The sequence below is a fragment of the Meriones unguiculatus genome, chromosome 7 (genome assembly GCF_030254825.1).
Source record: "Meriones unguiculatus strain TT.TT164.6M chromosome 7, Bangor_MerUng_6.1, whole genome shotgun sequence".
Lineage (NCBI taxonomy): Eukaryota > Metazoa > Chordata > Mammalia > Rodentia > Muridae > Meriones > Meriones unguiculatus.
The window spans coordinates 25896721-26034182 of NC_083355.1; the positions used below are offsets into that span (position 1 = coordinate 25896721).

Genomic DNA, 137462 nt, shown 5'->3' on the forward strand with positions numbered 1-137462 from the left:
CTCTCTGTCATCCCTGAATGCTGGTGCATTGGGAGACAGGTGAGTTGAGTTCTGAGAGAGGGAGACAGGGAGACAGGGAGACAGGGAGACAGGGAGACAGGGAGACAGGGAGACAGGGAGCTAGAGGGAGGGAGAGATCTGGCTGTCTACATCCTGGAGAGATTTCTTTTCAGAGCTTCCCTTCAATCTTTACAAGGCTAAAATGAAGATGAGCCTCCCTGCCTCCCACTTGCAACCAGCCCCCCCACCCTTTGGCTACAGGAGCTGAGACCCATCGATGCCCACCAATCTCCCCACAGCATCCGGGTACTGATTGGCTCAGTACTCCAGCAGAGCTGTCCTAATCCTAAGATTGAGTGCAGTAGCCAAGCACCGTACCAACGAGCTGCAGCCCCAGTTGTCCTGAGCATGTTGGGATGTTTGTGTCTGTCTTTCCCTGCTCTCAGAAGTTAATCGAATAACCGATACATTCACCATTCACGAGCTGCATTTGTTTGGCTGGCAGCAGTTTGCCAAGTTGTCCTGATTTTTCCTGTGGTTGCCAGCACAGTTTCTTTCGTTCCGATGTCAGCTAAGGTTAGCTGTCCGATCACACACTAACGCTTCATACAATAACACACAGTCACACAGTCACGGACAGGCCGGCTGAAAAGCAGGCTGTCCAGCAGTGGGAAGCGGAGCTGACCTGAGGTGCGAGGAAGTCTGTGAAGGACCAGATAAGGAGTCCTACTACAGGAAGGAAACTAGATAAGACGTTTTATGAACTGCACACAGCTGTCAAAGGCAAGTCCAGGTGACAGGCCATTTGAGGGTCAGTTTGAAATGGGCTGAATGTCATGGGCAGGAGAAATGGCCGAGGCTAGAGCATGGAGACAGAGGCAGGAGTCCTATGATGTGATGATTTTCCTGGATGGAGTTTGTGACAGACATATATTGGTTGTGGGTGTCTCTTCCTCCCAGGTCCCATAAGCAGGTGATTGGTAAGATCTGATGTTTGTTTTTAATGATTCAGTGATACAGTGTTCTGCCTGTATGTACACCTGCAGGCAAGAAGAGGGCACCAGATCTCATTATAGATGGTTGGGAGCCACCATGTAACTGCTGGGAATTGAACTCAGGACCTTTGGTAGAACAGCCAGTGTTCTTAACCTCTGAACCATCTCTCCAGCCCCAAGGTCTGATGTTTGTAATGGTTTGATGTGTGCTCAATTGTCACTAGCAGAAATGAGTTATTTGTGCCTCCCGGTGTGTTGGTGGCCTTTTATTTGTGTAAAGATATAGTCATGGGACAGAGCTAGTTTAGTCTGTAAGGCACTCACCCATGAAACAGACAGTGTGGGTTCTATCTCTGGGTCCCACACAGGGATGGGAAAGGAGAGAACCAGAACCAGTTGTTCTCTGACTTCTATGTGTGTGGTATGCACACATGTTGTGTGCACACACCTACCAAATTAAAAAGGAAAAAAAAAAACACAATAAGGCAGTATGTGGTGTTGTGCACTATTTTTTCCCCCAAGACGATGTTTTTCTGTGTAGCCTTGGCTGGCCTCGAACTCACAGAGATCTGCCTGCCTCTGTGATTCCTGCCTCCATAATTCCCCAAGTGCTGGAATTATAGGTATGTGCCACAGCACCTGGCTAGCTGGTGTGCACTTTTAGTCCCAGCATTTGGGAGCCAGAGGTAGGCCGATCTCTGTGAGTAGGAGGACGGGACGGCCTGGCAAACATAGAGAGTTTTAGAAGTCTCTGGGGTCAAGGTTGTTGCTTTGCAAGATGGAGTCATTCTAGGTTAGATGCAATCTGGGGGTTGACATTGGCACAGCACGGAGTAACGTGAAACAGTGGCAGCCTTACTAGACCCTTAGCCCCTCGGCTTTTGTTTTAGTTTAAGAAAGGTTGTCACTATGTTGCCCAAGCTGGCCTTGAACTTGCAATCCTCCTGCCTCAGCCCCCTAAGTCCTGAGACCTTAGGTGTATGGCTTACAAAATTCTAGGACACTAGGAGTATTAAAATATAGAGATGAAATTTGAGAAATTATTACTCATTCACTGGGATTAAGCAATCATCAGAGAGACAGAGACAGGAGGATCACAAGTGTGAGACCACATAGTCTGTATTTTAAAGGGAAGGAAAAAGAGCCACCACTAAGCAATTGTTGAAGGGGGCTAGGGCTGCAGCAAGAGCTGAGCAGGAGCTGACATAGGTCAGGAGGCCCTGGGCTCCCTCTTCAGTACTTAAAAAAAGCAGGGGAGGAGGTGAGGCAGCTGCAATGCTACAATGAGCAAAAACAAAAGGGCCCCACAGGGCCACCTACAGGGAAGTGAACCGCATTCTTGTGGCATCTAGTGGAGCCCAAACACAGCTTTGGCATCAACTAGAACTGAGCCTTTGAAGGCCCAGCAACTCCACTTCTGGGCATGGATCCAACAAAGGAGCACCCACAGTGTCTTGAGAGACACAGGTGAGAATGTCCACCACAGCACCATTGTCAAACAACAGACAAATAAAACTCAGGTGTCCATCGACGGCGAATACATGAATGGTGTCATGGGTCTATAACGGCATACTATACAGCAGTGCAAAGGAAGAGATAACACCTGTAAGAAGGGACCTGGACCAATCCCACAAGGATAATGTTGAAAAAAAAAATGAAAGCAACTCCAAGAATCATGTCTGTTTCTAGCTGTGGTGTGGCTCAGCCCTAGCACACACCTTTAATCCAAGAGCATTCTGTTTGAAGATTGTAATCATTAAATAAAGTCAACCACGGGTCAAGGGGTGGATCAAGCAACCAGTTGGCAGGAGGAGGTCAGGAGGATGGATAGGGAGACAAGCAGGAAATAGAAAGGAGGGACATTGAGTTTGAGAGGTTTTTGAGACAGCCTGGGGAAGGAGAGCTTCCTTTGGGGACATTGGCTGAAGAGGAAGGTCAGCTGGGTGTTTTCTCTGCCTCTCTGAGCTATATCAGGCTTTCACCCCAGGATCCGGCTCCCAAATCTTTATTGGGGAAAATCTAATGTTTGAGATTTTGTTTAACAAAACAAAACAGAGATGGCTCAGTGATTAAGAACCTGCTACCTCTGCAGGGGACCCCTGTTTGATTACTTGCGCCCACATGGTGGCTTACAACCACCTGAATCTCCAGTTCCAGATTTAACATCCCCTCCTGGTCCTGCGGGCATGTCTGTGGTACACAGATATACATTCAGACAAGACACCCACACACAAAGACAAAATAAGATAAAAATCTAGCCACAAAAGACACTTATTCTCTGGTTATGCTGATTGAAAGTTCAAAACACGGAAAACTAATCAATGGTGACAGAATGAGGAGGGCAGTGATGTGCGAGAAAGCAGAGGCTGGGAAGCTTGGGAAAAGCTGAGACTATTCTGTTTCGAGACCTGAGTTCTGGGTACTCTTGTGTGATCTTTCTGTGAATTTTTTGCCCTGATTTACATCTCAATAAAACTTTTTTTTTTTTTTTTCTTGAGACAGGGTTGCTCTGTGTAGTCCTGGCTGTCTGGATTCTCTTTGTAGACCAGGCTGGCCTCAAACTCACAGAGATCCTCCTCTGCCTCTGCCTCTGCCTCTGCCTCACTGAGTGCCCGGATTAAAGGCATGTGCCACCATATCCAGCTTCCATAAAACTTTTCCATTAAGGGATGAGGAAAGGGTTGGGTGGGTAAAGCGCTTGCCCTATAGGCATGAGGACTTGAGTTCGAATCCACAGAACCCATATAAAGCTCGGCACAGGAGCACATGTCTATAATTCTGGAGTTCCTACAGTGAGGTCGGAGGTTGAGACAGGAGAATGAATACAGGAAGCTCTCCTGTCATGTCGTGTGTGTGTGTGTGTGTGTGTGTGTGTGTGTGTCCCGCTAACCTGGTACAGAAGAAGCTGGCAACATAAAAATAAAAAACAAAACAACAACAACAACAACAAAACTATGTCTCAAAGTGGATGGTAAAGATTGACACCTGAAATTGCCCTCTGACCTCCACAACAAGCTGTGGCCTGCACATGCCCACATTCATGCATGAATGGGAACACCCCTTTACCCGTCCCCACCCCACTCCCACTAAAAAAAAAAAAAAGTCCATTAAAACAAAAGTGACCCGGGGGCTGGAGAGATGGCTCAGGGGTTAAGAGCACTGGCTGTTCTCCCAGAGGTCCTGAGTTCAATTCCCAGCAACCACATAGTGGCTCACAACCATCTATAATGAGATCTGGTGTCCTCTTCTGATGTGAAGGTATATATGCAGATATTGTATACATAATAAATAAATAAATTTAAAAAAAAAAAAAAAAACAAAAGTGACCCAAAGTGATTTCTTTATCTGTCAAGAGTCACACAGTTCTGAGGCGGGAGGTTCAAAGTGCTGGTTCTTGTTTCTGTTTTGTCTTCTTCACTCAGCACGACTGCGCACGGCACTTCCGCTTCGGCAGCTCCATTTCCCTTATCTTTATTACGCAGGAAGAAAGAAAAACACACTGGCCACAGGCGCTGGCTGTCATAAGCAGAGGATTCCTCTGAGAAAGACATCTATGTTGGGAAACACCCAGCTGGGCCTTCCAGCTATGAAGAGTACATGAGGGGCAGGTCTAGCCTGTAAGGTAGGAGGAACGGGGCTTCTGCAGAACACTTCCCTTGGCATTCCGAAGAAGAGATGAGGATAGAGACAGAGAGAACAAGAATGAAAACCTACCAGGTGGTGGCCGCATGCTTTTAGTCTCAACCCTTGGGAGGCAGAGGCCAGCCTGGTCTACATAGTGAGCTCTGGGACAGCCAGCGCTGTGAAGTGAAACCCTGTCTAAAGGAAACCCAAGGTGACAAGCAGCCAGATCACACAGAAACGTGGCTGCCAGGGTCCGTATTGGCTAAAAGCTGGGGGAACCTGGCCATCAGGGTCTTACTTCATGGAGGGCTGGCTTCTTTCTACCTACCCACTACCACCTCTCTGGAATGTGGCAGGCCCCCAGTTCCCTGGGTGAGACAACTCAGTGGTTTTTTTTTGGGGGGGGGAATGAAAGGGCAGGTTTGATTGTGTCCCACAACCTGTCCTGACAGTTTAGAGCCGATGGCTTCTTCAGGCAGGTGAGAGGAAAAGGAAGCGGAGGATGCTGAAGAGCAGGCCGGCCAGAAAGGAGGACCCAAAATTTGTGGGAGAGCTCCGGCTCAGGTGTGTTTTTCCAACCTGAGCAAGGCAGGGGAGGCTGGAATCAAGGGCCCTGAGGAGAGGCCATTGTGTTACATGGAGAAATAGAGGTAAATGAGATACGGTCCTGAGCCCAAACAGGCCAGGATCCCATGCTCCTTCCTTCCTGTACTGCTCAGGGCTGTCAGTCAGCCCCTCTGGCTAGACAAGAGCACCCACAGAGGAGACCCATCTGCCTGGCATGGCATCCAGAAGCTCAAAGACAGCCCCACCTCCAACCCCAACCAGACCTGACTGTCCCCAAAGCAAGGAACCAATGTAGTTCCCTGACCTCCCAGAGAGTCAGCTGTCCCTGAGCAATAAGACATAAGGTTCTAGATGCTCGAAGTAACCGAAGGGTAGCTTAGAGGAGTTGATCCCGAAGCCAGGGAGGTGAGTGAAGGAGCTGAGCCCCCCACCACGAGGGGGGGCTTTCCAGGATTCTCACACCTTTGACCATGATGCTTCCCCAAGGATCTCCAGTCCTCACAGAATGATCACCAGCACAGCCCAGGCTGTCCGTAAGGAAAGTGTAAGGAACCATGTTTTACAGTCTCAGTAGCGTGGTGCATCCTGGTATAGCTATGGAGTGGCCTACGCGCAGGCTAGTGGACCACGCTGTGGGGATGGACACAGGTGCTGCTCATGGGCCAGCAACAGTGCTGGAGAGGGCTCTGCTTGCTGTGTACAAAAACCAGCCATGCAGCTTCCGCTGGAACCTGAGACCTCCTCTACACAGACCTCCTAGCTAACCCCTCCCCTCCTCGAGACCCGTCTCCAAGTGTCCTCATCCGAGAAGCTATCCCACCCTCGTCTTACATCCCTAATCACCTAGAACACTGACACAACGATAGGCCTCATTTTGGGGTGTCTCTTCACTGATGACTGTCCGGTACTGGGAAAAGCCGGCTTAGAATGTTCTTCAAAGCGTTAGTGGGAATTTCGTGCTGGAAGGGCTGGAGTGAACCCAGGGTCTCCTGCATTCTACCCAATCACATAACCCCTGAGGGGAGTTTCAGCTCCTGCAGGCCACTCCCCCCCCTTCCCACCCTCTTCATTTCTTTCCTTTCTTTCTTGCTTTCTTTTTCCGAATGGGTCTTGTGTATCGCAGTCTGGTTCTGTAGCAGAGCATGGCCTTGAACTCCTGTTACTCCTGCCCCCACCTCTTGAGAATGCATGCCGCCACCACACCCAGCTTATGAAATGCTGGTGGTGGAATCCAGGGCCTTCTGCATGCTGGTCAAGCAAGCTACTTCTGAGCTCTGCCTCCAGTCCTCCCAGGACTTTCTAAGCTAACCAGAGAGGAATTGGCTCTAAGGGAGGGAGTTGGCAGAGAGTGGTAGTCATAAAGCAGGAATGTTCTAGAAACCAGGGAAGCAGAAGGAGCCTTTGTGGCTAGAGCAGGGGGCTCAGAACTCCTGTGACTGCCTCGTTTACTCCTCTCAGCTCAGGGCCTGTTCTGGCTACGCTGTTTCAGGACCTGGAAAGCTGTAGAAAATGTAGCCAGCTGCCCTTAGCCCCATGGAGTGGGAGATCAGCACTTCTCCATCTCTAAATCCACCTTTGCCTGCCATCCCGTCTGGGGAGACAGGCAGGAAAGGAGCACGGGTTCTATTATGTAGGCGAGCCCTGGACTCTAGCAGCCCTTCCCTTGACAGACCTTTCCTGGACTGTGCTGGGAGGGAGCTCCAGCTTCTACACTGAGTTTCTTCTCTAAACTGGCCGTTGGGTGTTGAAGGAGACAGAAAGGACAGAGAGGTATTGATCTGAGGCTCTTAGGGCTCTGAGTCCCGAAGGACTGAGGCCATCCAAGACGGACACTCTTAGGAAACCATAAAGTACTCAGCGAAAGGTGCCAGCGCAGGCTTCCTCGGAGAATATAGCAGCTTTTAAGGGTCTGTCAGGCTGGTGGTATGCACGGTAGGTAAAGACCTCCATTGCCCATGTGGTGGAAGAAAAAAGAACCAACTCTGCCAAGTTGTCCGCTGACTGTCACATGCATATGGTGGGGTGCTCTCTGTCTGTCTGTCTGTCTGTCTCTCTCTCTTCATGTGTGTGTAAACAGAAACATATTTGAAAAAGGACGGTAACTCAGTAAGAGGCAGATGGGGGCTGGGGCTGGCTTCCCATGGTTCTTAGGGCTCAAAGGGGGAAGGAAAATGATCCCTCTTCTGCCTTGTCAGGAACGGCTAGAGGAAAAGCGTTGCTGTCTATTCAACGCCCCAGCCCCAGCACTGCGGGGGCCTGAAAGGGCTGGTGGAGGCTAAGGATACGGACACTCAGAATCGAAGGCCACTTGTGACCGGCTTCCTCTCTTCCCACCAAAGCCTCTTTCGGGTCCGTGGCACCTGCATTCCTGTCCCAGCCTCTCTGCAGACATGAGAGTTTGGAAGACACAGGGACTAAGGGAGAGGGAGAGAAAATGAGGGTGGGGGTGGGGGTGGAAGGCAGTCAAAGGGGCAGAGAAAGGATGGGTAAGAAGGACCCAGAGGAAGCCGTGGGCAGGGCCCTAGGCGATTGGGGCAGACACTTAGATTTGCCTGGACCAGAGCGAGAGGAGCCTCTGAAACATCCAGCAAGGCCTCCTCAACTTTCAGGGGGGGGGGTCACTCCAACCTCCCTCTAGCAGGTAGTTCTGGTGTGTCACAGCGCGGCCTCATGCGCGTAACCAAGCGCCCCGAGGAATAAACTCCATCGTTAGGCAGCTTGGCTACAATAGCACCTCCACTCCTGTCAAGATTCATGCTTATTTGTTTCTGTTGCTCTGCCCCTAGGGATTGCCTCCTGCCCAGGATGTGAAGCAGGCAGAGGCTTGTCTCACCCCACCTGGCCCTGAGGGAGTCCCTCCTTGGGAGCTGGGTAAGGCAAGGTAAGGAGTTAGCAAGAACTGCTTGCTGCTCCCACCCCTGGCCCAGGAGGCCCCCTCTCTGCCCCAACTCCCCCCCCTCCAGAAAGGAGGCTTGGGAGACAGCCAGATTCCTTCAAGGCGGGTGGGCCGCAGAAGCTACCATTTCTTAACCCCCCCCCACACCCCAGGGTTTCTGCCCCCCCATCCCTTCCCTGTGCCTAGGGCTGCTTAAGTGAGACAAGAGTAATGGTCAGAATGCAGGGCCTGACCCCAGGTCCTTGGCTGCAGGCCCAGCGCTAGGAACGCTGTCAGTAAATATTTGGGGAGTGAATAATGCCCACCCCTCCCCACCAACAGCCAACCCTTTCCTGCAACCAGAAACCCTTCTTGAGAAGGGACTTGGTGGCCATCGCTTTGCCTTTTTGCTGAGAGAGTGCCAAGGATCTGGGTGCTGGAACCTTCAGTACCACCAGTTTGCCCAGGGGCAGCTCCATCTTAGTCATCCCCCTGCCTCTTGTCTGATATAGAAAAGTGATTAAGGGTCTGGAGAGATAGCTCCGTAGTTAAGAGCACTGGCTGCTCTTCCAGAGGACCCAGGGGTCAATTCCCAGCACCCACATGGCAGCTCACAACTGTCTCTAACTCCAGTTCTGGGGGATCTGACACCCTCACGCAGACATAGATGCAGGCAAAACACCAATGTACATTAAAAAAAAAAAAGTATATTAAAAAGAAAAAGGAAAATTGACCAAGACAGCTGATGTGCATTTGCTCCAGACTGGAGACCCCAGAGCACCTCAAGGAAGCACAGACTTGCCTTGGAATGGGTATTCTTTCTGACCTCTAACTTTTGCCCTCCCAGAAGCCCATACTTGACCTTTGGAAAGAAATGAACACCAACTGCCTTTTGTCCCCATCCCACCCCTAATACTGTGTATCCATTGCCTCGCAACTGGAAGGCCTAGGGGCTGAGTGGATGCCTCTAAGCTATGTGGGGTTTTCCCTGTCAGCCCATCAAGGAGCTGGGGGGAGGACAAGGCTCTCATCCGTCTCCGACCCTTCCCTCTTCTTTCTGGCCTGAGATCAAGGCAACAAGGATGTCCTCCAAGAGGATCTTGGACGCCTTGCACAGCATGTGGCTAGGAATGTAAAGGACCCTCCAGCTATGTAGCGCGGCACTGAAGACATCTTCGTGTGTTCCCTGGAAGGACCGTTAGGGGATGTAAAGAAGCTCTGTCTGAGGGCATTGGCTGGCGTGAGTGGAGAGCGTGGACGCCAAAGGTGACAACAGTGTATGTTTCCCCAGCTTTGTCCCCTTATGTACAAAGCCACCCCCAACCCAAATGGCAGGGGACAGTTTTTTGTTTGGTTGGTTGGTTTGGTTTGGTTTTTTCGAGACAGAATTTCTTTGTGTATTCCTGTCTGTCCTGGAGCATGCTCTGTAGACCAGGCTGGCATTGGACTCACAGTGATCTACCTGCCCCTGCCTCCCGAGTGCTGGAATCAGAGGCACTTGATACCACCATCCGGCTAAAGATTTATTTATCTATTTTATGGATATGAATGCTCTGTCTTCATGCACACCAGGAAATCAGATCCCATTATAGATGACTGAGAGCCACCATGTGATTGCTAAGGGCTTGAACTCCGGACCTCTGGAAGAACAGCCAGTGACATTCTTGTCCTGTAATATTGGGAAAATTTGAGCTAGGTGCAGTGGTAAGTGGCTGTGATGTCATCACCTGGAAAAGGACAATAAGTTTGAGGTTAGCCTGGGGCTACTTGGTGAGGCATTATCTCATTATGTAGATATGGTAAACTAAGGCTCAATTTCCTGATCTGTAAAATAGAGATAATAGCCCTAGGTGTGCCTGAAACCCTAGCGCTTGGGAGGCAGAGGCAGGAGAATCATTTGAGCCCAGGAGTTTGAGAGCAGTTTAATCAACATAGTGAGATCCCCATCTTAAACAACAATGTAAATAAAACTCTGTATCTTTCAAAGCTCTTTTGCCCGGCACCCACAACCCTAAACAGATTTATTAGCCTACTTTCTGCTTTCTTCTCTAGTCCGTATAGTTCCTATAAACAGACCTTAGCATAAGCAGCCCTGGGTGCTTGTTTTCTTTCATTCAGTCTGTGTGGTGGTTTGACTGAGAATGGCCCCCATAGGCTCAGATATTTGAAAGCTTAGTCACCCGGGAGTGGAACTGTTTGAAAGGATTAAAAGGATTAGAAGGTGTGGCCTTGTGGGTGAAAGTGTGTCACCGGGGGTGGACTTGGAGGTTTGGAAAGCCCATGCCAGGCTCAGTCTCTCTCTCTCTCTCTCTTTCTCTCTCTGCCTACTATCAGGATGTAGCTCTCAACTACCTGTCATGCTAGCTGCCATCCTCCCCTCCAGGATGATAATGGTGTAAGCAAGTCCTCCAATTAAATGCTTTCTTTTACAAGAGTTGCCTCCGTCACTCAACGGTGGTGAAGCATGCCTTTAATCAAAGTGCTTGGAAGGCAGAGGCAGGCGGATCTGTAAGTTCAAGGCCAGCCTGGTTTATGGAGCAAGTTCCAGGACAGCCAGAGCTGTACGGGAAAACCCTGTCTTGAAAAACAAACAAAAAAAGAGTTGCCTTCGTCATGGTGTCTCTTCACAGCAATAGAACACTAAGAGACTGTGCCTTCAAGATTTGCCTTTATAGCTCCATGCATCAAATTTTATGCCCTATTGCTAAAGAAAGCTTCGTGCGTGGGTGTGCCACGCTTTGCTTATCCATTCATCAGTGGATACTTACATTGTTTCCATATTTTTACTGTTATGAATAATGCCGCTATGAATATTCATGTCCAGGATTTTGTATAGACTTGTTTTTTTGGGGGGGAGTATATAGAATTATAGGTAAAAAGGCTGAGTCAAATGGTATCTCTCTCTACCTAACCTTTTGAAGAAATGCCAAGCTTTTTTTCTTTCTTACTATTAGAATGTGAGGTTCTTATTTCCTTCCTTCCTTCTTTCGTTTCTTCCTTCCTTCCTTCCATCCTTCTTTCCTTCCTTCCTTCCTTCTTTCCTTCCTTCCATCCTTCTTTCCTTCCTTCCTTCCTTCCTTCCTTCCTTCCTTCCTTCTTTCCTTCCTTCCATCCTTCTTTCCTTCCTTCCTTCCATCCTTCTTTCCTTCCTTCCTTCCTTCCTTCCTTCCTTCCTTCCTTCCTTCCTTCCTTCTTTCCTTTATTTTTTAGACTAGGTCCATTGTATCCCAGGCCAGGTTCAAACTCACTATAAGGCTGAAGATGACCAAACATGTCTGATATCCTCCTACCTTATTTCCCAAGTGCTGGCATTCCAGGCATGCTCCACCACACCCATTTTGCATGCTGCAGAGGATCAAACCCGGGGCTTCTTGCATGCTAGGCAAGCACGCTACCAACTGAGCTATACTCTAGCTCCCCAAATCTGTATCAACACTAGCTGCTTCTTGGGTTCTACTCATCTTCAAGAATGGGAAATGGCATCTAATTGTAGTTTAGGGTCAGATTTTCCCATGACATCATTTTGTGTACTTACTGGTCTTTTTTTGGAGGAAGGTCTGTTCAGACTTGTCGCTCACTCTTTTAAAATTTACCGTTTATTATTATTGTTGTTGTTCTTCTCATTATTGTACGGGCGCATGAATACCCCAAGAGCATGAGTGGAGGTAAGAGAACAATTTTGTGGAAGGGGAGTCAGTTCTCTCCGTCCACATTTACATGGGATTCTGGGGTCAAGGTCAGCCCATCGGACCTGCATCACAGCACCTGCCTCTGAGCATCTCAGAAACCCTCATTTTAAAAAGGATTTATTTACTTTATTTAATGTCTACACGTGTTTTGCCTGTGTGTGTGTGTGTGTGTGTGTGTGTGTGTGTGTGTGCGTGCACCACAAGCATGCCCGGTACCTGTGGAGGTCAGAAGAGAGCATCCGGTCCCCTGGAAATGGAGTTATGGATGGTTGTGAGTGGTGCTGGGAACCGAACAAAAGTTCTTAACTGCAGCACCATTTCTTCAGCTCCCAGTCTTCTCGACTTTAAATCAAGCTGTTCGTGTTTTTATTATTGAATTGCCTTCTAAAACACATATTCTAAATACAAATCCTTATGAGATTTATGAAATAAATAGTTTAATATTTTTTTTCATTAAAAAATTATATGCATTGGTATTTTGTCTGCTTGTATGTCTGTGTGAGGGTGTCAGGTCCCCCGAAACTGGAGTTACAAACAGCTGTGAGCTGCCATGTGGGTGATGGGAATTGAACCCAGGTCTATCTGGAAGAGCAGCCAGTACTTTTTTTTTTTTTTTTTATGTATATGAATGCTCTTTTTTCACACAACACCAGAAGAGGAAATCAGATTCCTTTACAGATGGTCATGAGCCACCATGTGGTTGCTGGGAATTGAACTCAGGACCTCTGGAAGAGCAGTCAGTGCTCTTAACTTCTGAACCATCTCTCCAGCCCCCAGTCAGTGCTCTTAACTGCTGAACTATCTCTCCAGACCCTGAATAATTTTGTTTTTGTTTTTGTTTCTGTTTTTCAAGACAGGGTTTTATTGTAGCCTTGACTGTCCTGGAATTCACTCTGTAGACCAGGCTGGCCTCAAACTCACAGAGATCTGCCTGCCCCCGCCTCCTGGAGTGCTAGGGTCACAGGCGTGCGCCACCTCACTTGGCTAAAATAAGCATTCTTATTCCTCTCATGTCCTTTTCCTTTTCTTTCTTTTATTTTTTTCCCCTTGATAATCTTTTCTTGAAACAGAAAAGCTTTAATTTTTAACTTTTTTTTTAAACAAAGTTTCTGTGTTCCCATGCAGGCCTTCAGATGAAGATCTTCCTGCCTCAACATCCTGAAGGCTGCTATTAGTTGTGTGTGCCACTAGGCCTGGAGAAATGTTCTCTGCGGTTTTTATTTTTAATTTTATGTATTTATTTGGAGACAAGGCCTCACTATATAGCCCTGACTGGCCTGAAACTCACAGAAATGAGCTCTGCCTGCCTCTGCCTGCCCAGTGCTAGGATCAAAAGTACAAGTTACCCGACCTGGCCTATTAAAATAAATGTTTGCGTGTAAGCCTGCCTGAGTTTATGTGGGCACGCATGAACCTCTATTGGACAGTAGAAGGTATCAGATCTCTTGAAACCAGTGGCTGTGAGAGCTGGGGAGATGGCTCAGAGGTTGAGAGCCATGACTGCTCTTCCAGAGGTCCTGAGTTCAGTTCCCAGCAACCACATGGTGGCTCACAACCATCTATAATGAGATCTGGTGCCCTCTTCTGGCGTGCAGACAGGACATTTTATACATTAAGTGCTCTTAACAGCTGAGCTAGGTCTGCAGCCCACCCCTCCCCCCTTACAAGTTTCCACAGAGCTTCACTTCCATCTTAAATTTTAATGATGCTCAGCTGGGTTTTCCTTCTGTTGCTTATACTTTTGGTGTTAGAGCTAAGAACTATTGCCAAACGCAAGATCACAAAGATCCACTCCCACGTTTTAAGAGTTTTAACCTCATATTATGGCTTTGATCCTTTTTGTTTTGTTTTGTTTTGTTTTGTTTTTTTGAGCTGACTTTCACACAAGGTTTGAAGTAAGGGTTCGGCTGCATTCTTTTACACGTGGTCATTCAGCTCTCAACTTGCATGTTTACAAAACTCAGGGGACTCCGATGCCCCCGGAAATACCAGCTGGGAAATGCCAATCTACGAGATCTCAGGCCACGTGACCGGAGAGGGCGACCAACCGATCTGAGCACGGTGCTGTTTCTCTCCTCCGCTTTGCTGATCTCCGCGACTCCGCTCACCTCATTTGTACCAAAATACATTTACTGAGCGGCACCGTGCATTTCGCTGAAATAACAAGTTAGGGAGTATGTAAAATAATGGGGCTGCTTTGTCAGAGCTGGAAGGCGCCCAAGTGGTGGGGCGTGTTCCGGGACAGCAACTTGCTCTTGAAGGTTGGGAGCCTCCAAGACTCACCCAGGGTCACCAGGTGGCACAGGGCCATAAAGTCTAATTACCCCCTACCTAACACTTTTGACCCCATGCTAGCGGCACCCTTAGGCAATGCCTATTCACTGAGTAGGTCCCCTGTGTCAGGGCAAGGGCAGGCTCTTCTGAAGCCGAAGGAAGGGACAAGATCCCTGGAACCTTGCCCTATGTCTCTCCTCTAGGGACCTAGGGCGGGGGCTACGCCTGGCAGAACTATCTTGGGCTTTTAGAACCTCCCTTTTCTGAGCGCCCCCCTCCATGTAGGGTCATCCCTTGGCTCCAGCCCAGCCTCCTCTATTCCCTTAGCTGGAGCACTGGGAATGTGAGGCAGGCGGCAGGCAGCCAGGGGCACAGGGCGGGCCGAGAGGAAAGGCCCAGGTCCGGGTCATTTCCTGGCACCCTTGTTTGCCGCGTGCCCCTGACTTCTGGTAGCTGTTTCCGCCCCGCCCACCACCTCCCTGTCTGAGTGGGCAGCTGGCCTGGAACTGGAATCCTTCCACCCTTGGGGCCTCCCCTCAAAACCCAGGAGCCCTAGACCTGGGTGAGAATGCCCCTCCTGAATTTGGACATATCACTGACCCAGTCAGGGCCTTGGCAGCCTTTTCGGGGAAAGGGGGTCAACATGGTTTGCCTCCCAGGCTTTTTGTAGACAATAAAGGATACATAGACGTTCAAAGGGATGACGCAATGAGCCGTCCGCTAAGAAGTGTTATCCCTCCTCCGTCAGCGTCTCTCCATTTTCTTCCTTCACAAAATCTCCCAGATGCTTTCTTTCCTGTACTGTGACACCACATTGGGGTCTTTTGTTAGTTTATTTGTTTTTGTTTGGGGGGGACAGACAGGGTTTCTCTGTGTAGCTATGGCTGTCCCAGACTCGCTTTGCAGACCAGGCTGGACTCGAACTCACAGAGATCCTCCTGCCTCTGCCTCCTGAGAGCTGGGATTAATGGAGTGTGCCACCGTGCCCAGCCACATTGAGGGTCTTAATATGGGTCCTGGGGCAAGCTTTCTGGGCTCCTCTGTGTAGGGGGCGCCTCTGGCAGCAGCCTGTGTGCCCATTAGCTCTTGAGCATCTACTTCCTTGATCCATGTCCTGCAGTGGTGGGACCCGTGGGCCCCTGCAGGAAGTATAGTTTTCAATGGAGCAGAAAAGAGTTGGTCATGCTTTGGCTCTCCCGTCCAGCAGAGCACTGTGGTCAGAGCTCCAGGTAAGGTGCATGGGGAGAGGGTCCGAGTTTGCTTTCCTGGAGACCCTGGCTCTTGGAAGCAAGTCCAACACAGCCACCCTCTGACCCCCGATGCTGTCATCAGCATCTCAAATAAAAACACTGTCTGTTGAGTGACCCCTTAGTGCAAGGCCCCCCTGTACAATTTCCAACACACCACAGTGGATCTATAACGAGGGTACAATTATTTATTTAGGAAAAATGAGGCACAGAGAACATTACAAAAAAAAAAAAAATGCCCAAAGCTAATAGGTGACCAAATACGGCAAATGTTTCTCTGGAGAAAAATTCATGGCGGGGGTGGGGGGTAGAGGAAGCCTGGGGGATGGTGGATGTCTACTGGCCATAAAGAAAGGGCGACCGTCCACAGGCAGGAGAGGGCTGGGGCCTCGTAGTCAGACAGTAGCCAAGCTAGGGGTCTTGAGAAAGCAAGTAGCAGACATGACCATGAGAAGCCACCTGGCTGGCTGGCTGCTGGCTGGCTGCGTGGGGAGGCCAGTGGCCTGGTCCACGGAGGACTTGTCATCGAGGCTGGGGTTGAGGGGAAACAGATTGTTCCCCCAGGTGCGAAGTCTTCAAGAGAAGAGAAGTGAAGGCCTTGGGCCAGATGCCAGGGACTTCCCTAGTCTGACTTCCCTAGTCCTCTGGAGTCCTGAGAAAGGGCATGGTTGCCGTTCTTTGCAAGGAAGGAACAGGAGCTCTGGATGGGTTAGAGTCTAATTGCACTGGGCTGAGTTGTCCCCCTGTTGTCATTGTTCTTGTCCTCCCTGCCCCCGTGAGGGGTGGGCCAGGGCCTTGGCCATCTTTACACACTGGTGGGTAAACAAGATTATCATAAATGAACAAATTGGAGGCACTGGGGCTGCATCCAGGCCACCTAGAGAGCTACACAGGACGGAGAGGGATTCAGGGCAGCATTCAGAGGCCTGCAGGAATTGTCACCCCCAGGGGGACTATGTTGGCCGAGCTTCCCGTGGAAGCCTGGCCAGCATAGCCTGGGCAACCTCACAGGGAAAGGGCGTTTTGCTGGTGTGTTGATCTAGGCTGCCCTAGGGTCTCTCTGGGCTCTGGGCTCCGTACGTCCATCCCCACCCTGGACCTTGGTTAGGTTGCCAGCTTGTATTTCTCTCTAAGAGGTCCTCTTGGTCCCACAGACTCACCGCCCCATCTTTTTCCTGAGTCTCCTCCCTCATTCTTTGTCTCCTCCTCATCCCACCAGGTACCAGCTCCTGTTCACACATCCTCATCTAAACAGCTCTCAAGTCCATCCACATCTCTACAACCCCTCACCCTTTCTTACCTTCATCCACCCACCCACAGTCCCCTTGAGGCCCTGAATAATCTCCAGGTTGTCAGCTTGTTGCTCGGAGTAACCAGTTAAAGTTCCCTTTGGGTATAGGCTGATGAAGCCTTACTCTTAGGTAGAGTGCCTGGAGCATCCTGAACTTGGTCCCCAGGAATATCTGTGCTTGTGGTTTCCACTGCATACACCTGCTCTGACTGCCCCCTCATCTCTTCCACCGCCTCTGCCCCTCCAAGCCCTTGCCCTTTCAATGGCAGTGGTGGTGAGCTGCGTTCTGCCTCCGCACTGTACCTCCCAGCTCCAGTGTTGCCTAGAGCAGTTCTGCCTCTGAGGGAGTAGCTTCAACACCCTCCAAGTCTCATCTGACTCCTCCATTCAGGGGAGTGGGCCAGGGTGGGAGATGGACAAGTTTGAAAGAGGCACAAAGTAAAAACCTTCATTTTAGGCCTCATGGAGCCCCAGCCCAGCCCACGCTGGCCCCACTAAATCTTTCCTTGTCTCCGCCCTTTCCCCTGTTCTGGCCCTTCCTCTCACCCCCTTCTCAGTGGTCTGACTCATCTGTGCCCTGGGCCCTCATCTCTGGCAATTCTGTCACATCCTGCTCCCTCCCTGCCTGGAAGGAGGAGGAGGAGGAGGAGGGCTACCCTGGCCAGGTGGGACTCCCTGCATCTTAATAGAAACCCCCCCCCCCCGAAGGCCAGACCATCACCTATCCCAGAGGGTCCTAAAGATGAGCTTTCCTGTGACTCTAACAGGAGAGGGCCCAAATGAGAGGGCTGAGCTGTGGCTGCCTCCCAGCTCTAAACCTGTGTGGGGCCACTCTGCCCTGCCCACAAGTTTCAGGCTTCTGAGAACACAGTGTCTGTTTCCCATTCAGTCTGCCCCTTGGCTCTTCACCAGCTTGCAACTAGTCTTCAGGGTAGTGGGGGGTATGTCCACTGCCTTCCTGCAGGTGACCCCAGGATGGGGTGAGGAGGAAGAGGAGGAGGAGGAGGAAGAGGAGGAGATGTCCACCTGTATTACTCAGGCCCTAGGTTATGCACAGTAGGCCCAGAGGAGGAAGTGAGTCAGTGGGCACAGCAGCTCATGCCTCAGAATTCTGACTTTCCTTTTCAAACCACTGAGCCAAAACGGTTTGTCCCAACAGGATCTTGGGGGTGGGGGAGGGGCCAGCAGCCGTGGATGTTAAAGAGACAGAGCCTCTTGCTCCGTTGCACTGAGTTCCTTTTCTGTAGGTGGAGGGCTTCAAGGGCACGTGGCTGACGGAGGCCAGCTAGACATGTAGGAGGTTGAAAACCTGCTGAGTGTCAAGGGCTGTCACAGGGCTGAGAAATACAGGTGTCACTGCAGGGAATATGTCAACTGTCCCTAGGGTGTTAGCGACTGGGCCTTAGTTTTGTTGCTTCAACAAACCTGTGAGTTTGGTATCTTTGTGCCCAATATATAGATAAGGAAACTGAGGCTAAGGGAAGTAAAGCGGCTTGTGGTCATAGTCTCACTACTTAATATCCACACCCCATCGAGGGCTCAAAGTCAATGCAAGGACTGGAAGTTTCCAGTGACTGCGTCTGCGATGTTTTGTGCACTTGTGGATGAGAGACAGAGTCAGTGAGAGTGGAAAGTCACAAAAGATTTTGAAGGACAAACAAATGGACATTTTCCGAGTGGTCTGGTAGGCAAAGGGCATTCCAGGCAGAGTGGCCATATGTGAAGGGTGGCAGCAGGGACTGGCTTGTCTTGTCTGTGGAATCTCCTTGGGAGTGGAGCGAGACACAAAGACAGACTGGAGCCGTAAGGGGACAGGAGGAGCAGGCTTTGGAGTCTGAGGAGGCTGGAGCCCAGGGGGCTCTGTAGGGGTTATCAGCATGTAGAACATGAGGCTGACCTGTGCTGGAACAGTGATGGGAGAGGCCATCGAGGGAGAGCCCGGGAGAGGAGGGGTTTGAATGAAACTCAGAGCTCCAGCTCAACAGGTTATGGCTACCACTCTGAGAAAGCTGCAGCTGGAGGATGAGAGGAGCCTTCCAAGAGATGGAGGGACAGAAGGCGGGTTGGAGTGGTGGGAGAGAGCCATGATAACCCCAAGGGCAGGTCTCTGCTCCAGAACGTGGCAGACAGGTGACTCAGAGGCTGTGACTTCTAAGCTGTATCCCTTGAAAAGGAACAAGGCAGCAAAGAGGACTGGGGATGGCTAGCAGAGGCAGGAGAGCAGGAAGTTGGAGGCAAGAGGGAGCATGATTCCCTGGGGATGTGAGAGGGACTCCAGAGAGGAGAGAGTGAAAATGTGCAGATGGAGATGAGTGGGGGTGCAGTCATTTTCCCATAAGACACAGGAGGGGCACAGGAGGGGCACAGGAGGGGCAGAGTCAGGCTCCCCAGCAAGAGAGCTAGGAGATGCCAGGGTTAAGATCTGCTTTTCACCAGGACTTGGATTCAGCAACTACAGCCCCAGGGCTGGAGCTTGGGGTTGTGTGCTGGCTCAAGACTTGCTGCCACGGGGTCTCAGAGAGGAAGGGCCAGTGAAAGCCAAGAGTGATGATGGTACATGACTATAATTTCAGTGCTTGGGGCAGGGGTGGGATGAGGAAAACAGGATTGTGGGTTCAAGGACAGTTTGGACAGCATAGGGAGCCTCTGCCTCGAAAGTAAGGGGTCAGCAAGATGGATCAGCAGGTTAAGGCGCTTGCTTCCAAGCCTGATGACCTGAGTTTGATCTCTGGGATGCACATGGCTCATGTGTGCACACCTGCACACAATCCATGCCTGCATAGATACACGCATGAGAAATGAAGAGCCAGCAGGACAACTTTTACCTAATCATCAAGGAAACGCGTGTTTGGGTGTGTGTAGAGGCTCACACCTTTAATCCCAGCACCGTAGAGGCCCGGAGGCAGGCAGATCTCTGAGGATAGCCTGGTCTACGTAGTGAGTTCCAGGACAGCCAAAGCCACCTAGCGAAACCCTGTCTCAAAAACAAAGTAAAACACAAAGGAGGCATAGTGGAACTAGGTCTCCCCATGCTGGTGCTTTTGCTTGTTTTGTCATGCTAGGGATGGAACTCCAGGACCGCAAGCATACTAGGCACCTCGCTATAATCCATCTAGAGTCCTCCCCCAGCTTTTTTTCACTGAGACAAGGTCTTGCCATGTAGCACAGGCTGGCTTCCAACCCACAGTCTCCCTGCCCTCACCTCCCAAGTGCTGGGAGTACAGGAGAGCCTTACCATGCCCACTGGTTTTGAATCTTTATCCCTGCCTGAGCATACCATCATTTTTCTTTATTCCGTGCATGTGGTCAGGTTTTGCTGTTGTTGTTATTGTCCTTTTTAATATTTATTTATTTATCTATTTTACCGTGACCAATATCCAAGAGAAACAGTTTGAAGAAGGGTTTAACCATTTCCCTCTCAAGGGTTTCAGCTCATGGTCCATTGCTGCTGGGCAGTGGAGAAGCACAACATCACAGAGGGCACACCCGTGGTAGAGCCAGGCAGCTTACCTCATCACAGGCGGGAAGCTGAGGGGCAGGAATGGGCTAGGGCTGGATACAGCCCTGAGGTGATGCATTCCGTGACCTACTTCCTCCAGCTAGCACCAACCTCCTAAAGTTTGCATCACCTCGAGAAATGGCAGCTTGAGCCTGCGGTGGTGACGCTTCATATTGAAACTGTAACAGTAAAACACATCAATTCCCTCGGAGAAGAGTAAGTAACCCATAAGCCACAAGGACCTCGGCCTCTCATAGGTAAGATCAAGGTACTTGAATGACATGGATTACCTAGACTAGGAGTATATATTTGTGCAAGCTGTTGCCACCATTGCACCATTGTACTCACCAAGCTACTCCCTAGGGCTAATCCTTCACCTGTTACACCAGTCAGCGCTGGCAGAAGGAGGGACACAGCAGGTGAACCTCACCTACCTACCCTCTTTCGAGGAACTTGGTGTGGAGAAGTCAGACAGCCCTAAGGGGTGGCTCCAATCACACAGGAGAGAGCTCACCACCGCTGCCCTTTGGCCACCTTGGTGTTTTCAATTGAAAACTGGGTGAAAGCTTTGCGTCACGGGGCTCTTAGGAGGGACCACACATAAAGAGCCAGGTCATAATACGTGCTTAATAAATATCGCTTCCCTCTCCACGTACATAAGAGATTCAGGAGTGCAGTCAGTCACACAGGCAAACCAGTATGCGTATACAATAACATACAAGAGGCCGTTTGCAGACAGGTGTCCTAATGGACATTTCTATAGGGACCCTCTGACCCCTAGTGAAAAAAGAGTAGGAGTGGGTGTATAAAGTCCCCACCTGCTCATATTTTCCACATGAACATAGAATCTGGCCAGAAAAGTCAGCCCCCACCACACACACACACACACACACACACACACACACACACACACACACTGAGAAGGGACTCAGCTTACAGGCTCATAGTCTCTCCTTCTCAAAAGGGCAGAGTCCATTAGAGTCATAGCCAGACAAAAAAGGAGGGGACCTTGGGGCTGAGCCAGTGTGGATACAAAGCTATGCCTTAGGCAGTAGGAAGAGATCCTGCTAGGAGAGGCTGGGTGAAGGAGAGGTGGTCAGCTGTCAGGAAAGCTTCCCTTGTTTGGGGTAACTCACTAGGGCCCCATAAGGGTCATGCTCATGAATGCTCAGAGCCCTCTTGCTCTCTATGTCAGCACGCTTATCACCTGTGTCTGAAGTCCATTTCTCACTCATATGCTCTTCACCCTCCCTCCTTCCCTTCCCTTGCTCCTGTTCAGACAGCTTCACACTTTTCTCTATTATTATTATTATTTGTTTTTTTTTTCAAGACAGGGTTTACTCTGCGTAGCCTTGGCTGTCCTGAACTCTCTTTGTAGACCAGGCTGGCCTTGAACTCACAGAAATTTGCCTGCCTCTGCCTCCCTGAGTGCTGGGATTACAAGCGTGTGCCACTGTGCCTGGCTTATTTTCTTCTCCTGAGACAGGGTCTCCCTATGTAGCCCAGGCTGGTCTGAAACTTACCAGTTAGACCAGGCCAGCCTCAAGCTCTGAATCTTCCTACCTCCCAGTGCTGGAGTACTATTGTGCACATTAAACCTGTCTACCATCCTCCATTGTTACACATTGGGCCCTCTATCTCTATCCTGGCCACGTCAGTCTCATGCCATAACCAGCATGCTTTCTCTTTCTGTCCTTTCTTTCTTTCTTTCTTTCTTCCTTCCTTCCTTCCTTCCTTCCTTCCTTCCTTCCTTCCTTTCTCTTCCTTTCTTCCTTCCTTCTCATTTTTTCTTTATTCTTCTCTCATGCAATAAACACGCTGTTTCTTAACCGCTGAGCCATCTCTCCAGCCCCAATAAACACAGTTTCTAACAGCCCTTCTTTTCTCACCCCCACCCTCCCCACCCTATAGCACAAGACATTGTCAGTTTAGCCTGTTTAATATTGAGTTTCCAGAATGCTTCCTGGAGGCAGGAGAGATGGCTCAGCCGTTAAACACTAGGCTCAAAACCAAAAGGACAGAGGAGGGGGCCGGATGGAGCCCTGGCTTCCTAGCAGAAATCTCCACCTCTGTTGTTCGATGGGGGACTCAGGTTTGAGTTAATACAGAGAGGGATTTTGCCTTGAGGCTTGAGGTAGAGAAGGCTGAATCTGGGTCATTGGAAAAGGAAATCTGATAAACTTATTCAGGCTTAGCCACTCCTCCCTCCCTTCCTGCTCCCTCTCTCCCTCCCAAGTAATTTGTATCTTAATCAGAGTCAGAGAGTGACCTGAGTTTAGGTTCAGTAGCAGAGTTGGTCCGTTTTTTTGTTTGTTTGTTTGTTTTTACCGTGGTCCGTTTTTTTATCAGTCCTACAGATCCGAGGGGCCTTGAGACTGGATGACGATGATGGAGAATTTTCTCTAACCATTTTGCTCAAGGCGCGCAGTAAGGAAGGTAACTTTGCTCAGGTGAGAGGACAGGTTAGCGCCACTGCTCAACTCACGTGTCCCTGTAATTCCTGCAGCAGCTGACTGGGGGTGTGTGGCCACACTGGTGTGAGCATAGCAAGCGCTCCGAGGAGAAGAGCGGAAGCCGCCTTCTGAGAATATTGACATTGTCACTGTTCCAGCTGGGAAAACTTTACCCCAAGTTAGGCCAACCACTGCATTTCTTCTTTTGAGGTCTCCCAGGCCTGTCTCTCCTTTGACCTCCTCTTCCTTCTCCCGGAAGCCTCCCTGACTCCTAACAGCTTGTATATTGCTGTAGTCACCTGCGGAGGCTGAGGGATCTCACTGAAGGTTTCATGTGAATGTCAAGATGGATAGAACCACTCATGAACCAAGAGAGCATGAAAGGTTTTCTCGTTTGCAGAATTGCCATCTCTCAGGACGGCAGCTCCCATACGGCTTGCGATCACGGAAGGAGGAGGATTACGTGGATTTTCGCTGTGGTTGAGGGTGAGTGTTCACCCAGGGAGGGGCTCTGTGACTCTCCTTGCCTTAGACAATGAACAGAGGCCCCATCCGTGCTTGCGGGCTTGTTCAGGTGTGAGCCGTTAGGGAAGGGAACAGGGAGAGGCCTAAAGCCTGTCCACAGATACGTCAAAAGCTGAGCCGAGGCCCATCGTTTCACATACATCCTGTGTTTCTAGGCTGGTTCATCCTCCATCAGGAAGAGCTGACCGTGTAAAGTCAACTGGAGGGATGAGAGGAGGCCCCAGAGATAAACTGCCTAGGAACAAAGAGTTTCAGCCTGCAGCATGGAACTTCGAGTTCTCTCTCCAGATCTGCAGCCCAGACTCAGGCAGGCCCTGTCTCCGTCCACTCCAGTCCATCCCCCATAGGTCTGTCTGACGCTTCCCACATTCCTCAGCTGGGTCTGTCTTCTACCAGTCTCCCGGCTCCTGCTCCCACGTTCCCTCTGGACACTCCTTTGGACTGGAAATGCCATCCCTCATCCCTTTCCTGCTCCTGGTCACCAGATCGGACATGCTGGTCCTTCCTGTTTGGGATGGTTTACTAGATAAGGCCTGGCATGGATCCCATCTGTCATCACCACATGACTCAAAACTATTTTGGGCAGGACCCTTGCTTATACCAAGTGTCCACCCTGGGCCTCCTGGCCCTGGCTATTGACACTCCTCCAGGAATAGGGCCAAGAACCAAGGGAGCTATCCAGAAGGGCAAATGCAGCAGCTCAGCTTCCATCCAGCTTCCTGTTCCTTGACCCCAGATGTCTTTGGTAGCTCTAGCCCACAAGTCAAACCATGAGAGAGACTGAGTGGCCCTGGAAGTCGAAAGTGGACCAATACTGTTCTAAGGGCAGCCAGGGACAAGTGTCTGCTCTCAAGTGCCACAGCAAAAACTGTTATCACAGCTGCTTTTGTTTAGGTATGTCTGACTGTCTGAACAACATCTGCCTGGAGTTTGTCTCTTAAAGACACAGCTGTGGCCAGCGGCTTCCCTTCCCAGCTCTGACTTCGCATAACTTGTATAATTTCGGACATCCAGGTACACCCCTGAAGCCTTGAGGCCAACAAGGACGACCATCCTGGCTTTCACAGGGAGCCTGGAAAGATGAAGTGAGTCTTGCCTCTGGAATGACCTGTAAGCTCCGAAGGCAGGTTGTGGAGGCCACTCCCCAGGCTCTGATTCTAAGTTGTGCTCCCAACTGTACCCAGTGAAGGATGTTTGCTGTTCAAAGGCCAATATTCAGAGGCTAGCCTGGGCTACATGGTAGAATGACATAGGCATACCATGCGTGTTCTATATGCTGAGTGCAGACTTGGCGGCCTATGGCTTCCCTCTCCGGGCTGGGACAGTGGTAGTGGTGGTGGTGTGTGAGCTCCGTTGTGTGTTTGTTTTGTTTCTTCCCCTCTGGCCAGAACACTGCAATCCACTTTATCTCCTGGGACTAGTTCCTGTACGTTCCTAAAACAGATGTGCTTCTTATCGGGAGGGAGACAGCACAGTTGTGAACACAAGCAAGGACAAGGGAGCGGTGTTACAAAGGTCGTCGGATCTTCTGGTACCTGCGAGGCGAAAGGAAGACAGATTGTCTAGCTGTCGCCATTTTAACCATTTAGGCGTGGTGTCTAGTTAGAATTCACTGTGCCAGGCAAAGAGGCGGGGTGGGGGCGGGGAAGGGTAGAAACAATAATGGCTGAGGACACTCCCAGAGGAGAGGCCAAGTCCCACCAAAACCTGAGTTCTCCTAAGTGTTAATCATTAGCACAATGCTTAAGAAGAGTTCTGGGGTTAGATACTGTGCTGTCAGAATCCTCGCTGCGCTGCGTGGCCTTAGCCAAATCACTTAACTCTTCTGAACCTTGTTGTCCCCACCTTACAGCAGAGATAACAGCTCCACGGCTGATGTGAGGATTTAATGATTGTAAGACCTGCCTTCCAGCGGCTCACCTCTGCTTTCATTTTTCTTTTTAACTCTATAGACTCATCTGGGCTGTTCCTATACCAATTCGGGGACTCTCAGGGCTGCGAAAGAGTTCAAACCTACTTTATTCAGGAAGAGCGAGCTGCTCCCCCTGGTCCCTCCAGAGCTGTGTCTGATGGAGGGACAGCCCTGCTCCCACATGTAGAGTGACAGGTACAGACCCGGATTTACATACATTACATAGTGGTGCCAGTGACAAACTGTCAGGAATTGGCATTAGCAAAAGGCCAGCATTGTCTCTAAGGGCTGCACGCCAAGATGATCCGTGTGGAAATGAGCCCCTTCTAAGGTTATGCTGCATAGACAGGGAATCAGACTCAGAATGCACAGGCTTCTCACCCCAGAGCAGAATCCCATCCAAAGGGTCCATTTTCTGCTTTCCCTTTTCCTTGTTGTATGTGGCGGATCACAAATAAATAAATAAATAAATAAATGACTTGAAAAGGTAGTATCCGTAAATCAGTTAACCTAGTTCCTGCTGCACATGGTGTTTTCTTATTATAAGAACATATAGAAGGCGGGTGGTGGTGGCACATGCCTTTAATTCCAGCACTCAAGAGGCAGAGGCAGACGGATCTCTATGTGTTCGAGGCCAGCCTGGTCTACAGTGTGAGTTCCAGGACAGCCAAGGCTACACAAAGAAATCCTGTCTTCAAAAAGCAAGCAAGGAAACAAACAAAACCCCTAAAGAATATATAGAAAACGACGCTCAGGGGAAATGAGTCTTTGTTCTGCCAATTGGGGAAATCTGAGTTAGACTCTAAAAATGTCCATAATGACCCCTCTCAGTTTGAGTCCTTCCTGGATAATGAGCTCTGGGAGCCTAGCCCACCTGTCTCCACCCAGCATCACCTGGTACACGACTGTAGGGGTTGAGGTCCCATTCACTGCCCTAGGAGACAAACGCTGCCCTTTGCTAATTACGATTACTGATGGGCTGTCATCACCACCGCTAAACATCTGTCTGGCTTTGCGGAGGAGCCGGTTCTGGCTGGGATCAGGATGAGAAGGTCGGTGGGCAGGAGAAATACTCCTCCTCCATGCAGGGACTTTAGTACGAAAAAGAAAGTCCAGAGACCCGCAGTCAGGGACTCTCAGCGCTGCGGAGGTCCGCAGGGCTCAGACAACCGTTCTCCGAAGAGCCAACGCCTGGTCAGTCCAGCCCGCACCGCGGTGCTGGCAGCGCCTAGAACGGCCTTTCCAGTTGCAGCGGCAGCGAAACGCCAGGCAAATCCCACCTCCGGCCCCGCCCGTCTAATCCGTCTTGCACCGAAGACGCCGGCGTCCTGGGAGAAGCAAGCCCCTGGGAGGAGAAATCCAGGCTTTTGGGGCTCCCGACAGGTGTCTGAGATAGAGGGCGGAGTCGCGGCAGCGCGGATGGAGAGGGAGGGGCGGCGCTGCCCCTTTAAGAGGCGGTGGCCCAGCGGGGACCTTTTTCTCTTTCCCCGGAAGGAAAGCGAGCCCGGACTGGGCGCGCAAGGTGGGGAGGTGCGGGGTTGGGCGGTGGGGAGGCGGGGCGCGCGCCGGGGGAGGATCCCTCCGTCCTGCCCTCCTGGCGGCGGGCGAGGGTTTGCCTTTCCAGATCCTCCACCTAGCCGAGATCCGAAGAGCTAACACCGCCCAGGGGGCGCGGCCAGGACCATCTAGGGCGTGGGGTGCCCGGAGCCCGGAACGGCGACCCGTCCACCCGACCAGCGGGAGAGTAGATCCACGGATCTGGAAAAAGGATTGGAGAAGCGACACCCCGGAGCGGACGTGAAACGGACCCGGAATAGGGCAAAATAAAAAAAAAAAAAAAATTGCCCGGGACTCCGGGCGCGGCGGCGCAGCGGGCTCGGGTGTCCTCTGGCGGCGCCTGGAGCAGGTGAACAGTTCTATCACCCGCGGTGCTGAGCCCGCTTGCGTTTTTTTTTTTTTTTTGCCCCCGGCCCGGCCGGCGCTCCCAGCCATGGGCCCCGGCTCCCGCCGCGTGCCCGGTGCCCCTGGCTGGATGCTCCGCGTCCTGGCCTTGATGGTGGCTTCTGGCGGCCGGGTCGCCTTCGCCTTCAACCTGGACACCCGATTCCTAGTGGTGAAGGAGGCGCTGAACCCCGGTAGTCTCTTCGGCTACTCGGTCGCCCTCCATCGGCAGACCGAGCGACAGCAGCGCTACCTGTAAGTCAGCCTGGCGGCGGCGAGGTGGGATGCTGAGGAGGGTAGGTGCCCGGATACCTGACCTGAGCTAGGTCAGAGACGAGACCTGGGCCCGCTGACTTCCAGGCCTGACGCTGCCGGCCTTTCCTTGTGAGCCCGGATTCAGGGGGGCGGCCCTCCGATTGTGGGGCTTGGCGGGAAGTGGAGGATGAGGGGCAGTAATCATGGCAAGTGCTGACTTGGCCAGAACCTGTCTAGACGCGGCCGCTTCGCGACTCAGACCTCTTTGGCGAGCACAAGTAGGGTCTCTTGTTGTTCAGCGCCCTGAGAATCCAGTACCTAACATTAGCTTCTCTCCTGGGCTGGGAGAACTCTGTAAAATAAACACCTATTGCATCCCTCTTCTCTTCCTCCTGGGGAGGACCCGGGAATAGATGCGTTTAAGCCCCCATTACCCTTCTCATTTAGCCTGTGGTCACAAGCAGCCACGCCCTCTGCAGAAGCAGGCCGGACTGCTTCTCAAGGGCTTGGCCTTGCCGAGTGAGGTGATGAAGAGGCCGGGCGTTTGGAGCTGTCCAGAGGTTCTCTTAGAGGACCTTAGAGGACCGGGCGGTGGTGGAAGACAGACGAGGCGCTGTCCTCAGCCTCGGCGGCTAGCGCCCACCCGGAAGCAGTGGGGGGTACTCCCACCAGGCATCTCCCTGCATTCCACAGATTCATGTTGAATCAGCAGCCCCAGAGTGTGTTTGTTTTGGTTTGAAGAGGAGAATGGTGTTTTCTCTGTCTTCTGCTCTCCTTTGCGACAGCTGCAAGAAGCGGGAAGAGCCGAGCAGAGGGGAGGGAGGGAGGAAGGGAGGAGGGGAGGAAAGGAGGAGATCGCATCCAGCCACCCGCCCCTCCCCGTGCACACTCATGTCCAGGTGTCTGAGGTTTGTCTGCGTGGGTTCTATGTGCTGAGGCTGGCTAGCTGAGGGACGAGGGTAACCGGAGGAGGTGCCCAGAAAGGAGCAATGGTAATCACATTGACCCCCTTCTACCTTTTGAGCTGGATGGCCTCCCCGGCGATTGATTACTCCTGCCTGGCCTCCGACAGTTACTAATTTAAAAGACCCAGTCAGGGTATGAGTGTTAAAACCTCTCCCTGTTCTGCATGGGGCCTGTAGAAACTTTGAGGACGTTTGGAATGTTCAAAGTCCGACTCACTTCAGTCTTTGCCTCTGCCGTGCTGGCCCAGCCCCTGTCCATACTGCCCACCTGGACTTAGCTTCTCCCCTACCTGGCCCTAGCAGAAGGTAGGGCCACCACACCCTTCCACCCTGGCCGGGCAGATATAACCTTCTGCCTTGCGGAGGCCCTCTGACAACAGATAGTTGCTACAGCAGCGCCTTTGCCTTCCCTATCCTAGCCCAGGACATAGCTTTCAGATGTTCTGGTGCTGGGTGCGCATGGCCAAAGCTAACTCAGTAGAAGAGCTTCTGCGACCCCTCCCCCTCTGCTCTGTGACCTTGAGGAAGAGATTTCCCTCCCAGGGACCAGTTTCCCCCAGGATGAGGTTGTACCTGGATTTATGTGTTCCTTCCTCCTTCCTGTCTCCGCTGGCCTGTGAGAGGCACCTTGGCCTTGTAGAGGGAGAAGAAACTTGAGTGTCTCACTACTGCGGTCTTGTCCTGGCTCTGTCCCTTAACACTTGAGACAGTCCTGGAGAACACACCTTCTTAGTGTTAATGAGACAGTATGTCTAGGATGGTCCTGGCGTGTCCAGTTCTCCGGCGGATACCAGAAGGCTCTGGGGCTGAGACTGGATGGAGGTGTATCTCCTTCACCTACGGGTCCTACGCAAGCTGGCCAAGTGTAAGACTTCTGCTTTCCTCTCCAGGCAGCTGCGGAGAATGCTGAACTGATGGACCTCTGAGGGCAGGTGGTTCTGGCCAGATGGGTCTTCTCCATCTTGCCCAGAGCTGCTTCTGTGTCTTGGCTCTGTCTTCGTCTTACCGAGTTCAGCTCTCCTGGCCCTTTGGGAGAAGCAGCTGGGATTCACTACAGCCAGCTGTGTAGCCAGATGTGAACAGCTGCCTGAGTGTTGTAGGGAACCAATATGTCAGACTGCAGCCTCATATGCTGTCAAATTCCCCTTGGAAAGGTGGGATGGCTCAAGGTTTGTGCTTTGGGGTCCGCCAGCTGTTAGGGAACCCTGAGCACAGCTATGGGTTTATGCACTGTCCTTGGGGGGTTGGGGAGGGGAGAGCATAGCTTCTGTGTTCTCGAAGATTTTGGCCCAGAAGCGTTAAAAATCCAAAACAGACTCTCTTTGCTGTTTACCACCTTTATCTCAATCCTGGGGTACCCCACCCACAGCCCAGGCTCATAGCACTCAGTAAGAATCTGAGGTAGCTGGGCGGTGGTGGCACATGCCTTTAATCCCAGCATTCAGGAGGCAGAGGCAGGCAGATCTCTGTGAATCTGAGGCTAGCCTGGACTACAGAGTGAGTCCCAGGACAGCCAGGGCTACACAGTGAAATTCTGTCTCAAAAACAATCAAAAGGAAAGCAACACTAGAACAGACCACTCATTGTGGGCTTATACCTCCATCCATCCATCCATCTATCTGTTGGTCTATCTATCGATCTACCTATCTATGTATTAGATATCTGTGTGTCTGTCTGTCTATCTATCATCTATGTATCTGAGACAAGTTCTTTTATGACAGCTCTGGCTGTCCTAGAACTTGCTTTGTAGACCAGGCTGCCCTCAAACTCACGGAGATCCATCCGCCTTCCGATGGCTCCCAGGCTGTGATTAAAGGCTTGTGCCACCATGTCTGGCTTACTTTGGGCTTTTTGATGTTGCATAAAGCCCCCTTGGAGGGAGAAGAGCTGCTTGTTTGGGAGGTGCTTACTGACCCTTCCTGCACCTGCTCTGTTATTCCCTCTTGCTCTGGCCTGACCTCATTGGCTGGGTGTGGGGTTTCCTCTGGGGCCCCCTCCCTTTCACCGTTGGAAGTGAGGGTGTCTGGGAAACCTGGGAGGGAGTGGCTCCTGGAAATGAGGTCATGCCTGAGATAGGCGGGAGTCTGGCTTACCTGCTGTGCTCTCTTGAAACATGTTCCCTGGGCAGGGCGGGTTCCTGGCAGCCTTCACGGCTCGTGCCAATAGAAATGGCATGGCAGCTGTGGCTGTGGCACAAGGCCTGAATGTGGTTTATCCATCTCTGCTGGCTTTCTTCTCCAGTGGCCATTCTAGGCCAGAAGGCTTTACAATGGGCAGGAGGTAGAGGAGGGCTGTTCTTGCAGAAAAAGAAGCAGCAAGGAGGGATTGGCAGCTGGTGGGGTAGCCCACACCTATCATGCTGGGACTCAGAGAGGAAGGCAGAAGGATCGGCAGTTTGCTGAAAGTCCAGGCTACGCAGGACGACCCTGTCTCAAAGAAAGGGGTGGTAGTGAGGCAATTGGGCCGAGCATAACAGAAAAAGAAAAGGAAGAAAATGTCCATTGCAGTAAGGGACTGAGGTTAGATAACTCAAGGAATGCCCTAAAGGGTCAAATATGTCAAATATGGAATACCTACCAAAAAGCCAGGGAAAGAGGAGAAGTGAGAAAAACACTTCTTTATTCTTTTTCACCTGAGGCCCTGCCAAGACCTCATTCTTCCATCTTTCTCATTCTCCCTCCAGCTTGTTGCTCTGGTTCTAGGGCTGAGTCACCAGGAGAGAGGGGGTTGGGTGGGCAGCGTGCGGAGGGGTAGAGGAGGACTGTGAGGGCTGCAGTTTCAGCCGCCATAGGAGAGCCCCTGGGGAGGTGGCTAAATCAGGCAGCAGGGCATAGAGCTGGCATCCAAGAACTGACCTCCCTCCTACTCAGGCCGGAGCAGCCATCGCCTCCCCTCCTGCTTCCACGACTGGCATCTGAGGGGAACAGCGACCGAGACCCCAAGGAAGGCCCTGGGGCCTCCCTGAAATCTCCCCATAGGAGCCACCGCACACCTCCCTGAAATGAAGTTGAATCCTATAGACTTTCTTTGAGCATCACCCCCCACCCCCGGAATCCCGAGGGCCTCTTCCTCTTTGGTGTGAGCCAGCTTGGTGCCCTGAACTCTCTTGGGTCCCATTCCCCAGCTTTCTCAGATAATGCCATTTTCTCTTCAGTTATCCTATCAGCTTTGAACTCCTTGGGAGGAGTGGAGGTGTAGAGGGATGGGTAGGGTGAAGAGCCCCCCCTCCTTGCACTTGAAGCTCAGGGGTTCCCCAGAGACCAGGAGAGGCTTTCTAGTTGGAGCCAAATGAAAGGAGGAAGAGACGGTTGTTGAGAGCTCTTGATCTTCTATTTCACCCAGCCATCTGCTTCCTGGGGTGCTCTCTGCTCCCCCAAGCCCAGCCTGACTCAAGGAGAAAAAGGCCCTATCTCCTGAGACCTCTCTCTGGGCATCCCCACTTGCCTTTCCCCTCTGACTACGGCTTTAAGGTGGGTTCCGTGGTGGTCTGGGGGTAGGGGTGGTCAGTTAGATTTTTGTCTTTTTAAATCTGGAGCCAACAGCACTACCTGCTATCCATTTGCATAGGACTTTATGTTTCAACTTTACGTACCAGGAAGGTCTGTCCCAGTCTTGGGATTCCCTAACCCTGTGGTAGGAGGAAGATGGACCCTACCCTCTGGAAACCCCTTCCTCCATCCGTGTGCAGGCCTCTGGCTGTAGACCACTGCATCCCGGGCTGGGAGCCAGAGGGCCTTAAAGGGCCTCTGAGCGGGCCAAGAAGGAGCTAAAAATACTCCAGGGGATGTGGGGGAGCTCCCAGTGGAATCTCTTAGGAGGGAGGAGCCTGGGGATTAGGGAATTGGCCCCTCCTCAGTCCCCACCAGTGGGCACAAGGCTGGCACCAGACAAGGACAGGAATTCAAAGATTGTGTGGAGTCTTATTCTAATCCATCCATAGTCTGTGCTTGGCGCTGCCTGTTCCATCCCTCAGGCGGCTAAGAGGAAGGGTCCCTCAGTCCCTCCTAGTGGAGACAGGCTTGGGAGGCATGGAAACCCTGCCCCTCAGCTACCTCCTGATGGTTAGGCAGGACAGTGGCAGCTGTGATGGGAATGGCATCCATTACATCCTTTGCTCCCCAGGGCCCCCTTTCACCCATTGAAGCTTACAGCTCTTCAAGCTCATTGTAGCAGACCCCACCTCCAGCCAATGCCTTCTTTTGGAGATAAGCAGATCCCAGCCTTTCTCTCCCTTCCCCCAGTGACTGCCAGCCTTCCTCAGGATGTGGAAGTCCTACTTCTGCTCACCCCTCATTCCTTCCAAACAATGAAGTTGTCTGTCTTTTTTTTTTCTCCTCCGAGTCAGGTTCCCTAACCTGCAGTATTGGAATTCCAGGGTCCCTGGAGAGAGTCTGGAGTCAAGCTAGGGCCAGTGCTGGTTCCACAAAAAACCAGAGCAATAGTGCTCACACCAGCCGTGGCTTCTTCCTCAGAGGGCCCTTCTGCAGGAGCCCATGTGTGTCCTCCAAGCCCTGGAGTGGCAAGTTCAGCTGAGAGTCCCGTTTTATAGATAAGACACTCAAGACTCACAGGGAAAGGAAATCACTCTCAGTACCAGTCCTGGAAGCAGGTCCCTAGCTCAGGCTGAGGTGTTCCTTCCAAACAGGCCCTAGCTTCCTTCTCTCCTTTGTCAAGCATGCCAGCGGGTAGGTGGTGAGCTAGGGTGGTCAGGCAGGTACCCTCCCTAGCCTGAACAGAAGTTGGCTAGTGGCCTGCCCGTAATATCTGTTCCCTTACTCCTCCCTGGGGTGGTCAGAACACCACTCTGTTTGGGGAAGTTTTGCCCCTGCCTGGAGGAACAGCGCTGAAGTAGAAGTCTGAGGTGCAGAGGAGAGGTGCAAGCATAGGTCCACCCACTTCCTAGTACCCCCAGGCAATGCATTCCTGACTCCCAGTAGGTGGAGGCACCCCAGGCCCCAGCATGCCCGAGCCCTGCCCTGCCTGCTCCCTGCCGCCCTCCTTCTCAGGTCCAAAGCAGGGCTGTAGGCACAGCCATTGCTCAGCACTTCCAGACTGGCCAGAGGCCTGGAGCCTGGGAGCCTCAGGGCCACAATGTTGCTGGAATAAACAGAGGGGCACCTGGGAGGTGCTGCCACCCAGGAGGCTGACGTGGCGGCAGGAAGGTGGCAGAGGGCATGTTCCAAGCAGAATATTGAAAGGCTGCAGGAAGGAGATACAAGGAAAACCTTGGTTCCGAAGCTGGACTGCCCCAGATACTGTTCAAGTAGCCTGTGGTAGTTGGAGATCTTCTTTTACAAATACCCAGGGATAGTCTGAGAGAGGATTTCAGGGCTCATCCACTGTCTGCTCTGCTTAAGTGGCTCCTTTAGTGTGGGTGGAGTTGCAGGGTCCTAGCCCCCTTGTGGGAATGTCTTGGTGCCCCTCAAGATGGATTCTGGGAACAAGGTGATAGATAGCTCCTGTCCACTCCCTTTTACTGGAACTCTGTTCTCGGGCCACACTGGGTATCCAGCCCCACCCCATACCAGTGCGCTTGTCTCGAGGTGGGGGTGGGGCAAATGGAGGCATCGCTCAGCTCGCTTAGAGATCTGTGCCTCCTCGAGCTTTCTGCTTGATAGTTTCCGGAGGAGAGATCCAGGTTTTCAATAGCTCACCCCTCCTTACACAGGTCCCTTCTGCCTTCTCTGGCCACCCCCCACCCCCCCAACTCACACACCCGGCACTTGAGCCCATAACTGCCATTCCTTCAAAATGTAATTCTTCAAAACTTAAGGAGAAATTCCTTTTCTTCTGAGGCCAAAGGATTCCTTCAAAAACGCGGATCTGGGGCTGGGAATGTACCTCAGCTGGTGGAGTGCTCACCCAGCATTCTGGAAGCTCTGGGTTGAATTCCTAGCACTACATAAAACTGAGCATGGTGGTACATACCTGAAAATCCAGCATTTGAAAGGTGGAAGCAGGAATATCAGAAGTCCAAGGTTGACTGGGGAGTATCCTATCCTTGGCTTCGTGAGACTGTGTCTGAAAAAGAGAATGATATAAGGAAAACCCCCAAACAAACAAACAAAACAGATCTTGTCAACTTCCTTGCCTGGGGTCCCTCTGTGGTTCCCCTAAAGCCTTTGTCAAGACTTGTATGCCTCCCCCACTGTTCTTCCCGGGATCTGGTTGTACAGAGGGCTGGTGCCTGAATCACTGGCTTGCTCATGCTTCCTGGCCCTTGCACACTTTGTACCCTTGTATCGAGTGCCCTTCCTCCCCTTCTTCACTGGGTGGCCCCTGGCCATTGTCCTTACGCTGAGGCCGGGGCACCTCACGTACAGACCTTCACGCTTTCCTGGTAAGATGCTTACCGAGCGTGTGTCTCCTGGCCTGCCTTCCTCTGTGGTGGGCTCTCCCGGAAGACAGGACTGAGATTTGTTAATGCCCGTTCCTATAACATGGAATGGAGTTCATGCCCAGTGAGTGTTGATTTGCAAGTTGGCTGGAGGGAGGCTTGTAAAGTCAGGCTGGCCTGCTTGCCTTCCTCTCCCAGGCTTCTGGCTGGGGCTCCCCGGGAGTTTGCTGTGGACGATGGCTACACCAACCGGACTGGAGCCGTGTACGTGTGTCCCCTCACCGCCCTCAAGGATGACTGTGAACGGATGGACATCTCAGAGAAAAGTGAGCCTGAGCTAAGCCAGGGGCCTGGCAGAGGGAGCCCAGAGGGGAGCTACAAGGCTAGCTTGTTAGTGAGGCTCATGGCTGTTATTCTAACACTTAAGGCTAAGGCAAGAGGACAGCACGATCAAGGCCAGCCTGGTCTACACAGTGAGTTCCAGAATAGCCTGAGATGTATATGGAGACCCTTGCTTAAAAAAACAAAACCAAGCGAAAAGCAAAGCTGGTTTGCTTCCTGTCCCTCTGGAAAGAGGAGCAGAAAAAAAGGGAAGGTCATATAGTGTGAGCTCGGAGCAATGGCAGACAGGACTTAGGAAGGAGGGAAAGCTTCGCCTAGGAGGCTTTGAACACTGGGATATGGAATGAGGAACCGTAGCTCACGATTCCTGTTCTTGCAGGTGACCCCGACCATCACATTATCGAGGACATGTGGCTTGGGGTGACTGTGGCAAGCCAGGGCCCTGCAGGTAGAGTTCTGGTAAGTGGACACTTAGCATCATCTTCCCAGAGCCAGGGAGGGCAACAGAGGGTGGCCGGGGATCCCCTGTGCGTGGCTGGGGTCTTTGCAAGTGTCCATATCCGGGGCCTCATGTCTTTTCAGGCCTGTGTCCCCCGAGTCCTGCACTCTCCCAAGGCTGCACATGGTGTAGGTCCTGTGAGCACGGATGCTCACCATTCGTGGGAAAGAGCAGAGAGAACTCGGAGGGGGAAAGGGCAGAGAGTGCCCCGGGCAGTTGAGTGCTGGCAGGCACTCCTTCCTGGGAGGCTGGCTGCCGGAAGAGGCACAGCCCTGGTGACCCTGGCTCACCCTGGCACTGATTTGAGTGCCACTCCCTGCTATCAATTGTCACCTTCTGCTGACAATTCTTCAGATGTCAGCCCTAGGGGAATCTCAATTTCTGTGTTCCAGACGGACATTATTTAGATTCATATAAAATTCTACATGTAGTAAAAAAGGGCAGATATTAACCTTCTCGGAGCTTTGACTAATGATAAGCCTGTGTCAGCAACACCCATGAAACGGCATATTTATATCACTCCAGGAAGTTCTCTGAGCCACCTCTGAGTGGTCACCTAGCCATCACTGCCATGACTTCTGTCCTTTGAACACGATCATAAGCTCCAGGTTGGCAATCGGTCCACCAGATTACCCCTTTGTAAACTGTGTTGTTTGTGGGTGTGAGTCTAGAGGTTTGTTTAAGTGACTGTTGACCCTAGGATTAGTTACTTACCCACCTTCATGCAGTCAACAAATATTTAGTTAGCACCTACTGTGTTCCGAGCACCAGAAATTGAGCAGTGCCTAAGGAGAAGCTCGTGTGAAATGCTGGGGTGTACTTGCTTACAGCTGGGGTGTGACAGAAAAAGCCAATAGACAAGCGTACCACCCGTTTCTAGATCTTGGATAGCCCAGAGGCTAATTCAGAATACTTTTTACCCACTTGAGACAGTGTCTCACTATGCAGCCCTGGTTGCCTGGAACTCAGTCTGCAGTCCCGCTGGCTTCAAACGCGGAGATCTGCCTACCTCTGCCTCCCAGTTCTAGGATTCAGAGGGGTGGTGGTGCCACCATGCCTGGTTCAAAATACTTTTTTACATTTTTAGTTTGCTTATCTTATTATTTTTTTTTAATGTTTGTTTTGGCTGTGTTAGGGATTAAACCCAGGGCCTTGGATTTGCTAGGCATTGCTCAGGCTTAAAGTAACTGTATGGTTTCACCGATTTTTCTCCAGTCAGTGCGCATTCTTCAGGGCTGGAGAGATGGCTCAGCAGTTTATGAGCGCTGGCTGCTCTTTCAGATTGCCTGGGTTCAGTTCCCAGCACCCACACGGCAGCTCACAACAGTGCGTAACTCCATTTCCGGGGGATCTGAGGCTCTCTTCTGTCCTCCTGCAGGCACCAACAATGTACATGGTGCGGAGGCGTGCATTCAGGCAAAATAAGTATACACAAAAAAAAAAGATAAAAACATTTAAAGTTACTCCATGAGAAAAGCCTGGACTTGTGCTTGGCATTTACTGAGTGCTCAGGAAGTGTTCGATGAGCTGGGTGGTGGTGATGCACCCCTTTAGTCCTAGCAGGCAGAGCTCTGAATTCAAGGTCAGCCTGGGCTACATAGTGAGTTCCAGAACAGCCAGGGCTACACCAAGAAGCACTGCCTCAACAAAAGAACAAACAAATAAGCAAATAAAAACCAAATTAAAAAAGTGTTCACTGCTCTTATTAATTATTTATTAATTATTATTATTATTATTATTTTAAATGATCCTTTAAACAGCAGGGTCATCTGGGGATGAGAGAAATGAGTCCCCTAATCTCTCTGTAAATAGCTCCTTTTAGACCCAGGAGCCTAAGGCTCACATTCCTTCATCCTCCAATTCCTTTCACCAAGATCTCTAAGCTGCTCTCAAATCCATGCCTTCTGCCTTCCCTAGATCTGCTCCTGACCCTTGATTCCAAAATAGCGGGTAGAGAGTACAGGCTTCAACATTCTCACAAGGAGGGAAAAAAAGCCAGAGTTCCGCTCTGGCCCTTGACTCGCAAAGCCAGCAGGGTGAGAGGTACAGCTTGCCAGGAGTTCCCTGATCCTGGCTAAGGCCACGTATGTGTGTGTCTGTGGGTCCCTAGGTGTGTGCCCATCGCTACACCCAGGTGCTGTGGTCTGGGCTAGAGGACCAGCGGCGCATGGTAGGCAAGTGCTATGTGCGTGGCAACGACCTCCAGCTGGACCCTGGCGATGACTGGCAGACCTACCACAATGAGATGTGCAACAGCAACACCGACTACTTGCAGACTGGCATGTGCCAGCTGGGCACCAGCGGAGGCTTCACCCAGAACGCTGTGTACTTTGGTGCCCCTGGTGCCTACAACTGGAAAGGTGGGGACCTGGGAGAAGGAAGGGCCGCAGAGACCATCAATCAGTAAGCCACAGGGACGGCCAGTCCGGACCATCCCGGGGCGGGGTCAGAAGAGACAGGGCCCCAGGCCAAGAGCAGTAAGCACGGACAGTCTCTACCGTGTCAAAGCATTCACTGTGTGCCAGTGGCTTTACATGTGACGTCTTTAGAGCTCTTGCGTGTGTACACCTGTGAGCATGTGGGCATAGAGGCCAGAGGCTGACATCCGTGCCCCAGTTGCTCTTCGCTACACCTGGAGTTCACTGATGCAGCTGGAGTGGCTGGCCAGTGAACCCAATGGATTTGCCTGTTTTCACCCTGGAATTGCGGAGCATATAGGCACGTGGTGCTGTGTCTGGCTTTTTGTGTGGATGCTGGGAATGTGAGTTCAGGTCCTCATACTTGCATGGCAAATACTGACTGGGCTATTTCTCCAGCTCTCTACACATATTATCTTAAGCAGTCTGAAAAATGTGTGTGTGTGTGTGTGTGTGTGTGTGTATGTGTGCCTGTGTGTGACAGAGTGTCACTGTGAACTTATTACATAGCCTAAGCTATTTTCAAACCCATGGCAATCCTCCTGTCTCTGTTTTCCAAGTGCTGGAATTATAGGCATTGAACCTAGCATTGCTAAAATACTATGGGGATACAAGCATTTTACACCCATTTTACTTAATTAAAAATCATTTCTTAGAAAAGTTTCCCCACAATAAACCGGGAAACCTAGATTGAATTGTGACCTGTCTGATGTCAATTCAACCTCTGGGAACTTTTACAAACATGCTTCTGGTGCAAACACTAAAATCTTAGCTTAGGATCTGTTAGAATCAAGAGCAGAAATGGCCAGTCCCAGTGGCACTGTCCTGTGATCCCAGCTACTCAAGGGGCTGAGGCAGGGATGGATTCATAACTCCCTGGGATATTCAGTGAGTTCAAGTCCAGCATGGGTTAGCAATACGCAATACCCTGTTTCAAGATTAAGGGGGGGGGAGAGCACATAGTTCAGTGGTAGAGCATTTACTTAGCTTGTATGAGAGTCAAAGTTCAACCCTTGTACCACAGATTAAGGAGGAAAAAAAAAATTTAAAACCTCCCTCCTCCAACCTCCCTCATTCCATTTCTCAACGTTTATAGTGTCTTAAGACTTCTTCTACTATCACTTTAGTATTTTTAAAATAATTTTAAAAAATTTTTATGTGCATTGGTGTTTTGCCTGCATGTGTCAGACCCCCTAGGACTGGAGTTACAGACAGTTGTGAGCTGCCGTGTGGGCACAGAGAATCAAATCTGGGTCCTCTGGAAGAACAGCCGGTGCCCTTAACTGCTGAGCCATCTCTCCAGACCCTTATTTTAGTGTTTATAGGTGTCTTCTTAAAAAGAAACAGGATCAGACTAAATGTTCTTGCCTCCCACTTTCTCTTTTTATGCATCATAAGCTAAAAGCAGCGTTTTGGGGTCAATACCTCCAGGACTGTCCTTTTACAGAGGTTACAGAATATTTCACTGTCTCGAGATCCTTGCTGGAGAGATGGCGCAGCACCAGGGGACCCAATGCCCTCTTCTGGCCTCTGCAGTCACTGCATGCGAGTGGCGGGCAGCCATAGGGACAGGCAAAACGCCCATACATACCTATGATCACATAAACCGGGTGGTGTGGTGTTACCTGTCAACGGTTGGGAGGCTGAGGCCTGGGGATCCTGAGCCCGAGTGCTGCCCGATCCCCTGAAACTGCAGCTACAGACCATTGTGTGCTACCTGTGGACACTGGGAACCAAACCCCGGCCTCCCGGAAGAACGTCAGCCAGTGCTCTGGTCCGCTGGTCCATCGTTCCTGCCCCCCATCACAGAGTTCATCGGGGTGGGCATGGTAGAGGAAAAAGGCGGTGACTAATGCCTTCTGCTCCCCTTCCCCGATCTTTCTGCAGGAAACAGCTACATGATTCAGCGGAAAAGCTGGGATTTATCTGAGTACAGCTACAAGGGCTCAGAGGACCAAGGAAACCTCTACATTGGTAAGCCCAGTGCTTGTGGCCCATTGGAAGATGAGGGAAGCCAACCTGACCCCTAACCCACCGGCCCTTTTAGTGCTGGTATGCTGTGGGCTGCAGATGTGACTGACTGGTGGCATTTAGTTCGGCCAGAACACACTTACTAAGCGCTACTCACCTTTGAGACCCCGGTTTAGGCTTTCAGGTGCAAATCTGGTTGTGTTGTGTGTTGTGAAGCTTAGAAGCCAGTGTGCAAGGGAGGCTACGGTTGCGTCTGTGGCTTCCTTTTTTGTTTTTTTTGTTGTTGTTTTTTTTTTCTTCTCAACTTGCATAGAAGATAACAGAGGGTGGGGAACTAGGGGGATAGGCCTAGGATAGAAGGGGACGAATTTAATTTACCGGGGCTTTGGTTGAACATCCCCACCCCCTCATCCCAGGGTACACGATGCAGGTAGGCAGTGCCATCCTACACCCCACGGAGATCACCGTCGTGACGGGCGCCCCACGGCACCAACATATGGGCGCCGTCTTCTTGCTGAGCCAAGTGCCAGGTGGAGACCTGCGGAGGAGGCAGGTGCTGGAGGGCACGCAGGTGGGCGCTTATTTTGGCAGTGCCATTGCCCTGGCAGACCTGAACAATGATGGGTGAGAATCTAGGGACCCGGGACATCTTCTGGGACCAGGGGGAAAGGTGGTGGGTGGTGGGGGATGGGTGGCAGGCTTGCTTAAGCTAGAACAGGGAGGTAGAAGCTTTGCATTCACACATCGGCTGTTTTCGGGGGGTGTGTGTCTCGCAATCACACTTGATGGGATTCTGGACATTTGCATGTCATTTGCATGTCATGACACCCGTGCTTGCTTCTCTGTACCTGTCATTCAAAAGGTGCCAGCGGGGCGGGGGCTTTTTGGAGTGTGATCTTCACCTGCGTGATTTCTCCAGTGACAGGAGTTTTCTGCTTGGTGGGTCTTGTTAGCCTCCTCATGGACTGTGGCCAGAAGTGTCGTTTGCTCAAGTTGCATGGCCCTGGCAAAATCGTGCCTATTAGATGACCAGTTCTGTTGTGTTATCAGGCCCAACCTCACGCTCCCATTCCCACTCTTCTCCTGTGCAGGTGGCAGGACCTCCTGGTGGGAGCTCCCTACTACTTTGAACGGAAAGAGGAGGTAGGAGGTGCTGTCTATGTCTTCATGAACCAGGCGGGAACGTCCTTCCCTGATCAGCCTTCCCTCCTGCTTCACGGTCCCAGTCGCTCTGGCTTTGGCGTTTCTGTAGCCAGCATTGGTGACATCAACCAGGATGGATTCCAGGGTATGAGCCAGCACCCCTCCTCCGGCACCAACTGCATACCAGGCCTGGCAGGACTCACAGCTCAAAGGAATAGTGTGGAGGACACACAGAGGCTAGCCTGGGGCCTCGGCTAGAGTGGGTGCTAAGTGGTTAGGCTTCGAGTGCACAGAAGAGAGGTACAGATAGCGTGCGGCATGAGCATAAGGACAATGTAGCATACGTGACTAAAACGTACGTCGGAGACAAGCTGGTGAATGCGCTGAAAGCCAGGCAGAGGAAATGGGGCTTTCTATTTGGGTCATCGTGAGAGTAGGGGTGGCAAGATCTCTAGGGAACTTTTTGGAGGCGGGATGCTATCTGATAGCTTGGTACTTTGGAGGGTGATTCTGGAGGGGTGTGGGGTAGAAGCAGTTAGGAAATCTAGGGAGATAGATAGGATCGAGGATGTGTTATATCGGGTGATAGGGAAGGGCTGGGACAGGGATCAAGCCCTAGGTATAGTGGCATTGCCTTGGCTAGTGCTCTGGGGGACCCGGGGAGAAGTCACAGGGAGAACACATTAGGGAGTGAGCCTGTTTACTGTGGGGGCTCATAGCTTTATCAAAAGTCAGTTCTCCGACAAGCTCAGTTTCCCAGAATACAGCTGAGAACCAAAGGGAAGGCGAAGCCCTCTTAGGAGGCAGGCATGGATGCCGGAAAGGTCGACCAGTCGGTCCAAGCACTTCCCACAGAAGGGTCAGTGTTTTCCGCTCAGGGTCTGCTCACTCTCCTTGGCATCCTTTACAGTCGCCCAGGCCTTCTCAGACCAAACGTAGCAGATAAGTCCAGCAAAGATTGAGATCTTCAAATGTGCTTAGTTTATCTGAGGAAACATTGCTTAGCATTTTAAAAGTCTTGACACTTGAAGGTCTATTATACTGAAACAAAGCCCACCCAAATATTGTAGTTATAATCCAGTTTCCTGGTTGTGCGACCTTGGGATTTGAGTCTGCTTATCTATAAAAGAGGAGTATAGTAGCACACACACACACACATCCAGAATTCTTGTAAGGGTTAAGTGAAGTGGATTCTGTGAGTGCTGGTTGTTATCAGTGGGGAATGGCTTCTTCTTTTGGCCTTGATAGTAAATGCCATTAGAAGAACCAAGGTGTCTGGAAAAGTGGTTGATGGGGGCTAGGGAAAACAGGAAACACTGGATTATGCTAGGGAATGTAGGACACAGCTCTGTCTGTGGCACAGCCTTGCTGTGTGACTTTGAGGAAGTTTCTTCCCCCTTTCTGGAACCTCCATCCCCACCACAGCGCTGGAGCTCTGAAGTTCCCCGCTGCCCTGAACACTTCTGCCAGGGTGAGGTCATTGCCACACCGGGCTCAGTAGCCTGCAGCACAGAGGGAAAGAGCCGTGGGGCTCACAGTGACTCTTCCCTGTCTCTCCTCCCCAGACATTGCTGTGGGAGCTCCATTTGAGGGCTTGGGCAAGGTTTACATCTACCACAGCAGCTCCGGGGGGCTCCTCAGGCAGCCCCAGCAGGTATGAATGAGTGGGGACAAGCCTGATACCACCACCCCCATTCTCCCGGGGCCTCCTCTTCCAAGCATGTCTCAGAGTCTGTCCCTACTTCCTCTTGGCCTCAGATAATCCATGCAGAGAAACTAGGCCTGCCGGGCTTGGCCTCCTTTGGCTACTCTCTGAGTGGGAAGATGGATGTGGATGACAACTTTTATCCAGACCTGCTGGTGGGAAGCCTGTCGGACCACATTGTGCTGTTGCGGTGAGCTAGGAGACCTCGGGCAGGGCCGGGTCCCTCTGTCCTCATCTTCGTGGTGCCTCAGCTCTGCCCACCTCCTGCAGTGATCCACAGAAACCCGAACCCCAGCCCTCGCCTGGAGTGTGCAGTAAATACTGATAATCTGCCTGCTGTCTTGTTACTCTAGGGCCCGACCTGTCATCAACATCCTCCATAGGACCTTGGTGGCCAGGCCAGCCGTGTTGGACCCCTCGCTTTGTACAGATACTTCCTGGTGAGACTATCAGCTCAGCTCTTCGTACCCAGTCCCCTCATTGCTGGGGGAGAGCAGGCAGAAGGCTTGAGGAGTGAAAGCTGGAAGGAAGGGGAAAGGAAATGGATGCTGTTAGGTGGGTGGGTGTGGGGAAGGAGATTCACTGGGCAAATTATTTGTCTGAGTCGCAGATAACATATAAAGGGTAATAATCAAGTCCTGAGATAATTAAATGAAATATTTTTTTTAAAAGTCTTAAACATAGTATACTGTACTTTAAGTGTTCAAAATTAATTAATTAATTAATTAATTAATTAATTAAAACCCAGTTGCTAAGGAAGTGATAAAGACAGTAGTGACCTCAAGGGGTTTTGGTGGATATCATTCTGATAGCCAAGGGGACAGAACTGAAAGGCAGGGGATGGGTGACAAAGAGTAAGACCTGGAAATCCTAAGACCTGGCCTGGGTCATCAGTCAACTGATAACGTCAGCCAAATCCTGCTCCCTGGGCCTCAGTTTCCCCACTGGTGACCTCTAGAAACAGTGAGTGAGAAGTCACCACAGCTTTGCAGACTCCCCAGTTTTGCTCCTGCCACTCCCCACAAGGATCCTGAGTTCCCTTTGCCTAGCACAGGGGTGAGAGGCAGGACATGGCTGTCCCTCCCACTGTGACCAGGCCCTGCTATGCGCCCCTCCCAACAGTGTCCAAGTGGAGCTGTGCTTTGCCTACAACCACAGCGCTGGGAACCCTCACTACAGGAGGAACATCAGTGAGTGCCCGACGCTCTGGCGGGAGGGAGATGGGGGTACCCCCGCCCACCTGGCCACCTGCTGACTGCCCTGACTGTCTCCAGCTCTGGCTTACACCCTGGAGGCTGACCGGGACCGCCGCCCACCCAGGCTCCGATTTGCCCGAAGCCAGTCGGCTGTCTTCCATGGCTTCTTCTCCATGCCAGAGACACATTGCCAGACACTGGAGCTGCTGCTGATGGTGAGGGGGGAGCAGTGGAGGATGATGGGGGCTCTGGGATCCCTGGAAGAGCTGGCCAGTGTCCCTCCAAGGCAAAGCTGAGGGACAGGGGTATCCCCGAAGACAGAATTTGGGGAAGCCATTCTAGTGAAAATGGATTGGCAGGATGGTGGCAGCACACAGCATGTCGCCTGTGGTAGTAGGGAAGGAAACCCCAGGGTAGAGATGGGGACAAGGCTTACCACCTTGGAAAAGAGGTGTTTTCCCTGGCCCGGTCTGGAAAGAATGGGTCCCCGACATCATGGTGTGATGTGGACCTGGAGATCCATAAAGTAAAGGGAAACCCCCATCTCTGGGAAGGAGCTCTATCTATCCGAGGGACCGCGCAGCGCAAGATGGTAGGACTCAGTTTGGTGATTGGATTAGTGGGGGTTCAGGGCAGAGAGAACCCACCCTCCTCCCTGGGGCTTAGTCTGGCTAGGGTTTAGCAAAGTGGAAGGATTCAACTTGGGGGCTGAGTTCACCTCACCGTCTTCCCCAGGACAATGTCCGTGATAAACTCCGTCCCATCGTTATTGCCATGAACTACTCCTTACCTTTGCGCATGCCCGATCGCCTCAAGCTGGGGATGCGGTCTCTGGATGCCTACCCAGTCCTCAACCAGGCACAGGCTGTGGAGAACCACACTGAGGTGAGCAGGGCCTACCCTGAGACAGGAGGGCTGTGGGGTCACAGGGTGATATGGGACGCAGCCCCTCAAGCCTCTCGCTGTCCCCAGGTCCACTTCCAGAAAGAGTGCGGACCAGACAACAAGTGTGACAGCAACCTGCAGATGCGAGCGGCCTTCGTGTCTGAGCAGCTGCAGCCTCTAAGCAGGTGGTATCTGGGTGACACAGATTGGTCAGGGGCGAGGCGGGGCCTCACTGGCTGACAGAACCGGGGCAAGGCTTCCCTGGCCAGGGATAGAGTGAGTGTGAGCAGAGGGCTTTAATTAGCACGGACGCCTGTAATCCCAGCACTCAGGGAGGCAGGGGCTGGCGGAGCTCTGTGAGTTCGAGGTCAGGTCTGCAAAGGGAGTCCAGGACAGCCAAGGCTACACTGAGAAACCCTGTCTCGAAACAAAACAAAACAAAACAAAACAAAATGACTGTGTGGTAGGAGCTGGTTGGCCCCAGTGGCTTTCCCAGCCTTAGGGGCGGAGCTTAGTGGAGGTGGGGCTTTTGGCTTAGTTCCGGACTCTTCTCTTCAGGCTCCAGTACAGCAGAGACACTAAAAAACTATTCCTGAGCATCAATGTGACCAATATGCCCAGCCGCGAGCGGGCTGGGGAAGACGCTCACGAGGCATTGCTCACCCTGGATGTGCCACCCGCCCTGCTGCTGTCCTCAGTGCGTCCGGTGAGTGCCATCTGTCCAGGCTCAGCCCCAAACCCGGCTTCCTGTCTGTTTGTACCCCAGTGTATATGACAGCTACCTGAATTTTCCCTTGTTGTGGTTTGTTGATGTCCTTCGGGACTGGGCTACCTCTGCTACATGGTAAACAAGCCTTCGGGGTTTAGACACGTATAACCCTGACCTTGCTTTTTTTCCCGCAGGCTGGGACCTGCCAAGCTAACCAGACCATCCTGTGTGAGCTAGGAAACCCCTTCAAACGGAACCAGAGGGTGAGACCCGGCCCCATACTCCGCTCCTTGAATTTCCTCATGAGACTTTTTCCTAATACGACAGCTGTTTCACAGACTAGGAAACAAGGGCTTAGAAAGTTACAGCAACCTGCTTAAAGCCGTGCAAAAGAGATCCCCAAAGTAGCAACGATATCTAATGATGTCACCCAAAGAAGAAGCGGGGGAACCAGAGATGGATAAGGAAGGGGGATGGGGATCTCCCCCCCCATATCCCCCTGCTGCGTTTCAGCGTTCCTCTCTGTTTCCCTTGTGCTAGATGGAGCTGCTCATTGCCTTTGAGGTAATTGGCGTGACCCTGCACACGAGGGACCTTCAGGCACACCTGCAGCTATCCACGTGAGTGGCCCAAGGAAGCTGTTCTGGTGAGGTCTGAGCTCATATCCTGGGGCTCCTTCTTACCACCTGCATTTTCTCCCCAGGTCAAGCCACCAGGACAACTTGCAGCCCGTGTCCCTCACTCTGCAAGTGGACTACACACTCCAGGCCTCACTCAGACTGTGGGTACCACTTTGTCCCCAGTCCTCTGCACCTGAGCCAAGGCCTCCCCACCCCTTTAAATGCCTCCTGAGATCCTCTGACACGTCTCTCAGTCTGGTGTCCCCCTGGGTCATCTTTTCCCAGTAATAATGGTCACCATCACAGTTGCATTATTATTCCCAGTAACACAGGTAGGAGGGGCAGCGTTAGCGCCCCGGGGTGAAGGCGATGGTCCCTGCCATTTTAATTCTCCACTTCATTTTCTTGATATTTACCTTTGTGCACGTGCACGCGTGAGAATGCGGATATGTGCGTGCCGTGGAACACCTGTGGAGGTCAGAGGACAACATGAGGCATTGAGCTTTACCGACACCTTGTTTGAGGCAGAGAGTCTCTTTGCGGTTGGCCATTGCATTCACCAAAATGCATGTGCTGGCCCGTGGGTTTCCTTAGGGATCTTTCTGTCTCCACTACCCGTCTCACATTAGGGGTACTTGGATGACAGGTGTATGCTACCACACCCAGCTTCTAAGTGGGTTCTGGAGGGTATTTGAACTGAGGACCTCATGCTTGCAGAGCGAATGCTTTATCCATTGAGCCACTTCCCCAGCAATCCCCCACTGAAATTTTTTTTTCTTGAATTTATTTTATTTTATGTATATGAGTGTTTTGCCTGCATGTATGTAAGCATATCAGTGTGCTTGCCTGGTACCCAGGAAGGTCAGAAGAAGGCGTCAGATCCCCTGAGACTGGAAATACAGATGGTGCCAAAAACTGAACCCCAGTTCTCTAGAAGAGCAATAAGTGCTCTTAACCCCCTGAGACATTCCTTCAGCCCCTCCTCCGGCTTCTTGAAGGCCCACTGTGCACCACCGCCCTGCACTGTACCAATTCTTTACGAACTCCACCTTACAGGCTAGGGAACCTGAGGCTCAGAGAGGGTCAGTAGTCTGTGTGAGGTCACGAGGCTGGTGCATGGCAGAACAGAGGTTTATACACCAGGGGAACTATAGCTAACCAGCCTTGGCACCACAGTCCCCTCTGGCTCCCCAGTCCGCTCTGGCAGGACTCTGGCCTTCTGTCCGCCTTGATTCCATGTCTTTCTTACCCTAGGATGAATCATCGGCTGCAGAGCTTCTTTGGTGGGGCAGTGATGGGCGAGGCTGGCATGAAAACTGTGGAGGATGTGGGGAGTCCCCTGAAATATGAATTCCAGGTAAGGGTGCCTCTCTGGGGTCCTGACTGGTGTCTCTTACGAAGGGCAATGGGAAGATTGTTCTCTGAGTCTGGGACTCAAAAGTGGGAGGGTTGAGTGTTGTGGAGTTCCGGGTGGCTTTTTAGTCGACGGTAACTATGACACACGGGTCACATGTGCCCACAGGTGAGCCCAGCGGGAGATGGGCTGGCTGCCTTGGGCACACTGGTTCTAGGTCTGGAGTGGCCCTATGAAGTTGCCAATGGCAAGTGGCTGCTGTACCCCACGGAGATCACTATCCGAAGCAATGGGTCCTGGCCCTGCGAGCCGTCTGGAAACCTTGTCAACCCTCTCAACCTCACTCTCTCTGTAAGTTCATCATCAGGAATGGCCCGTGTGCAAATCATTTGCATGTCGGAGGGCAGAAAGGACGGTGTCTTCCCCTGCTTCCTCAGTCCTCATTTCCCCCACCCCTGTCTCTTCTTCCCAACAAATCTCTGCCCTCTTCAGGACCCCGGAGACAAGCCACCGTCTCCACTGCGCAGGCGGAGACAGCTGGACCCAGGGGGAGACCAGGGTCCCCCACCTGTCACACTAGCTGCTGCCAAAAAGGCCAAATCTGAGACTGTGTTGGTGAGTGGCCAGGGCAGGGGTGGGGAGGAGCGTGGGTATCAGGGGCCCACGAAGCAAGGGTGATAGAGGCCACTTACACAGAGACATCATGAAGCAGTCTAAAGAGGTGCTGGGGACCTGGGCCTCAGGAGCCTCCCGACAGAAAAACAGGTTTACCTCCTACCCTAGGGAGCATCTCTGCTGGCTGGATTCTGAGGCCTCATACCCTGTTGGGGCCATTTAGCTTGGACATTTGAGTTGAGGGGGGCAGGAGGAAGTGACCTGTGCAGGAAGAGGTTGAGAAGCAAATAGGTGAACCCAGGGGAGGTCTAATTGGCTAGAGAGCTTGAAGGGGTATCCCAGGACAACAGACAGACAACTCCCAGCGTGCTTGGCTTGGGAGGTGTTTCTTAGGCTGGGCCTTGCCAGCCTGAGCAGAGACTCTGTTTCATGTTCATATTCCCTGAATCAGAATGCATCTTGAGCTTTCTTTTTTTTTTTTTTTTTTGAAGTAGAGGGATGTACACAAGCAAAACAACGAACACCCAGGGGTGGGATGATGTGAAGTCTAGGAAGGGTAGACGGTGAGGAGCCAGCATCAGGTCTGGAGACCCAGGCCATCTCATGTCTGTGTTCCTCCTGTCCACCTCAGACCTGTGCCAGTGGCCGTGCACGCTGTGTGTGGCTCGAGTGCCCTATTCCCGATAGCTCCAACATCACCAATGTGACCGTGAAGGCGCGGGTATGGAACAGCACCTTCATTGAGGTTCGTGCCGGGTTCAGAGGTCATTACTGTCATCCGCATGGGTGAGGGGGGTGACAGGGAGGGAATGAAGCCAGGGTGGTGTGTGTGTGTGTAAAACAGTATCATGCTCTGCACAGTTGTGCGTCTGTCACTGTGGACCACATCGGTGTTATGTACGTGAGTGTGTAATGCTTTCTTTTACATTCTACTTCAGTGCCTTTGACCCTGGCCCTTACCCCGGGAATGCCAGCTTTTTTTTTTTTTTTTTTTTTCTGTCTCTGTGTGAATTCCCTATTCAGCCATCAAGGTGGCTCCTTCTATAGTCACATCTCATCACTGAGATCTTACCTAACTTCAGCAGCTGGGGTCCTCTCTCCTGAACAACACATAACTTTCCCGGAAAAAAAGTTGCGTGGGTCACCTGTCCTGCTTGGATAGGTTGGGTTACTCTCTCCTGCTACCTCGTTTAAGCTTTTTGTTTTGTTTTGTTTTTTGTTTTTGTTTTTCTGGCTTGTTTCTGGCATATCTACTCAGTTTCCAACACTGGGTCACAAAAGCTACCCTGGGTAAATGAATGGGTGTGGCTATGTACCAGGAATAGGTGCTGGGTAGACTTAGTCCAGACTGTGCTGTCCGGCATCAGCACGGGACCCAGTGCACAGAGAAGTGAAGCGTGCGTGCGTGCGTGCGTGCGTGCGTGCGTGCGTGCGTGCGTCTAGGCAAGGCTGGATGACAGATCGTTGGAGGGTGCTGCCTGGTGGGGCGCTGAAGGGGGTAGAGTGTGCAGAGTCAGGAGGCTGAGAGAGATTCAGCTGCTAGTTCTGACTCCCTCTGTCCTCCTGGTAGGACTATAAAGACTTTGACAGAGTCAGGGTGGAAGGCTGGGCTACTCTGTTCCTGAGAACCAGAATCCCTACCATCAACATGGAGAACAAGACCACATGGGTGAGTTAACGAGGGCAGCAGCCTCAGGCCCGGCCACACAGCACAGGGCATCTCTAAGGGGATGCTGGTGCTCGTCCTGATGGTGCAGGCCTACGACCCTAGTTTCCTAGGTCTGCCCGGGCTATCGTGAATTCAAGGCCAACCTGGGCAGCTGACTGCTGTTCTGGCTCAAGCAAGTGTCTGGGCAGATGGCTCAGGGGGCCAAAGCCTTGTTCTACAAGCATGAAAACCTAAATTTAGATGCCCAGTACCCAAGCGCCCAGTTAAAAGCTGGATGTGTTGACCCATGCCTGTAACTTCTTCAGCTTTAGGCCAGTGAAGGCAGTTGGATGCTGGGAGGCTGGCTGGCCAATTTAGACAAAATAGCTGCTAGTTCATTGAGACATTGCCTAAAAAAAAGAAAAAGAAAAGTGGAGAGAATGATAGAGGAAGGCATCCAACATTGATCTCTGGCCTCCCAAAAGGCACACAGGGAGCCTACATATACATACATGGACACACACACACACACAATTTCAAAAGCTGGGCGTGGGGGTGGCAGTGGGCATGGTGGCATACACTTTTAATCTCAGCACTCAGGAAGCTGAGGCAGGAGGATCTCTGGGAGTTCAAGGCTAGCCAGGTTTACATAGTGAGTCCTAGGACAGTCAAGACTACACAGAGAGACCTTGCTCAGAAACACCCCCCCAAATAATAATAAGTAAATAAATAAAAATTAAAAAGAGCTGGCCGTGGTGGTGCTCTAAAGGCTGGTACAGGGGGATTGACACAAGTTTGAGCTAGCCTGGGCAACTTAGTGAGCTCAAGGACAGCCTGGGCTCCATAGCAAGACTCCATCTCATAAAACTAAACCAATCCAACTAATCCTCAACACTAACAACATGTGTACATAAGGCTGAAAAGGCGTGGAACACCCGGGGATAAATATAGCAATGAACACACAGCAAAAAGTTAAAATTATGGCTAGAATAAAAAAAAAAAAAGCCGATATTCTCTCACTGTCGAGTCTTTTCAAATTATTTCAGTCCAAGTAAGATTCAGGAAATTCCAAGGGGGGGGGAGTGTTCTAGGTTGGGAGAAGGAACGTGACAGATTGCTGATAATCTATTGTGAAAAGGATGTTAGTGGAAGAGCGTAGGGGACGCACAGAGCGGGTTAGATGAAAGGTTGGTGAACTACTCCTGATGCACTTCCTAAAGCAGATCAATGGGCTGAAGACGGGCGGAGACAGGGCCGGACAATGGACTGGAAATGAGGTGTATGTCAGAGACCTTCCTCCTTCTCTTCCTCTCCTTCTTGCAACAGGGTCTCACAGTATAACCCTGGGTGGCTTAGAACCTCATTGATAGACCAGGCTGGCCTTGAGCTCAAAGAGATCCTTTTGTCTCTGTCTCCTGCTTCCTGGGATTAAAGGCTTGCACCACCGCCACCTGGCCCATGCTTGGCCTTTTTAAAAGAAAAGTAAATTATTTATTATGAGGAGGTGTGTGTGAGAGTGCGGGCGTGCGTGCTATGGTGCCCACGTAGAGGTCATCCACTGGGCCCGTGAGCAAAACACTTTCACCCTCTCACCAGCTCTGAGGTGCTTCTCTTCTTCTTCTTTCTTTTCGGTTTTTTCGAGACAGGGTTTCTCTGTGTAGCCTTAGCTCTCCTGCACTCACTTTGTACACCAGGCTGACCTCGAAGTCACAAAGATCTGCCTGCTTCTGCTGGGATCATGGACATGTGCCATCGTGCCCGGCCATTTATTTAGTTTTTAATTAAAAATGTACTTATTTTTTTATGTGTATGAGTATTTTGCTTGCATGGATATCTACACAGTGCCTTCAGAGACCAGAAGAGGCTGTGACCCTGTAATTGAAGTTAACAGGCAGTTGTGAGTTGCCGTGTGGGTGCTGAGGATCAAACCCAGGTCCTCTGCAAGAACAGCAAGTGTTAACTGCTGAGCCATCTCGCTAAGCCCCCCCCCCCCTTTTTTAATTTAAAATTGTATTATATTTTTTCTGGGGAGGTTGTATGTGTGTACCACAGTGTGTGTGTGCCGAAGTCAAAGGACAACTTGTAGGTTGGTTCTTTCCTTCCGCACCTGTGTGTCTGAGTTCTTGCACTCACCTTGTCAGGCTTGGCAACAAGTGTCTTTACCTTCCGAGCCATCTCACTGGCACTATTGGTTTGTTTGTGGGACATAAGAGCTCACTAGGTAACCCAGGCTAGTCATAAACTTTGACAACAATCCTCCTGTCTCAGCCCCCAGGGTGCTGTTACTAAAGGTTTGAGCCTCCAGGAGTGTGGCTTTTACTTTACTAAAGCCAAAAGTCACAAAGAATGAATTGAAAAATTAGACCATATGAAACTGTAAATCGACATACAACAAAAGATAATAAGTGAAAAGGACAAGGTCCAAAGCGTGGATATATTTTGAGAGTTCAATATAAAGGACAATATAAAAAAGGCAATGCATATCAGATAAAATATAACTATTTAACTTGCACACAGGGGACCTGGCAAGATGGCTCTGTAGATAATGGCTACGAAGATGGCTCCACACTGCTCGTGCAGGACACTTGAGTTCGGTTCCTAGCGAACACACACACGAACACACACACACACACACACACACACACACACACACACGTCAGGCGTCTCACAGCTGCCCATATTTACATCCAGGGGATCAGACAACCTCTTCTGGCCTCCATAAGAGCCTGCACTCATGTGCACATAGCCACATCCAATATATACATACATGTACATAATTTAATATTAAAAAAAAAAAAACACGTCCAGCAGTGGTTGGCACACACCTTTAATGCCAGCGTTTGGGAGGCAGAGGCAGGTGGATTTCTGTGAGTTCAAGACCAGCCTGGTCTACAACTCAAAGTCCAGGACAGCCAGGGCATTTACACAGAGAAACTCTGTCTCAAAAAAATATGAACCCCCACCCCTCCCCACAAAACCCTTTAGTTGGGCATGCTAGCACACAACTTTAATCCCAGCACTCTAGAGGCTGAGGCAGGACGATCACTGTGAGTTCAAGGCTAGCCTGGTCTACTGTTGAGTCTGTTGAGTTCTAAGCTAGCCACAATAGTGAGACCCTGTCAGGGACTGGAGTGATGGCTCATAGGTTAAGAGCACGGGCTATTTTTCCAAATGGTCCTGCGTTCAATTCCCAACAATCACAATTTGGTTCACAACCGTCTAGTAAGGAGATCCGGTGCCCATTTCTGGTATGCAGGCCCACGTGCAGACAGAACACAGTATAAATAATAAATAAACATATCTTTAAAAAAAATAATGAGACCCCGTCACAAATCAAATTAAAAAAAAAAACTTAAAAATAACAAGAGTTGTCTTCCTGTCTGATTGGAAAATACTAAAAAGAGAAATGCCTTCTGTTGATGCTAGGTGGTAGGAAATGGTTCTGACTGGAGTATAAATTGGTGGCTCCTTTGTGGGGATGAGTTTGTCAATATTCATTAAAGTTTAAAGCACCCGTTCCCTTTGATCTAGCACATGTGCCTATATTTCAAGGAGGCATCAGGACGAGGGTGCAGAGATAAATATATGGGGTTATTTTAGAGCGTTGTTAATAAGAGCAGGGAATTGGAAGCCATCTAAATGTCTGTCAGTAGGGGACCGGCTCCATAAAATGTGGTCCATTTCTCCAGTGACTGTGTGGTCCTCACAAGAGGTCAAGTTGGCCTTTATCCATTGAGAGGGAGAGATGATGTTATTAATAAAAAAAAGGAAAACAACTGGGGAAGACGAAGCTTGAAGAAGTGTGCGGGTGGTACAGCCCTACCAATGTGGGTCAAACGGCTTAAAAATATGGAGAGAGCTGGGAAGGGCACATGGGTGCATGCCTGTGACCTCAGCACTGGGAGGCTGAGGCAGGAGTAAAAGTGTGAGGCTAGCTTGGGAAGGAAGGAAGGAAAGAAAACACAGCACAGAGACTTACTTTGTAGTTTTGTTATTTGTTCGTTCGTTCGTTCATTCATTCATGAGTGAATGAAGGGTCACACTATCTGGTTCTGGCTGTCCTGGAAGTCACTGTGTAGACCAGGCTGGCCTCAGACTCTTGGAGATCCACGTGCCCCTGCCTCCCAGGGCTGGGATCAAAGGTCCTGCAGGCTTGTTTGTTTGTTCTTTGGAGGTAGGACCTCCTGTAGCCTAGGCTGTTCTTGAACTCCTGATCCTCGTGCCTCCTGCTGGGATCACCGCATGCACTGACTGCTACTCACTGTGGAAACAGTTTTTGGTTTTTTTGTTTGTTTGTTTCCCAGAGCATCGTGTTTCTGGAAACCTTTGATTTTTCTCTGTTACCTGTTTTTTTAAAAAAATCAGAACAATTTCAAAAGAAGGGAAAATCAAGCAGAGTCGCCTAGAAAAGTTCTGCTCCAAACACTGGAAACGCAAACACTCCAAAATCTGAAACTTTTTGAGCCACAGAGTAAAACAAAATCCCAAAGGTGAAACACCACTGGTTGGTCCCAAGCGCCTCTAGTGTGGACTATATAATCTGTATATACACTTGCAGACATGAGCATACACAAACACACACATGCCATTATAGAGGGAAAAACCAACATGCTGTGTGCTGTGCATTGTTTTCATAATAACTATTATGAAGTGGCTGTTGCTCAGCGCAGTCCACTCCTACTAGCCATGTTTAATCCTGTCCAGCGGCCTTTGAGGTCGGGAATTATAATTCCCAGTCTACAGACAGTTTACGGAGAGGTTGGGTAACTTGTTCAAGGCTACACAGCCATTGTATAGCGAAGCTGGACCTGAGCTCAAGAAGCCTAATTGCCCGAAAGCAGACTTTTGGCCAGGGCACATGAGTGAGTGATCCAGAGAGAGATGAAATTACTAGTCCAGGGTCGCACAGCTCATCAGGAACGGTGTTGGTATACAAGCTGGTATGCAAGATGTGTGTGTCACAGACTCGCAAATTCACAAACTCACAAACTCTGGCTGCCTACCGCCAGATCCGAGCCTGGCCAATCTGGGTTAGGGACCTATTTGCTGCTGCCAATGAATCCTGCAGGGGCTTTTTCTACTCTTGATCGCCCCCTACTGGCCATACGCCAAACAACAGGGCCCCGGCCCCGCTGAGACACAAAAGGCGATAGAATGAGGGGGCCCGGTCTCAGCAGGCTAACCCAGGCTGAGTCTCTTCTCTCTCCTCTGCAGTTCTCAGTGGACATTGACTCAGAGCTAGTGGAAGAGCTGCCTGCTGAGATCGAGCTGTGGTTGGTGCTCGTGGCCGTGGGAGCTGGGCTGCTGCTGCTGGGGCTCATCATCATCCTGCTGTGGAAGGTAGAATCTCCCAGCCTGCTGGGGCTCCCCACTTCAGACCCCTGCCAGCGCCAGCACGGCTCACCCTCCATCCCCTGGCTCTGCATCCCATTCCTCATCTCCATCTTAGATGCCCTTTCCTGGGTACTCCCCCCCACCCCCAGCTTTCAGTCCCACCCATGCCTGGGGAGCTCAGGCTGCAAAGGGGAACCCAGGAGCTCCGGTGTCCGGCGATCCACCAAGCTGGGCCCAGGACTTAGCCTTCCAGGTTCCCCAGCATTAAGCCCCGGTCCCCCGGAGTGCTGATGGCCGGGTCTACCAGCGCCCCTGATGGCCATCCCCTGCACCTCCTCCCTCCAGTGCGGCTTCTTCAAGCGAGCCCGCACTCGTGCCCTGTATGAAGCTAAGAGGCAGAAGGCTGAGATGAAGAGCCAGCCGTCAGAGACAGAAAGGCTGACGGACGACTACTGAGGGGGTCAGCCCCCCCTGCCCCAGCCCTCCCGGGTAACATGGCCTATGGACCTCCTCCTCAAACCCCCAGCTGGCTGGGGCCTCTGATTCTTCCTGTCTGCTCCTCTTGCCTCAGGGCCTGCTTGGATCTCACTTGTCTGCCACCTCAAAGTACAGCCCATTCTGATTGCTACTCGCCCCTCCCCCCGCCCCCAACCTCCACCTCCTCCTGGCTCTCCAGAGCTTAAAATCCCGAGAGGATTTCCAATGAGCATGCTGCTTTCTGGAGAACTGGAAAGGAGAAGCAGTCAGGGCTAGACCCTGTCTCTAGGCATGTCCACAATAACTCTTAAGTCCTGTGCCCTCCCACAAGGAAGGAGAGAACCAAGAGAGGCCAGTCCTCCTTGTCTCGAATCCCACCATCTCCCTAGGATAATCATCGTACCCACCTCTAGCACTGGCCATTGAGACCACCCTGTCTTCTTAGCCCACAATCTCTGCAGCTGCTTGGCCTTCACCTGCCTCTGCTGTCCTCTGTGTCTTCCTCGGCCAGCCCCTCCTCCTTCCTCTGGGTCTGGGGTGGGGACATTCATCCTCGCATCTCATACTGAGGTTGGGATATTTGAGTTGGGGACTGCTATAGGGACCATAGAAGTGTGTGTGCATGTGTGTGTGCGCGCGCACGTGTGTGTGTGTGTGTGTGTGTGTGTGTGTCCTGCTTGAATGTACTGATACGGTTTCTCTTTTGCCTGAACTCCAGTGTGACTTCTTTAAGCCAACCCGCTACTACCGGATTATGCCCAAGTACCATGCAGTGCGCATCCGGGAGGAGGAGCGCTACCCACCTCCTGGAAGCACCCTACCCACCAAGAAGCACTGGGTCACCAGCTGGCAGATTCGGGACCGATACTACTGACGCCCTCTCTGACATCCCTCCCGATGCTCCCTTCCTTCCTATTTATCATAAATTATGACTCCGACAGTCCAAAAGGGACCACGCATTTGGCTGGCACCAGCAGGCTTAGGCATATATCCCTCCTCACTGCAGGCATGTTTTCTGGGACCCTAGAATCTCCTTCAGGACCTTGCAGTGCTGAGCACGGCACAGCCCTGCACACTGGACACAGTACACAGGGCCTGCTGCTAACGGCCTCTTCTGATAGCCCGTAGAGGGTACCATGGCCAAGCCTCTGTCTGTGCCAAAACCAAGCCAAAGCACCTCTACTGGGAGCCAGGAGGAAAAGGTCCCTGATATGGTGACATCTTTCCTCCACACTGGATCCCCCTTGAGCCATGTCGCTGGACTGACTTGACGGTCCAGAATAAAACTACTGACAAGGAGGAGCTTGTCAAGCCCAGCTGCAAATCCTGGCACCCACTGGAGAGCAGGGCCACACTAAAGGCTATCCAGGGGATGCCCTTACGACTTGTGTGCTCAGACCCAAGAGCAAGGAACTAGAGAGCAGGTCCCCAGAACTGGCTATGAATGGATCTCTAAAATCCTGGCTACAGATGGAGTTGGCAAGAAACGCAGCCCAAAGGAACAAAGAGAAACAAAACCACAGACGGCCTGGACACACTGTGCTGGAACTGACCTGGAGCATGGTGGCATCCTTCAGAGAGCAGGGCATCAGTCACAGCCCAGCAGATCCTGGCAGGATGCAGAGGATTAACTCTGACCCATCCTGATCACCTCAGCCTGGGCAAGGCCTGGAGACCCCACAAGACCACGTGGGGGATGCGATACTTGAATGTAGGGCAGGGGAGAGCCTGGCCCCTGCCCCATCTGGCCAGACTCAGCTCTGTTCCCTTGACCACAGAGATGGTATTCTGAGCTGCCTGTGGCTTTCTGAGAAACCTAACCCTTCCCCATCCCTGAAAGCTACACCCCCATTCTGGCAGTGGAGGCTGATTTCCCAGGTCCTCTCCTCTCCCTGATTCCTCCCACTCCGCAGCTCTGCCTCTCACCCCAGCCCACGGTACTATAGCAGCTTCCCCCAACCCTGTGCCTTCTTTGTATATGGGCTTCTTTCTCTCTTAACATAAATAAACAGTTCCCAGTTTGTACTGCTGTACCTGCCCCTCCCCCACCCTCCAGTCCTGACCAATCTCAGTCCAGTCTGGAGGGGGTGATGATGATGGACCTGGCACACACACCCCCCCCCCAGCAAGCCCTGTGAGGCATTTTGATTCAAGCAGGGTTCACTTCATGGAAGTCCAGTTCTAGATAGAGTGCCACCGGGGAGTGCTTTCTTTATTTGTCAAGAGTTGTGGCCTGTTCCTGTTGTGTTTGGTGTGACATCAAATGCTTCCATTTATCGATAGGCTCCCAGCTTGGATTTTGGGAGGCAGGGGTGTTGAGACAGGGCCTCAGGCAGCCAGGCTGAGGTTTGCACCCAATCTGACTTTGGAAAGAGAGGTGGAGGGAGGGTGGAAGAGCCTGTCCCCTTTGCCTGGCCCTTGAAAAGGGACTCACCTGTATTATCTACCACTTCCTAACTGTTAGGCTCGTGGATATCTAGGGATATCCGGGGCCTCTCTGCCAACCTCACTTCTGTTTTTCACTCTGTATCCTTTCTACATGCCAGGCTCTGTGCCCAGCACTGTAGATAAAGCAATGACTAGGTCAGACACAACCTGTGTGGTCCTTGAGCTAAAGTCCAGTGGGAAAGACCCATGAATAGGCATTTAGCCCTCAGTATGAGAAGCTCTCACCCCTTCCTAAGATCAGGAAGGACAAGTAGGGAGCCCAGCTCAGCACGGGAGCTCAGCAAAGGCTTCCTGGAGGAGGAGGTGACTAAGCAGCTAAGACCTGAAGAATAGGTACAGGAAGTGGAGTAGAATGATCCAGCCCCCAACTCCCAAAAGAGATAGCATTGTCAATGAATTGGAGATTAGAGGCTGGGCCAAGGAGGCAGTAGATGGGTGTTGAGCAGGGGAACGTGAAAAGATGAGGCTAGTGGGTGGAGCCAAAGCGGATATAGGGACAACTGGAAAGGCTCCAGAAAGAAGTGGAAAGGCGGAACTGGAGAAATGGCTCAGCAGTGAAGCGTGCCTACTGCTCTTACAGAGGACCTGGGCTGGATTCCCGTGTTTTCATCAGGTAGCACATAACCATGTGTAACTTCAATGCCTCTAGCCTCCACAGTCACGTGCATGCTGGTGGGCTACATAAATTCACTCAGGCACACATGCATACAGGCGATACAGATTATAGATCTCTTTTAATTTTTTTTTTTAAGACAAAGTTTCTCTGTGTAGCCCTGTAGACCAGGCTGGCTCTGACTGCCTGCCTCTGCCTCCTGAGTGCTGGGTTTAAAGGCATGCGCCATAGTGCCTGGCTCCTTTTTTTTTTTTTTTTTAAGTTAAAAAGTCTTGAGTAGGGAACCGTTAAAGTCAGATTTGTACTTGAGAATGCCTGCCCACTCTGTTTTTCTAGCTATGGGGATAATAATAGTACACCAGACCCTCTGAAGCATTAAATGAGAGAGGGCCCAGAGGGATGGCTCAGGGGTTAAAAGCACTTTTTCTTGCAGGGGACCTGGGTTCAGTTGGCAGCACCCTCACGGTGACTCGCAAGCATCCGTAACTCCAGTTCCAGGGGATCTGATGAGGACACCAAGCATTCACATGGGTGGTGCATATACATGGATTAAGGTGAAACACACATAAAATGAATGAAGATGTGGGTCACAGTTTACAAAACAACAACAACAAAAAAGAATTAAATGAGTTAATCCAGGCAAACTTGTGCCTGACAGCACACAGCATTACGCTTTCCATAAGGAAGCCTTGTTATGTGCTGGCTACAATGATACTCCGTTCTAACTTGGTGTTTGTGTGTCACTGGGGATCAAACCCACAATCTTGCACATTCTAGAAAAACTGCCAGAGTTACTACCACCTCAGCCACAGCTCCTGCTCTTACTTTTTTGAGATAAGATCTCGTTAAACTGCCCAGGCTGCAATTGAACTCACTCTACCCTAGAGGTGGCCTTTGAAATCCTCCAGCCTCAAGCCTCCCAGAGCAGCACCAGGCCCTACTAAACCTGCCTGCTGTTTTGGAACAAAGCTCAGTCCTTAGCAGGGAAGCGAAGGACTAAAAAAAAAACAAACGTAGGTAGGCCCAGAGAGTGGGAAACATACCACGTCCCACCAAAAGAGGGCGCATCAGGTTTCGCAGGAAAGAGGCCGGGGGCTACTAGGAAGATTAGGCTGGGTTTAGGAACCGCTAAAATGCCTCACCTCCGGGAGGACTGGCAATGAGGAAGCCCGCGGCACAGAAGGTTGCCCTCTCACGTGGTTGTGCAAGACGCGCAAGGTTTTGTGTGCAGTCAGACGAGCTAGGTAATAATAAAATGGAACTTCCTAAAATTAGCCCTGACGGCAGCTCCGGCCTCTGCTAGTCCGGAGGGGTTTGGCTCCGGGTGTTTTTGTGGTTGTTTTGCAAATGCCAGAGGTCAGTACGGGGCTTCACGCATGCTGAACAAGTGTCATACCCTCTGAGCGACGCTCTCAGCCCAATCTTGGGTGAGGAGAGAAAACGCCGCCTTCTCCTGGGCCACTTGGATGTTTATGGAAGCCAGCGGGTTGCACGCACATAGAATTAGAATAGTTTAAGCTTGCCTCCTGGTTCCAGACTTCCCAAGTATTTATTCTGGGTCCATTTCACAGGAGTGGGAAACCACCACGAGCCCCTATGACAGAACAGGTGAGCATCAAGTCAGGAGAAACAGGTGCCTTTAGGAAAGGGACAAGGCGCGGGGAGGAAGAGTTAAAGAAGGGGAGCGAAGAGGACCTTGGAAGGAGCCAGGAAAAGGCAAGAGTGGAAAAGCCAAACGAAGGGTTAGCGGGACCCTGGGGAAAGAAGGGGTTAATCCGGGGCTCGCCCCTAAGAAGTCTAGGGGAGTTAGCGGTCGGAGGCGGGTCCTGAGCACAGCCCAGGAAAACAACAGGCCGCCTCCAGCACCTTCACGGTTAAGGGGGATGGGCCCCGAGGAGAGCCACGTGTCGAAGCGCAAGGCCATTGGCTCTCGCAGGGTTGTTTGTGCGCGACCATTGGCGACGTCGGGCCGCCGGGACAAGCCGATTGGCCAGGCATTGGAGGCGCCGCCAGGGTAGGGGTAGGGAGGAGGCGGCCGAAGCGCGTCTCCCGGCCGAGCAGGGCCAAGCGGAGGGCCGGTGCCAGCGCCTCCAGCACCGGGACAGCAGCAGGAGCCGAGCCCGGGCAGCGGGCGCCGTCGCCATGCGCTGGGTCCGGGCGCTGTGGAAGAATGCGTCCCTGGCGGGGGCGCCCAAGTACATCGAGCACTTCAGCAAGTTCTCCCCGTCTCCGCTATCCATGAAGCAGTTTCTAGACTTCGGTACGGAGTCGACGTAGGCGGGCACCCGGGCGGTGGGCGCGGGGAAGGAGACCGTGGCAGTGAGAGGTTAACGCCCGAGGAAGAGGTCCTGGGTGCCGGGAGGGTTGGTTTGGAAGAGTATGGACAGGAATGGGTAAATGGCGAGGCGAGCCTGGCTGCCCAGAAAGAGTTAAGGGTGTCCCCTTCACACTGTTACTAAGAATGGGGGCACGGGGAAAGCGTTGCGAGGGATCATGGGGATTAAGAGGCAGAGAGGGCATAGGGCCCCATCCAGACATGATAGAGCTAGTCGGTGGGGGGAGAGATCCCAGCCGCTGAGAGGGGCGACCAGGAATAAACAGGGGACTTGCTGCTGGGAGTGCCAGGGAGATTCACTCATCTGGTAGACCCGGACTGTGTACCGAAGGGTGAGGTGCTTCTGAACCGAGCAAGGGAGAAATCCCGGGGCAGCTGGGAAGGGGGCCCTTTGAGTAGGAGGTGCTGATGGGAGGAACTCCCCTAACTGGTGATCCTCCACCCACTGCAGCTGTCCACTGGGCAAGGACGCTTGAAGATCAAATCTGGTCTGGCCTGGCGGTGGTTCCTAGCTGGGCAGAGCCCAAGTTACCATGAGGTAGTCAGGTGGCTTTCGCCCTGCCATGGCTGTCCCTGGGTTTCTGAAGATCACCCACTCAGTGTTCTGAAGGTGGAGGTGGCTCCAGGGCAGAAGAAAGCTTTGCCAGGTGGTGGATGGAGACCTTGTGTGGCATTCCTATGGTGCCACAATGGTGATTGGGAGTGGACCCAGGTCTTTCAAGAGTTGCATCACAGACAGGAGGACAGGGGAGGGGCAGACAAGACTTGAGCACCTGTTTTCCAGGACGTGCCTTTGTTTCTCCCTGTTCTGTGGGAGCCTGTGTAGGAATTCCTCCAAGGCCCACTCCAAGCCTCGGCAAAGTGTCACGGCTGGAAGGGGCTTGCAGTGGTCCTGTCTGCCTGAATGGGGAAAACTGAACCCCTCAAAAGGGGTAACGGAAGCAGGGCCTGGTTTTGATCCTGGATCCCCTGTCCCTGGGCTGACACTATTCATTTCTTCACTGCCTATTCATCTTGACCCTGGACCAAGGTCCCCATTGGCCTCACAGATGGTCGTTTACATGGCCAATTCTCCATTGGCATCCATCTGTGTCCTCAGCCTGGATGGGATGGCCTGCCCCAGGGATAATGCTGAGTTCCTACAGTCCTGGGAATCTAGGTACTGCACCCCAGAGAGGGTAGGATTTCTTAAGTACTTCTACCCCCGGGACAGTCCCTCGGGAGGAGTGCCTACCTAGAGGAATGGGGAAAAAAAAATTGAGATGACTTAGGCCAGAACAGTTGAGAACGAGCCCCAGGAACATCTTGCCTCCCTGGTTAGAGACAAATGGGGTTTTAACTGAGGGTCAGTAGGTGATACCGCCCCTGAAGTGTCAAACAGGGTGGTGGTGGGTCTCTGCAGTGCTAGGAGGGTTACCTTGCCGTGTGCCATGCATAGGTCACCTGGTCATTTCAGCCTGCCAGTCTCCACACGTGCGACAGTTCCCGTGGCTCGCAGCTATTGATTGAACCCTCTCTTCCCCTCAGGATCCAGCAATGCCTGCGAGAAAACGTCATTCACCTTCCTCCGGCAGGAGCTGCCCGTGCGCTTGGCCAACATCATGAAAGAGATCAACCTGCTTCCCGACCGAGTACTGAGCACCCCCTCAGTACAGCTGGTGCAGAGCTGGTGAGGCCCCTCACATCCCATCACCCCTCCGTGTTCCTCAGTTCTCGGGTCAGAGGCTAGGACAGAGGCGAGGCACAGGGGCTCCGAGAGGCTGGGGAGGGAGTGGCCCGGGATCGCGTGGAACACCCCAGCTTGAGCAGGGACAAAGGTCAAGTTCAGACTGTGTCTCGCCATCCTACTTTCATCCAAGAAAGCACAGCTTTCACAGTCAAGAGCGAAAGTCCTTGCTAGTGTCAGCAATAATAGCCATGGCCTGCTTCTGGAGCAGCCCCTGTTTGCCCAAGTAGCTTGAGAAAACGGGGGTGGGGGGGGAAGTGAAGATTCAATTATTCAAGTGGCAATTCTTAACTGTCTTGAATATTGGAGAAGCGCCCAGGTAAACACAGACAACACAGTCTTTTCCCAAAGCGTTCCCAGGGCAAGAATGGCAAATCGATTACAGGCAGCCAAAGACACACAACTCTGTGCAGGGCTGGGTAACTGGAGGCCGCTAACCACTAACCTCACACGAAATGTAAACAAAGGTGTGTCTGCCACTAGGCCTGTCCCTGGCTGATCATCAGTAGCCTTTTGTGGCAGCTGGGGACGAAATCTAGTCATCAGCGTTTGTCACGTAGAAAGATGAGGATTCCCCCGGGCTTGGGCACCTGTGTCATAGCTGTACCTGTGGGCCCAACACTGGCCTGTGTCTCGGCAAATGGCAGCAGCTGGCTGCGCAGCTCAGTGATAGGACATGCCTTTGCCTGTCATGCAAGGGCCTTGGGTTGTTCCTCGGCAGCTGAGTAAATAGTTCAGGCAATATGAGCACCGCAGCCGGGAGGCTGAGGTAGGACAGTCGTGATTGTAAGGCTAACCTGAGGAATTTAGCGAGAGCCTGTCTCTCTCGGAATAAAACCAAGGACTCAGTGGTAAGGCAGTTGCCTGCTCTAGACGAAGCCCTGTGTTCCCGACTCAGCAATCACACAGACAAACACAAAGACAGCAGAAATTTCCCCCACGGGGTCCACAGAGTTCCTGGGAAACGAAATCCTGCCATGATGGGCCAAACAAAGTGCAGTGAGCAGGGAAGGTTACGTTTTTGGGGTTTTTTGTTTTGTTTTGTTTTGTTTCATGAAATGCCATTGATTATGGCATCTCCCATTGCAGAAGTATAATTTGTGCATTTTGACACTTGTAAAACAAGGAAAGCGTAGATCACCCTGGCTTATTCTAGAGAGATGGTCTCCAGTATGGGATGGGGCCATGCACACAGGCCAGCTACGCTGTAGGTCCGTAATGTCGACCGAGGTTGTGAAGAAAACTGAGCAGGGAGGAGGCAGTACCTGTTTTTCCAGTGTTTGGGGAGGTTGAAGCAGGAGGATAATGAGTTCAGGTGTTCAAGACCCACCTAGGCAACAGATTGAAACATGTTTCAAAGCAAAACACATGGGAAAGTTGAAATGGATACACAGAAGGACTTGGATACTCAGAGCTAGGAAGAAAGGAAGGCTGGTGAATATCACTGAGAAGGTGAGGGGTGGGTGGAGGGCAGGGTTTGAATTTCGGAGGGCCCAGCTAAGTCATCCATCACTGAACCCTGCACCAGGAGGTCTAGGACCCCTGAGCCAATCTGCCTGTCTTGCTTACCACAGGGTGGCAGAGCTGTGGGCATGAGACAGAAGGCACCATCTGTTCTCCCAGCCCTCCTCCAGTCTATCCGGCTGACTGGCTTAGATGACTCACCAGTTGGTCCCTGAGTTCATGACAAGACTTCTCAGACCCCTTCAAAGGAACTGTTCTGGGGGGCAGCCAGGAAGGGTGATTTGTAGAGGTCAAGAGGAGGCCAGGAGAGGCTGCCCTCTGACTCCCCTTCCTGACCTTTCTCAGGAGCTTAGCCTGACTTAGTCTCCCCCTCAAAGCTTGGAAGGAATGCCAGGACATAGCAGGAGGGGGATGATTCAACATACAGGAGAACATGCCAGGGGGGTGGTTGGTCATCCTGATACATGAAATTGAAGCTGAGGGGGTTCACAGAGCTGGTGGGCCTCAGCCACAGAGCCTGGAGAGAGGGCCACTAGCCCTCTGATGAGTATAGAGCAGAACCTCCCCTTAGGGACAAAGGGAAGGGGCGTGCAGAGGGAGGGAGCTAGTGGCAGCCCGGTAGTTAATGCACAGCTACAGTTAATGGAGCGCTAAAGACCTGGGCTGATGCTTGAAATGATTAATCCCCAGATCAAAATAAACCTGATCAGCTGTTTCGGCTGCTCAGACTTGGAGTATCGGGGCCATTTTTGGTGGTTACTGGACGTTGGGACCATTCCCTGGGCTTGGCAGCAGCATGTGTGACACATATGACTTAGAGTCTCGCTGGGTACTCCTACGCAGCAATATGGCCTTCCTTGGGCTCAGCATCCTGGCCTGTCTAGCGGAGTCTCGGCTGTTTCTCAGGGTCCCACATTACTGAGTGTGAAATGCATCCTTCGTTAGAGTTACCACCTTTGCTGTGACGAGACAGCATGACCAAAAGCAGCCTGGGGAGGAAAGGGTTTATCTGGTATACACCGCCACACCGTAGTCCCTTACTGAAGGAAGTCAGTACTGGCTGGCTTTCCTGTGGCATGCTCAGCCTGCTTTCTTGTGGAACCCATGGCCACCAGCTCATGGGGTGCTCCACCCACGATGGGCTGGGCCCTCCTGCATCAACCAGGTATGAAAATGCTCTACAGACTTTCCTACAGCGAGTGTGATGGGGGCATTTTCCTGATTGTATCTCCCTCTTCAATGACCCTAGTTTGTGTCAAGTTGACATAAAACTAGCCAGTACACACATCTAGAGCTTGCTCAGTACCAGCCATAGCCCCATGCTTCTGGGCAGCAGTGCCTGTAGCTCAGAGATGGTGTAATTGTGTCAGAGGTTTCGGAGATAATGCAGCAGTGAGGACAAGGGGTATAGCAAAAACAAAACCAAAACTGAAAAACAAGCACCCGAGGGCTCGTGGATCATCAGGGGCGGCTCTGTATGCTGACTCAGACAGTCCTGTAATCTTCGTGATGTCCCCTAGCACACGAGTCTCCTCACCATCTCCACGTGAGAGATGGAGGCTCAGGAAGTGGGGAGACTTGGCTAAGGTTGATCAGGGAGTGCTGGTGGATCTGGGATTCGAACCCAGGCCACCGGTTCTGGAGGCTGCATTAGGGATGGGGACAGGAAGAAGGCTTTGTGTGGGGTTATGCCACAGGGCTATGACTTCCATGTCCTCCTGCAAGTCTGTAGGAAAGTAGGGCTCACCTGAAGAATGGCATGTCTCCTGGTGCTACCAGGGTCCAGAGAGGTATCCGTTGGTTCCTCTCAGGAGGAAGATCACCTGAAGAGGCATGGACAGGTGGGGAGGTGCATGCAGTGAGTCACTCCTGTCGCTGGGTCTTGTAGAGTGTAAGGAGTATGTGGAAGGGGCTGATTCAGTGGGTGGGGGTGCTATGTGTGTGTTGTGGCGATGGGTACCACCCTCTTATCTAGCTCCCTGGCTTGTCCACAAGGTATGTGGATCCCAGGCTTTGCCTGTGAAGAGCCCCACTCCCACCCCACAGAAGCCAGCCAGGCCTTGTCCTGAGCAGGATAAGAGGCAGAAGGTCCCTTGACGAGAGAGCCAGAGCCTCCTTTAAGTTAGCCTGTCCCTCGGCACACCAGCACACCTGACCTGAGCCACACTGATGAGGGATCCCCAAGGCATTTTTAGAGCTAAGCTCTACCCCCACCCTGAGCTCCCTCCCATGAACGCCAGCTTGTGGTTGGGTTGAAGCATCCCAGTCGCCTTCAGGGAACAGCCAGGGTCCAAACCCAAGCCTGCCGCCCATTCACAGAGTGTGAGATACGTGTGAGATACGTCTGCCCTCTCACTTCTTGCGAATAGCCGCACTCCTCACGTGGCCACGGGCCGGTTCACATCCTTGTCTCCAGCAGCTGTCGATGCTAGTGTGCACCCACAGGCGCACACTCTTTACCTTCACACACTTGCTCCTTTGGCTCAACCATCCCTCCACTCCCTACTCCCACATACTACTCGGGGGTGGCTGTGTGCCTTCTCTTTCCTTCTACTGCCTGCCTGTCCCTTCAGGTCTGCATTCCACTCCCCGGAAGAAATTGTCTCGGGGATGGGTGGGTGTCTGAGTGTTGGAGCATTGGAAACATTAGATTTTACCATGGAGGGGAGGCGCTTAGGCCCTAGGCCCTCCCCTCCCAACCTGGACACACACTATTTCTCTAGCCTGGCCCTTTCCCTAGTCTGGGTAAGCAAAAATCTCCCAGGTTCTTCCCTGGGTCCCAGAAGCACACCCAGCATCATTTCCCTGTGGAAAATGGGCCCTTTGAGGGGCAGGCAGGTGTGTGAGTCTCCACAGTGCCACCACAGCAGCCCCAACACCCGAGGGCTTGTGGAACATCAGGGGCTGCTCTGGGTGCTGGCTGGGACGGTCCCGTAATCTTCATGATGTCCCCTAGCACACGAGTCTCCTCATTGTCTCCACATGGGAGATGGAGGCTCAGGAAGTGGGGAGCCTTGGCTGCCTTTGTCAGCAGGTCCATGTGCCCTTGGTTCCACGTCACTGGCCATGTAACCAGTTTCACTTCTTCCCTTGAAAGTTCACTGCCCAGCCCTGCCTGGACCTGGAAACTGGGACTCTGTCCATTTCTACCTCTGGGCATGCACAAAGCCTCCTACCTTCTGTCCCCACCCACCATGAATTCTTGAGAAGGGTTCATGTAGCCCCCCCCATCTGCTCCCTCCCCTTCTCTCCCCTTGCCTCCCTCGCACATTCACCCTTCACGCTTGTTGCTCCTCTCTTTCAAAGCCTCTGAGCCCAGGTGGACGACAGTGGTCAGGCCATAGCAGTAGCTCAGCTGAATGTCAGCCACCGTCATGCCTCTCTCAGGAGACTGAGGTCCTCCTCATGCAGATGTCTGCATCAAGAGGAGCAACTCCCACAATCACCATGCTAGGTTCTGGCTGGGAAGGACAGGGCGGAGGCCCAGGCCAAGCCCGTTCCTGCTCCCAGTACGGGATAGCCTGAAGCATGGCTCAGCTGGTGACAGGTTTTGAGCATTCAGAGTACTCTCACCATGCAGTGGGAGGTACAGATAAGGACTCGTCTTCCTAGTGAAGAAACAAGCCCAAAGAGGTTCCCTAGTTAACCCAGGGCCACCCTAGAACCCAGCAGACCCAGCTCTTCTTTGATGTTTGAGCCAAAGAGCAGTCTCGGGGTGCAAGGAGAGGGGCATTCTACACAGAAGAGAGTGGAGGCCGAGGTGAGCTCCTCAGCGGCAGCCCCGTGGGTGGCAGGAGTTTCAGGAGATCCGAGAGGCTTTGCTGTCCTCTTACCCAGCTGGGGCACTGCTCCGGGGCTCGTTCCTGCCTCTCTTCTCAAGAGGTCTGGGCGCTCTGGATGGGTCCTCTCCTAGAGACACTGCTGGGCCTCAGGGGCTCTCGTGACAGGGCTCTAGGTAGTCCCTCCAGTCCTCAGGCTGGATGTGTTTCTGCCACAGGGAACAGAGGAAGGCTGGTTCTTCTGTCTTTCCAGAACAAGATACAGGCTGAGCATATCTAAAGAGGAAGCTAGTCATGGCTTAGTGGGGCAAGGGGACAGTGGCACCAAATTGGCACTATCTACTGCCACTTGCCGAAGCTCAGTGCCCTGGCCCCGTGTTCTGCTTTGTGTATCAATCTTTCCTAGTTGGAGAGGAGACCTACCCCTCTTGCCAGGCCCGTAGAGGCCTATAGGCTCACCCACACCCACCCTGCTCATTGGTTTTGCAGGGTAGAGTGAGCCTCCCTGGTCTTGATGGAGGACAGAGCTGGTCACACCTACTCAGTGGGGTTCCCTAGGCAGGTTCCAGATCACTGTGGGAAGGGCCCTGTGCCGGCTAACCTGACAGCTACACCCGTAGTCCACCATGTGCCTTAATTCCCCTGTGGGAGATACCAGAATTTGTCAGTAAAAAGGGCTCAGCAAGGCAGGTAGATGTCTGAGCCCTCTATTGCCATGGCCTTTGGTATGGGGGGCCTCAGTCCCCTGCTCTCTGTAGGAGGGGGTGATTTCTGGTCCCTCCTAAGGTTGCCGTTACAGGGTTCTGAAGCAAGGAAATGTGCTGTAAGGGAACTAGCAAATTCGAGGTTTCCTTGTACAACTTACTAGGTTGTCAGGGAGATGCAGGGCAGATGAAATGGGACGTTGCTTCTGTGGCAACGTCGGTTCAGCTCTGTGGCATCTGAGGGGGTGAGAGGGAGCATTGTGGTAATCTCAGCTGAGCCCATGGTCCCCTCTGCCTTCACACAGGTATGTCCAGAGTCTTCTGGACATCATGGAATTCTTGGACAAAGACCCCGAGGACCACCGGACCCTAAGCCAGTGAGTGAGCACCCTCCTCAGGGACAAGAATCTTGGTTAGGGCCCCAAGGATAGAATGCCAGCTGGGTGCAGGGAAGAGCCCCCCTGCCTTCAGGGATACCCCAAGAAAGAGGAAGACAGGCTGCTTCTGGGAAATCCAGGTCTGCTGGGAGAGATGCAGACCTGTCAATATGCCGAGAGGATGTGGGAAACCCTGCCCTCAGGAACAAACCTTCAGAGGAACTGAGAGCTCTAGCTGTAAACAGGAAGAAGATGTAAAGAGCTGAGAGAGGGCTTCAGGTGGGTGAGCACTGTGTGTCTGGGGCTGGACAGGATAGAGAAAATGGAGGAACCAATAGGAAACTGGGAATAAAGGAGAGCCAGGGGTGTCCCCAAGCCTGAGACTGGGAAGGAGCAAATGTCTGCCTTCTCTGAAGGTTCACCGATGCCCTGGTCACCATCCGGAACCGGCACAATGATGTAGTGCCCACCATGGCACAGGGAGTGCTGGAATACAAGGACACCTACGGCGATGACCCGGTCTCTAACCAGAACATCCAGTATTTCCTAGATCGCTTCTACCTCAGCCGCATCTCTATCCGCATGCTCATCAACCAGCACAGTGAGTTCTGGCTGCTTCGGAGAGGGCAAGGGGTCCTGGCAGGGCATGCCAGGAAGGGCACTGCCCCTGATAAGAAAGCAGGAGTCCCCACTTCAGCCGATGTGCCAGGGCCCTAAGTGCCGTTCAAGAACTGAAGAGTAACTGGCTTGAGTCAGGTATCCACATGCCTATAATCCCAGCACCTGGGAGGCTGAGGCAAAAGGATCATATGTTTGAGGCCAACCTTAGCTACATAGTGAGACTTCGCCTCTAAATAAATAGATAAATAAATAAATAAATAAATAAATAAATAACTGGCTCCAAAAGGAAAGTAAATGTGCAACATTGAGCTCAAATACATTGTTTTAAATAATTGTAAGTGTAAAATATGCTACATATTTAAACGTTTTAAAACAACTTTATTATTTTATTATTTATGCATATGTGGAGATCAGAGAACATCTCCTTCCATCGTGTGGGTCTTGGGGACTGAACTCAGGGCGTCAGGCTTGGCTGCAAGCACCTTTATCCACTGAGCCATCTTGCCAGCCACGTCAACATTTTATTCCCTCCCACCCAAAACTTTAAAAATTCTCATTATATCATATAAAAAACCCACACAGTTTGTTTAGCATTCCTGTCTAAGACTTGCTGTGCTGGTTGGCAAAGCGTAGCCATGTTAAGTGAGTTCTTTATGTCCAAGTCTTTTGAACAGGAAGCTGGTGGAAACTGTCTTAGAGTATTGCATGAAAGTATGTGAAGAGTACATTTGAAAACTGAGCTTGATGGCGCACACCTTAAATCCCAGCGCTTGGGAGGGAGAAGCAGGCGGATGTCCGTGAGCTCAAGGCCAGCCTGGTCTACAAATCAAGTTCCAAGACAGTCAGGGCTGTTACATAGAGAAACCCTGTCATGAAAATAAATGAATGAGGGGCTGGAGAGATGGCTCAGTGGTTAAGAGCGCCGTCTGTTCTTCCAAAGGGTTCAATTCCTAGCACTTGCATGGCTTCTCACAGCATGTTTTTAACCCCGATTCCCAAGGATCTGACACCTTCACACTAATGCACATAAAATAAAATTAAATAAAGTATAAAAAGTAAGTGAGTGAATGAATAAATGAATGTATACATTTAACAGGGTGTGATATGGGAGAAGCCTGTGGAAGATTGCGGCGGAAGATTGCGGCAGGGTGCAGAGGCTATAGAAGGCCTGAGATAGGGGGAAGACAGGACTTGGGGGGCATGCTTGGCATGGAATGCTTAGAGGCTTGCAGATGAGAGGAAGGGCAGGATGTTTAGGAAGAGGGAGGGCTAGCCCCTGTGAACTAGCCAGAATGCCCCTCCTTCTCCCCACAGCCCTCATCTTTGATGGCAGCACCAACCCAGCCCACCCCAAACACATTGGCAGCATTGACCCCAACTGCAACGTGTCTGATGTGGTAAAAGGTGAGCCCCTCCCCCCCACACCATAGGCCTGGCCCATAAAGGAGTTCCAGGGACCCCTCCCAGATAAGCAGGCCAGAGGGTGACCCATTCCCTGTGGGTGGGAGCCATGTCCCCATGGGTTTCGTGTCCCCCAGGGTCAATGCCAAAGGGAATGCCTACTGGGTCAGCCACCCATAACTCTGAGTGGCCCTGTCTCCTCTCAGATGCTTATGACATGGCTAAGCTCCTGTGTGACAAGTATTACATGGCCTCACCTGACCTGGAGATCCAGGAAGTCAATGGTAAGCAGATAAAGGTGAGGGGTGTGTGTGTGCGTGTGTTCAGAGCAATGGCGACAGGCCAGAGTAGGGGATCTGGGGGGTCAGACTCCCCTAGAGGGGAACTGCTCTATAAATCTGTTTATTATTTGGCACATGCATCATGTGAAGAAGACAGGCAAGGCCGCTGCCCTCACAGAGCTCGGTGCTAGGGAGGCCGAGACCTGTGATAGGTAACCGGCAGACATGTAACTGCATCCGCTAATTTCAAAGCCTCCTAAGTGACAGGAAGGACGAGGTACGGGACAAGAGGACAAAGAACTAGGGAGAGCGATGTGTGATGAGACACCTCCTTAGAACCCAAGACCCACTGGCTTCTTGGCCAGCCCAGGTCTGCCCTGAGACAACACGGGCTGCAGGGGAACGCTGTATATAAGACTGGGAGGTGACCTGGTGACCTTGCCATGCTTCTGCCCTTGGTCTTGATTCCCACAGCCACCAACGCCACCCAGCCCATTCACATGGTCTACGTCCCCTCCCACCTCTACCATATGCTCTTTGAGCTCTTCAAGGTAAGAAGGCTGCCCTTCTCAGGGGAGGGTGGGCACGGTCAAGCCCTCAGCCCTCAGCTTTAGCAGTGCCTTCTCCGCTCGCTTCCCTCAGTGCGTCCTCCCTTCCCTCCCCAGAATGCCATGCGGGCCACCGTGGAAAGCCACGAGTCCAGCCTCACTCTGCCCCCTATCAAGATTATGGTGGCTTTGGGTGAAGAAGATCTGTCCATCAAAGTATGTGTGTGGCCTCTGACCTGACCATGAGAGGGCACGGGGCTTGGGGTGAGGAGTGGAGGGCGTGACCTTGGAGGGCCTCTCACGTGTCCCTTGTCTCCCAGATGAGTGACCGAGGCGGGGGTGTCCCCTTGAGGAAGATTGAAAGGCTCTTCAGCTACATGTACTCCACTGCCCCTACACCCCAGCCTGGCACTGGGGGTACCCCGCTGGTGAGATGGCTTCCTCCGGTCTCCTTGGCTCCTGCTTTCTTAAATCCCAAGCTTACTCCACCCCCCTACCCCCCAAAGCTGTGCGATGACAGTCTCCAGTTGTGACCCTGGACTGCCCGTCTCTCCACTGCTTGCTGATAGGGCCCTGCATGCTGATTATCTGCCCATCTGCTTTAGCAGTCACTTTTCTTCAGTCCTTTTGTCTTCTCTTTTCTTCATGGCATTGCTGCATTGCTAATTGTTGTCACCTCTGTCCCTGCTCTTGTGGAATAGGCGGTCCTGGGCTTAGGGAATAGGCTCCAAGGAGCTTGTACCCACCCGGGCCTCTGGGTGGAATTCTCCTGTCCACCTTTCCTCTCCGGTTCCTCTGCAGTTCTGTGGCCTACCACCTACTCCCACCTTCCCCACCCCTGCCCCAGCACCCCTTCCCGTCCCCAGTCCAGCATCCCTGACTCACTTGATGACCCGTGCATCCTCTGTAGGCTGGCTTTGGGTATGGACTCCCCATTTCCCGCCTCTACGCCAAGTACTTCCAGGGGGACTTGCAGCTCTTCTCCATGGAGGGCTTTGGAACCGATGCTGTCATCTATCTCAAGGTGAGGTCCGTCAGGGGCGAGTTTGCTGCTCACAGGTTTCCGCCCCTCCCTCGTGCTTCCTGAGGGCTGAGCCTTTGGCTCCTCAAGCGCCGTAACTTTTAACTAATGTGGTAGGGAACTTCAGGGGGTGTCCAGGGTCTGTGAGTAAGGCCCCTCTTCTAAGGATCCTTTGGAAGGAAGGGGACCTTACAGATCTTGGCCTTGAGTTGAGAGGGTATGCGCCTTGGTCATGAATAGGGAACACACACAGCCTCCGTCCTCTTGATTCTTTTTGCCTCCCTGACCTTTGAGGGACCAGCTTTCTGGAATGGGCCAGGGTAAGACACAGAAGGCTCAGGCTGTTTTAGGGGCTTCTCTGGGCTCAGGGTTGTGTATCAGTTAATGTCTCATTATGGAGCTGACTTAGGCCCGGGTTAGGACTCCAGAGATGGAGACCATCGGGGCCTGGGTGGGAAAGGGTAGGCAGTGAGGAGTGGGGAAGCAGGACACTGATGGCAGTGCTTCCTAGGCCCTGTCCACGGACTCTGTGGAGCGCCTGCCTGTCTACAACAAGTCTGCGTGGCGCCACTATCAGACCATCCAGGAGGCTGGTGACTGGTGTGTGCCCAGCACAGAACCCAAGAACACATCAACGTATCGTGTCAGCTAGGGGCCTTCTCTCCCCGGCACCTAGGAGGATGCTGCCACCTCTGGATCCAGCCACCACAGGGACCTTCCCCATCCCCCGGGGTACAGTGGTGAAGCTGGGTCTCCCTGACGACCAGGTCCATCTTTGTAGAAATCTCAGTGGCCCATCTGTGGTGGTCCCTAAGTGCCAATCTGTCTCTATGGAGAAATCTAGGAGGTTTTCCTGGAGCCCGGTCTCCACGGTGATGCCTGAGGGTTGGGGATGGCTCTACCTGATGGGGTGCCCCAAAGATACTTTTCCATGGCAGTTCTCCCAAGACCAGAATTGTCAGGACCCCTGGGTCCCCCTCACTGCCTGCGTAGTCCTGGCCTCCCAAGTGGCTGCCCTGCTTGCCTTAGGCCCACACCCTGTACAGGCCGGGTCCTTTGTCAATGTTAAGAAGGGTGGATTGTATCCTCAGGTCTGGAGAGAGAATGGGGTGCACCCACCCCACACCACCAGGATTCTGAGGCGACCTTGGCGAAGTCGCCGCCCAGCATGTCCTCACGTGCACACCCCCTGCCTAGTGTACACCCACCCTCTCCTGCCTGAGCTGCAGACCCCGGGTCCCCGCTCTGCCCACCATGTGTGCACAGATGACTCGCCCCCCTAGGACGCCCCATGTACATAGCTGGTTTTGTAAATCTCCGACGCCTCACCCCTCCCCTCCGCACACAGGGGTTAAAGCCGTGTGCCCCTCCCAGTGGCTGGGATGGTGACAGTGACACCCGCAGTAAATAGGTGAAATGAGACTGGTGCCTGGCTGCCTTGCTGGGGGAGGGTGCGTCCACACACGCGCCCGTGGGAAGACTGGCCCTCTGGGACTAACTGTTCTCAGGACCTGGCCTAGCTGGCAAGCGGAGGGCACCACCAGGCAGGGCCATCCACTCAGGACACCTGATAGCCCGTAGCGCAGTGGCACTCAAGGCATAGCTCAGTCCCTTGGCCCAGACAGAAAGATCACTGGTGTGTGGTAAGTTATTTATTGAAAGAAATAATTGAGAACCATCTCCCCCCCTTCACATGCAGGTGGGCACACTTGGCTCCTGACGGCTTTAGGGACAGTAGGGCCTCCACCCTCCCCACCCAGTCTAGATAGTGCCAATGCCCCTATACCTTCATTTCCCTCTGAGGCCCCTCTCCCAGGGCAGATGGCTGAGCCCAAGCTCATGGCCCTGGCCTTCAGCCACTTCCCCAGGCCGGAGAGAGGGAATTAGCATGCAGATCCTGTCCATCCCTCCAGGAAGCTGGGAGGGGCGGGAGCTGAGTTTCTCATCAGAAAACCTGGACCCAGTAATAACTGACCAGAGCCCAAGAGGCTTGGTCGGCATGACATCTGGATCCTCTATCTCTGAACATGTCCTATGGAGGACATGGGCCAGCCCCCCACCCCACCCTGAAGCCCAGCAAACCTAAGCAATGTGTATCAGCTCTAGGCCCACTGAGGCCTTGACACACCCAGGACACCTGGAAAGCCAGTAGACCCTTCTGATCCAGCAGTTTCCAGGCCACCCTTGGATTGTGTCAGCACCATCTAGGCACTGGGGGGGGGGGGAGGGATGTCCTGTGTCCCCAACAGCTCCCAAGCTCATCCTGCCCCCAAAGAAGTACTCTCTGAAGAACTGGATTCTAGCTCTTCGAAAGGGTCAGAGGCCCACTCCTGACCCAGTGGGAGAGGAGCAGACCCATGCCCTGGAACCTGCAGGGTAGTGAAGAGGGAAGAGAGAGGGCTCCCTTCTCTGCAGTCCTTATGTGGCCAGCTTACCCTGCGCTGCTCGCTCTTCTCTCCTTTGAGGAGGTGTCTGGGAATCTACCCTGAGTGCTACTGGCAGTGCCCACTGGCCTCTCTCGGGAGAACTGCCCCCCCCTCCACACAGCCACCTTCCAGAGCTGAGGAGACACGGCTGTCTCCTGCCCGCTGTCGGGATGCCCAGGCTGCTCTCTAAGCCTAGGAATCCTGGTCAGGGTAGGGCCTCTCCTGCCAGCTCATTTCCTGCTCAATGCCACTCTAGCCAGAGGGCGGAGGTTCAGCCTGAAGCAGGCTCCTCTGGGCTCCAGATTTGCTGCATTCCTGGCCTCTGCCCTCTTCATCTGCCACCTGCTTCCCCCTGGAAGTCTGTGCCAAATAAGTCCTCGAAATTGGGTTTATTACTGGGGTCTCCCTCCAGAGGACTCGGTTCAAACAGGGTGAGGGGATCATGTACCCCAAGAGCCCAGTGCCTAGACTCTGCTTCCCTGGTAAGACCCATGCAGGTGGCTGCAAGTGCGCCGGGGTGCCAGCCCCGCCAGCCAGCCCTAGCTCTTCTTGGCCTCATGTTCTCGGCGGCGCAGCTTTTCCCGCTGCCGTGCTGTCTTCTCCTGCGCCTTCCGTTCCTTCTCAGCAGCCGCTGCCAGCTCCTTCAACTTCCGCTTCACCAGGGCCCGGTCATGCGAATTGCTAAGCCCCAGGCTCTGGGAAGAAATCCAGAGCGAAGTGAAGAGAGGCCCAGAACACTACCCGTGTACTCCCTGCAGGCCCCCTGGGGTCTGCTCTGAAGTATCGCCTGGGAAGTGGGCCCCAAAGGGAAGAGGAAGGGCCATGCAAGTGATCGCGGAGATGACTACTCTTGGCACTGGGTCATTTGTCCCCCATCCTTGGCTCCGGATCCTCAACCTAGGCTTTCAGCCACTTAGCATGACCCTACCCAACCTCCTGAGGTCCTCAGGCTGGAGCGTGATTTGCTCGAGGTCCCTCCCCGCCACCTCTCTACACTGTCCCCTTAGCACACCTCTGCCACCAAGCTCTGAGAATGAATATAGGTGGCAGCTGGCCAGAAAAAGAGGCCTGGCTTCCCAGCTTCGGATGGTAATCCCAGAGTCAAGGTCAGTCTGGGGCCCCGGGCTGGCGCTAGGAGGTCAAATGAAAGTGGTGGGCTTTGAGTTTCAAGTCAGGCTGGGGAGTCAGTCGCACTACACTGCAAAGATTAGACCAGAATCTTGCATAGAGGTCGGAAGCCATGTCAGAGGCTGCGCACGGAGAGGAACTCCCAGGAGGCAGGTCCAGGCAAAGGGGGTCCCTATTTTTGCACTCTGTCATACCTTCAGTTTGCTTCCATCCAGCTGCAGGAGCTGTGGCCCGTCCACCTCTTGGGCAGCAAACTCGGCCACATACTGTTCCAGGTTGAGGCTGCGCAGCCACTGGCCCACCTGCTGGCTGCTCCAGTGTTGTACGGTAGGGAGGGACTCGTCCAGGAACTGTGGAAGAGACGGGGAGAGTAAAGGGAGCCCAGCCTGGGGCAGGGCCTCCCAGCAGGCACAGAGGCCGGCCTCGCTCACCTCATCTGAAGACTGGGATAGCGTGTGGTAGGGGTAGGAGCACTTGGTCTCCTGCCGAGGACCGCCAGGCATCTTGGGGCTGCTGCTGGGAGGTGTGGAGTCATCGCTCAGGGTAGATTCCTGCACAGAAATGGATGTGTGCTGAGGAGCAGGTCCGATCCCTACCCCTGAGCCCGTCACCTTGACCAGATGGAGCTGAAATACTAGACTAGGCCCCAGCAGCTGTCCAGTGCTCCTGACCATGAACCCAGGACTAGGCAGCCAGACACAGGCGAGGATGACCTAAGTGACACATCAGAACCCGAGCCTTCTAGGAGGGAGCTGGCCACCTAGAGGACATGGCACAAGCATTGTTAGGCAGACAAATTGACAGGAACGGAGGAGGGTAGGCGCTGCTTCCTGCAGCATCCTTTTTCCAGGCTGGGTCTCGTGACCCTGTTACATAAAATCCTTCTCTTGCATTCTGGCTGGTGGGCACACCCATTGGCCTTAGATGTCTGGGAGGACTTGGGCGGTGTCTCACTCAGCATGGTGTCCCCTTGGGACCAACACGAAAGAAGGAAGAAAGGGAGGGTTTGAGGAAGAATATAGGGTAGTTAAAAACCCGGAGGGTCTCTCTCCCGAGCCCCAAGATTTCTGATTTTCCTAAGCCCTGGCACCATATGCATCTGTGCACATCAGTGGGCAAATTTCTTTTCTCCAGACCTCATGTGCTCATCTGTACAATGAATGATAATTCCTGCCTTGCCTATATCACAGTTAAAGCCACACACAAATCCTAGGCTTTCTGAAGTATAGTGGTCTGTGGGAACATAAGGAGACTTCAGTATTGCTTGTGTTGATGGTTCTCGTTTCCTAGGGGCTGCAGCTTTCAAAGCCCTCCCCCTCCCCCCTCTCTCTTTTTAGGCAGAGTTTTTCTAGGCTGTCCTGTGTCCTGGACTTACCCTGTAGACCAGGCAGGCCTCGAACTCAGAGATCTGCCTAACCTTGCCTCCGTGAGTGCTGGGAGTAAAGGTGGTCACCACCAGCCCCTGTGACTGCCCATCTCCTTATCTCCCAAACTTCCCAACATGCAGATGGCCAGCTCTTAATGGTGCAATCCAGACTTGATTGAGGCAGGGCAGTAGGAAACAAGGGTTTCTCAGACCGAGTGAGGGGCTCAGTAGGGGCTGAGTTCCTTAGTAGGGGGCTCAGTGTCCCCACCCGAGCGCTGAGGGTAAGAAGCAATATGAATGTACGAAGGCGGTATGAATGCATGAGCCATGAATGAATGAAGCCAGAGCAGATGGAAGTCATGATTCACCAGGTGGACTGGGACACGATGGGTCCCGGTCCAAGCCATGATGATGTCCCTGCTGTGAGCCTAGAAGCCAGCGTGGAGTAAGAAAGCCCTGGTGTCACGCTGGGCAGGATGGCACACTCCTCTAGTCCAAGCACTAAGCAGGCAAAGGGAAGAGGATTTGTAGTTCCAGGATAGCCTGGGCTACAAAGTAAAACTGTTCAGGGGGGAAATAAAGCTGGATGATAAGAAGGAAAGAGAGAGAGAGAGAAAAAAAAAGGAATAAAGACCTGGGCTTACCTGGGAAGCTGACTTCTTGGGGCTGAAGCTCTCATGTTTGGGGGAACAGGTCGGGGAGGTGGTGCTCCCCGAGGAAGCAGAGCCCTTGCCGCTGTCTGTGAACCATGAAAAGGGCAGGAACGGGGAGCCCCCTGTCCTTCCAGACCCTTCTACAGACTCCCTGTGGAGAAAGCATCCAGCATGGCGTGGGTTCCCCGGGAGAGGATGGGAACCGTGGGTGGGTGCCGTGGGTGTGTGCCGTGGGTACCTCTCACCTGCTGCCCATGGACAGGCGGTTGCTACCCTTCTCTTTCCGGCTCTTGCCAGTGGATGCTCTGCGGAGGGTGACCCTGGAAGGAGGCAGAGGGGATGGGACATACCTGCCTAGGGCGATGCTCTGACCCCAGCAGCTCCAAGGACACATGCAGCACCTGCCCCCACTCACCCCAGGTCCAGGAATTTTCTGCGAGTCTTCTTATCCAGGCCAATGGTGGGGCTGGCAGGCTCAGGGGGGCTGGCATCCCTGCTGTCATCTTTAGAAGAAGAGGGGGAAGGAAATGGCTAAAGGGGTGGTTTGCTGCTGCCCATGGGGGATGGTAGACATTTCTTGACTTAGAATTAGGCCATCCGGCTCTGGGGGTTCTTCACCAGCTATGTGACCCAGGATAAGACACCCTTCATTTCAAATATGCCCATTTTACAGTATCTAATGGGAGCCTAGGCTTTTGCCGTTTGCATACTATGAAAGCACTGCCCAACGGAGAAGATAGGACTTTTATTTATCTTTGAAACAGGGTTTCTCTGTGTAACTTTGGCTGTCCTGGACTCACTTTGTAGACCAGGCTGGTCTCAAACTAACAGAGATCCTCCTGCCTCTGCCTCCCCGAGTGCTGGGACTGCAGGTGTATGCCACTGCCTGGCGCTCACTCTGTAGACCAGGCTGGCCTTGAACTCAAGGAAATCTACCTGTCTCTGCCTCTCAAGCCCTGGGATTAAAAGTGTGCTCCACCACCACCTGGCAGAAGATAGGACTATTAATGTTTGTTAAGTCATTTGTTTTTGAGACAGGGTAGCAATGAAACCCAGGCTGGCTTGGGAACTCTATGTGGCCTTGGGCTTTTGACTCTTGTCTCTGCCTCCTGAGTACTTGGAAAACCAAGGCACATCACCGTCTCTGGCATTCTGCAGTGACCAAGGCTTCCTGCGTGCTAGGCATACCAGTGACTTTATCTTGGCCATCTTCTAACCAGCCTTCTTTCAGTCTTGGCTGAAATGTCACATCCTCAGGGAAGCACGATTTAACAATTGTGTTTATTTCCCGCATAGCTCTTATTATAGTTTGTAACTATACGTTAATTGCGGGGTGATTTGGGTTTTTTTTTCCTTTCTTAAGCTGTACGTTCTCAGAGGCCAAGGACTGTCTCTCTGCTCTGTTTGGGCCCAGTGATGTCTGGCATATGACAAGCTTCTGTAAATGAGCAACGGAACCGGATGGCCCACCGACGCTCACTAGCAAGCCACCCCTCCGCCTGTGGTAACGGCGGTTCCGCTGCTCGCCAGCAGGGGGCACCACGCCCACCGGGCTCACCTTCGCTGTGAGGCTCTGCTCTCGGATAGCGGCGCACGAAACTGGGGGAGCTATCGGAGGAGGGTGCGGAGCGCGGTGGCGAGCCGGAGGTGGCGGCCAGGCCCTCATGCGAGGCGGCGTTGTGCAGGGGCCGGTAGCGGGCAAGTGGCGAGGGCGGCGGCTCGTCCTCATCCAGACTGCGCCGCAAGCCGGGGGGCTCCAGGCAGAAAGAGCCACCGGCCGGGGAGCCTGGGCCCGAGTGCAGAGGCGAGCGCAGCCGGTGCAGCGGACTGCCGCAGCTGTCAGTCACCTGGAAGAACGGCAGCAGCTCACCCAGCGCCCCCCACTCCACCCCTGTCCTCACTCCCGGGAGGATGGAGACCCGTTTCCCCTGTCAGTTGTGCTGGAGCAACAGGGAAGCTCCGCTTCTTGGTGCCTGAAGGGACTGGGGCTGAGGTGTGGCTGAGCAGTGACAAGAAATGGATGATCACACGAAGTGAGGGCGTCCTGCTTCATTTGCTAACTGTGGGACTTCCCGAACCCTTCTGGTTGCAGCTTCATTTGTAAGATGGGCTCCCTTTTTCTTTTCTACAAAGGTACAGGAGCCAGAAGTGAACTGACTCAGATCTCCAGGGGCACAGTTCCCTGGAAGCACAGGGGACAGGGTAGGATGGGGGGAGGGGGGAAAAGATGTGAGTGTGTGTATGTTACCCCAACCTTGCCTCCGGGCCCATCAGAGCCTTCACCATCCTCAGCAGAGCTGGCACTGTCACGAAGCCTGGAGCGGGAGGGTCGGTGTCTCCGGCCCTTAGCCAGCAGCTGAGCCCTGGCTTTGTGTAAGCTGCTGTCCAGTCTGGTGGTCTCTGGTACAGCCAAGTCCAGGTCTGCAAACAGAGACCGGAGACACTTCAGAGGGCCGCCCCGACTCAACCACAGAGACATTTAACCAGTGCGTGGGGGTGCGCGCCTGTAGGTGAAGCTGGTGTATCCCACAGTTGGGCTGTTCAAAACCTGACCTTGGCGCTGGGGTCTTCCCCAGCTTCAGGATGATTCAATATGCTCCTGTTCACTCTTCTCAATATCTCTGGGGCCCCCGTGATATCCTTCACACCCACTCTGTATTGCCTGCTCCTCTCTCATCTGTAGACAGCCCTACGTAAGGACCACTTTGTTCCCAGCCCTGATTCCTCTACTAGATTCCAAGCCTAGGCACCTTCCAGGGAACCTACAAACAAAAGCCCCCTAGAGTCTCAGCCAAAGAGGACCCATCAGAGCCTTACATGGTGATGCATGCCTTTAATCCCAGCAAGGCCGAGGTGGGTAGGTCTTTGAGTTCAGATTCAGCCTGCTCTACAGAGCAAGTTCCAGGACAGCCAAGACTACACAGAGAACGGGCCTCTCTTCCTCCCTTGCTTCCTTCCTCCCCCCCTCCCTCTCCTCCTCCCTCCCTCTCTCTCTTTCCTTCTCTCTCCTTCCCCCCTCTCTCATTAGCTTGCCTTACTCAGGCTTCTTATCTCCTAGACCAATCGTCTACCCAAGTCACCCAGCTTGGACAGCTCTGAGCTACCCGTCTCCCTTCAGCCCTCCTAGACGCCCTCCTAGACGCTGTTCCTACACTTAGCTGTCTCCTTGCATCCTCGGCTGCATAGTCAAGCATCTTCAATTCCCATGTCAAACTGAGCTCTCAGCCTTTCCTTCCTGCCTGCCATGGCACTCCTGGTTGGTCTCCCTACCTTGGTAAACCCTCCCCCTCTCCTTCTTGCTACTCAGGCCAATCCTGGGTCCTTTTTGACTCCTCTTTCCCCCTACCTTGCCTCTTTCCTTCCAGATTAGTTTAGCTGCATTCCTGTCAGCTCCACCCTCAGAAGATCTAGCCCTATTGAAATATCGAGGGGAAGGATGAGGATGTTTTAGATGAGACACAGAATGATCCAGGGCAAGGAAGAGTGATGGGGGGGGGGGGATGAAACAAGTCTGCCCAGGAGGTGACCATGGTAGAAATGGGGTGTCCAGAACTTGAGTACGCGACAGGGTGCATTGTGCTCTTCTCTCTATTTCTGAGGCTGCCTGAGGTTTCAACTTTTTAGTCATTCTACAGCTATGGGCATCGTGTGGGAGTATATGCATTTGAGTACAGATACCTTCCCAGTTCAGAAGAGGGGTGTTAGATCCCCTGGAGCTGCCTGAGGGTGGGTGCTGGGACCTGAGTTTGGGGTCCTCTACAAGAGCGGTACCTGCTCTAAACTGCCCACTCCGCAGCCCAAGCTCTTAGGTTTCGTCAGCAAAATATTGTTTACGGATGAGAGCACATGTGGATACAGGCGCACATACAGAGAGGAGCAGGGAAGAGGAGGGGAGAGGGAGGGAGAAAAGGGGAGGGAGGGAAAGAGAGAGGAGCACCGGGTCTAGGGTTCCATCATCTCCTGCCTCTGCTATTGGAAAGGGCCTCCCGCCCCCTCCTTTCCCACTTAGCGTTTTTCAGCACAGCAGCCAGAGTGATCCTAATGTGATATGTCAGCTCCGTGGGTCTCCTGCTCAGAACCATCTCAAGCGGAGTCGGAGCCAATGTTCTCCCAGCGGCCTTCCGGATTCAGTCTGTGCTCCGCTTGCCTCTCTGAGCTTCTGCCTCTGTCCCTTCCTTCCAGCCTCCCTCATAGGGATCCAGACTGCACCTCAAACCCTTTGCACATATAACACCCCCTCCATATACCCCAAGTCACCATTCCTGTTTTTTTCCTATATTGTGTGCCACTCTCTGGCCTCCTAAATACACCTCTTTCCACCTATTAGACAATCAGTTCCATAAGGGCAGAGCTTTCAGCCGGTGACTAGATCATGGGAACTGCATAGCAGGTGCCCAGTGAAGACAGAAAAAGGGCCTGGAAGTGGTGGCATACACCTTTAAACCCAACACTCAGTAGGCAGAGAACCCTCAAGTTCCAGGCCAGCTTGCTCTACAAAGTGAGTTCCGGGACAGGCAGGGCTACACAGAAAAAAATAACAAAAACAAACAAACAAAAAGAAAGAAAAAAAGGGCAAAGAAGGAGCTATCCTTAAACGGACAAGGACACAGTAGCGATCAGGGCCACTGCCTCAGATGTGGTAGCCAGGCTGAGGCCTGGGTGGCTGTACAGAGCTGGCATTGTAAAGAGGGCCAGAAGGAGATTTGCTAAGCAGAGAGAGTGAATGGGCTTGAGGTGTCAAGGAACAGCCAGGGAACAGCCTGACTGAAGATGGAAGTAGACTTGGAGGCTGTGGCAATTGTCCAGGGATGTGATAGGGGTGGGGGTAGAGTTGGGGGTGGAGGAGGCTGGGAGGAGGCAGCTACTGTCAGGGCTGCTCTTTTGGGTCCAGATGTGACTATCTTCAGTTGTGATGAAAAGCATCCCGGTGCCCCTGGAAGCAGCCAGGAGCTGGTAATAGCTCACACTGCTCTAAGTGCACAATTACCGGTCATTGAAACCTCCTACAATCGTGGAGGACGGGACTCAGGATCCCCAGAGCAGCCTTAATTCGCCCAAGAGCATAGAGCTGGCGAAAGCTAGCTAGGGCCAAAGACAGTCGGTCTGACTCGATGCGCCAGACAGATCAGCTGTGTGACCTTTCCAAACAGAGAAGGAGGCAACGTTGAGTCTGAGCCCTCATTTTGTGGGGTGGAGAAACTGAACTCAGACGAGAGAGGTTTGGTCAGCTGTGCGGAGGGAGTCAAGACGGTAGCCAGGTCTCCTGGCCCCTGAGCCAGTGCTCTGACCTCCTGTCCATTCCCGGTACCCAGCTAGTATCCAACCTTCTGCATCAGGGTGATGAGTCCTTGTTCCACATGGCAACACAGGCATCGCCCACAGTCTGGAGAGCAAAAGGCCTCCTGGTGGCTTGGGGGGGGGGCATTTAAGGCAAGGTGGAGACAGTCTCACCAGAGCCCCTCAAACCTTCTATCTGTTCCCTTCCCTGCCCCCCACCCGGCTCTGAGCAGTGGGAGTGATGAATATTTAATTGTCTTCATATGAGGAAGCAGGCAGTGCCCAGCTACCTCAGCAGACAGGAGGAAAACAAAAAAAGGATTAGTGAGGAACATGGGGTAGGAGGTAGGGAGAGGAGAAAGAAAGGCCCTCCCCCTCACCAAGGGAAACTTACCTCTATGGACCTGCCAAGGTTAGCCTGGACCTGTGTAGAGCCAGCCTCCTAGGAAAGTGCTGTGGGAGGGGTTGGAGTTGGGGGGTGGAGGCTGTGTGGAGAGCGGTGTTCCCCAAAACAATGAGGAAGCAATATTGGCAAGATAGGGCCAGTGTTGATGGCCAGGAAGGAAGAACAGAGGAAAAGGGAGAGATGGGAGAAAGCAGGAGAAGCCGGAACCCTGTGGCATTCCTGTTTAGGAGCCCCTTGGAGTTGGACTCGTCCACTCAAATCAAGCTGAGAGACAGCCTTTCCGCAACACAGCTACACAGCGTGTTGACAGCTCTGTCCTGGTGGGGTGGTCGCTCAAAATGATAGTGGGTACATAGACACCAGTGGATGCTGAAGGCATGGGCAGGTAGGTGTGTGTGTGTGTGTGTGTGTGTGTGTGTGTGTGTATGTGTGTGTGTGTGGCAGGGGAGACAAGACCTCAGGCACTTATATATGTGACTTGGAAAAAGTGTATGGTGTCCAAGATGGAGAACACAGAAGTTTAGCCCAGTGACTAAAGGCTAGGAGCCAGACACTCTAGGGTTTTTTATCTCTGTCCTGCCACTAACTTGCCACGTGTGGTTTATTTATTTATTCATTCATTCATTCATTCACTGTGTGTATATGTTTATGCATATTCAAAACACATAGAATAGAAGCCAGAGGCTGTTGGCCTCGATCCCTCTCCACCTGAGTTTTAGAGACAGGGTCTCTCACTGAACCCACAGGTAACTGCTCTGGCTAATCTGGCTGCCCATAAAGCCCTGAGAATCCAGTCTTCCTGTCCCTGGCACTAGAATTACACGTATGTACTGCTTAGCCAGCTTTTTCGGCTTTTTTTTTTTTTTAAACAGGATATTTCTGTGTAGGCCTGGCTGTCCTGGAACTCTGTGTAGATCAGGACGGCTTCACACTCACAGAGATCCACCTGTCAGTTTCCCAGACACAGGGATTAAAGGCTTGTGCTCAGTTTTTATGTGGGTGTTTGGGATTGACTTCGTGACTTCCATGCTATGATTGTTATTATTATTGTGTGTGTGCACATGCATGATGTGTGACTGTGGGTGAGCATGTCATAGCACACACGTGGAGGTCAGAAGATAACTTGGGGGAGCTGTTCTCTCCCTAGACCTTTACATGGGTTATGGGGATCAAACACAGTTTAGCCCAGTTAGCGCCGCTATCTGTTGAGCCTTCTCACTAGCCTCGTGTGATCTTTAAAGCAAGTCATATCAGCAGTCTACACCCCACACCCCTGGTCTGTACAACTAACATTATTTTGCTAATTAGATGATACATTGTGTACCGGAGCGCCCTATCTGCCCTCCCCCATGCAATGCCCAGGAGAGTTGAAGGAAAGGCTCCATGGCTAAGTCTATTGCTAGACATGAAGCCACGCAGAACTTACCAAAAACTTCATCCACAGGTTCTCGGAGCTTTGAGGAAGCCATGACTCAAGAGAGCTGGGAAAGACAAAAAGGAGAGAGAGAGATCCTAGATAAGAGGCTCAACTTGGCTGTGGCAATAAGGAAGTCAATAGCTTTTAGCTTCCGGCTGTCTCACTGCTTTCCTTTCCTTTGAGCTCTTTGGCCCCTGGAAGAGAAGCCTGTGGGTGTTGAGGCAGGAGACTTAAGCAGAAAGCCAAAGCAAAGCCAATTCAGGGCATAGACTGCCTTCTGTGAGATGGGCCCAGCTCCCGGTTGCTGACTTCATATCCGTACCTGCACCGCCTAAGGCCCTTCAATCACTAGCATCCCCTAAAAGCCCCCACCGTCATCAAAATGTCCAACATCAAACCTGGAAGTCATGGAGATGATTAAACCCAGATCTCCCATTTTACACAGAAACAGAAGAGGGAGCTGCTGGCCCGAGATCTCAAAGCAGTTAGTGGCAAGTTCAGATGTAAAACCCAGGTGCAAACCAGCCGGGAATGGTGCTGCACACCTGTGATCCCAGCACTCAGGGAGGCAGAGGCAGGCGCGTCTCTGTGAGTCTGAGGCCAGCCTGGTTTGCAAAGTGAGTCCAAGACAGCCAAGGCTACACAGAGAAACCCTGTCTCAAACAACAAAACGAAGGTGCTCACCATCCATTTGTCTACCTATGTTCATGTCTATCTGCTTGATCTCCTTCCCCCCGCCCCGCCTCGCCCAGTGTGTACTCCATTGAACATCCATCCAACATCTATTCCATGTCCGTGCATCCACCCATCATGGCATCTATCGGTTCTCCATCTTCCATCCATCATGCTAGCTCGTTCTCCTGCCTCCATCCCTGCGGGCCTCACCACCTGCTTTTTCAAACTGTTCAGGAAGCTAGCACCACCAGCAGGGCCGCTCACTGTTCTCACAGTTCTCGACAGACTTGCAGATGGGGCAGGGCATTGAGTTTTCACAGAAGAACATCTCCGAGGCATTCAGGATGTTCTGGGAAGAAGTGTGGACGGACAGAGCCGCACTGTTTTGGATTTTGGTGTTTGTTTGATTTTGTTGTGGGAAGCAAGGAGAGCAGGTAAGGAAGAGGAACGGGACAAATGCATCTGAACCACCTTGGCCAGGCTTCCTACTAACATGTATAGGAGACAGGGATGAGAAGAGAGGGTTGGGGATCAGGGACCGTTGATGGTTCAGGGAAGGGAGACACTAAACGGCTGAGACATAATCTCCAGTTACTTCTAATACTCTGGGCCCTGGGAGGAGGGCAGGGCACTGGACAAGACCACACGCCTTCTAGCTCTCCTATCTTTTGTACAGACATCATGTCTCCATGAGCTGCTAGGCGTAGCGGCTTGGTACCCCCACTTTACAGGAGTGAGCCTTAATAGGCAAGAGCCAAGAGGCAGACGCTGACCCACTGTCTCCTGCTCCTCAGCTCTGTCCTGGAGGCTTCATCTGCAGTTCTGGCATTGCTCATGAGGAGGGCTGGGTAAAGGTGGGGGTGGGGCTGGGGGTTGGGAGCTGGTCTGCACTGGCTAGGATTAAGGCAAGCATTAAAACCACCTCCGATAGGCTTCAGGGATGTTTGGAACTGAGCCAAAACATGCCATATGGGAGAGGGGTCAAGGGTGTCTCAACAAGGACCCCTTTGCAGTTCTTGAACTCTGGGGACTAGGGACTAGTAGCCAAGGTCTAGAATATTCCTTCCTGGCCTGAGAGGCCAGAGCAAGGTAGGCTGGCCCTTAAGGTATCTGTCTGTACCTCTTCATTGGCTCACAAAGCCTTCTCTGACTAGGATCCAGCTGTCCCTCTTCTAGATCGCTGTCCCGGGTTACTGCCCTCATTTGTCTGAAAGCACTTCTCAGGTCCCTGAAGAATGGAGACCTTTTCATACTTGACCAGTTTCCTACTTGGGTCTTATCTCTCTTCCACAGAAGCCATATGCTCAGGACAGTAGCTGCTTCTACAGAATGGCTGCTCTCTGCAGACAGTAGGAAACACCTCCTCTCTCTACACAGAGAAGGCCAGCCCATGTGCTCCACTGACAACCCCAGTACAGGGGCGAGGTCCTGGTGTGCACTGAGGTCTCCTTTAGTCCCGTGGGTAGACCGGGGTCTCCAGCTCAGGCTCCCAGCCCATCCCGATTCAGCACCAACTGCTTTCTTCATGCCTGTCTTTAGCATAACTGTGGGGGAGCCTTCCTGCACTTTCCCATGTGGAACTCCATGGGCGAATACCATCCAGGAGGTCACCTGCCCCTGCCACCCAACTATCTCCTCCCTAAAACTCAGCCTTGGAAAACTAGATACCCACTCTCACCCCTCCTCCCACTCCTACACACGCTCCCTCCCTCATAGATGTTCAACTACACAAGGGTGCAAATGAACTCCTTCCCTCAGACGACCTTTGGGCTCCCTTGACACCAGTTCACTCCCTTCCCCAACAGCTACCAGTTCCTAGAGGACCATCAGTGACCTCTGACCTTTCTCTGGGAAAAGGAAAGGCTGGTAAGTTCCAAGCCGCCCAGGGCTCAAGGGAAGGAGACAGCAAAACAAAAGGTATACAACCTGGGGACTGAACGGGAAGGAGGAACCAGCAGACCCAGAGGTAGAGACTGCCAGCGTCCACAGGGAGCTGAGAAGAAAGATCAAGAAAGAACAGACCCAGGAGGCTCAGGGAAAGCAGCTGGGCAGCCCCGAGCCCCACCATTGGGGGAGGAAAGAACACAGCACCTGCCCCACAAGCACGATGGGAGAAGGGGGCCCAAGGAGAAGAGAGGAGAGAGGGAGAGAGGCAGCTGACAGTACGCAGAAGTGGTTGACGGCAGGTTGGCCTGCGGGGAGGCAGCTGTATTTGCTAAGGAGGTCGCGCCCCTCCCTTGCCACCAGTCTTCAGCCAGCTTGGAGCGGTCTGCAGGAGTTTGACAGCCCCTCAAAGAGCCGCGGAAGACGGGGTCGGTGGATAGCGCACCTGCTTTTTGTCATAGAGTCCCCTCTCCCTGATCACAGAGGCTAGAACAGTTTCTCTAACCCACAGGTCCAACTGCCCGGGTAGGAAGGAGTTAAGGCCTCTCCCCCTACCCCCACGCCAGTATTTCTTTCTTTTTCTTTCCTTTCTTTCTTTTTTTCTTTTCAAAATTAATTTCCCCAGGGGGACGAAGGGGATTAGGGACACGAATGCTATTTCTGTCTTCTTCTGACAGCCCAGCTCCCCAGTCCAGTGAGGTCTCCCTAGGGATAGAGGAAGAAAGGCCCTTGTCGCTTAGATCTATTTAGCCCCCCTGGGGGTCCCACCTTGAGTCCAGTAGTCTCTGGCCCTACTTCCCTTTCCATCATGGAGGACCCGGCCCCTCACCTCCAGCATCCGTCATTTTCAGAGACCGGAGCCCCAGGAACCCCTCAGGCCCATGGTGCTCGAGGCGAGTGCCCGGTAGGAGAGGGGCGGAGGACTTTTCACCCCGGCCGCGGGGGGCTCCGTGCTGGCAGGAATCGCTCCATCCCAGGGTGCTGTGGGGGATCGGCGGGGAGGGTCCCGGAGCCGGAAAGAATGAAGAGGCGTGTAGGGATGCAGGGAGGTCTGCGGGAAGCAAGAGGCGCGGGCGGGGCTGGACCGGGAAACCTGACGGAAGGATGCTCCGTGTGTGCGTGCGTGTACGTGTGTGTGTGCGTGTGTGTGTGTGTGTGTGTGTGTGTGTGTGTGTGTGTGCGCGTGTGCGTGTGTGTGTGTGTGAGAGAGAGAGAGAGAGAGAGAACCAGAGAGCCACCTTCCGCCCCGCCCCTGCCAAGCCCCTCGGGTCCCGGACCCTCGCGCCACAGGCCGATTTTTGCAGCGTCGCAGTGGTTAGGTCTCCATGGGGGTCTCCGGGATAAGGCGATGCGCGCGGGAGGCGGGGAGGTGGGGGGCGCTTGTGGGGAGGCCGGGCGCCCCGGAGACAAAGAGCAGGAGGGAAGAAGGGAGGAGGCGAGGCGGGCGGGCGGGGCGGAGGCGACAGGGACCGAGGGGAGGAGGCGGCGGGTGCCCGCGGCCCGGCCCGGGATCCCAATTGCCGCTACTTCTCGGACCGCGGGAGTCTCGGCGCTAGGGAGTCTGCGCGCGAGGAGCCGGCGAGTGGCAGGGAAGCGACCAGGGAGGCCGTCCTGCCTTAGCTCGCACGGGGCTTTCCGCCTCCTCTGCAGGGTCTGTGAAGGCTCCCGATTCTTTTATTCAACAAGCATCCTGGGCGCTGAAGCAGAAGGGGACCACTATTGAACAGAGCAGACTCGGTTCATTACAGTCAGGTTTCAGCCAAGTGGGACTTCCCAAGCCTAAGAGCTGTGGGTCCCGGAGTGTGTGAAAAAGACACTTCAAGTTCTGGAGGGGGCGTGCACCCTGGGCTCTGGAGTAGGGGCACAGGGAGGATTCCTAGAGATGTGTGGCCACTCCTGCTGGCCAGGCTGCTGGAGACTTACTCGTGAGCATTGCGGGGAGGATGGACCAACAGGGAAAATGAACGGAGGCTGGAGGGTTGACATTTCATTTACTGCTTCCTGTCGCCTCCCCCGCCCCTTCCCACAAAGGTTAACCGAGGAGGGAGGAGCTCCAACACGCATGTTAGACTCCTTGGGCACCCCAGTGGAGAATGGACTGCAGGGGGCAGCCGGAAGTCTGGCGCCAGCCTCAAGGGATTGTTGAAAGATGACAGCAGTGGGCATGAAGATTAAAGATCAAGCTGAGAGCTATTCTGGCTATAGAATTGAAGACACAGACAGGATTTGGAGCCTGCTGGACAAAGAACTGAGAGAGAAGGAGGGGTCTAAGATGGCTATGGGTCCTGGCTGGGGGCCTGGCAGTTCTGGAGCTAGGGGATGGAGGTTGGAATGGATGAGCTCAGACTTGGACCTGGTGAGCCAGAGATGGCGGGTCAGTGGTGGTGGTTGTTGTTGTTGGTGGTGGTGGTGGTGGGTGTGATCGCCAGCTAGCTACCATGCAGCAAGACTTGGGGTGTGCCAGGTACCCCTCAGATTCTTTTACACCCCCCAATAAACCTGTAATATAGGGGTTCCTCTCGTCCTCTAAGTGCACAGGGTAGAGACTCAAAAATGAAAATGGTTTGTTCAGGATGTTCAGGAGCAAGTGATGACCTTGGAGAAAGCCCAGTACTTAGTGAGAGCAGTGGGGTCTGGAGGGCTAGCGCACTCCCGATGGCTCATGGGGAATGGGCCGCTGCCAAGGGCCTGTGGGCAGCAGCATGTTGAGCCAAGAGTTCCCTAGAACTGTGAGTGGGGACAGTATCAATGGGGCTGAGAGCAGACCAGGGCTGGAGGACCTCTGGGTACATTCTGAGAGTCTGGTGAGGCCGCAGGTTCACGTGGAGATCATATCTCAAGTGACCACCTGTGCAGGCGCTCTCTAGGGCAGGTGGTTCTCAACCTCCCTTACACTGCCACCCTTTAATGCAGTTCCTTATGTTGTGGTGACCCTCAGTGTTCTCTGATGGTCTTAGGCGATCCCTATGAGAAGGGCCTTGACCCACAGGTTGAGAACTGCTGCTCTAGGGTTTTTGTTTTGGTTTTTCAAGACAGGGTTTCTCTGTGTTGCCCTGGCTGTACTGGACTTGCTTTGTGGACCAGGTTGGACTTGAACTAACAGCAGTCTCTGCCTCCATGAGTGCTGGGATTAAAGGTGTGCACCACCATTCCAGGCTGCTCTAGGATCTTAATGGGAGATGTGTGTGTCTTTCAGTGCTAGAATGGCACCCTGTTCCTATCAGGCCTAAGGTGCTGAGATCTGGGGAGGGGGAGGCATCTGATATCCCTCCTCTGCAGCAAATATTGAGGTTATGATCTGCTCAAGCTCAGTAGACGATGGTACTAGGTGGGTTGGGGGAGTTAAGAAGGCAAACTTCACAGTCTGCCGACACTACCTGACAGCCCTTCCAATGGACCTACGTCACGGGTAAGTCACAGCTCAGGCCTGAGAAGCTCCCAGAAAAGCCATACACAAGTCCCCCGGGGCATACAACACACTCATCCTTAAAGGTGGAATGCCACTTAACCACCATTGGAACATCTGGGAAAGGCCCCCTCCTCACACAGTCCGCGGGATGGGTACAGGCCTCAGGTCTTCCCCTTTGGATGCTTGTCCCGTCACCACAAACAGCCACATCTCACCACAAACCCTCACATCTCTCTACCTAACCAGGAGGCTCCAGCTGCTCTACTTCTCGGCGAGGTTTCCTGAGCAGGGACTTGGTGGTCTTGTGGCTCAGGAAATTCTAACCTAGGCATGATGGGCTGTTGTCATGGGTTCAGCCCTACCTGGCTCTACCTGCAACATTCCCTGAGCTCCCAATGTTCCAAGGACGATCTGGTGAAAGGAATTGCCCCAAGAGGCCATGATTGTTGCTAGCTTTCTTACGACTCGAAGGTAGGTGCCAGATCTGGACAGGCCTTACCTGGCCCTGAGACACAGAACCAGTTTCGAGGGTAGTTAACAGGAAGTCTGTGACAGAAATAACCATTAGGAGTAGCTACCTCAGGAGCTGTTAGAAAAAAAATTTCCTTTTTTCCCCCCTCCTCTGTGTAGCCCTGGCTGTCCTGTACTCTTTGTAGACCAGGCTAACTTTGAACTCACAGAGATCCACCTGTCTGTGCCTCTCAAGGTGCTGGAATTACAGCCTGGATTTTCTTTTTTTTTTTTTTTTCTTCAAGATAGGGTCTCTCTGTATAGCCTTGGCTGTCCTGGACTCTTACTGGAACTTTTACAGAGACCACTCACTCATCGCTGGTGTTACCTGGGGCCAACAAAAGTGACCAGAGAGCCTGGAGACTGGGAGTTTTGCTTTCTATCAGAAGGGGAAATGAAAATCCCATCCCAACCCCCCGGCGTGGAAGCGTCCAAGCTACCAAAGATTTGACTCCCAGCATCTGTACAAGAAGAGGCTGTGCTGTGTACTGCAGGAGTCTCACTACCTTCACTTCTGGGACTCCCCAAAACTTGTCCCTGGAAATGAGAGCTAGTGGAGCAGCTGGGACTGTATGAGGCTCCTCAAGCCAGCTCAGGGGCAAAGAACACTCTTCGATCTTGGGAACAACAATGCTGTGACAGTTATCTCCTAAGTCACCCCATAAAATCTTTGGCCCTCCTGGAACTTTAGAGACCTCTGGGGTCTTGCAGACCGCTGCGTTCTCGAGGCAGGGGAGTTGCTTTTGCTGCATTCAGTCCATTCTCTGGCTTAAAGACCTTGAAAAACAGACCCGAAGAGACTGTCTAGAGATCTCACGAAAAGTAGGCAATGGTGACAAGTGAGTTTGCGGAGACTGGAGTTGGAGAACTGAACTAGCATTAAGATCCTCTCTAGGTTCTGCGTAAAATTAGGAAGAGGGAAACTGGCACCCCTTCCCCTCCCTCTCCAACGCATCAAGAAACCAGGAGGCGAGGCTCTGGGGGCTGCTTTTATGGGGACGACCTGACAGAGGGCATGGTCCGTACAAAACCAGGAACAATACATACATATATATATTATATACAGAGACGGGGTCCTCCAAGGGCGGGGCAGGAGCGCTGCCGTCAGAACCGGAAGTGCATCAAAGACCCACCCACCCGGCTCCGCCCCCTCCATCTGCCTGGGTGAAGTGCAAGGGGCCGGGCACTGTGACAGCCAGCTTTCTGGGGACTTGGGGCACGTCTGGGGGCGGAAGAAGGGGGCAAGAAATACTGACTGATGGTATGGTCTATTTACAGGGAACTAGGAGAAGCCAAGAAGGTTAGAACTGGGTTATTTTAAAAAATGAACAGAAACCTAGGCTTGGGGCAGGGGTGGTGTGTGGAAGTGGCAAAATGAGATGGATTTTGAAAGGGGAGGGTACCTGAGGGGGTCTCACCTCCCTTGGTCCAAGCCCCAATTTGGGGTTAAAGTGGGTAAACTAAGTCAATTTCACTTAGAAAGCAGGCTGACAGCAAGCAGCCCTGGTCTCCAAAAAGATGAGTAGTAAAATTTTGCCCTCCAGTGAAAACATTGGAAAACAGTGGGGGAGTGGAGGCGGGGAGGCTGAGTCTCTTCGCTGTTAATACAAGGCTTCCAGGTGTGGCCCTGGGCAGGGCCTAGCTCCCCAGTGAGAGCTCTGTAGGCACACCCCTAAGCTGACCTCCCTCCCTCCTGGCATTCCTAGGCTAGACCAAGGAAACCTGAATCCCAGAGTGGCCTCGGGGCAGTTCCAGGAGGTGGCTATGGCTATTTGGCACCTGGGAAGAGGGGAGGCACAAGGAGAAGTTGAGGGCTGTTGCCCTTCCTAGGAAAGGGGAGCTGGATTCCAGGTGTTCTGGACTCATCCTTTTCCCTACTCCCACTCTCCTTCCCCCCTGAAGGATACATAAGAAATCAGTGCAGGACCAGGCCCAGCCTCTCAAGGGTGGGCTTTATCCCTCCTGGAATGGGAAGCAGGGGTGGGAGATGTTGAGGCAAGCCCTCCAAGCAGGAGGCCAGAATGCAACAGACAGCACGATGATAGGGAAGAGGAAAGGGCCAAGAATGGAGAATCTCAAGTCAAGAGGTCCAGGGGCCACGTGGACCCCGTGGGCAGGGAGCAGCCTCCAAGTGGTGAGATGCCGGGAGAACCCCAGCTCCACTCCGGTCCAGAGACACAGGCTGGAGGTTGTAAAGTCTGGCAGTTTGGTCTGCAGGTCCTTGTGTCCATCCACCACCCAGGCCAGCTCTCAGCTTCTCTCGGCCTCTGTGCCTCAGCCCCATAGGACAAGGAGGCCACTCTTCCAGCCACCATTGTCTGCCCTGGCCACCCTCAAGGGGCCTGTGATCTGGGCCCTCTGGTCCCTGAAGCTGGGGGAGGTGGGGTGGAGGAAGAAGGGAAGTCGGGGCACCTGTCCCCAGGCTGGTTAGGGATGGGGTGGGGATTGAGGACAGGGGGTGAGGATAATGGGAGGGGATTATTATTGTCCGGTCAAGGAGTGATTCCTGTTAAGTAGAATTGGAATTCCTCAGTGTTTGCAGGTTTCCTTCCAGTTCTGAGATCTAGAAAAACAAAGAGAGGGGGCCGTTAGGCCTGGCGTGGACCACTCACCCCACACCAGGCTGTGACCCCAAGTTCCCAGCCAGCAACGCAATCCTTCCCAAATAGCAACAACAGACTATTGGATTTTGGCTTCCATTCTGTTCCCTCCCGGGGCGGGGAGGGGGGGAACTACCTTGTCTAGGAGCTTGTCCATTTCCTCCTTCCTAGCCAGCTCTGACTCCTCCAGTACCCGACGCTGGGCAGTCTCTTTTTTCAGGAACTCGATCTCCCTGGAGACAGGCAAGGAACAGATGGTGGGTTAGGGTGTAGGGGTGACTTCAGTCCAAGGAGAAGCAGGTTTCCCCAAGGCCTCTAGGGCCTGGATCAGGTATTCAGCCATTCCAGTCCAGGTAGCCCACCACGGTGCCCTCAGAAGTTAGTCTGTGCTCATTGTCTCCCTACTCAGCTGGAGGAAGGCTGGGGGTGGTAACTACCACTGAAGGCCTCTCTCTCTACCTGCCTGGGCCCACACCCAAAGCCCCTGACACATACTTTTGCTGGTAGTCCTTGATGAGACGTTTGGCCTTGCTGTACTTGCGTTCCAGGGCCTGATACTGGGCCTGAGTCTCTCGCAGGTGCTCATCCACAGCCTGACACAGGCTCTGGGCCTCACCCCAGTAGCCCTCCAGCTTCTCCATGCGTTCTTTATTCTCCTCCACGCTCTGCTGCAGCTGGGCCTTCTCCATCCGCCAGCGCCCTTTCTCCTGCTCCAGACTCTGCAACTGTTGAGAAAAAGAGCAGCCCAGGGTTGGAGGGGACCAGAGTGAGCCCTAGAGCCCAGTCTCTAGGGATTCCTGAGCCTGTGGAGCCTAATGACCCCCAACTACTAACTCCAAAGCTGACTTAGAGTTCTCCCTGGGGTGTGTATGTGTGTGTATGTGTGACAAGCAGGCACCCATGAGTCACTCGTTAGCAACCTCTGCCTTATCCAGAAGGTGCCTCAGGGGTAGGGAGATGATAGATATGAAGAGTCCTCACCAGGACCCTCCGAAGCCCTGGTTTGCTTCTTGAACAATCCAGCCCCTTTCCAGCTTCCAGGTGTCCTGTATCCCTGACAGCTCAGTCTGCATTCTTCTCTCCTTATCATTCAAGACAGGGCATCACCTCCCACACCACCTCTATGAGAAGAGCCTCAAGGAGCTCCGGGCAGATCTTGCACCTAATTATGAGCCCTACCTCCCAGCCTTTCACAGACACCACACCCAAATAGGACCCTCCCCCTTCCCAAGCCTGCTCTTCGGACTTGCTTTCCTGGTGGAAGGTGCCACTGTATCCTAGCAGACCCAGTACTCAGTTTCCTGTTCCGGGTTGTCCTATTTTACTTGCTGCAAACACCTCATGCTTTCTAACCCTGGATAGCTCAGGCCTGCCTGCAGACCGGCAGGCTTGCCATAGGGCCTTTCCAAGTACTGTTCCTTCTGCTAGGAATGCCCCATCACCCCTCCCTTGTACACCTGCTGTGTATCACTTTCCAGAGAAGTCTGCTGGGACTCCAGTAGGGCAGTATCCCCTGCCCTCACAACTGCATGGGGTCTTCCTGATCTAGGGGTTCAGTAATCCTTTTCCTACACAGCCCATCGGGTAGCAACAAGAGCCAACGGTGGGCAGACTCTGAGACACACAGGGACAAGGATCAGCTCTGCTTTTGCTCATAACTGTGCCTGAAGTGGCGCTAGCTGCCCAGAAGTTACTTTAGATGTCTGTCAATTGAATGCCTCTTTGCTTGCTGAGCCTGAAACCACCTGTGACCCACCCTCTGCTTCATGCCCCGAAAACACCCTCAAAAATGCAGTCTCAACTTGCCCTTCCTTCCCTCCCTTGGCCTGTACTCTGACTTGCCCTGGCGAACTCTGCCTGGGCCTCTAACAGGTTTATCCGTATCTGAGTCCTCCTTACCCTCCAGCCCTCCCATTTCCTAGGTGGCGAACTTCCAAATAAATTCTAGGGGTCACAGCTCCATGCCTGTAGAACCAAGGCTGCAGTTCTTAGGGAGTGAGGTCTATACAATGCCATTTCAAGCTTTTCCACCATCCAGCTGCCTCTCATCTTTCTCCACAGGGTCAGCTACTATATCCTGGCAGGCCTCCTCCCCAAGCCAACCTGCAAGCTCCCGCCCATTTCCTTTCTCTGCCCCAGACACCCCTCCCCTGCCCTCCTCTATCAACGTGGGAGAGAACACACGAACGCCTGCTGCACTGTATCCTCATGGCCCTCGGGGACCGCTTTCTCCTACTACTCCGGAAACCCAGTGGGAGCTGGGCCTCCTTCAGTATACTGAATCTGTGTGTCTCCAGCGCCTGGGTGTGTGGGTACCCAGTGTGCCTGTAAGCATCTGGCATGCATGTACAGTAGCCATGTGCGGCACCAGCTGGTGCCGTTGGCACCAGCACGCGTGCTGTTGGCCCAGGTGAAAATGTGTTTATCCTCTGACAATCTTCCTGGGCCAGGCAGCCTGAATGGTGGTCACGGTCACGTGTTTCTGTGACCTCTAGGGCACAGTAGGTCTACCTACCCAGCCCAGTGCCCCTAGCAGCACTGATCACGGGTATCTGAAAAGCATGTCTGTGCAGACAAGAGTGTGTAGGTGTCTGGGTGAATGGGTCTGTGGGTTCAGGCTGGCATGTGTCACTATGTACACCTCTGTGTACTTTAGGTCATCAAAAACCTCTATGTTAACCCTAGGCCTGTGCAGAGTAGATGTGTGCTGAAAATCAACAGACACCAAGACTTCTGAGACTTGGTTTATCAACATGGGATTGCTGACACTCTGACTTCTGACTGAGCGCTGACCCTGTACCAGGCTGCAGATTTCCACGTATCGTCTCCTTGGGTTTCTTACCTACATAGCTTTATGATGCCGCCAGCACTGCTTTCATACCACACCTTACATACAAGGGGATGGAGACCCAATGGATAAATAGGGGAAGAGATGGGCCAGTGCTCTCGGGCTCTTAATCCTGATAGCCCTGGCCTCACAGTAGCCCATGGTAGAATGCTGTGTGTTGGGGTGAGTGGGGGAGCCTGTGTGAAGGCAGGGCTCCTTCCTCCAGCCCTTGGCCCAGCTCTTCAACATGCACCCACATGCACACGTACATGCAGGCCCTCACCTTTCGCTTCAGCTGCTGGATTTCCGCTTCAGTGACGGCATGCTTGATCTGGAGCTGCAGACACAGGGTGGCACTCAGTTCCCAGGGCCGGCTACCCACCTGCCTTCACCCACTTGCCCCAGGGGCCCTCTTCCAACCTCCTTGAACTTGTGCACCAGCTTTTCGGGTTCCATCTCCACGGGGGACAATGCATCCTCATTCTCTGCTAGTTCGAACACCTCGATGGCCATTTCACCTCCTGGGAACGTGGGGCTCAGTTCTTCATCCTCATCAGTGGCATACTCTCCTGTCTGTGAGGGGATGCAGGCAATGTGGATCCATCTACTCTACCTCCCTCAGCAACCCTGTTGCCAGCAGCAAGCACCATGCTCATGTAGGTCTGGGAGTTAGCGAGGGGAGTCAGCGAGGGGAGTCTCCATGGCCAGGCTAGGTGCACTCCAAGATTAAAGAAATGTCCACTACTGTTTTTCCCGAAACAGGGCTTCCTTGAGGACTTGTCCTTTCCCCAAGTTCTCTAGATTTCTGCCCTGCCCCCAGAGTAAGGACTCAGAGGAAACTGTTTTCCTTTTAGTTACAGGGAGACCTTCTCAAGACAGATCGTGGGAGTCCTCCATTTGGCCAGGGGCTCTCTGAAAGGGGGTAGGGGGGTCCTGCTTCTCTCTCAGACCATAAGCTCCCCTGGGGTTTGGGTTTTTTTGTTTTGTATTTAACCAGGCCTGGAAAAAGTAGAGGCAAAGGACGGCACCGCTTCATCTAGCCACCAGAGGGCACTCATGTCCCTACCTCCTCATCATCCTCTCCATACTGGGCGTATCTCTGCTCCATCATCTCCCGCTGCCATCTCTCCTGCTCCAAGGTCTGCTGAATTAGCTGGGCCACTTCACTCTGTTCTCCAGGCCGCTCCCGGCCAATCATGAACCTGCAGGGACACCAGAGTCATCTGTCATCCTGGCGTCATCCCAGCCTGTCTAAAGCTGGGAATGCCACTGTCCTTGTGGTGTTCCCTCCCTGCAAACCTAGGCCCTCCCAGGGGAGATGAACTAAGAGTCTGAGTCCAGAGGCTGTGGAATTAATAATGAATAGGGGAGCTGGGGCTCTCACAGGGCTGCTTCCCAGAAGAGGCAGGAAGACCTGCTAGTCTTCCTGGCCAGCTGTGGAAAGGGGGTGTCAGCCAAACTCTGGGCTGGGCTACAGGCAACATGAGTTCAGGGGCTCTCAGTACAGGAGCTTTTCCCACCAAAGAGAAAACAATAACAAAACAACAAATAAACAAACCACCCCCCCCAAAAAAAAACACACAACAATACAAAAAAGCAAGAGAGTGGCCAAAATGAGCCATCCTAGGGGACAGGGCCTAGGCCATAGAGGTGTGCTTTGGGTGTGTGCCAAGCGCCTGGTCAGGAAGGGGCAGGATGATGGCAACTGCAGATTAGCATGGAGAGGAAACAGTGGGACTTCCAGGCACCAGCTCCCCCCCCTCCCCACACCCACATCCTGCTTCTCTCCAGCACCCTATCCTGGGGGCAGTGCCCCTCTAGAAATGGGGCAGGGAGTGGTCCCCAGGTGTCCTGCCAGAGGTACACAATAGATTTCTGCTCAACCCAATGGAGCAGCTTTACTAACAGGACATGGGGTGGCCCAGAGAGAACATAAACCTCTAGGTGGGAGAGCCTAGTTTGGTTAGCAGTCATTCTGCATAGCCTGGCTTTTCAATAGGTGAGGCAGAGATAGGAGCAGGGATGGAGAATGAGCCAAGAGGAGAGAACATGGAGGCACGTGAGCCTGGAAGCCTGAGTCCCAGTGGTGAGCAGTAGCCAGGGATCCAGGGATGGGAGGGCAGGCCAGGGGCTGCAGGTACACTTCTCCCAGGCAGGGAACTAGGGCCCTGAGTGGACTAGCTTCCCGCCTGTTCCCTTCCTCGGCTCTCACCGCACTCGGCCCTTGGTGTTCCTGAGCACAGAGGCTGCAAAGCTCTGGGTCACTCCCACCAGGCTTGTTCCATCCACCTCCACCAGAAGATCGTTCACTTGGATCCTAGGGAAAGGGACATTTGTTAGGGGGTCATGAGAGGATCAGGAGCTGGGTCAAAGGTGGACCCTTCCCACCAGAAACTCAACGCTTAGTCCCAAGGTTCCAGGATAAAATACACGAGAACAGAGAGAGCCAGGCAATACAGATGCCGTTATCCAGGACCGTGAAAGGTGGCGGGCACACTTGATGTAACAATCATACGTATTCTTGTTTCTTCAGTCACACTCAACAAGGTGATGCGCCATCCACAGAGCTCATTTCTACACATGACATGCGCCACCACCCAGTGTCTTCCCAGATGCCTGAGACCCAAGCATGCCCCTCACGCTCACACACCCATCCACAGCCACAAAGCTGCATGTTCCAATGCAATCCAGCTGGCCCCTCACATAGAAGAGGAAGACGGGGTGGTAGCTTAGCCTGTGAGGGGATACAGAAGATGGGGGAAGACTTGGGTGCCTTCTTCCTTCACTTCCACTTCTGGGGAGGTTTTGAGCTTCTCAGAGCTTCAAGTGGAAATGGAGAGAATGCCCGATAGAAAGCTTTTCTCCCTTATAGTGCACATTTTCACGTGGGCACTAGCCCATGATGACACACACGCCTGCTTTGCTGGCAAACAGGCGACAGTGGCCAAGCTCTGGAAAGGGGAAGGGAGCGCCAGAAAGGATACCATCCTTTCTGTTCCTGTTGCCCTCCTGCCACTTATGCCACAGCAGATAAAAGCCCTTTGAATTGGGCACCCATGCTTCTAACAACATGACCCTACTAGTAACCCAGCCCTCACCACTCATCTCTGTCACATGGAGGGCGTGTGGGTGTCAACCCTTCACAGCTTTCCTGAGGGAAAGCCTTACACTTCTCACTTCCTCCCCCTGTAACACAACAGAATATCTGGCAGAGAAGGGCATGGATACCAGAGCTCTAGTGCCCCTCAAGATCCTTCTGGCGTACGGAAGCCCAGTCCTCTGGCCACAAATGTTCCACGCAGGTACATGCCCACGCACATATAATGAGTGGCCCATTAGGCCATAACTAGCCTAATCCTATCCATACTGATCCCTGCTATCTCCAGCCCTGCCACTGGTTCCCAGACTTAGAAACCCTTCCACCCAGGCTGGGGGATATAGCTCAGTTGGTAGAGTGCTGGCCTTGAACGCATGAGGCCCTGGGTTCACAAGGAAACTTTTTATTTTTGTCTTTTTAAGACAGGGCCTCACTGTGTAGTCCTGGCTGTCCTGGAACTCAGAGATCCACCTGCCTCTGCCTCCCGAGTGCTGGGGTTAAAGGCGTGCGCCACCACAGCTGGATTTTTTTACATATTCACTTGACCTTGTAGTTCCTGCGTGGCCTTCAGCTCTCGTTTTTAATATTACTTCCTCCAAGACGCCCACCCATCAGAGTGGCCAGGCCTTCTTACTTTGTGCCTTCATAGAGTCTTCTCCATTTGGCCAGTTTCTCTGTTCTGTCTGGTATCTGTCTACTTTTAATACGCTGCTTGTTTTCTGAGGGCAATGCCCTCTACACTGACTGCCAGGGCCTGGCAACAACCCAGTGAGAGTCAGGCCCTGCCTATTTGTTAAGGGAAAGAAATGAGAAGCCTTATTCCAGACACGCAGCCCGTGTTCTTCCTGTTAGAGCCAACGCACACCCTAGGCCGGTACTCACGGTGCTAGGTACAGCCTAGCTTCACACCCCTCCCCCCGCACCCAGAGAATGTGTGGGGTCCTGGGGAGGGCTCCCATCTGTTCATGGCTGTCACCCCAAAGCCTGGCACAGCACCTGCGCAGCAGCGCTCCTTGAACATCCAAAGATACACAGAACACACACACAGGCCTCCCAGCCCCACCCCAAGTGGTGGCTGCTGAAAGAGACTTGGGGGAAAAGAGTGAAATGAGTGGTACCTGCCGTCGCGATGGGCTGCGCCACCCTCAGTTACAGTCTTGACGAAGATGCCCAACTTCTCCAGGCCCATGTCGGCTCCTGCCCCCATGCCAATGATGCTGATGCCCAGGCCCTCAGAGTCTGTAAGGTAGAAGGGGGGAAGCCATAGTTGGCAGGGATCCTCTATCCTATATAACTACTCCAAGGACATCTTCCTTTCTGAGGTAAGTCCTAAAGCTCAGGAATCATCCCATAATAGGGAAAGAGCCATGGTTCTACCCACCTCCCTTTTGCCAGGCTAACTCAGAGGGGTTATTCCTGCCCTTTGCCCTAGCCAATGAGTGGACGGGCAGCAGGGTGTGTGAGGGCGGCTGGGGTGCGGCAGGCTATTGTGTATACAGATAAGGGTGTGTGGTTGGGATGGGTACTGAGCCAGGACTTAGCCTAAGCCTTTTGGTCTCTCTTCAATTAGTCCCAACTGTGCTCAGAGCTTCACTGACCAAACACAGATACCCACTGTCTAGCTACACCTGCCCTTCCTGTCCCATGGACCTCCAACATCCAAACACATGACCTTCCCCAGGAACACTCCCTGAGGACAGGTGCCCCTAGCCACCAGAGGTCACAAAGCATCTAGATTCCTTTCCCAGTTCTAGGCTCCCCTAAGTCAAGTAACCACCAGGCACTGTTGATTGTTCCCGCCCACTGAGTCCACTTTCACTATGCTACTGCTGAGCCCGCTACAGGAGTCCATTCCCCCCATGACCCCTCCCTGTACCCATGTCACCGTGATCTTCCTTTTCCTTCTTCCCTTTCTTTTTCTTTCTCTTGCCTCCCCCAAAAAGATTTCTCTGTGTAGCCCTGGCTGTCCTGGAACTCACTCTGTAGACCAGTCTGGCCTAGAACTCAGAGATCCGCCTGCCTCTGCCTCCCAAATTCATGTGCCACCAAGGCCCATCCATTGCAGTCTTTCTAGAATAGCTCTCCCAGTCCGTACAATATTCCCAGTCCCTCTCAGAGATGACCAAGCTATGCTCTCACCACAGTCCATGCTACCCTGGACACACATTGATCCTATGCTGGATGTAGCTCTCTGTTCGACCTCACACTTTCCAAATGGCTCCTCTTTAGAGCTCAGCTCACACATCACTCCCGTGAGGACCTTTTAGCGTGGCAAGGCCCCATCAAATGCAGCCTCTCTTCCCTCCCAGCTCATAGGATGGCACATAAGGCTGAAGTTAGAGGAACCATCTTCCCAGGAGCCTGCTTTTACCTGCCCCTGTACCTCCCACAGAGCCCAGCACCACAGACACAGTACTTAGGAGATGTGTCTACCCCATATCATTCCTTGGCAATACACTGGAGACACCAGTGGCTGTGGGTCCTGAAGAGGAATGCCAAGAAAGGCGAGCAGGGGCTGGAGTCAAGAAGTCCAGCACGTGGGTACCCACAAGGATGGTCAAACAGAAGTTAGCCCCACAGAAGACCCCAATGTGCCCCTTAGATTGGCCTGGCCTCTCACCCTTCTCCAGCTCCACAGGAAACAGCTCCAGCCTCTCCACGCGCTTCTCTAGCTCGTACTCTGCAGAGGCTGCCATGGGATCCACATCCTCATTGCGCCGGTCATAGTCCTCGTTGGAATAGGTGCTGAATACCTGGGAAGGAGCAACTCTCAGGGGCCGGTAAGAGGACAAGAGCACAGCTGGCAGGAGGAGGCCCTTGGGCCAGCTGAGTTGCCTGAGGCCCTATGTCCTTCCTGCCAGAGGCCCTTCTCTTACACCAATCTCTCAAGGAATCTAGCTTTCAGCAAAACGGCTTCCTAGTTCTCGAGCCCAGGGGCAAGAAAGCAAAAGATCCATTCCATATGGTAGAGCCTGTGTAGTACTGGGTGGACACTCCTGGGGAGACTGCAAGGTATGGGAATCCAGTACCAGGATAGAGAAAAAGAAAGGGACAAGATCTAAGAGCCAAACAGCTGAGGGTGGACACAAAGACAGAGCCATACACAGAGGAGGAACAGGCTGAACAGAAGACAGGAAGAGGAGGAGGGGAGGAAGGATGGAGAAAACACTGGAGGATGCCAGATGGGGAGGGGGATGGGAGAGGGAAGGAAGGAGGAAAGAGGCAGAGGCACCAGGACCCTTCCCTGCCTAGCTGCTCAAGTGGATGGGCCATAGAGGGGAAGCAGAGGGGATCCCCCTGCTGCCACAGAGAAGGGAAGGCTGCTAACTCCCAGACAGGCCTCGGGTAGTAGGAGTCTGGGAGAAATCTGAACCCCTATGGCCCTCCCACATGCCAGAACTGTGTCTTTAAAGAACCCCTACCTACAGGCACCAGGCATAGGTTCCAAGACTGGTGCCCTAAAGGGAACAAGGATCATGGGTAATGGCAGTCTTTCTGCCCTTGTGTGTAGTATTCCCTCCCCTCTGCTAACTGTCCTTCTAGGTGTCTAATTCTGACCTCTTCATAGACCAGTGAAGAGGAGACAGGGCTTTGTGGGTACCTGATGCTGGACGCAGGAAGGATGTCTGCAAGGTATTTAATAAGCAACATTAGAGAAACCATGGCTTTTTCATTCATTCATTCATTCATTCATTCATTCATTCATTCATTCCTTTTGGCTTTACTGCTAGCTGTGACAGGTTGTCATCACTTGAAGTCAAGTCAGAGCAGGAGGGGTAGAGACAACTCTGTCAGCTGGATGGGCCAGAAGGAACCAGAGGAAGATACTGTCTCTAGCAAGAGCCATGCCAGGGCCTCCTCTGCTCCAGGCACAGGCTTATATCCCTGGTGGGCAGCGTTACTCCTGTGTGCCAGCTTTTGTTGGTGCTTGCTGAATGTCATGCCAAACCTCCAGGCCCAGCAGTGGTATGCTGCCCTGGTGGGAGGTAGAGAGGATTTTTTACAGGACCAGCCAGAAGCACAGCTGGGGTTTCTGTGCACCGAGCTCAATGCCCTTAACTCTATAGTATCAGACATTCAGGATCAGGCCCTTAATACTCAGCCAGCTACTGGGCGGTGGCCAGTAGACTGTTCTCCAACATCTGGCCAGCTGGATTCCACATATAATCCACGCAAGGTTGCAAGGGGTTGATTAGCTAGTAGTAGGGCAGGGTGGCATTTGATTCAAGATGGGCTGTAGTTGGTGGGTCACTGGTGACTTAGTCCCCATTGCAAAGGTGTCCCAAGCTTTAGGACGAGTGGCATACACCTGGATCAACAAACTGACCTTGCCCTACTTCCTAAGCCCTCTCCTGGTCAACCGAACCCATTCCCACTTCCCATCACACACACTCCACTTTGACTCCCAAAACACCCCTCAGGCCTGATTTGGGCCTTGTCTTCTGCCTATGACCTGTTCACCTTTTGCATCCTGCCCCCTGCAAGAATCCCAGGCAGGTCTCAGGCTCAGAGGCCTCAGACCACCAGTCACCCCTATCAGAAGGCCCTGCGCTCAGCTACCTCCTCAGCCGACAGTGTGGAATTGTATTCTCTGTCCTGAACAGACACCCCCACCTCCATAATGCTGACAATTGGGTCAGTGAGGGGCAGAAAACCTTGGCTTCAGAATCCGTGCAGCAGTGGTGGAGGAGAAGAGCCTGTGGCTCTGGGCCAGGGTGGGGAGGAGAAAGGCCCCAGTAAGGCCAAAAGTCAGACACTGGGAGCCTCTGCACTGCCTTGGCTCTTACGCCGGCGGCCAGCTTGCCTCAGAGTCACCAGGGAGTCTGAAGCACTGTTCCACATCATGTGCTATTTTTTACCAAAAAAATCAGGGTAAGGCATCAGATATAGACAGAGGCCCAGACCACACTCCCTAGCTCTCTGAGGGCATGGGACTGCTCAAAAAAAAAAAAAAAAAAAAAAAAAAAAAAACCCATCGGGATGGGGCATCTGCCCCTGACACCCTCCCAGCAGCCTCCAGTCCTTCCTGGGTCCCACTGCCTTTACAGGGAACAGGGCATGGAGGAGTCTTCCAAAAACCCCAGGCAGAGAGAGGAGGGGAGGGGTTGGTTGGCCACCCTTAACCTTTTAGACCTCTGCTTGCCTGGGTGAAAGGAGGAGGCGGAGGATGACAGAAACTTGGGTAGCTTTAGTGTGCAGGAGTAGCTATGGAAACCACAAGCAAACACATGGGGTTTGGCTGGGGAGGGCAAGGAGGGACAGGGGCCAGGCCAGGCCAGGCCAGGTGCTAGGCACAGCAGAGCAAGTGTTGGGAAGAAAAGCCCATCAAAGCTCGGACGAGCCAGCTGAGCTCACAGAGCAGTGGGAAATGGGAGTGGTCTCCTGGTCTTAATTCTCCCCAGGGGACATCTTTTCTCAACCACCACTACTCAGAAGATCTCAAAGCACTGACAGGCACAGTTCACAAACCAATCACCAATAGTGGTGTTAGAGAAAGGGGGGCCTGAAACCCACCAAAAGCAAACCCCCATCCTCTTTTAAAGTACCCAGAGCCTATGGAAAGGGGAGGAATTCCCAAGGCTATAGGCATGTTAAGTCTGGCAGGAGCCTTAGAGGAACTTCCAGACCCACCACCCTCTTCCTGTGGGGCCTGCAGAAAGCCTACTCCTTCAAGGGCCACATAAGATGCCTCTTTCCTGTGCAACCTTGGATGTGGGAAGCTGGCCCAACACAGACCCTAAGGTAGAGTCTTCCCCCAACCCAGACACATGGCCACGGCCCAGCTCATCCTCGGTCTGCTTCCTTCTTTCACTTCTGCAAAGTTGGGGTGGGGGAACTGGCCGGGAAGAAGGGCTGCAGGCCTCTGTAGCTTTGCTCCCCTCTCTCTCACCCCAGACAGGGGCAGCCTCACACATCGAGGAGCAGGAAGTGTCCCTAAGTTCCCCACCTTTCTCTTCCTGACAGTAGGGCATGTGGAGGCACAGTATCCCGAGGACATGTCCCACACCCCTTCAGGCCCGCCAACTCCCAGCCTCTGGCAGCCTCTGGCAGCAAGAATGTTTGGGGGAGGAAGAGAGAGCAGGTGTCCCCGAGTAGGCGTGGGACAGGGAGGGATGCTGGAAGGGGCTAGGAACCTGAGGGCAGGTTGCAGCAGGCCACCTTCACAAACACAGACCTGAAAGCCTTCCCACTCTGACAAACAGCTGGAAGTTCCCCACGCCTCCCTCATTGTGGGAACTTCTGGGAACCCGGCTGGGTGGCAGGGGCTGACTCAGCCTGCCAAACACGGATGTCTGGGCGGGGGCGACCACTAGCACGTGGCAGGCGCAACACGGGGGGCCCGAGGGGGTGGGGAGGGGAGCTCACTCACTTGGATCGGAGCGGTACTGAAATGGATCTTTCGGCTCGGGGCTGGGTCCTCTTCCTCTGAGAGCCCAGGAATCTCCACACACCCTGACTCCGGCTCGTAGGGAGGCTCAGCGTCCTCCTCATCTTCTTCATCGTCCTCCTCCAGGGCACTGCCCCCAGAGTCCTCCCCGAGTCCACTGTAAGCGCTCACGTCCACCAAGTCCGCTTCCGAGAAGTCCTCCTTCTTGGACTCATCCACCTCCTCAGGTGCCACGTCCGGGGCCCGGCCATTGTCCACCCCCCTCTCTGGCGTCGATACCGACACCGCCTCCTCCTCAGGGACCGATTCGGCCTTGGGCTCCTCGGGTGCAGGGCTGGCTGTGGTGGCCGAGGTACTGCCATTCTCCAAGGCTGCATGGACGGTTACCTCGGCCTGGATCACTTCCCCTGGAGCCGACTCGGCCTCAGACTCCCCACTTTCCTCAACCTCCACCGGCTTGATCTTGCGCACCTCCCGCGGCTTAGGGGGCGGCCGGGCAGGGGCCACTCGGTGTTGCGGGGGTGGCTGCCCTCCGGGGCCACGCTCCTTCTCGGTCGCGGCATCCCCCGACGGGGCGGGAGGCGGCGGCGGCGGCTGGAACACCCGGGACCGCTTACTGACCAGCTTGGAGTTGACCTGGGGCGCCCCCGCGGCCCGGGGGGGCCCGGGCGCACGGTGAAGGCCGGTCCTCGAGTCGGCTTTCTCGAAGACCGCACTGAGCTGGCTGACCGTCGGCGACACGGCGTCAGCATCCAGCTTGTCCAGCGCCTCGGTGCTGCCGTTAAAGCGCACCACGACGTCCAGCTTCCGGTCCTGCAGGCCGGCGCGCTCCTGCCTCAGCAGCCGCCGCGCCGCGGCCTCCTTGTCGCCAGCCGAGGCCGCGGGGACGCTCCGTTCGAACAGCTTCCGCGTCTCCTGCAGCCGGGACGGCGGGTGCGGCGGCGGAGCGGGCTGCGCGGAGGGCGCGGGCTTGGAGTCGAAGCGGCTCACGCGCTCCGACACGCTGGTGCCCAGCTTGAGCAGGGCGCTGTGGTCCACGTTCTCGTTCAGGCTGCTGGCCCGCGGCAGGGACAGGCGCACGCCGCGGTCGGACGCCCGGGGGGCCTCGGCCATGCCTGCGCCGCCGCCGCCCGCCTCGCCCGGCGGCCCCGCGGTGGTGCCCATCTGCAGGAACATACTTTTGATACGGTGGACGTTGGAGCCATATTTCTTATGGTGGGCCGCCTTGGGTGCCTCGTCGGGCCCGGGAGCATCCGGAGGCTTCAGAGCCTGGATGCCCGCTTCGTAGGCGCTGCGGTGCGGGGAGGCGCTCCGGAGGGGACCCCCGGGCCCCCGAGGCTCCGTCTTCATCATGGTGGGGGGAGCCGGGTTCGCATCCCCCCGCTCCCCGTTTCCCCCCTCCAGCAGGCGGCTGGCCAAGTCGGGACCACCGCCCCCTCCCCCCCCAAAGAAAGAAATCCCGAAAGGCCTTCTGTGGAGTCCCCCAGAAACCAAGCTGCCAAAAAAAAAAAAAAAAAACAGTTAACCCCGCTTTAAAAAATAAAAATAAAAATCCCCGAGCGCCCTGTGTGGGTCGCCTCCCCCAACCAAGCTGCCAACGACAGCCGGCCCCCCCTTCCAAAGCCCAAGCGGCCTGACGCGGTCTCCCCCACCCACACCGAGGCGGCGGAGGGGTCTGGAGCCGCTGGGACCGCGCGCCCAGCCCGCGAAGCAGCGGCCGCGGCGCCGGCTCACATCCTCCGAGGCGGTGTCACCGGGGCTGGCGGCGAGGGCGCCCCCTACTCCGGCCGGGGGCCTCGGCGCTCCCGGCGCCCGGCATCCCCGCGCCCGCGCCCGCTCCGCCGACCCGGGCCGCTCCGCCGCGCCTCCCTCCCTCCCTCCCTCCCCCCCGCGCCCCGAGCCTCGGTCTTTTCTCTAGCTCTGCCCGAACCGCGGCTGCCGGAGACCGAGCGGCTGCCCTTCTTGCCGCCGCCGCTGGGGGACTGGCACCGCTGGGTCCTAAAGGGATCGGATTTCCGGGGCCGGAGCCCGTGAGCCCTCCCCTTCCCTTCCCTTCCACCCCGTGGCCTCGTCTCTCCTGCTCATGCTTGGCGGGCGGCCCCTTCCGCGGCTCCTCGGACCTTGGCTGTTCTTCTTCAACCCTCCCATCCCAAACGCGGCGGCTTTTCACAACCCACAGAGGCGTACCCTCATTTAACCCTGGGGGCGGGGAGCCACCCAGCCCGGGCAGTCTCCCTTCTCCTCCTGCGAAGTGTAGGGGGTTCAGTGCGGAGGGCCTCCCCCGACCCGAATCGTTTTCTTAAAGGTCCTTAGAGTGTTCGGGGCTGTCAGCGTCGAGACCGTTGGGTGCTGCTAGGTCAAAGCGCGTATGTTTAGCTCCCTCCCAAACTTGGCGAAGGGGAATCTCAGAGGCCGGACCTGGGATTTCTGCTTAACAACTCCCCTTGGGGAATTTCCCCTCACCTTTCAGGATGTGAAACTTGGGCCCAGCGATATTGGCCGATGCTGTAGGGAGGAGAAATGAAGACAGGGGTGTTGGGGGGCGGGGGGAGTGGGGCACCTCACCCAACAGCAGGAGATTTTTCCTTTGGAGTCCTCACTTGTTCCTCACCTGCCCAGTGTTTTTTTCCAGGCTTGGGGAAGGGTGTCGAATCCTGGCCTTCATCCTCTGCCACAGGACTATCTCTCAAACAGGAAGGGCTGGGATGACTACCCTAGGGCCACGGGCCAAGGTTCTACCTTGGGTCTCTCTCTGTCTCTGTCTCTCTCTCATCTCTGGCACGTGGGTGTCTGCGCGTCCTACGAATCCCTTCTTGAAAGCTCAGCTTCGAGCTGGAGGGTGGCGGTGGGTGCAGCACACCTTTAATCCCCGCACTCGGGAGGCAGATGCAGGAGGATCTCTGAGTTCGAGGCCAGCCTGGTCTACGAAGCAAGTCCAGGACAGCCAAGGCTACACAGAGAAACCCTGATTCAAAAAAATAAAAAAAAGAAAGAAAGAAAAAGAAAATTCAGCTTCTTTAGAGCTCCCTTCATTCCTCACATACAGAACAAGGGCCCTGGTGTTGCCCATTATCCCTCCCTGGTTGCCTGGAACCTAGCGAGGATCCATCCAAGAGTCAGGTAGGTCTAGATGTGACGCTCTCGTCGGTAGATCCCAGGAACTGATGAATAGAGTGGACGCTAGGACCCAGAGAACAACCCAGGCACAAAGCCTCCCCCTCCCCTCCCCAGCTGCTTCCTGCATCTCAGGCCTTCCTGCGGCCTCTGCCTCCTCCCCCGCCCTCTTCCCCTCCATCCTCTTCCTCCTCTTCCCGTTTTCCCCACTCTCTCTGTTGGCCTGGCCGAGCTGGTGGAGGGAACCCTCCTACCCTTCCATTCTGAGCGTGTGGGTTTTGTGGGACACTAACCCACAGCACGTGCAAAAGAGCTCAGCGCATTGGGGGGATGGGACGTGGGGAAACCGCCTGGGAACCTTGAAGATTGGGGTGGGGAGGAGCCAAGAACCACTGGACTGGCTCCCTAGAGTAATGTGCCAAGAGAGTGAAGATTTTTTGGCTCTTATCTGGAGCCGGAGATGAACCCAGACCTTAGGCTTTCAGCCGCCCCCTACATTTTCGCACAGCGGGCAGGAGACTCGGTCCCTCCCCAGCTCTGCACTTGGGGGATCCATGCAGGATAAAGAAGCCATCCAGGTGCCTCCGACCCATCTTAGGAAGCCCTCTTTCCTGAACAAGCTTTAGGACTTGTTCCCAAGTTCAAGTCTAGGGCTTGAACCCTCTTCAGCCCTCATCCGACTAGAGCAGTTGGTTGGTTGTTTTATTTGTGTGTGTGTGTTTTAGAAATAACCTTCGCTGGCTTTGAACTAACAAGGTAGCCAAGGATGACCTTGAACTTTTCTGACCCAGCTGCCTTCACCTCCTGAGTGCTGGAATCACAGGCTTGTGCAGTTGCTTCCCGAGTCTAGCCCAGGGCTTCCTCCATGCAAGGCCAGCGTTCTAGAAACTGCGTTTCCTCCTCAGCCCTCACTGCGGTGGCTGGGTGATGGCTTTCCTTTCACCCCATCGCCAGTTGGGAATTGGAGCAGTGTTCTTGGAGCTCTTGTGTGGATTGGGGGAGGGCCCAGGCCCCTGGGTTGTTCTGCCCAGAATCTCCCACACCCTTTGTGGTGAGTCATCTTATCTGGTCCCAGCCAAGGGGTCTGTGCCCACACTCCTGGCCAGGACAGGAGGAATTGAGAACCAGCCGTCAGTCCCTTCCCCCGCCCCCAACATCCTAGGCAGAAATTTAGGATGAACTGGACTTTACAGGTGCCCTCAGGTCTCCTTGTCCAGTGCCTTCTCAGAATAAAACTCCTTTAAGGGGTCTGGGATGTGAGAAAGTGAAGTGAGCACAAAGCTTGGGGGACTGTAACTCATGCGTAGAGATGATTATTTCTTGGTCTCCTAGATGGCCGAGCAACATCCCAGCTGGTGTTTCTGAAGAGGCTCTAAGGGAGTGAGTGACAGCTGCTTTACCATCACTCTTTCCTTGGAATCAGGCACTGAACAGTCTGCCAGTGAGATGGGTGGGGCATGGGGTGTCACTTCCTCCATCCTGTCCCTGCCTGTCTGAGGTAAACTTTCATTCCTCAGGCCATAAGGTTCACCCATTCCCACCTGTTTCAGCGTCCTAGGATAATTTAAAACTTTTGATCTCTGCAGGGCCTGTGTGGAGGAAATGTTGATGTCATGGCCCATGTACCTGGTGGTCTTGGGATGGAAGCTCCTTCTATTCCTTTGTCCTGTATAGAGAGGTGAGTGGGAATGGTTCCCAAAGTTAAGTCCAGGATTCAGGTCTCGGCTGTACCACTTACTGTCTGCGTGACCTTGCAGGAGTCGTGAGTCTCTTGTGTGCTCTCTGAAGGGATAAACTGAGGCCTGGGAGAGTTGCCAGCAGCTGCCATGGTTATGAACAGGGGTAGGACAAGAGGCAGCCTTCCCAGCACTGGCTAAAGGATGGAAACTACAGCAGGCAGTGATAATGCTCCCTCTCTCCTGGCCAAGCCCCTGTTTTCTCACACCCCATCTGATGAGGGCCCTCTGGGAAGGTGCTCTTTGAAGGTGTGCCTGGAGGCTTGCTGGCTTTAAATGCCAGGTGTAACAGCAAAGATGGTGATGAAGATGGGTGGGGAGAGCCTGATGTGCGATGTCTTCAGCCTTTAGCACCCTGGGCTCAGGCATGGGCTGAGTGCCAAGGCTGGCTGCCCTTTCCAGCCCTGCGCCTCTGAGACAACTTCTGAAAGTCGGGGTTTTTGTTTTGTTGTTTTTGCTTGTTTGCTTTTTCCTCTGGCCACTGACATCAAAGAAGAAGCTGATCTAGACCCTGCCCTTTGGCTGTTCTACGGTTAGTCAATAATGCTCACCCCAATTCCTAGCCTTTGATGGCCAGGGCCTTGAGCTACTTCTGGGATCCAAGAAGGAAATAGTAGTCTACCTACACCTCCAAATAGGAGAGCTCACCTCCAGCATGCCAGTGCCTGAAGGGGTTACAGTGCCTTGGATAACCTAGTCACAGGGAACAGGGAGGAGTAAGCAATGGCTCATACAGTTTTAGGGACCCAGCTAGGGTTCTGCAGGTCTGAACTGAGTTCCTAGCTCCTCCCATTTGCTCAGTGACCCTGGGCTAGTTATTTTGGATTCCTCAGTTCCCAACATGCTCAACCTGAATGTCTGTAATCTTCTGACTATGTTTGACCTGGGTGTCTCCTACTTCCCGTGTGGCACAGACTAGAACAGGGCTTTCAAGTCAGACCATTTTTGTTAGAATTCAACCCTCCGCCCCCCATCCCAACCCAACCCAAACTGCCACTCCAAGCTCAAGGACTTCGCCAGATTCCTTCAAGGAGCCAACGAGGGCACTAAACAGATCCTGAATGCAGAAAGCACAGAGGCGCGGGCTCAGAGTGTAGGCTGTCACCGACTGCACGTGTATTGGGGGCTGCGTTTGCAACAGTGTGGGCAGGTATGTGGCTGAGAACAATCACCAGTGTCTACAGCGCTTATGAGTCTATTTTCATAAGACGTTGGGCCGCTGCTGCTTTTCAACGTCCCTCGTGTGAAATTCTGGTATATCACCATTTCTGCCCAGGACTCCTCCAAGTCCTTTCCCCACGTGATTCCTTTCTGAGTCATGCCTTGTTGCCATGGTAGGTTGAACCCAGGGCCTCAGGCATGCTAGGTGAGTGTTAGCCAACTCCTGCCCCAAGATCAAACTTCCAAAAGGGTCTTTTACTCCTGCCTCTCCGTCTCTCATTGCACCGGCAAGGAGAGGAACTGTGGGGTCCTTCTTCCCACAGCTGGGAGGTTGCTACGGCCTGTCCCTCCCTCCCCCACCAGCTGTTGGCTTTCTTCCCATCAGTCTCCCACTGTACTCTGTCACCCTTTGTAAAGTTCACAGGCTTCGTGGAGATTAGGGAGGCATCAGTGTGTGTGTGTGTGTGTGTGTGTGTGTGTGTGTGTGTGAATGTGTGTGTGTTGGGAGGTTAGTAGGGGAAGGGGTGGGATACAGCAAAGATTTCTCCAAATCCTCAGTTGCTTTAAAGGAAAGCCTATATTTAGCTGGGCTTAGAGGAGCCTGTAAATATGTATTTTGCAACGTTGTATTTGTAGCCATGGGAGTTCTAGAGACATGCAAGGGAGGTCAAAGGAAAAAGAAAAAAAAGAAAAAAAAAAAAAAAAGAACAGGAAAGATGGGGCAATATATTTGTTATCAGCAAATCCAAGGAGTTTCTATTGCCTGCTCCATGTGCTAAGAACTCAAAATTCTGTGTTTTTGATGGCTACCATCTTTCATCCTCCGCTCTCTGGACCTTGTTCAAAGAAGAGACAACTTTGAGAGTCCCCCTCTCCCATAGGCCTTTGCTGACCATCTCCCGCCACACTGGCTCCACCAGGCTCTGCTGGGCTCCCATGGGACCTGGCACAGGTTCAGTCTCCAGAATGCCAGCTTCTGCTCCTCCACCTTAGCCCCTTGCTCTTCAAGAAGCCAGGGGCGGGGGCCAGAGAGCACAAACATATAAGCAATCTTGTTACTCTGGGGCAATTCCCCTTCAAGGAACTTTTTTCTAATAATTATTTTCTTTCTTTTCAGTTTGAAATTTTTCCATAGAAAATAAGGGAAGTTCAGGGAATTGCGTCAGAGTAGAGTTTACAAATGCCAGTATTGGGTCATTTTTGTTTCAGGTTTGTCCATATAAATGATATTAACTTGGGAGGCTGGGCAAATGACTCAGTCAGCAAGGCACTTGCTGTGCAAGCATGAGGAGCTGAATCTCATCTCCAGAACCCAGGTGAAACCCAGCCAAGTGTGGTGGCCATGCTGTGATCTCAGGGCAGAGACAGCCTCAGCCTCGAGTTCAGAGGCCAGCCGGCCTTGCTTAAGTGCAGAGCTCCGGGCCAGTGAGAGACCCTATCTAAAACAAACAAACAGACACGCAGAAAACTGCAAAGGTGTTCCCCACCCATCCTTCTCCAGTGGAAACTCTCTCCAAGCACAGTAACTCCCTGCTCCCTCCTGCTGCTGCCCCTGGCAACCACCATTTTACTTGCGTGAACTTGACTCCTCCAGGTACCTTATGTAAGCATCATACAGATTTTGTCCTTTTGTGACCGGCTTGTTTTGCTGGGGTTTACACAAACTGTGGCGAGCGTCAGGCCCTACTTTCACCTCTTTCCCATGCACTTAACATTCACGAAACAGCATTGCTTTCTGAGTCTCTACAACCCTCGAGACAGCTGCAATGCTATGTTCGCCATTTCTACCCTCGCCATCCAAGATTTTTTGTTTTGTTTTGTCTTTCATGGCAGGGTTTCTCGGTGTAGTCCTGGCTGTCCTGGATTCCCTTTGTAGACCAGGCCGGCCTTGAACTCACTCCACCTGCCTCTGCCTCCCCAGTGCTGCCATTACAGGAGTGTGCTACCATGCCTGGCTGCCCCCCAAGATTTTCGGCAGTGGGTCCCTCTGTGTACCACAGGCTGTTGTTTGTTCATTTTAATTTCTATTTATCATTTTATCCTGTGAATATGAATAAGCCACAAGGTAGTTGCTGCCAATTCACCTACTGACAGTGGTGGGGTTGCATCTGTTTTGTTTTGTTTTGTTTTTCTGTTCCAAGCAGGGTTGCAATGAACACCTGGGATTTTATCTGAACCCACTCAGGATGTCTATCTAGAAGAAGAAAGTCAGGTTTTAAGTGACTGAACTTTGAACTTGGCTGTAATTGCCAAGATGTTCTCTATAGCTGATGAATCCTCATCCTTTCTCCTACCACCGGCAACTGTTCAAGACCAAATCTTGCCAACCTTTTTTTTTTTTTTTTGAGATAAGGTCTCACTGTGTAGTCTTGGCTCACCTGGAACTCACTGTGTAGACTGGGTTCACCAAAAACTCAGTGCTCTGCCTTCACTTTCCTCCAGGATGGGGATTAAAGGGGCGTATGCCTATGGTCAGCTTCTACACTTTCTTTCACTTGTGTGTATATGTGTGTGTACATGATGAATGTGCGTTCTCACGTGGAGACTGGAGGACAACCTCCCTGTTATCCCCACCAAGGTTTCTTCTGAGATAAGGTCTCTCTTCGGCCTGAAGTTCATAAGTTAGGTTGGTCTAACTGGTCACTGAGCTCCCGAGAAGTCTTCAGTTCCCCTTGGATTACAAGCATGTGCCACCATGCCCCGTCTCCTGCCCACTGTAGAAAAACAAAAACAAACAAACAAACAAATGCAAAAATGTGAGTTCTGGGGATTGAACTCAGATCCTCGAGCTTGCAAGGGGAGCGCTTTATTGACTGATCCAGCCTCTCTTGTTGGGCTTTTAGCCTGTGTTTTGCAGTGCTGGGCATCATACCCAGGGTCTTGTGCATGCTAGGTAGGGGCTTTATGTGTTTCCTGGGCTCATTGTCCATCTGGGTTTCCTCTAGATAAATCACTTGGATTGGTATCCTTAGCTATCCTATTGTTGCTTTTGATGAATGCTACAGAAAGCCCATGTACGGGCACCCGTGTCTAAAGCTGGAGTGGTGGCACAAGCTTCTAACCCTAGTGCTGGAGGTGGGCAGACAGGCAGACCCTCAGGGGCTCACCAGCCAGACAGCACGATCAATAAATCCCAGGTCCAGTGAGAGAGACTCTGTATCAGGAAATGAGGTGAACGACGGCTACAGAGATGGCTCACTGATTAATGGCACTTGTTGCTCTTCCAGAGCACCTGGGTTCAATTCCCAACACGCCATACAGCGGCTCACAACCGTCTGTAACTCCAGGTTCAAAGCCGTCTTCTGACCTCTGAGGGCATGAGGCATACCAATGGTGCACATACATGCAAGCAAAACATTTATCCACATGAAATAAAGTAAATAATTCTGAGAGAGAGACAGAGGCCGGGGCTGGGGGTGCGGGGGGAAGTGGTTTGAGCCAAAGAAGTTTTTGTTCATAGCAAGAAATCCTAAAGTTGAAGCCTGGTGGTGGTGGCACACACCTTTAATCCCAGGCACTCAGGTGGCAGAGGCAGGTGGATCTTTATGAGTTTGAGGCCAGCCTGGTCTACACAGTGAGTTTCAGGACACCTAGAGCTACGCAGTGAGACCTTGTCTCGAAAAAACAAGCAAACAAATACATTAAAAAAAAAAATTCCACAACAAAACAGAAAGAAAAAGAGTTGGTTAATTCAGAGACTCATCTGAGGCATCGGATGCAGGCTCTTCCATCTCTCTTTTCCGCGTTCCTTTCAGGAGGGTAAATGTCACTCGTTTGCTAACATTTAAGGTGTTGCCTCTTAAACCGGACCCCCTCCCCAAATATTTCCAAGGTTGCTGCCTCAACTCCAGGTATTTCACACAGGCAATACTGTGGAGATACCCAGGGCAGGAGGAAGTAGTAGATGCCTGTCATGTTAAGAGTCTCGCCCAGACCCACTGCCTCCCTCCCTACCCCAATCAGACAGTCTTCCTTTCATGCTTGGTGACACTTGTCCATGCCTAAGCCAATCACCAGCCGGACAAACAAAATCACTGGTCTATTTTGACTAGTCAGAGCTCATGGACAGAGCTAGGGAAGGGTCATCTTTCCCCAAAGCCTGATAGCCTGACTCAGTTCACTGTTCTATGATGCAGAAAGTGAAATGATGCCATTTAGAATGCACTCAAGAGGTCTTTTTTTTTTTTTTTTTAAGACATGGTTTTGTTGTGTGTGTATCTCTATCGAGCCTCGAACTCACTACATAGACCATGTTGGCCTCAAATGCAAAGAGATGGGCTATCTCTGCCCTCCTGAGCACTGAGATTAAAGGTACCGACCATTATGTCTACCCTTGGTCTGTTCTTTAAAAAAATTATTTTCAGTGTGAGGGATGGACTCGGCACATGCTAGGCAAGCATTCTACCATTGAGCTACATCCCGAACCCCTGTTTTATGAGACCAGGCCTCACTGTGTAGCCAAGGCTGGCTTAGAATTCCTGATCCTTGTACTTCAGCATGTAGAAGTCTGATTTCTGGGAGGTCTTTCCATATTCTGAATAGTAACCCTCTATCTGTTTTATGTGTTCCCAACATTGCTAGCCAGGCTGTTATTTGTCTTTTCACTTTGTTCATAATGTCATTTTTTGTAATAGTGGGCTCTTGGGAGGGAGGCCGGTTAATATAATAAAAATCAATCCTTTCTGAATCGTGTCTCTTATGTAAGAACCGCTTTTCCTACTCTCAGATTGCCTACATTTCCTCCTCATTATTTTAAAGTTTTGTTTTTCACTTTAGATCTTTAATCCATCTGGAATTAATATTTATGGGCGGTGCAAAGAGGTTTCATATGAAAAGCCAATTGTCCCAACACTTTTTATTGAATAGACTGCTCTCTCTCACTGAGCTGCTGTGCCACCCCCATCATAAATCAAATCCCCACATGCGCTTGGCTTCCTTTCTGGGCACTCTGTTCTATTGATCTCTTCGTCCGGCCTGGCACCAAATACGACATTGTTTTAATTACTATCACTTTCAAAGAAAGTCTTGGTATCTCTTTGGGGCAGGCCCACTTTCTTCTTCAGAATGGTCTACTGCTTTCTTGGCCTTTTGCTGATCTGCATGAGGTTGAGAATCACATAGTCTCACTCTGAAGTGTCTGTTGAGATCTTGATTGGGCACGCATAGAATCAAGTGATAAAATGTGGAGAGAATTGTCATTGAGAAGTCTCAAGCTTAAAATGACCTCGTGTTATGAATCTCTCCATTTATTTCTTGTAGACTACAGTATAGTACTTCATTCATAAATATCTCGTAGGCTAGACGTTGTGGCTCATGCCTTTAGTCTCAGCACTCAGAAGGTAGACAGGAGGCTGATCTCTGTGAGTTTGAGGCCAGCCTGGTCGAAGTAGTGAGTTCCAGGACATCCATGGCTATGCAGAGAGAAGAGGCCCTGTCTGAAGACCACAACAAAAATCTTGTAATACTTATGTATGTTTTATCTTGATTTAAACAAAAAAAGAATATTATTTTTTGTGTATGAGTTCTGTCCCACATGTGTGCCTGATACCCTCAGAGATCAGAAGAGGACATCCGGTCTCTTGGAACTGGAGCTATAGATGCTTGCGAGTTGCCATATATATGGATGCTGGCAACCAAACCTAGATCCTCTGTAACAGCAGTGAGTGCTCTTACCCTCTGGGCCATCTCTCTAGTCAGTCAGTCAGTCAGTCAGTCAGTCAGTCAGTCAGTCTGCCTGTCTGTCTCTCCATCTCCCTCTCTTGCTCCCCCATCCTTCTGGGTATGTGCTTTTAAATATTTATTTTATTTTTTACTATTAATTACACTTTATTCATTTTGTATTCCCCCCATAAGCCCCTCCCTCCTCCCCTCCCCCTTCTTCACGCATGCCCCTCCCCAAGTCTACTGATAGGAGAGGTCCTCTTCTCCTTCCTACTGATCTTAAGTCTATCAGATCACATCAGGAGTGGCTGCATTGTCATCTTCTGTGGCCTGATAAGGCTGCTCCCCCCTCAGGGGGAGGTGATCAAAGATCAGGCCAATCAGATTATGTCAGAGGCAGTCCCTCTTCTTCCTATTACCATGTAACCCACTTGGACACTGACCTGTCATGGGCTACATCTGTGCAAGACAGCATCTTGCTATGTAGAACAGGCTGGCCTTAAAGTCTCAGTGTAGCTCAGGCTGCCCTTGAATTCATGATTCTTTTGTCTCAGCCTCCTGAGTGTTAGGTTATGCGGAGTATTTGAATAATTGATTTTTAAAAGGGTGAAATTTCTTTTCCTTCCTTTCTTTTTTCTTTTTAAGGAAAGCTTCTTCTGTTTGGACTTGCTGTCCTGGAATTTACTCTGTAGAGCAGGCTGGCCTCAAAGGCACAGAGGTCCCCTGCCTCTGCCTCCTAAGTGCAGGGGATTAAAGACGTGTGCTACCCCAACCAGGCTAAGAGAGTAAAATTTCTAATGAGCAATGTTAATGTGTGCAGACAGTAATTTTTCTATTTCATTTGTATTTGAATGCTGATCTTTGTCCAGTAACCTAGCTGAGGCCCTTTATAATAATTCCAAAGATATGGAGGCTGGGGAGATGGCTCAGTGGGTAATGTACCTGCCGTGCAAGCATAAGGACCTGTCTGAGACTGGATCCCCAGGACTCATGGGCAAACCAGGTAGGTGTAGCAGTGTGCTTCCAGGCAGAGACAGGCAGATTCCAGGGGCCTTGCTAGTCAGCCACCTAATCGGAGCAGCAAAGGTCTATGTCTAGCGAGTGATCCTGTTTAAAATAAATAAATAAGGTGGTGACAGACAGTGGAGGATACCTGAAATACACCTCTGGCCTCCACAGGAGCACGCACACTCGCACATGCACACACACGCACACATCTGCCTGACAACCCTATGATCTCTTAGGTTTTTCTCTGTAAATAGTGCATCTATAAAAGATGCCAGCTTTTAAAACGATTTCATTTTCAAAAATTGTACGCATATGTGTGTGTGTGTGAGAGAGAGAGAGAGAAAGAGAGGGTTGAGGGGGATGCATTGCAACAGGATCACACTCTGCACTTGGCAGGATCATACCAAGCATTGGATCACACTATGAATTCCTGGCTGGCCTGCAACTTGCCATGTAGGCCAGGCTGGCTTCAAACGTACAGGCTCCTCTTGCCTCTGCCTTACCAGCGCTGAGATGAAAGACAGAAGGCGGGTGCCACCACACCTGGCTAAAATAATATTTTGCATTTATTTGTGTGTGTGTGTGTGTGTGTGTGTGTTTTGAGGTCAAAGGAAATCTTGCTGGCGTTGGTTTTCTCCTTCCAGCCCTGCTCCTATTAAAGCTGACCTCTTCCAATTCGCAGCCCCTGCTGGCGGGCTGCCCCAGCCCTGCCCTGGCCAGCAATTGCTATGTACTGTCAGTTATAAACAAGTGAAAGACCCCATATGCTCTCCTGAGCTTTACAGTTCATAAGGTACTTTGCCCTCTGTTAGCTCATTGGTCTTCCCTACCTCCACTGCAGAGACGGAGGAGTACCTCAGTGGCAATGGCTGTGGCACCTGGGACAGCCCCTCCCCTTCTTTGCTCCTCCTGTAACAGAATTTTGGCCCCAAACAGTCTGGCACTCCGGTTTTGATGCTCTTGCATGGGTCACGCCTTAGGGGACCTGGTCCATCCATGGAAAGAGGATGCAACCGAGCTGGTTGAGTGCTTGCCTAGCACGCGCAAGGCCCTGAGTGTGAGGTGCAGCTGTAATCCTAGCACTCCGCACCACCACCATAGGCAAGCGGGGCAGGAATTCAAGGTCACCCTTAGCTACGCAGGCAGCCTGGGTTCCACGAAACGCTTTTTTTTTCCCCCAAGAATAAGACAGAACAAAAATTAAACCAAGGGGCCAGGAAGATGTACTAGGTCTTCAAGCTGATGTCCCCTCCCCTCACCCAAATGGCTGTGAAGTTGGTGGGGAAACAGGAAATGTCCTTGGAAACCGGAGTGTTGACAGATGGGTGAGGGAGGTAATCCCTATTTCCAACCACCTACCCCTACACGAGTCCTTCTCTCGGTAAGGACTTCTGGAGAAGGAAATGGACGACACAAGCCATAGGCTCGTGGCCCTTGCGTGTCCTCCGGTGTCGCTCGGCGAATAGCCGGGCGCAGCACGCATGCCCCTTGCTCCTACTTTCCCAGCCTGGAAGTGAGCGCTGCGCAGGCCTCGCTCCTCCCAGCTCTCCACTCGCCCGTCAGGCCCAACGTTGCGCAAGCGCAGGGACCGCTAGAGCCCGTGCATGCGCCCTCTCCTGGTGGACTGACCCAGTCGCATTCTTTGTTGTTGCTCTGGGGGCGGGAGGAGAGGAGGGAGAAAGAGGTGGAGTCTGGGAGGCAGGAGCGAGAATCTGATCACAACGATGAGAATGCCTTTCCTTTGTCCCTCACCAAGACGTATAATGTGCGTTTCGGATGCAGATGAAGAAATATGCCCCTTAGGGATCAAAAGGGTGACTAGAATAGAGTGAGACTGTAGAGAGACGTTGTTTTCATCACTCATCCACCCACCCATCCATCCATCCATCCATCCATCCACTCAACAAACATTCCCTGGGGTGGACAGATGGGACAGGAAGCTGGGGAAATGACCGCTGATGGGGAGAGGGGTGAGGAAAAAAAGCCCCGCTGGCAAAGAGCAGGACTCGGTGGCAGGGGGGAGGGGAGAAGGGGAAGCTCCAACTGAGCTTACAATGATAAAGCTGGGAGAAGCAGACATCTGACCTACCCCCACTACATGCTTTAACTGATGAGGACTAAATAAATAAAGAATTAAAAATGGGACACCCTAAACACCGGGAGGGATGCTATTTGAGATGGATTTAAGCAATCAACTATGTTTAAACTGCAAAGCAATGATTACATTACAAACGAATACAAAGATGCTAATTGGTCACCGTTTGGAGGATGCTGGGAAATCAGCCCATTATTTTTTTTTTTGAAACCAATATATTTAGATATGGAAAGAATGGAGCATTTATACCCTTTCCTTTATGAACTGTGCCACCTGGAAAACAAATCATGAGGGCATTTTTTCCCCCTTTCTGGCTATATCCCAACTGATGAAAGAGAGTGACAGGATTTGAGTATCACCATTTTGCAAGGCAGGACAGCAAAAGCTATGAAGGCTGATGGTACTTACTGCCCCTCCAGATAAAGAGCCAGTCCCCATCAATAAAGTGGGCTTGCAGAAGAAAGAGCCTAAATATGAGCCAGTCTCTAGATACTATACTCTACAGAAGATAGCAGTGTCCAGAGGATTCCATTTGTGGAGGTGAGAGGGATATGGCAGAGCTGTCATATGGGAGATGCTGTCAGCAAATCCAGAGTGTGGGCTCCTTCATAGGAGAGAGGGTAAGAGAAGGGGGGTGGGGGGAAAATAGGAAGATGCTAGGAGGGGGAAGAGGAAGAGATGATAGAAAACCTGTGAAAGTGTAGAGATACTTAATTTTAAGTCTTCCAACCACTTAGAGTATAGCCACCTATTTGGATCCTGACTCAAACAAATACATTAAAAAGAAAAAACAAATCTGTGAAATTACGTGCGGAGGGTTGTGACACACCACCTGTGTAATTCCATCACTAGGGAGACAGAGGCAGGAGGGTCATAAGTACCAGACCAGCCAGGGCTACATAGTTACATAGTTAGATCCTGTCTCAAAGCCAAAAAAAAAAAAAAAAAAAAAAAAAAAAAAAAGGTCAAAACAAAACACTGAAATTAGGGAAGTATCAAGGTGTGAGCCTTAGTCCCATGTATTTGGGAAGCTGAGACAGGAGAATTACTTAAACCCAAGAGTTTGAGGTCGATGTAAGCAGCATAGTAAGGCCCCCGTGTCTTACAGAATAAAACAAAGATGAAATTTACAAGAGAATGGAAATACAGACACCAGAAGTTTTGATAATTGATAATACCTCATAATTATGTTTAAAGAGAAAGAGCCATTATCTTTAAAAGATAAGCACTGAGATACGGACAGATGAAATCAATGGGAGAGGGAACCTGGGAGAGATAGAGAGAAAGAGGCTGGCCAAGAGTTGATAATTGTTGAAGCTGGGTAATAGAAATATAAGGACCCACTTTATTATTCTGCGAACAATAATTTTTTTTTTCCTTTAGTGTATATATAGGTGTGAGTGTATGCCACACTTAGCGGGATCCCCTGGAGCTGGAGTTACAGGCAGTTGTGAACTCAGGTCCTCTGGAAGGGCAGCTAGTGCTCCCAAACCCTGCGTCATCTCTCCAGCCCTCCCTTTTAGAATCAGGGTCTCAGTATGTAGCCCTGGCTGGCTTTGAACTGACAGAGATCTACCTGCCTTTGCCTCCTTTGTGGCTGGAACTAAAGGGGTGTGCCTCCGCACGCAGCTCCAGTTTCCTAAAAAGAAAACAAAACAAGTAGAATAAAATGAGAATTTTCCCAACAAAAAGGACTCTGTGACATCTTTCCAGTCCCCAACTCCCAACAAACTGAAATGTTTTAACGCAGCAGCCCTGAAGTCCTCTGGCGACTTGGCAGCTTTGGGGGGCCTCCAGTGAATTCCTGAGACAGTCCCTGACAATTCCTAATGGGGGTGCTCTTAGGGAAGATCAGAAGAGAAATGGCTGTAGCTTTTCCATAGAGAGGGGCCGGCCTCCGAGGCCCTGTGTCTTTGCGAGTAGGTAACAGTGGGATACACTCTGCTTTAACACAGCTAAGGGTGTGAGCGAGTGGCACCAAAAATAGCAGTAAGGCACCGGGGGATGGAGTCACATGGGAGGCTCGGGGACAGGGCAGGGACATCTGCCAGCTCCACACCCCACCCACTCTAGTGTTGCTCCGCCTTTAAACCCCCTTCCTCTCTCTCCTCCATCTCAGAGAAGGCAGGAGATGGCAAGGTGACCGGAGGACAAATGCCCACCTGTGAGTCTGAGTGGATGCTGATTCTGGAGATTCTGTGCCTCCCCGGGGACAAGCCGGGTGGTCAGGTGGAAGAGAGAAGGGAAAGGGACAAAGACAAAGGAAGTTGCCCACTAGTCAGCAGAATGCATGCCTGACCTGGGACAGGTCCCAGACATCCTTGCTCGGACATTCAGGGTGAGGCGAGGTCAGAACCAGTCTTTAGCTTGAAGCTTGGGACCGTACCAGCAAAGACTGGGAAATGCTGGCCGTGGTGGGGACATTGTTTCTTCCTTGGGGCTCGAGGCAAGAGCACCCTGCTGCCTGTTCTCAGCGAAAGACCCTGCAAGGGAAGCGTAGACGCAGGAATGAAGGGCCAGAGGTGTCCACCAGTAAGTGTATCAAGGAGTTGCTGGACGCAGGGCTATGTACTTTCTGAGCCTTCAACCATCAGCAGCATGGCTTTGGGGGGAGTTAGAAACTGCCATGCCTCAGTGTCATCAACTGTGTGCAAACTGGGGGCTATGGTAATGTCTGCCTCGTGGGTATGGAATGGGTCAGTGCAAATAATGCATGTGAGCCTTTTGGCACAGAGACAGACAGGTCATCTGTCCTTCCTGCCACCACACAAGCCTCAGTCCGGCAGTGTTTTCTCATCGCTGTATGATATAGGAGACTGACAGAACAACACATGCTGCCATGGGTGTTTTTGTGGGTTCTCCACAGTGGTGCCAGAGACCAGCACTAATCATGTAGTTTGGAGTGGTGGAAACAGAGGCCTAGAAGGGGCTAATCACATAAGACCTGCAGGGACTGCCAAGCTGGGACCCCAGGTCTGTGCAGTTAGCAGAGCCTCTCTGCTTACCTGTCTTCACCTGGCTGGTACCGTCCGGGTTCTCTCCATCCAGGCCTTTCACGTGGGAGATGTTGGTCTGGGGCTCAGGGTAGAGAGCAGGCACTTCTGCCTGCAGTTAAGGAAGTGCTCTGAGGATGGGTCAGCACAGGGATGGGGTGGGGTGGGGCACCTCAACAGTAGCCAGCCAGCCCAGGAAGAGGAGGGTGGGGGAAAGGCTTCTTCAGAGGGGAAAGGACATGTGTGGCCTGGTCAAAGTCTGCCCAACAGACAAAGCAGGAAGACAACACCAGGCAGACAGAACAGCTTAGTTGGAGGCCAGGAAATTAAGAGAACACGTGTTAAGCTAGGCCAGAGTCTGGGGATGTTGGGGTGTGGGGCAAAATGACCAAACAGAGAAAGGGTCAGAAAGTCATCAACTGGGGATGAGCCGGGAACTCAAGGGCAATGGGAGTCACTGAGATTTTTAAAGGGGGAGGGGGCTGGCAGGCTTCAGAGATGGCTCAGTGGTTAAGAGCACTTGCTGCCCTTGCAAAGGACCTGGGTTCAGTTCCCAGCAGCCACATGGTTGCTCACGGCCACCCGTCCCTCCAATTCCAGGGATCTGGTGCCCTCTTCTGACTTCTGTGGGCACGGGGCATGGCTGTTATACATAAACACATACAGGCGATCACTTATACACACAAAATAAAAAGAAACCTTCAAACCTTAAGTGAGGGTCCAAATAGCCAAACTGATGGTTTAGAAAACCCGCACTGGCCTGGAGAGATGCCTTACAGGTTAAGAGCACTGGCTGTTCTTCCAGAGGTCCTGAGTTCAATACCCAACAACCACATGGTGGCTCACAGCCATCTATAGTGAGATCTGCTGCCCTCTTCTGGTGTGCAGGCGCACATGCGTGCAGGCAGAACAGTGTATAATAAATAAATAAATAAATAAATCTAAAAAAGCAAGCAAGCATATATTGAGGAGAGATAGCTCAGTGATTAAAAGTACGGGCTGCTTTTCCTGAAATCTTCAGTTCAATTCCCAGCACCCACGAGGTGACTCAAAATAGTCTGTAACTCATGCCACCCAATGTCTTCCTCTTGAGTGCAGACGAAACACCCATACGCACACACAGATACATTTTGGGTAGGTGTGATGGCGCACAGCTTTCGTTTCAGTCCTAGAGAGGCAGAGACAAGCAGTTCTCTGAGTTCAAGATTAGCATGGTCTACAGAGTGAGTTCCAGGACAACCAGAGCTACACAGAGAAACCCTGTCTCAAACAAACAAACAAACAAACAAAACATACTAACTGGAGTGAAGTCTGGTGGTGCTAGGAGCCTTGAGGGCAGAGGTGTCCCAGGGCCCTGGGTAGGCACAACAAGCCAAGCCAAGAGGGTCATGGACCCTTTAATGAGCTGGCAGGGATGATTCTTCTCCTGTATCCGGGGCTCATCAGCTACAGAATGAGACCTTGCTTCAAGAAACAGAACAAACAAAGCAAAAGACAAACAGAACAAAAGCAAACAATAACAACAACAACAACAACAACAAAACAAAACAAGGCTGTGAATGTAGCCCAGCCCATGGAGTACTTGACTAACTTGCGTTTCATCCAGCGGAGCATGGTGGCATGCATGTGTCATCTCCGCACTCAGGATAGAGGGGCTGGAGACTAAGACATTTAAGGTCATCTTCACCACACAGCCCGGGCTCCGTAAGACTGTCTCATAAAACAAGATGGGGTGGAGCAAATGGCTCAGTGGTTAAGAGCACCGGCTGCTCTTCCAGAGGACCAAAGTTCAATTTCCAGCCTCTCCCAACTCCAGTTCCAGGGAATCAGATGTCCGATTCCCTCTTCCGGCCCCCCGGAGGCACTGCATTCAGGCGGTGCGCAGATACACATGCAGGCAAAACACACACAAACACACAAAATCATAAAATAAAAAGAAGCAAGTGGAGTGCAGGATAATGCATCAAATATATAATATTAAAAAAAAAAAACCATACACACAAAATAAAGCCCTCGGTGGTCACCAGGAAACAGCGAAGGGACACCCTGTGTGAGGATGGTGCCCACGCCAGGTTCGGTGCTCACTCTGAGAAGAAGAAGAGGCAGTACTCTGAGCCGGCCAGGCAGGCCCCAGCTGTTCCGACACACCCCGTCTCCCGCCCTGCCCCTCCCTCTTCTCCTTCAGCCCCTGTCCCTGTCACTCACTGGCTAGGCTGGGACAGCTATGGCAGCACTGACTTGGATCCCTCTCCTTACGGGCAAGTCGGGGATCTTCTTCAGGGGAAGGGACAGGGTGAAGGGTGCGATTTCGGGGTCGTGAGGTAGAAGAGTAGGAAGTCCTCGGAAGAAGGGTGTGGGGTGGATGAAGTGGGGTCTAGAGGGTTTTGGGGAGCGGGGTGGCGCTAATGACTCAGGGATCCCGTGCTGGAAGCTGGACACTGAAGGATAGGTACTGGGAGCTTTGAAGGCAGAGGTGTCCTAGGGCCCTGGGTGGTCATGACAGGACAAGCCAAAAGGGTCGTGGGCTCTTTAATGAGCTGGCTGGGACTCCACTTCTGACAGATCAGGCTAAATTTGGCATTAAGAGGAAAGGCGGAGGCAGCCTGGGCAAGTCCACTCTGCTGGGCTCCGATTGGCCTAAAGCACAGACCCTGTTCTGGGTTCTTCTCTGGGAACTGGGGGCCTCGAACGGCTACCCCTTTTACTGAGGGTCCTCTCTGCCTCCAGCATCCCAGACCGTTGGTGTGGGATTCTGTCCCAAGAAACCTGAACACACACAGCACACCCCTTTCTCAACCAAACACCAATGCCCTCCCGCGTGGGCCTATAAAATATGGAATGAGAAGGTGGCTGGGGGTCCCATGAATCCAAAGACAGCAAAGGTCTGGGTCTTGTCACCCTCTAAACGATGCAGCAGGAAAGGGTCTGCACCCCACCGCTTGGAGCCAGACAGGAAGGAGTCCTTGGCTCTCATAGCGTCAGGAGCACTGTGGGGAATGGAGTCCACCCTCTGCCCTTTCCTGAAGCTGTCTCTGTGTCTGGGGACTGTGGGAACCCCACAGGTCTCCTGGCAGGGCTGAAGGACACCAAGGCTCAGCAGACAGCCTTATCCCCGCTCGTGGGTCGTGTTTTTGTGCACCCCTTGGAACACGCCACCTTCCTGCGCCTTCCCGAGCACATCGGTAAGAGCGGGGACAGGTGGGCCTGAGTGTGCCGATCCAACTCTCTCGACCTGTCTCGAGAGTTTCCAATTCCCTCTTGTTCCTCCCATCAGCGGTGCCACCTACCGTCCGCCTCACCTACCACGCCCACCTCCAGGGACATCCAGACCTGCCCCGGTGGCTGCGCTACACGCAGCGAAGTCCCTATAATCCTGGCTTCCTCTATGGTACTCCCACTCCAGAAGATCGCGGGCGTCAAGTCATCGAGGTGCGGGCCACAGAGCCATCCAGCCCCCTGCGGCCACTGGGGCCTCCCAGGAGTAGCCTGCCAGTGGGATTGATGTTTACGCCTGCTCATTTACATACAATTTGCATACACCCCCTCTGCCCGTGGTCAGCGCTCCGCAGCAGCTTTCCCTTAGCTCCAGGCCTCAGTCCTCTTTCCATTCCCCCCCAGGTCACAGCCTACAATCGGGACAGCTTTGACACCACTAGACAGCAGCTGGTGATGGAGATTGGGGACCCCGAAGGTACCTCCATTTCCGTTCCATTCCTCTCCTGGTGCCAGTCTTGAAGAGCCTTCCCTGGGAGAGTGTTGGGAAGCTGTGAGCGTCCTGGAGAAGGCGCATCAGGGCAGACATGGGGTTGATAGCTTTAGGGAAGAAGGTCCTGAATGAGGTTTGTCCTTGGGCTGTGGAACTAACTGAGCCGCCCACAGGCTGCGGGGCACTGGGCAGTCATGGGCTGCAGTGGGCCTGTGCTGTGTAATGGCCGTTGGCGCAGAGGTGTTGTGGGGATTACAGGAAAGTGTGGAGGAGGTTTAGGAAGCACCTGGGGAGCCAAGCACGGGATGGGGGTGCAGCTGAGCGCCCACTTGGCCTCCCCAGGTCCCCGGTTGCCATACCAAGCTGAGTTCCTGGTGCGGAGCCATGATGTGGAGGAGGTTCTGCCCTCCACACCTGCCAACCGCTTCCTCACAGCCTTGGGGGGCCTCTGGGAGCCAGGGGCGCTCCAGTTGCTCAACATCACTTCTGCCCTGGACCGTGGAGGCCGAGTCCCTCTTCCCATTGAGGGCAGGAAGGAAGGGTAAGGGGGCAACCCAGAAAGGGCTTCCTGGTTGAGCGGCAAAAAAAGCCATCTCCCCGATTTCCTCATCACCACTGCAGCATTTGTCCATCTCTTCTTTGTTTCCCACCACTGTCCACTCCCTTCCATCTTCATGGGCCCAAACCCTCGTTACCCTGAGCTCTGTACTTACTGACACCCCATGAGGACATATGAGATCCATCTGTTACGAGATGTTTCTGGGGTCCATGAAGAGTGCTCTCAGGTCTTGGGGGCTGTGCCTTCTCCCACCAGTTCCTGATGCTCCCGATGGGCCGCTTCTCCTAGCCGCCCTCCCCCACCCTCGGGTTTCACCCCCGTCTCGACACCGGAGTGGTACCCTGCTCGCTTCCACTGTGCCGACGGCGGCTCCTTTCTTCTCCAGGGTGTACATCAAGGTGGGCTCTGCCACGCCCTTCTCCACCTGCCTGAAGATGGTGGCATCACCTGACAGCTATGCCCGTTGTGCTCAGGGGCAGCCTCCGTTACTGTCCTGCTACGACACCTTGGCACCCCACTTCCGTGTTGACTGGTGCAATGTGTCTCTGGTGAGGAGGGATCCTGGCTCCAGGGTTTGGGTTTTAGGGTATAGCCCTCATCAATTCTGCTCCATCTATGATTTCCTTAGCTCAGCTCTTTTTTTGTTTTCTCTGATGGTGTCAGTTTGAGTCTCAGCATCATTCTGTGGGCTCTGTCGTGGACACACACACATACACATACACTTCTACTTTCTGCCACAAGAGGGCGACAAAGCCTATAATCCACATCTGGAGTCCCCAGCTCTGAGTCCCAGATCTGCTCAGCTAAAAACTACCAAGAGTTCCTAAGCAAGCGCTGATCATGCGTCTGTGTGACACCTCTATCTGCTTCCGGCGGAAGTGCCTCCAAACAAGCCTGCCTGCACTGAGAGGCCCATTGCGGCTCTCGGTGAAGTTTCAAGGGACCCCGGAGATCTTGACTCCCAGGCTGGAAACTGCTGGTGCGCCCTGCTCCGGGGAACCAGCAAAGGGAGACTCCATCAGGGTTAAGTGGTAAACCGGATCACTGACAACCTGCTGAAGGCTGTGACACGCTGGGTGCCACATGCCCAGCACGTTTCAGCACGGTGATTCTGCAGGAATAGGAACAGTATCACCAATCACAGCTGAGGAAGCCATGTTGAGGCAAGTCGTCCCGACCCAGTGAATCATTAGCCTGAGTCATCATCGTTCAGACCTAGCAGCACCGGCCCTAACGGTTATACGTGCCTCTCCTGGAACTGGCTTCTCCTGGCCCCTCATCCAGGGGTTGTTCTGGAGTCACGTGGGCTAGGGGAGGCAGGTAGGAAGAAGGTCTCTGGTTGTACGGGGTTCCCAGGTTAATGGTTGCGGACGCCCTGCCGAGTCTTCTGCGGGCGGCGTCTCGGTGTCCATTGAGCTACTTCCTGGGTCAGCCCTGAACTCTCTGCAGGTGGACAAGTCGGTGCCAGAGCCTCTGGATGAGATGCCCACTCCAGGCGACGGGATCCTGGAACACGACCCATTCTTCTGCCCACCCACGGAGGCCACGGGCCGAGACTTCCTGGCAGACGCCTTGGTCACCCTCTTGGTGCCCCTGCTGGTGGCTCTGCTGCTCACTCTGCTGCTGGCTTACGTCATGTGCTGTCGGCGTGAAGGACGGTGAGTGTGCCGGGGAGGAGGGCAAAGGGTTGGTACTGAGAATGGAGAAGCCAGACTTCTCAGGGGATTTTTCTTTTTAAGAGTTATTATGTATACAGTGTTCTACCTGCAGGTACACCTGCACTCCAAAAGAGGGCACCAGATCTCGTTATAGATGGTTGCGAGCCACTATGTGGTTGCTGGGAATAGAACTTAGGCCCTCTGGAAGAGCAGCAGACAGTGCTCTTAACCTCTGGGCCATGTCTCCAGCCCCCTAAGGGAATGGGATTCTATACTGTAAGAGGAATATGGGGCCCCCTTTCTCGGGGAGATGGGAGATCCATTCCTTTCCAACTTGGAGCTAGGAGGGCATTCTGACTATAAGCACAAGAAATTCCTACAACGGGAGCTCTTGGGACACCATGTAACAAAGCCAAACTGGTACTGACCCTGTGCCTCCCCCCCACACTTCTATTTTTCCACAGGCTGAAGAGAGACATGGCTACCTCTGAGTGAGTAGAGCAAAGCTGGGGGGGGGAAGGGAATGGCTAGAAGAGGAGAGCCCTCCAGAATTGTTGAATTGGAGCCTTTACTCCCTGAGCTGCAAGACCTCTCTCTCTAAGCCCTGGCCCTGGTCTGGCTGGGGGCGTAATCCATGTCTTGACCTTGTCCTCATGTGTTCTGGTGGTAGAAGAGGCTGTTGTGGTATAGGGAAGGGGGAACTGCCCTGTCCAGGGGAAAGCCCTGAGGTGCAGCAAGAGGCTTCCGGTGTGGATTCTCTCTCTTCTTTCTCTCCTCCTCCTCTGCTCTCTTTCTCTTTCCCATCCCCTTCCTCCCTCCCTCCTTTCCCTTCCTCTTCCTCTTCATCCTCCCTTTCTTCCTCTCTTTCCCTCTCTGCTGTGAGCCAGACACCTGGCTGGCCTCTGGTTCTCCATGAGAAGATGTGGCTGGCCTAGCTGATGGCAACAGATGCCTTGAATCCTACCTTATCCTACCTTTCTTCTTCTTTTAATACTTATTTATTATGTATACAGCTTTCTGCATGCATGTGTGCCTACACACCAGAAGAAGGCACCAGATCTTACTAAAGATGAACCACCCTGTGGTTGCTGGGAATTGAACTCAGGACCTCAGGAAGAACAGCCAGTGCTCTTTACCCCTGAGTCATCTCTTCAGCCCCTACCTTATCTTTCTAAGCCCATCTTTTTTGTTGTTGTTTTGTTTTGGTTTGGTTTTTGGCTTTCTGAGATGGGATTTCTCTGTGTAGCCTCGGCTGTCCTGTCCTGGATTTAACGTAGACCAGGCTGTCCTCGAACTCACAGCAATCCGCCTGCCTCTGACCTCGCCAGCCCAGTGCTGAGTGCTGGTTCTACAGGCGTGGGACAGACTCCAAGCCCATCTTATTCCACCTCGGGTGTCTCCTACACATGGCCTCTCCCCACTTCCCACCCCCTCACCCCCTCAGCCCCTGGCCTAATTTCCCCACCCTCGGAACCCCAAAGATTCCAGAAGGCGATCGTGAAATAAGTTGGGCTTTTATTCCCACTTGTCTGAGCTTGTGGCAAGCCCGGCGCCCTGCCTGACCTGCCTTTTCAATGGCGGCGGCCTTTGGCTACCCTACGAACTCCCTTGAAAAGCCGTTTTTGGCTCTTTTTGGAGCCTAGTAGTGACCGGCGTGATCCAGATTGGCGCTGCCCGGGCTTCTGCCTCGGCTGCCTCTTCTGGCGTCTCTTGGCCTTGCGCTGGGACTTGAAGGCCTGCTTGTTGCCCAGGCGGAAAGAGCCTGAGGCGCCCTTGCCGGTCACCTGCTTGAGCATGCCTTTCTTCACTAGATTCTGGAGCACGCGCTTGAAACGCCAGGTGTTCTGGGCCATATTGTAGCCTGTGGTGGTCACAGCTTTCTTCAAGGCAGCAAGGGACACCCGGCTGTGTAACCCCTTGTCGGCCACAGCCCTCAGAATCACCTTCGACATGGTGGGCTTCCGCAGGGTCTGGGTGGTGGTGGTGTGGGGTCCGGTCTTAGTCTCGCTCTTGCTCGGGTCCCCTGACGTGCTGGCATCTTGGTCTGCAGCCACCCCAGCGTTTGGGGCTGCAGGTGTTGTTGCCGGCGACATGTCTCTCTGCGTCTCTCCCAGGGAAGGCTGAAGGGCACTGGGAGCTAGGACCTCCAGGGTGGCGGCTGGAGGGTGTCCACTCGGTTTCCTCTCAGTAGTGGGCGAGTTGTATTCTGGCTTCTGCTTCCCTCAGAGGCTCCTCTTGTAGGGGTCTGGGCCACACCTCCTGGGTGGCCAGAGGGAGGACCGGGGATGATCACCCACGGTTGGCCTCAGCAGATTTGTGCTGTGGGCTAGGGGGGCTAGTGAGGTTATCTCTGCAGTGACCTCAGGGGGCCATTGTGAGGTAGGCGGAATCCTGTGGGGGTCACAGTAGCCCCACTGTCTCTTCTTAGGAAGGTCAGAGGTATCAGACAGTGGGGATGGGGCATGTGCCAGATTCAGAGGAGGGCATGCATATATGTGTGCTTCTGAACCAATTCTAGGACATTTGGGATCCTCGGGTTTATTTAGTTAGTAGTGGAACCCAGGGTTTCTCAGTTAGGGTTTCTCCCTAACTGAACTATAGCCCTCGGTTTGAAATCCACCATCTGATTCCCAGCAGCCTCCACTCCCTACATCTTTGCATCTCTGAGTGGGGGAAAAAAAAAGTTAAAATTTAGTGTTCATTATTTTGAGATGGGATCAACTTGGTTTGTTTGTTTGTTTTTGTTTGTTTTAGGGGGCTAAGACAGGGTTTCTCTGTGTAGCACTGGCTTTCCTGGAGCTCACTCGGTAAACCAGGCTGGCCTTGAACTCGAGGAGATCTGCCAGCCTCTGCCTCCTGAGTGCTTGGATCAAAGGCATGCGCCACCACCATCTAGCGAAGACATGGTCGAACTGTATAGTCCTGAGTGGCCAGAAATCCACTACGTGAGCTCAGACTCACAGAGATCTATCTGTGCTGGGATTAAAGGCATGTATGTATCACCATGCCTGGCTACATTTATGTAGTGTTGAGGTAGGATGCTGACCTCAATACACAGCTGAATATCTTCCCTGAACTTCTGGTTCTATTGCTTTCACCTTCCTGAGTGCTAGAAACTACAGGTGTGCCTTCACACCCAGGTTAATGTGGTGCTGGGGATTGAACCCAGGGCTTCATGTGTTGCTAGGAGTGAGCTTTACCAACTGAACTCTTTCAACACATTTTAAATGGAGAGCACTTTTCAGAGTAAAACACAATTTCCTGGTTTATGTGAATTGATTGATCTTCCATACAAAACTGTTAAAAATGTTTTATTAAACTGGCTATGGTGGCCTCTACCTGTAATCCCAGCATTATGGAGCTGGAGATAGGAGGATCTCCACCTAGCCTCCATTGGAGGCCATTCTGGGTTCTACGAAAGCCTGTCTCAAAATCACAAAAAAAGAAGAAAAAAGAAAGAGAAAGAAAGAAAGAGAAAAGAAAAGAGAAAAGAAAAGAAAGGGTTTGGGTTTTGTTTTGTTTTTTTTCAGACAGGGTCTCTCTATTATGTAGCTCTGGCTGTCCTGGAACTGGCTATGTAGACCAGGCTGGCCTCGAACTCACAGAGCTCTGCTTGCCTTTTCCTCTTGAGTGCTGGTATTAAAGATTTGTGCCACCATGCCTGGCTAGGTTTCACATCTTTTACTCGGTCTCCGATTGAGACCAATAATTTTGACACTCATTTCACAAGAAAGATTCTTCAGATTTTTCTCCACAGCCCCCCACCCTCTCCCCCCCCCCAAAAAAAAAAGGCTGTAACAGATTTGATCAGTTGTGCAACTGGCACCAAGACTTTTCTCTTGGGGCCAGTATTTTTAGCACTTCTAGCTTTCCTGGTTGAGTTTGCAGCTCTGGCGTCAGGGAGATCCGCTTCCCTCCTCCTGTTTGGAACCACTAATTCTGCCCCGTCTCTGCTCAGCCTCTGCGGGCCTGTGTTTTGTGTTGATTTGGTCCTACCCAGAGGCAGTTATTTTACCTAGGTCAACGCCGGCCGCTTTTCAAGTTGGCCACAAGAAGTGGTTTTTGCCTGCCTGGCTGTCACCTGTATCAGAGCTGACAGGTCAAAAAGTTTTCCAGGCCCCAGTGGCCATACTCTGTGGTCCTGTGTGCCAGGGGCAGAGTGTCTGTCGGTGATGGAGTAGATGTGGGAGAGGCCTATGACAGTGTGTGCGTGTGTGTGTGCATGTGTGTGTGTGTGTGTGTTTATATGCAGTGGTGCCTGCCTGACCTTCCATCTGTCTGAGTAGTTTGGGAAGGCTCCTCAGGGTCACTGGGCACAAGCAGGCACCACTGAATTCCTCGTGACTCCCTGCACTCACGTCATGACCTAGTAGGCAGACTGCAGGGCTGCTCTGAGGCAGGGGGAGGCTACGCCCTAGAGGCCAGTTCCGAGAACCGATGGTCTCCTCGCTTGCGTCTCCAGTATCCAGATGTTTCACCACTGTACCATCCATGGGAACACAGAAGAGCTCCGGCAGATGGCCGCCAGCCGTGAGGTGCCCCGGCCTCTTTCCACCTTGCCCATGTTCAATGTGCGTACAGGAGAGCGGTTGCCTCCCCGAGTAGACAGCGCACAGATGCCCCTCATCCTGGACCAGCACTGAGAGCCCTGCCAGGTGGGTCTGGCCAGGCAGTGCCATCCTCCAACCAAGAAATAAGAGAGCCTTAATGCCGAGGCTGGGGCACGTGGTAGGGGTATGGGAGATCACACCGACCTGCCTGTCCCCATGTGCGGGTGCCCAACAGTGCCAGGATTATGCCACACAACTTCATAGCACTCGCGACCAGAGGGTCAGGGTGAGGGAGACAGGAGTCCGGTACCCTCAACCTCCTCTGTCCTCCTCTTGCCCTTTTAGTCTCCGCTCCAGCTGTACCCCTCAGAGCTGCTGACCTGTGACCCCATTCACCACCAAGTCCAGTTCCCAGCCTGCTTGAACCTCCGCTCCAGATGGGGGAGGGATGGGGGGGAGGGTGCCTGGAGCCAGCACCCAAGAATAAATAAGTACCTGCTGCTTTGATTGTCTTATTGCTTCTAGTATCTTCTTCTTGGTGGTTGTCCTTTCTGTTTCCCTTTCTCCTGAGAATGCCCAGGGGCTGCCCATCTTGCCCTTTGGGCTCTTCCGATCTTGCTGTCCTCGAGTTCACCAGATCCAGTCATGAGGTTTGACTGGATTATTATATTAGCCCACTTTCTAGACCAGGAAACTAAGGCCCATCAAGAGTGAGTGACTTGCCCAACGTCCCAGAGCAGGCCCTGTCTACCCATTACACTGCCTTCTGTGGATTTGAGTTTGAGAAACAGGGGATCCAGGTCCTTACCCTGGTTGACGAGTGCCGCAGTTCCCCGAAGGAACTTCCATTGCATTCTGTGTTTGGGGAGAAGCTGATCTCGGTTTGGAGCTGTTGGGAGATAGGACTGGCTGTTTATCCTAGGCACCAGCGGTCTGCCATTCCAGAATGTCTCCTGAGCTGCGTGTGGCCAGTGTTTAAGCTGATTGTGTTTGCTACAACTGGAGCAGGCCAGCGCTGCTGTGCTGCCTGCCGGCTGCTGCTCTGTGATGGGCCTCACACATAGTGACACTTTTTTAGGAGGGTAGGCTGAGACTAAGCCTGAAGGGGGACCCTGACAGAGAGTGGCAACAAAGGAGTAAGGACACATGGCCTAGCCCATCTCATCTAAGAGAAGGCACACCAGTGTCTGTCACTCAACGCCCCGGCCCCTCTTTAAGGCTTCTTTCCTGGAAGCTTCCAGCCCCTCAGCTCTACCTCCTCCTTCTCCCTAGGGACTCACTACATAGCCTTAGCTGTCCTGGAACTCACTATGTAGACCAGGCTGGCCTCAAAAATTCCCCTATATTTCCACAACTTCCTTCACTGGTCTCTGCTCTAACACATATCCCTAGAGAGACTCTCTGTGTCCCCTCTGCTCTCAGGGCCTCCAGAGCCTCTTCACAGCCTCTTGGCCCTCTGACAGGAGAAGCTGTCTGGGCTCATGGGTTAGGCTCACAACCAAACCATCACGTCTTCAAGCACTAGAGTCTGGATTCTGTCTACCTTCTCGCTAATAGCTCCCCACCCCCACCCCAAGCCCCAGCACAGCCCCTGCCACAAAAAAATGCCAGGCAAGGCTGTTTGGAAGGAATACCAAGGGACACTGCTGTCTGTGTATTTGCTTAGAGTTATTTGTTTATTTATTTATATCTTATGTACATTGGTGTTTTTCCTGCATAAATGTCTGTGTGAGGGTGTCAGGTCCCCAGGAACTTGAGCTGTCACATGGGTGCTGGGGAATTGAACCTGAGTCTTCTGGAACAGCAGTCAGTGCTCTTAACCACTGAGCTATCTATCCAGCCTGGAGGGGTTTTTGTTTGTTTGTTTGTTGTGTATGGGTGTTTTGTCTGCGTTCGTGTATGTCATGCAGAGGCCAAAAGAGGTCACATCTCCTGGGACTGGAGTTACAGACAGCTGTGAGGTGCCACAAGGGTGCCTGGATTTGAACCCTGGTCCTCTAGAAGGACAGCCAAATGCTGTTAAGTGCTGAGTCTCTCCAGACCCTCCTCAGAGTTCTTTTCTCTTTCCTCTTTTTTTTTTTCCTTTTTTAACAACTAGTTAAGGCCGGTAATGAGAAGGGGGTGGAGGGGGGTGTAGATCTGAAATGGACTGGGAGCGATCAGTCGGGGTGACTGAGCTCCTTCAGACCAGCCCTCTCAGGGTTCTCAAGGAGGCTGTGCTTCCTCTCTGGGCCAAAGGCTAAGCCTTTGCCGCTGTCTCCTGCATCTCCACCCTGTCCTGGGCACCCTACACCCATTAGCTGCCTAATTATGGAACTGAGTCCGTAAGCACTGACAGAGGCTGGTAGCGGGCGGTGCTGGCACGGAATATGTACTCAGCACGGGCTGGAGGAACGGTCTCTAATCAAACGGTTCTTTGCAGAACAAACAGATGCCTCTCCGTCTCTCATTGGCTGTTTTCTCCTTCCCTGCCAGC

At 52.7% G+C, this 137462-nt stretch overlaps 6 protein-coding genes and 2 long non-coding RNA genes across 14 annotated transcripts; 4 read left to right on the forward strand and 4 right to left on the reverse strand.

The window, feature by feature from the left end:
• The first annotated feature begins 22635 nt into the window (after window positions 1–22635).
• On the forward strand, window positions 22636–23951 carry LOC132655162 (uncharacterized). The gene is made up of 2 exons (XR_009592829.1): window positions 22636–23000; window positions 23195–23951. It is a non-coding gene; the product is annotated as an uncharacterized LOC132655162 (long non-coding RNA).
• Window positions 23952–26486: 2535 nt separating this feature from the next.
• On the forward strand, window positions 26487–57389 carry Itga3 (integrin subunit alpha 3). Of its 3 annotated transcripts, XM_021641620.2 has the most exons (26): window positions 26487–27147; window positions 34648–34775; window positions 35171–35250; window positions 37401–37650; window positions 39595–39681; window positions 40095–40302; window positions 40770–40966; window positions 42387–42475; window positions 42580–42716; window positions 42880–42966; window positions 43649–43716; window positions 43801–43937; window positions 44458–44607; window positions 44695–44792; window positions 45166–45313; window positions 45511–45579; window positions 45857–45936; window positions 46020–46097; window positions 47191–47293; window positions 47459–47641; window positions 47783–47905; window positions 48537–48650; window positions 49476–49574; window positions 54768–54893; window positions 55233–55376; window positions 56083–56222. In XM_021641620.2, exons 1-25 carry the CDS (start codon window positions 26942–26944, stop codon window positions 55341–55343), a joined length of 3156 nt encoding a protein of 1051 aa, XP_021497295.1. In that variant the 5' UTR covers window positions 26487–26941; the 3' UTR covers window positions 55344–55376; window positions 56083–56222. The 3 variants fall into 3 exon arrangements, with proteins under 3 accessions (XP_021497295.1, XP_060242885.1, XP_060242886.1); XM_060386902.1 differs by lacking the exon at window positions 55233–55376 and having other exon boundaries at window positions 56083–57389; XM_060386903.1 differs by lacking the exon at window positions 55233–55376 and having other exon boundaries at window positions 26488–26857; window positions 56083–57389.
• Window positions 27146–34147, reverse strand: LOC132655163 (uncharacterized). The gene is made up of 4 exons (XR_009592830.1): window positions 34041–34147; window positions 30206–30538; window positions 28686–29199; window positions 27146–27932 (listed from the first exon to the last, which is right to left on the reverse strand). It is a non-coding gene; the product is annotated as an uncharacterized LOC132655163 (long non-coding RNA).
• A 3048-nt stretch (window positions 57390–60437) lies between the features above and the next one.
• Window positions 60438–74104, forward strand: Pdk2 (pyruvate dehydrogenase kinase 2). Of its 3 annotated transcripts, none has more exons than XM_021641635.2 (11): window positions 60438–60685; window positions 62288–62429; window positions 68739–68810; window positions 69227–69411; window positions 70746–70835; window positions 71039–71116; window positions 71588–71664; window positions 71779–71877; window positions 71982–72089; window positions 72572–72685; window positions 73194–74104. In XM_021641635.2, the coding sequence occupies exons 1-11, from the start codon at window positions 60568–60570 to the stop codon at window positions 73332–73334; spliced, it is 1224 nt and encodes a 407-aa protein (XP_021497310.1). In that variant the 5' UTR covers window positions 60438–60567; the 3' UTR covers window positions 73335–74104. The 3 variants fall into 3 exon arrangements, with proteins under 3 accessions (XP_021497310.1, XP_021497309.1, XP_021497308.1); XM_021641634.2 differs by lacking the exon at window positions 60438–60685 and adding an exon at window positions 60942–61092; XM_021641633.2 differs by lacking the exon at window positions 60438–60685 and adding an exon at window positions 61269–61407.
• A 212-nt stretch (window positions 74105–74316) lies between these two features.
• On the reverse strand, window positions 74317–89469 carry Samd14 (sterile alpha motif domain containing 14). Of its 3 annotated transcripts, none has more exons than XM_021641624.2 (10): window positions 88744–89469; window positions 85365–85419; window positions 80510–80676; window positions 79814–80102; window positions 78671–78758; window positions 78501–78575; window positions 78247–78406; window positions 76668–76787; window positions 76431–76586; window positions 74317–75803 (listed from the first exon to the last, which is right to left on the reverse strand). In XM_021641624.2, the coding sequence occupies exons 2-10, from the start codon at window positions 85405–85407 to the stop codon at window positions 75648–75650; spliced, it is 1254 nt and encodes a 417-aa protein (XP_021497299.1). In that variant the 5' UTR covers window positions 85408–85419; window positions 88744–89469; the 3' UTR covers window positions 74317–75647. The 3 variants fall into 3 exon arrangements, with proteins under 3 accessions (XP_021497299.1, XP_060242887.1, XP_060242888.1); XM_060386904.1 differs by having other exon boundaries at window positions 80504–80676; XM_060386905.1 differs by having other exon boundaries at window positions 80515–80676; window positions 88744–89091.
• Window positions 89470–92809: 3340 nt separating this feature from the next.
• On the reverse strand, window positions 92810–108510 carry Ppp1r9b (protein phosphatase 1 regulatory subunit 9B). The gene is made up of 10 exons (XM_021641623.2): window positions 106728–108510; window positions 102978–103110; window positions 101476–101596; window positions 99473–99577; window positions 98327–98462; window positions 97681–97833; window positions 97544–97597; window positions 94929–95158; window positions 94570–94666; window positions 92810–94396 (listed from the first exon to the last, which is right to left on the reverse strand). Exons 1-10 carry the CDS (start codon window positions 108096–108098, stop codon window positions 94343–94345), a joined length of 2454 nt encoding a protein of 817 aa, XP_021497298.1. The 5' UTR covers window positions 108099–108510; the 3' UTR covers window positions 92810–94342.
• An 18186-nt stretch (window positions 108511–126696) lies between these two features.
• On the forward strand, window positions 126697–135490 carry Sgca (sarcoglycan alpha). The gene is made up of 10 exons (XM_021641644.2): window positions 126697–126771; window positions 127576–127695; window positions 127788–127942; window positions 128132–128204; window positions 128562–128760; window positions 129164–129326; window positions 130228–130436; window positions 130901–130927; window positions 134899–135091; window positions 135332–135490. The coding sequence occupies exons 1-9, from the start codon at window positions 126738–126740 to the stop codon at window positions 135077–135079; spliced, it is 1161 nt and encodes a 386-aa protein (XP_021497319.2). The 5' UTR covers window positions 126697–126737; the 3' UTR covers window positions 135080–135091; window positions 135332–135490.
• LOC110551192 (spermatid-specific linker histone H1-like protein) lies at window positions 132008–132958 on the reverse strand. Its single transcript, XM_021641615.2, has one exon. The coding sequence runs from the start codon at window positions 132527–132529 to the stop codon at window positions 132008–132010; it is 522 nt and encodes a 173-aa protein (XP_021497290.1). The 5' UTR covers window positions 132530–132958.
• Window positions 135491–137462: the final 1972 nt, after the last annotated feature.

Bases quoted from the DNA above. Each gene is read 5' to 3' on its own strand.
- Itga3 (XM_060386902.1), top strand. From the start codon at position 26,942: ATGGGCCCCGGCTCCCGCCGCGTGCCCGGTGCCCCTGGCTGGATGCTC. The intron at 42,717-42,879 runs GTGAGCTAGGAG...TTGTTACTCTAG, and splicing joins GACCACATTGTGCTGTTGCG to GGCCCGACCTGTCATCAACA. The intron at 45,314-45,510 runs GTGAGTGCCATC...TTTTTCCCGCAG, and splicing joins TGCTGTCCTCAGTGCGTCCG to GCTGGGACCTGCCAAGCTAA.
- Pdk2 (XM_021641635.2), top strand. From the start codon at position 60,568: ATGCGCTGGGTCCGGGCGCTGTGGAAGAATGCGTCCCTGGCGGGGGCG. The intron at 69,412-70,745 runs GTGAGTTCTGGC...TTCTCCCCACAG, and splicing joins CATGCTCATCAACCAGCACA to CCCTCATCTTTGATGGCAGC. The intron at 70,836-71,038 runs GTGAGCCCCTCC...GTCTCCTCTCAG, and splicing joins CGTGTCTGATGTGGTAAAAG to ATGCTTATGACATGGCTAAG.
- Samd14 (XM_060386904.1), bottom strand. From the start codon at position 85,407: ATGGCTTCCTCAAAGCTCCGAGAACCTGTGGATGAAGTTTTTG. The intron at 80,677-85,364 runs GTAAGTTCTGCG...CTCTGTTTGCAG, and splicing joins ACCTGTGGATGAAGTTTTTG to ACCTGGACTTGGCTGTACCA. The intron at 80,103-80,503 runs GTAACATACACA...CCGTTCTTCCAG, and splicing joins GGCCCGGAGGCAAGGTTGGG to GTGACTGACAGCTGCGGCAG.
- Ppp1r9b (XM_021641623.2), bottom strand. From the start codon at position 108,098: ATGATGAAGACGGAGCCTCGGGGGCCCGGGGGTCCCCTCCGGAGCGCC. The intron at 98,463-99,472 runs GTGAGAGCCGAG...GTGTCCCTGCAG, and splicing joins AACACCAAGGGCCGAGTGCG to GTTCATGATTGGCCGGGAGC. The intron at 95,159-97,543 runs GTGAGGGCCTGC...TTTTCTCAACAG, and splicing joins TCCAGCAGCTGAAGCGAAAG to TTGCAGAGTCTGGAGCAGGA.
- Sgca (XM_021641644.2), top strand. From the start codon at position 126,738: ATGGCAGCACTGACTTGGATCCCTCTCCTTACGG. The intron at 126,772-127,575 runs GCAAGTCGGGGA...GGAACCCCACAG, and splicing joins TTGGATCCCTCTCCTTACGG to GTCTCCTGGCAGGGCTGAAG. The intron at 127,696-127,787 runs GTAAGAGCGGGG...TCCTCCCATCAG, and splicing joins GCGCCTTCCCGAGCACATCG to CGGTGCCACCTACCGTCCGC.
- LOC110551192 (XM_021641615.2), bottom strand. From the start codon at position 132,529: ATGTCGCCGGCAACAACACCTGCAGCCCCAAACGCTGGGGTGGCTGCA.